This window comes from Oncorhynchus mykiss, chromosome 22 (genome assembly GCF_057628025.1).
Source record: "Oncorhynchus mykiss isolate SJ-2025 chromosome 22, ASM5762802v1, whole genome shotgun sequence".
NCBI classification, from domain to species: Eukaryota; Metazoa; Chordata; class Actinopteri; order Salmoniformes; family Salmonidae; genus Oncorhynchus; species Oncorhynchus mykiss.
The window spans coordinates 35,067,481-35,211,659 of NC_143043.1; the positions used below are offsets into that span (position 1 = coordinate 35,067,481).

The 144,179-nt window shown below is 42.4% G+C and overlaps 5 protein-coding genes and 1 long non-coding RNA gene across 8 annotated transcripts in view; 3 read left to right on the plus strand and 3 right to left on the minus strand.

Annotated features, from left to right (window-relative positions):
- Positions 1-17,926: 17,926 nt before the first annotated feature.
- On the minus strand, positions 17,927-26,885 carry LOC110501714 (transcription cofactor vestigial-like protein 3). The gene is made up of 4 exons (XM_021579457.3): positions 26,476-26,885; positions 25,403-25,766; positions 20,401-20,991; positions 17,927-18,844 (listed from the first exon to the last, which is right to left on the minus strand). The coding sequence occupies exons 1-4, from the start codon at positions 26,596-26,598 to the stop codon at positions 18,807-18,809; spliced, it is 1,116 nt and encodes a 371-aa protein (XP_021435132.1). The 5' UTR covers positions 26,599-26,885; the 3' UTR covers positions 17,927-18,806.
- Positions 26,886-26,939: 54 nt separating this feature from the next.
- On the plus strand, positions 26,940-31,095 carry LOC149972847 (uncharacterized). The gene is made up of 2 exons (XR_016490747.1): positions 26,940-27,131; positions 30,546-31,095. It is a non-coding gene; the product is annotated as an uncharacterized LOC149972847 (long non-coding RNA).
- Positions 31,096-41,200: 10,105 nt separating this feature from the next.
- LOC110501715 (charged multivesicular body protein 2b) lies at positions 41,201-54,532 on the plus strand. The gene is made up of 6 exons (XM_021579458.3): positions 41,201-41,407; positions 44,736-44,827; positions 49,367-49,561; positions 50,623-50,725; positions 50,957-51,063; positions 53,123-54,532. Exons 1-6 carry the CDS (start codon positions 41,374-41,376, stop codon positions 53,234-53,236), a joined length of 645 nt encoding a protein of 214 aa, XP_021435133.1. The 5' UTR covers positions 41,201-41,373; the 3' UTR covers positions 53,237-54,532.
- A 1,154-nt stretch (positions 54,533-55,686) lies between these two features.
- Positions 55,687-58,985, minus strand: pou1f1 (POU class 1 homeobox 1). The gene is given in 7 exon segments (NM_001124646.1): positions 55,687-56,315; positions 56,476-56,536; positions 56,638-56,802; positions 56,907-57,149; positions 57,243-57,341; positions 57,470-57,631; positions 58,754-58,985. Coding segments are annotated over 7 exon segments (1,077 nt in total). The 5' UTR covers positions 58,893-58,985; the 3' UTR covers positions 55,687-56,107.
- Positions 58,986-95,727: 36,742 nt separating this feature from the next.
- LOC110501716 (5-hydroxytryptamine receptor 1F) lies at positions 95,728-98,234 on the plus strand. Its single transcript, XM_090215908.1, has 2 exons — positions 95,728-96,100; positions 96,861-98,234. Exons 1-2 carry the CDS (start codon positions 95,832-95,834, stop codon positions 97,720-97,722), a joined length of 1,131 nt encoding a protein of 376 aa, XP_090072034.1. The 5' UTR covers positions 95,728-95,831; the 3' UTR covers positions 97,723-98,234.
- Positions 98,235-120,519: 22,285 nt separating this feature from the next.
- The window catches only part of edar (ectodysplasin A receptor), a 57,776-nt gene continuing 34,116 nt past the window's right edge, over positions 120,520-144,179 (minus strand). For all 3 annotated transcript variants that reach the window (XM_021579461.3, XM_021579462.3, XM_036959070.2), the window contains exons 3-11: positions 143,941-144,063; positions 137,280-137,461; positions 134,784-134,869; positions 129,721-129,930; positions 129,238-129,312; positions 127,499-127,571; positions 124,538-124,805; positions 124,373-124,433; positions 120,520-123,633 (exon numbers count right to left, since the gene is read on the minus strand). In XM_021579461.3, coding sequence (XP_021435136.2) covers positions 123,305-123,633; positions 124,373-124,433; positions 124,538-124,805; positions 127,499-127,571; positions 129,238-129,312; positions 129,721-129,930; positions 134,784-134,869; positions 137,280-137,461; positions 143,941-144,063 — 1,407 coding nt within the window. In that variant the 3' untranslated portion in view covers positions 120,520-123,304. The remainder of the gene's footprint in view (positions 123,634-124,372; positions 124,434-124,537; positions 124,806-127,498; positions 127,572-129,237; positions 129,313-129,720; positions 129,931-134,783; positions 134,870-137,279; positions 137,462-143,940; positions 144,064-144,179) is intronic.

A 144,179-nucleotide genomic window follows, 5' to 3' on the forward strand; every position in this document is an offset into this window, starting at 1 on the left:
AAAGACTGCATTTCCAGTCATTGTCAACATTAATGTATTTATGTGTCACAAAGGAAAAAATAAACCCCAGTTTAAAAGGCCTGTCTTATAGGTAGGTTCAGTGGCCATTGAGTAACCATGTAATTCTGAGTGTGTGTTGCGTGAGGGTGATTGGCTTTGGGTTCAGCTCAGCCTGTTCTAATTAAGTTGGAATCTGTACAGGGGTCTCTCTCTGTGTGTGTGTGTGTGTGTGTGTGTGTGTGTGTGTGTGTGTGTGTGTGGTGTGTGTGTGTGTGTGTGCACATGTGGATGTGTGTTTGTGTATTGTGATTATTGAAAATTGTCAATAACATGTTGTACCATTTTCTAACATTTCCCAAATCTGTGCTTTATACTCTTTGTTCTTCATCTCTTCAGTCATAGTTGATTTCCACCTCCAGTCCTTCCCCTGGCTGACAGTGGCAGTGTGGGTTGGATGTACCTGTAGTTATTCCCCAGGCTAACAGCAGGGGCCAGGCCTTTAGCATGGAAGACCATTACATGCTGATGCATAGGCTACATGCTAATGAGAAGCTACAAGTCCAGTGCTTTGATTCTGCTGGGGAGGAGAGAGGAGAGAAAGGGTGGTATGCAGGGCCTAAGGGCCTAAGGGCCAGGTATTGTGGCTGAAGATACAGTTGAAGTCGGAAGTTTACATACACCTTAGCCAAATACATTTGAACTCAGTTTTTCACAATTTCTGACATATAATCCAAGTAAAAGTTCCCTGTCTTTGGTCAGTTAGGATTACCACTTTATTTAAGAATGTGAAATGTCAGAATAATAGTAGAGAGCTTTAATTTCTTTCATCACATTCCCAGTAGATCAGAAGTTTACATACACTCAATTAGTATTCGGTAGCATTGCCTTTAAATTGTTTAACTTGGGTCAAATGTTTTGGGTAGACTTCCACAAGCTTCCCCAGCAAAGCACCCCCACAACATGATGCTGCCACCCCCGTGCTTCACTGTTGGGATGGTGTTCTTCAGCTTGCAAGCCTCCCCCTTATTCCTCCAAACATAACGATGGTCATTATGGCCAAACAGTTCTATTTTTGTTTCATCAAACCAGAGGACATTTCTCCAAAAAGTACGATCTTTGTCCACATGTGCAGCTGCAAACCGTAGTCTAGCTTTTTTATGGCGGTTTTGGAACAGTGGCGGAGCGCCGTTTCAGGTTATGTCGATATAGGACTCGCTTTACTGTGGATATAGATACTTTTGTACCTGTTTCCTCCAGCATCTTCACAAGGTCCTTTGCTGTTGTTCTGGGATTGATTTGCATTTTTCACACCATAGTACATTCATCTCTAGACAGAACATGTCTCCTTCCTAAGCGGTATGATGGCTGCGTGGTCCCATGGTGTTTATACTTGCCTACTATTGTTTGTCTAGGTGAATGTGGGTTAAAACCACCCTCAGATTTAGGGGCATGTAAAACTTCCCTTTTTATTCTATGAGTTGATTTGCCTATATAAAGTATGTTATGGCAGAGTATACTTTTAAAGAATGTCTTCAGTGGAGTAATTGGTATTACCAAGTATAAATATAACAACTTGGGTAGCCATGCCATTCTGAAGAGATTTATTCTACCTGTAGGATTTATGGGGAGATTATTCCATTTATTTAGATCTGCGTTTATATTGTTGAGTAATGTGATAAAGTTATCTTTATAAACAGTATTTTTTGTTTGTTGTCACATATTAAGCATAATATGATAGCGGTGTAAACAGGCAGTGGCTAAGGTGGTTGTTGTCCTTGATGATCTTTATGGCCTTCCATGGAGGGCCCCCGGTCATAGTTTGCCCCCGGTGATGCGTTGTGCAGACCTCACTACCCTCTGGAGAGCCTTGTGGTTGAGGGTGGTGCAGTTGCCGTACCAGGCTGTGATACAGCCCGATAGGATGCTCTCAGGTCAAATTTCTAAAGCCTCCTGAGGTTGACACTGTCTGTGTGGGTGGACCATTTCAGTTTGTCTGTGATGTGTATGCCTAGGTACTTAAAACGTTCCACCTTCTACACTGCTGTCCCTTCAATGTGGATTGGGGGGTGCTCCCTCTGCAGTTTCCTGAAGTCCACGATCATCTCCTTTATTTTGTTGACGTTGAGTGAGAGGTTGTTTTCCTGACACCACACTCTGAGTGCCCTCACCTCTTCCCAGTAGGCTGTCTCGTCGTTGTTGGTGATCAAGGGCATTACAGTTGTGTCGTCTGCAAACTTGATGATTGAGTTGGAGGCATACATGGCCACACAGTTGTGGGTGAACAGGGAGAGAGGGCTGAGCACACACCCTTGTGGGGCCCCAGTGTTGAGGGTCAGCGAAGTGTTGTTTCCTACTTTCAACATCTGTTTTTGTCATTATTGTCATTATGTGTGTAGATTGATGAGGAGGGAAATAAACAATTGTATACATTTTAGAATAGGGCTGTAACATAACAAATTGTGGAAAAAGTGAAGGGGTCTGGATACTTTCCGAATGCACTGTATAATATTTTTATGAAATGTATTATTTCAGCTGGAAAGTTGAATGCTTCCACCTTTTAAAAGAATAGGCCACTCAAGACGGTCGAAAGCCTTTTCCACATCAACAACCAACATCTACATCTTGTTTTTTAGTGCACTGTATTATACTAAAAAATGTTATTGAATTTCTTTGTAAGTGTCTACTTTTTATAAACCCTGTTTGATTAATATGAATTAAGTCTGGTAATACTTTTGCCATTCGGTTGTTAATGAGTTTTGTTATAATTTTATTGTTACAATGTATTACATTTATGGGTCTGTAATCTACAGGGGACTCTGCAGATTTTCCTGGTTTTAATATAACTGAAATCCTTTTTTGATATATGTAACTAGGAAGTACTGAATTGAGTGACGTGTTGTCATTTGAGTAAATAGGGATGCTACTTTGTCCCAGAATATAAAATACAATTCTATGGGAAAGCCATCCATCTCTTGTGCTTTTCTCCTCGTGAATGTTTTAACAGTGTCTCATATTTATTTTTGGGTGATTTTTCAATCTGCTGATAGTTGCTTCAGTGTTACTGAGTCTAGGAAAGCTGTAGAATCAGTCCAGCTGTTATTTCATTCAGATTTACATAGATTGTCATAGAAGCTGTTAAAATGGTTATTAACAGCATTACTGTTCCTAATTAAAGCATTTGTATCCTTATCTTTTAAAATTACAACTGGTTTTGGGAGTATGTTTTGTTGTTGTAAGGGCTGCGAGGTGTTTACCAGGTTTATTTGCCATTAAATAGCGTGCTTTATTTGAGTTGAACTTGTAGTTGTTAACTCTCTTCAAAAGTAAAAGATTATATTTCTGCTTAAATTCATAAATGTTATTTTCTTCTTTACCCTGTAAATATACACTACAGGTTAAAAGTTTTAGAACACGTACTGATTCAAGGGTTTTTCTTAATTGTTTTTAACGATTCTCTACATTGTAGAATAGTAGTGAAGACATCAAAACTATGAAATAACACATATGGAATCATGAGGTAATCTATAAAGTGTTAAACAGATTCTTCAAAGTTGCCACCCTTTGCATTGATGACAGCTTTGCACACTCTTTGCATTCTCTCAACCGGCTTCACCTGGCATGCTTTTCTAACAGTATTTATGAAGTTCCCACATATGCTGAGCACTTGTTGGCTGCTTTTCCTTCACTCTGCAGTCAAACTCATCCCAAACCATCTCAATTGGGGTGAGGTTGGGTGATTGTGGCCAGGTCATCTGATGCAGCACTCCATCACTCTCATTGGTCAAATAGCCCTTATACAGCCTGTAGGTGTGTTTAGTCATTGTCCTGTTGAAAAACAAATGATAGTCCCACTAAGCGCAAACCAGATGGGATGGCGTATCGCTGCAGAATGTTGTGGTAGCATGCTGGTTAAGTGTGCCCTGATTTCTAAATAAATCACAGACAGTGTCACCAGCAAAGCACCCCCACACCATTACACCTCCTCCTCCATGCTTCATGGTAGGAACTACACATGCGGAGATAATCCATTCACCTACTCAGAGTCTCACTAAGAAACAATGGTTGGCACCAAAAATCACACATTTTGGACAAATCAGACCAAAAGCCAGATTTACACAGGTTTAATGTCCATTTTGTGAGAACAGATGCTGGGAGACAAGAAGCAAGTACAGGGAGTGAATATTTAATAAATAACAGACATGAAACAAAACACGGACACCGTCTGGACAAGGGAAACAACAACATTAATGCTGACATGGGGATTAAACTGAGGAATAGACAGATAAAGAGGGGGTGTGAGTCCAATTAAGTACTAATGCTCGTAACGATGGTGACAAGTGTCTTTGATGAGCAGCCTGGCGCCCTCGAGTGCTGGAGAAGGGGAGTGGGAGCAGGCGTGACACATTGCTCATGTTTCTTGGACCAAGCAAGTCTCTTCTTATTATTAGTGTCCTTTAGTAGTGGTTGATTCAAGAAGTCTCCTCTGAACAGTTGATGTTGAGATGTGTCTATTACTTGATCTCTGTGAAGAATTTATTTGGGCTGCAATTTTTGAGGCTGGTAACTCTAATTCCCTTATTCTCTGCAGCAGAAGTAACTCTGGGTTTTCCATTCCTGTGGCGGTCTTCACGCCTAGGTTTACCTCCACTGTACTCACATCCTACCATACCCTTGTCTGTACATTATGCCCTGAATCTGTTCTACCTCGCCCAGAAAGCTGCTCCTTTCATTCTCTGTTCCCAACGCACTAGACGAGCAATTCTTATAGCTATTAGCCGTACGCTTATCCTACTCCTCCTCTGTTCCTCTGGTGATGTAGAGGTTAACCCAGGCCCTGTAGACCCCTGTACCACACCTATTCCCCTGGCTCTATCATTTGTTGACTTCTGTAACCGTAAAAGCCTTGGTTTCATGCATGTTAACATCAGAATCCTCCTCCCTAAGTTTGTTTTATAGATTGCTTTAGCACACTCCACCAACCCTGATGTCCTAGCCGTGTCTGAATCCTGGCTTAGGAAGGCCACCAAAAATTCTGAAATATCCGTCTCAAACTACAACATTTTCCACCAAGATAGAACTGCCAAAGGTAGCTGAGCCGCAATCTACTGCAGAGATAGTCTGCAGAGTTCTGTCATGCTATCCAGGTCTGTGCCCAAACAGTTTGAGCTTCTACTTTTAAAAAGCCACCTTTCCAGAAATAAGTTTCTCAATTTTGCAGCTTGTGTAGACCCTCCTCAGCCCCCAGCTGTGACCTGGACTCCATATGTGAATTGATTGCCCCACATTAATCTTCAGAGTTCATACTGTTAGGTGACCTAAACTGGGAAATGCTAAACACCGCGGCCATCCTACAATCTAAGCTAGATGTCCTCAATCTCGCACAAATTATCAAGGAACCTACCAGGTACAACCACAAATCCATAAACACAGACACCCTCATAGATATCATCCTGACCAACTTGCGCTCTAAATACACCTCTGCTGTCTTCAACCAGGATCTCAGCGATCACTGCCTCATTGCCTACGTCCGTAATGGGTCTGCGGTCAAACGACCACCCCACATCACTGTCAAACGCTCCCTAAAACACTTCAGCGAGCAGGCCTTTCTAATCGACCTGGCCAGCATATCCTGGAAGGATATTGATCCCGTCAGTAGAGGATGCCTGGTTATTCTTTAAAAGTGCTTTCCTCACCATCTTAAATAAGCATTCCCCGTTCATAAAATGTAAAACTAAGAACAGATATAGCCTTTGGTTCACTCCAGACTTGACTGCCCTTGACCAGCACAAAAACATCCTGTGGCGTACTGCATTAGCATCGAATAGCTCCCGCGATATGCAACTTTCAGGTCGCAGTTGTAAATGAGAACTTGTTCTCAACTGACCTACCTGGTTAAATACAGGTGACATAAAAAATGTTTTTTTTTTATAAATTAAAATGAGAGACAGTTTCATCATAGCGCTTGATGGTTTTTGGACTGCACTTGAAGAAACGTTCAATGTTTTCTGCATTGACTGACCTTCATGTGTTAAAGTAATGATGGACTGTCGTTTCTCTTTGCTTATTTGTGCTGTTCTTGACATAATATGGACTTGGTCTTTTACCAAATAGGGCTATCTTCTGTATACCACCCATACCTTTTCACAACACAACTGATTGGCTCATACGCATTAAGAAGGAAAGAAATTCCACAAACAAACTTTTAACAAGACACACCTGTTTATTTAAATGCATTCTGGGTGACTACCCCATGAAGCTGGTTGAGAGAATGCCAAGAGTGTGCAAAGCTGTCATCAAGGCAAAGGGTGGCCACATTGAAGAATCTCAAATATAAAATACATTATGATTTGTTTAACACTTCTTTTGCTACTACATGATTCCATATGTGTTATTTCATAGTTTTGATGTTTTCACTATTATTCTACAATGTGGAAAATAGTAAAAAATGAAGAAAAACCCTTGAATTAGTAGGTGTTTTGAACGGTAATGTATTTTATGGGTTTTTTCTAAGACAACAATTTTTATTTTTATAACATTTTTATTTCTATCTCAGATTATCATTCCCCAAATGTACACCTTAAAAGCATCCCAAATGATGTTGGTGGTCAGCTTTTCTCTGTCCTCTATGTCTACATTTGTAACGGTAATGGTCTTCATTTTTTTGTTTACGTATTTAATACATTTTGGTTTTTGAAGATGCTGTCTGCTCATTCTCCATAATTATTAAGTCACTAAGTATATATTCTATTGGTGTAATTAAGCATGATACAGGAGAATTATCTGATATCACTATATCATGGATTTTAGAACCCTGTCACGACTTCCGCCAAAGTCGGCCCTTCTCCTTGTTCGGGTGGTGTTCGGCGGTCGACGTCACCGGCTTTCTAGTCACCACCGATCAATGTTTCAGTTTCGTTTTGTTTTGTCTGTATTACACACACCTGGTTTCAATTCCCATATCATGTTCCTTATTTAACCCTCTGGCATACATTTCTGTTATGTCCGTGATTGTTGGTGTCTTAAGTGGTTGTTGTATGTGCTAGTGTGAATGTTTGTTCCTATTTGGAATTTTTGCTTGACTTTTTGAGTAAACTCCGTTGTGTTGCTCAAAACCTGTGTCCTGCGCCTGACTCCGCTACATCTCTGCACCCAATCGCTGACAGAATCACGGATCGTTCAAATGGAGTCAGCAGGTGAAGCCAGCCTTTCTCTCCCAGTAGAGGAGCCATCCAGCAGCACACAACCATGTTACACAGTCTAGGGACAGCCATAGATCGCATGCTGCAAACAATAGACAGATGGGAGAGAGGAGGCTTTCATGTCAATCCTACATCATCACCTCCGCCCGCACCTCAACCTACACCGATGTCCACCCCTCCGTCGTCAGGACCCAGTGGGATTCGGCTCTCGCTCCCGGGAACGTATGACGGAACAGCTGCTGGGTGCCAGGGGTTCCTACTCCAGCTGGAGCTCTACCTGGCAGCTGTTCAGCCGGCCCCTTCAGGACGCGAGAGAGTGGGTACCGATTATTGGAGGACCAAAAATTTAGATGCCGATTAATCGGCCGATTTTTTATTTATTTATTTGTAATAATGAACCAGCAACACAACGACAACAGCCACCATCGAAGCAGCGTTACCCATGCAGAGCAAGGGAAACAACCACCCAAGGCTCAGAGCGAGTGGCGTTCACTTCGGTTACACCAGCCTCATCTCGGGAGTTGATAGGCTTGAAGTCATAAACAGCGCAATGCTTGACGCACAATGAAGAGCTGCTGGCAAAACGCACTAAAGTGCTGTTTGAATGAATGTTTACGCGCCTGCTTCTGCCTACCACCGCTCAGTCAGATACTTAGATACTTGTATGCTTGTATGCTCAGTCAGATTATATGCAACACAGGACACGCTAGATAATATCTAGTAATATCATCAACCATGTGTAGTTAACTAGTGATTATGATTGATTGTTTTTTATAACTTTAATGCTAGCTAGCAACTTACCTTGGCTTACTGCATTCGCGTAACAGGCAGTCTCCTTGTGGAGTGCAACGAGAGAGAGGCAGATCGTTATTGCGTTGGACTAGTTAACTGTAAGGTTGCAAGATTGGATCCCCCGAGCTGACAAGGTGAAAATCTGTCGTTCTGCCCCTGAACGAGGCAGTTAACCCACCATTCCTAGGCCGTCATTGAAAATAAGAATGTGTTCTTAACTGACTTGCCTAGTTAAATAACGGTATAAAAAATACATTTAAAATAACATTTTTAAAAAATGGCAAATCGGCTCCCAGAAATACAGATTTCCGATTGTTATGAAAACTTGAAATCGGCCCTAATTAACATGCCATTCTGATTAATCGGTCAACCTCTAGTATAGTGGATAGTGGGCCCACCGAGAGACCAAAGTGAGATGAGTGGAGTCACCACATATACTTCAGGAAAGTGTCTGATGCCCTTCCAGCTCCCCCGTCCCGATCCCTCGTGTAGAGCCCATCTCCACTCTCGCCAATTAACACCATTGGATCGTAACTAGAATGGTAAACAAGGAATAATAATAACTTGACCTCCTCTCCTAATTTGTCCAGAACTCTTATTCATTTCACAACAGGTTTGCAAGTCACATAAAGGAATAAAATGACATTGTAGTATAGATAAATCCTTCCTTCCCTATTTCCCAAACCAACATGTATTGCATTTTCCCTGTGGTCTATAATAAATGGCACAATTTCTACTTAAAATATCAAAGGGACGCGAAAGGGACACATTTTGTAGAATGACCCAGTAATCATGGTGCTCTACAGGCCCTCACTACACCAGAAGAGGCCTCCTCATCTAAAGCAGAGTGGGACTAGAGGGACTCAGAGGCTCATCATCAGTTTTATTTCTGTTTGTCAGCACATTAAGCAGCAAAGAAAACAACATGCTCAAGCGTGTAGCTGAGGGGGTAGCTGGATCCTTAAGTTCAGGGTGAGACTGGAATGTTAGATGAACACAGACCACCTGGTTAGATAGCTCACTCACACACACGCACACACACACACACATTCTACACACACGTGCAGACACACACAGCTGTCCGTCATGAAAAAGAATAATGCCAGTCTTGACACCAGAGTTACGCTAACATTTTTAAAGCTGTTATTTTCCAAAATAAAGTTGATTTCACACTACAACACATACAGCAGCTTGTGCTCCATACATTCCTTAAAGAGGAGTAGACTAGGGTTGACCTCCAAGAGGTTAACTCTGCATGAAGACATGTCTGCAGTGTGTGTAATTGGGAGTGGTTTTTGTGCGCGTGATGTCTGCTCCTCTCACTGGTGGACTTCCTGTCCAGACAAGAAACAGGAAATAGATACCTAAGCATGGTCTAGAGTACCAGACAGGCGACAGACATGTCATGGTATCTTCAACAATCGTCTGAGTATGAGACTGAAACCTTGGATGGTGTAGGGTCATTTCCATAATCTCTGAGGATTTTCTAGACTTTGTAATGTAGGTGGATTCCTGAGAAGACGTTCATGGCTGTCCTACACCCATACAAAAAAGTTGTATATGGGCATACAGTATCTTCTGAAAATATTCCCACCCCTTGACTTTTTCCATATTTTGTTGTGTTAGAGCATGAATTTAAAATAGTTTAAATGTAGATTGTTTTGTCACTGGCCTACACACAATACCCCATAATGTCAAAGTGGAATTATGTTCTAGAAATTTGTACAAATTAATAAAAAATAAAAATGGAAATGTCTTGAGTCAATAAGTACTACCTCTTTGTTATGGCAAGCCTAAATAAGTTCAGGAGTAAAATGTCCTAAAAAAGTCACATTATAAATTGCAATAATAGTGTTTAACATGATTTGTGAATGACTACCTCATCTCCATACCCCACACATACAATTATCAATAAGATCCCTCAGTCAAGCAGTGAATTTTAAACACCAATTCAACCACAAAGACCAGGGAGGTTTTCTAATGCCTCGCATAGATAAAAAAGTAGAAAGGCAGACATTGAATATCCCTTTTTATTTAACTAGGCAAGTCATTTAAGAACAAATTCTTATTTACAATGATGGCTTGCCCAGGCCAAACCCGGACGACGCTGGGCCAATTGGGCACCGTTTTATTTAAAACCCATATATAAATGTGACATATATTAAAAAATATATGATCATGTATTTTAATAAAAATGTATCAATCTCACACACCCCATTCATCAGGTAAAATGTTCTCAGAACATTAGTTATTTTTGTATAATGCATGTATACATTTAAATATATACATAAATCTCACACATAGGGAGATTGACTACTTTGTTGTTTCTTGTATCTAAAGTAGATGATACTTGCCATCTCATTTTGAGATTAGATTGAGATGGTATAGACAACTATTGTAGGTTCTATCATTTTAAAGTTTTGAAAACGCACAGATACCTATCTAAGTATGAATGTTTATTTTCGTATACTATAGTTGTGGCTGCCCATAAGGTTATGGAATCACATTGTTTTGTAAAACATGGCTTAGATATTGTCGTTGTAATAAATGACTAGATATGGTTGTAATTAATTATGTGTATAAAGGTTTACATACAGTATGTCATTGGTTGTAATCCACAATTATTTTGGTCTGAGTCCTCCAAGGATTTCCATTGGGAATTGTTAAGCAGGGGGCTCGTTAGGAGCGCGAGCACAACGGGTTGCGTGTCCCCTCCTCAACAACACTCAAAGAAGACGCCTGTGACAACTCTAACGCCATGCCCAAACTGGACGCGCACACGTGCCATCGTGCGCAGATTGATTTTATCCCCCCACACCAAACGCGATCACAACACGCAGGTTGAAATATCAAAACAAACTCCAATTATATACCAATTATATTAATTTGGGGACAGGTAGAAAAGCATTAAGCATTTATGGCAATTTAGCTAGCTAGCTTGCAGTTGCTAGCTAAATTGTCCTATTTAGCTAGCTTGCTGTAGCTAGCTAATTTGTCCTGGGATATAAACATTGAGTTGTTATTTTACCTGAAATGCACAAGGTCATCTACTCCAACAATTAATCCACACATTAAACGGTCAACCGAATCGTTTCTAGTCATCTCTCCTCCTTCCAGGCTTTTTATTCTTTGGATTTTATATGGCAATTGGCATCTATCTTCATAATAGGGTGTATTACCACAACCGACCGACCTCAGTTCATATTTCAATCACCCACGTGGGTATAACCAATGAGGAGATGGTGTCTGCTTCTATAAACCATTGAGGAGATGGGAGAGGCAGGACTTGCACCGCTTCAGCGTCACAAGTATAACTTATTTATATTTTAGCACTTGGCAATGCAAAGTGGGTGCAATTATTGAATAACGTGTACGTGTACATTTATTTTGCAACGCTCGTAAACGCGATGCGAGTGGTGTGGTCAGCTTGCAATAGTTTCTCCTCCTGTCTCCTTTTTCTTTGTTCTGTTATTAAACAGGTATGTGGTGTACACAAGCACATTTTTTTATAGAAAATGTTAGAGTAGAAAGGGTTACCTGAGTGATACTTGCCTTTTATGTTGAAATTGTAAAGTTTAAAAGTTTACATTTATTGTGTGAAAACTGTTAGCGATCTTGACATTGAGATTACTGGGTTTGCGGCTAAACTAGGCTAGCCCATAGAATAACATAAGACAAAATGGCGAAGTTAAAACTCTGGTATGAATTTATTGATTTATAGCTCCTCTGAGGTAATTTTGTGGCTTCTTATCTACTCCGTTTATATGGTGTAGGCCCTGACATCTCCCCACCCAACAGTTATATATAGTTGAAGTCGGAAGTTTACATACACTTAGGTTGGAGTCATTAAAACTTGTTTTTCAACCACTCCACAAAATTCTTGTTAATTAACAAACTATAATTTTGGCAAGTCGGTTAGGACATCTACTTTGTGCATGACGCAAGTCATTTTTCCAAAAACTGATTACAGACAGACTATTTCACTTATATTTCACTGCATCACAATTCCAGTGGGTCAGAAGTTTACATACACTAAGTTGACTGTGCCTTTAAACAGCTTGGGAAATTCCAGAAAATGATGTCATGGCTTTAGAAGCTTCTGATAGGCTAATTGACATCATTTGAGTCAATTGGAGGTGTACCTGTGGATGTATTTCAAGGCCTACCTTAAACTCAGGCCCTCATTGCTTGACATCATGGAAAAGTTTAAAGAAATCAGCCAAGACCTCAGAAAACAAATTGTAGACCTCCACAAGTCTGGTTCATACTTGGGAGCAATTTCCAAACGCCTGACGGTACCACGTTCATCTGTACATAGTAATCTGTAATACTATGCAAGTATAAACCCCATGGGACCACACAGCCGTCATACCGCTCAGGAAGGAGACGCGTTCTGCCTCCTAGAGATGAACGTACTTCAGTGCGAAAAGTGCAAATTTTATTTCATATTTATTTCATCTTTATTTAACCAGGTAGGCAAGTTTAGAACAAGTTCTCATTTACAATTGCGACCTGGCCAAGATAAAGCAAAGCAGTTCGACACATACAACAACACAGAGTTACACATGGAGTAAAACAAACATACAGTAGAAAAATAAGTCTATATAAGATGTGAGCAAATGAGGTGAGATAAGGCAAAAAAAGGCCATGATGGCGAAGTAAATACAATTTAGCAAGTAAAACACTGGAATGGTAGATTTGCAGTGGAAGAATGTGCAGAGTAGAAATAAAAAATAATGGGGTGCAAAGGAGCAAAATAAATAAATACAGTAGGGGAAGAGGTAGTTTGGGCTAAATTATAAATGGGTATGTACTGTGAGCTGCTCTGACAGCTGGTGCTTAAAGCTAGTGAGGGAGATAAGTGTTTCCATTTTCAGAGATTTTGTAGTTCGTTCCAGTCATTGTCAGCAGAAAACTGGAAGGAGAGGCGGCCAAAGGAAGAATTGGTTTTGGGGGTGACCAGAGAGATATACCTTCTGGAGCGCGTGCTACAGGTGGGTGCTGCTATGGTGACCAGCAAGCTGAGATAAGGGGGGACTTTACCTAGCAGGGTCTTGAAGATGACCTGGAGCCAGTGGGTTTGGCGACGAGTATGAAGCGAGGGCCAGCCAACGAGAGCGTACATGTCGCAGTGGTGGGTAGTATATGGGGCTTTGGTGACAAAACGGATGGCACTGTGATAGACTGCATCCAATTTGTTGAGTAGGGTATTGGAGGTTATTTTGTAAATGACATCGCCGAAGTCGAGGATTGGTAGGATGGTCAGTTTTACAAGGGTATGTTTGGCAGTATGAGTGAAGGATGCTTTGTTGCAAAATAGGAAGCCAATTCTAGATTTAACTTTGGATTGGAGATGTTTAATGCGAGTCTGGAAGGAGAGTTTACAGTCACCTAGGTATTTATAGTTGTCCACATATTCTAAGTCAGAACTGTCCAGAGTAATGATGCTGCATTTAAGAGCAGTTGGAGGCCACGGAAGGAGAGTTGTATGGCATTGAAGCTCGTCTGGAGGTTAGTTAACACAGTGTCCAAAGAAGGGCCTGATGTATACAGAATGCTGTCATCTGCGTAGAGGTGGATTAGAGAATCACCAGCCGCAAGAGCGACATCATTGATGTATACAGAGAAGAGAGTGGGCCCAAGAATTGTACCCTGTAGCACCCCCATAGAGACTGCCAGAGGCCCGGACAACAGGCCCTCCGATTTGACACACTGAACTCTATTAGAGAAGTAGTTGGTGAACCAGGCAAGGCAATCATTTGAGAAACCAAGGCTATCGAGTCTGCCGATGAGGATGTGGTAATTGACAGAGTCAAAAGCCTTGGCCAGGTCAATGAATACGGCTGCACAGTATTCTTTCTTATCGATGGCGGTTAAGATATCGTTTAGTACCTTGAGCGTGGCTGAGGTGCACCCATGACCAGAAAGGGTCCAGATTGTCTAGCCCGGCTGATTTGTAGTGGTCCAGATTTTGCAGCTCTTTCAGAACATCAGTTTACTGGATTTGGGAGAAGGAGAAATGGGGAAGGCTTGGGCAAGTTGCTGTGGGGGGTGCAGTGCAGTTGACCGGGTAGAGGTAGCCAGGTGGAAAGCATGGCCAGCCGTAGAAAAATACTTATTGAAATGTTCAATTATAGTGGATTTATCGGTGGTGACAGTTTCCTATCCTCAGTGCAGTGGGCAACTGGGAGGTGTTCTTATTCTCCATGGACTTTACAGTCTCCCAGAACTTTTTTGAGTTTGTGTTGCAGGGAGCAAATTTCTGCTTGAAAAAGCTAGCCTTGGCTTTTCTAACTGCCTGTGTATATTGGTTTCTAACTTCCCCGAAAAGTTACATATCACGGGGACTGTTCGATGCTAATGCAGAACGCCATAGGATGTTTTTGTGTTGGTTAAGGGCAGTCAGGTCTGGAGAGAACCAAGGGCTATATCTGTTCCTGGTTCTAAATTTATTGAATAGGCATGCTTATTTAAGATGGAAAAAGCCACTGCTCCAAAACCACTATAAAAAAGCCAGACTATGGTTTGCAACTGCACATGAGGACAAAGATCGTACTTTTTCGTGAAATGTCCTCTGGTCTGATAAAACAAAATAGAACTGTTGGTCATAATGACCATCGTTATGTTTGGAGGAAAAAGGGGAGGCTTGCAAGCTGAAGATCACCATCCCAACCGTGAAGCACGGAGGTGGCAGCATCATGTTGTGGGGGTGCTTTGCTGCAGGAGAGTCTGGTGCACAAAATAGATGGCATCATGAGGAAAGAAAACTATGTGGATATATTGAAGCAACATCTCAAGACAGTTAAAGCTTGGTCACAAATGGGTCTTCCAAATGGACAATGACCCCAAGCATACTTCCAAAGTTGTGGCAAAATGGCTTAAGGCCAACAAAGTCAAGGTATTGGAGTGGCCATCACAAAGCCCTGACCTCAATCCTATAGCAAATGTGTGAGCAGAACTGAAAAAGTGTGTGCGAGCAAGGAGGCCTACAAACCTGACTCAGTTACACCAGCTCTGTCAGGAGCAATGGGCCAAAAGGGCAATGCTACCAAATGTGATGAATGTGATGAAAGAAATAAAAACGAAAATAAATAATTCTCTCTACTATTATTCTGACATTTCACATTCTTAAAATAAAGACCTAGAACAGGGAATTTTTAATAGGATTAAATGTCAGGAATTGTGAAAAACTGAGTTTAAATGTATTTGGCTAAGGTGTATGTAAACTTCCGACTTCAACTGTACTGTTAACATGTATTGTGACATATAAGGCACATATGTAATAAACATTTTAATACTACGTGTCACATATATGCACATACTATATACAATGCGTTCAGAAAGTATTCAGACCCCTTGACTTTTTCCACATTTTGTTATGTTACAGCCTTATTCTGAAATGGATTAAATACATTTTTCCCCTCATCCATCTACCCCATAATGACAAAGTGAAAACAGTTTTTTTGAAATGTTAGCAAATTTATATAAAAAACTAAACAGAAATACCTTATTTACATAAGTATTCATACCCTTTGCTATGAGACTCGAAATTGAGCTCAGGTGCATCCTGTTTCCATTGATCATCCTTGAGATGTTTCTACAACTTGAATGGAGTCCACCTGTGGTAAATTCAATTGATTGGACATGATTTGGAAAGGCACACACCTGTCTATATAAGGTCCCACAGTTGTATTTGAAGCTACTCTTCCTGGGGTGGATGCATGTGTCTGTGCCTATTTTTGTGTTGCGTCACAGTCCCTGCTGTTCCATAAGGCATATTTGACAGTACATGTCAGAGCAAAAAAAAACAAGCCATGAGGTCGAAGGAATTGTCCGTAGAGCTCAGAGACAGGATTGTGTCGAGGCACAGATCTGGGGAACGGTACCAAAAAATGTCTGCAGCATTGAAGGTCCCCAAGAACAGAGTGGCCTCCATCATTCTTAAATGGAAGACGTTTGGAACCACCAAGACTCTTCCTAGAGCTGGCCGCCCGGCCAAACTGAGCAATCGGGGGAGAAGGGCCTTGGTCAGGGAGATGACCAAGAACCCGACGGTCACTCTGACATAGCTTCAGAGTTCCTCTGTGGAGATGGAAGAACCCTCCAGAAGGACAACCATCTCTGCAGCACTCCACCAAGCAGGCCTTTATGGTGGAGTGGCTAGACAGAAGCCACTCCTCAGTAAAAGGCACGACAGCCCTCTTGGAGTTAGATTTTTTTTAAAGGCACCCAAAGGACTCTCAGACCATGGGAAACAAGATGCTCTCGTCTGATGAAACCAAGATTGAACTATTTGAACTGATTTTGATTAGATTTTAATGCCAAGCATCACGCCTGGAGAAAACCTGGCACCATCCCTATGGTGAAGCAGGGTGGTGGCAGCATCATGCTGTGGGATGTTTTTCAGCGGCAGGGACTGGGAGACTAGTCAGGTTCAAGAGAAAGATGAACAGAGAAAAGAACAGAGAGATCCTTGATGAAAACCTGCTCCAGAGCGCTCAGGACCTGACTGAGGTGAAGGTTCACCTTCCAACAGGACAACGACCCTAAGCACACAGCCAAGACAATGCAGGTGTGGCTTCGGGACAAGTATTTGAACGTACTTGAGTGGCCCAGACAGAGCCAGGACAATTTAACATCTCTGGAAAGACCTGAAAATAGCTGTGCAGTGACGCTCCCCATCCAACCTGACAGAGCTTGAGAGGATCTGCAGAGAAGATAGGAAGAAACTCCCCAAATACAGGTGTGCCAAGCTTGTAGCATCATACTCAAGAAGACTCGATCACTGCCAAAGGTGAAGTACTGAGTAAAGGGTCTGAATACTTATGTAAATGTGATAATTACATTTTTTTATTTTTTTATTTGCAAAAATATCTAAAAACTCGTTTTGCTTTGTCATATGGGGTATTGTCTGTAGATTGATGAGGGAAAAAAAAGATTTATTCCATTTTAGGGGTCTGAATACTTTCCAAATGCACTGTAAGTGTATATAAGGCATAAATATATATCACATATGCAAATGGCCATATCTTGTATATGTATCCACATATGTGAGTTTAAATAATATACACAGTTTATTAGGTACACCACCAGGCACTCAGTTACTGTGCGATGGAACGTTAGAATGGGCAAAACGAGTGACCTAAGCGACTTTGAGCGTGGTATGATCATCGGTGCCAGATGCACCAGTTCCAGTATCTCAGAACAGGCCGGCCTCCTGGGCTTTTCACGCACGACAGTGTCTAGGGTTTACCGAGAATGGTGCGAAAAACAAAAAACATCCAGTCAGCGGCAGTTCTTTGGGTGAAAACAACTTGTTGATGAGAAGTCGAAGGAGAATGGAGGATGGCAAAAATTGTGCAAGCTAACAGGCAGGCCACAAACAGGCAAATAACAGCACAGTACAGCAGTGGTGTGCAGAAAGGTTTCTCAGAACACACAAATCATTGCTCCTGGTCACAGATGGGCTTTTGCAGCAAATGACCACACCGGGTTCAACTCCTATCAGCTAAAAACAAGACAAATCAGTACCAGTGGGCACGCCATCACCAACACTGGACAATTGAGGAATGGAAAAGCATTGCCTGGTCCGACAAATCTCGGTTCCTGTTGCGTCATGCTGATGGCAGAGTCAGGATTTAGCATAAGCAGCATGGCCCCCTCCTTCCTTGTGTCAACGGTAAGGGCTGGTGGTGGTGGTGGTGTAATGGTGTGGGGAATTTTTTCCTGGCACACGTTAGGTACCTTGATACCAATTCCGTAACGTTTCCATGCCCCAAAGAATTCAGGCTGTTCTGGAGGCAAAGGGTTGTCCTAATAAATTGTCAACTGAGTGTATTGCCATATATTACTTTTCCCTATGGGCAGGTCATTGCTAAACCATGCTGAGTGATGTCCAATTATCTGATACAAAATAAGATACTTTGAGTCAGTTCTTAAAGATGAGGAAATGTTTGCCAATAGAACTTAGCAATTTATTACACATCAGTAATTACATGATTTCTCCGCACATATAGAATACTAGGCAACATGACAACACAGGGTTGGTGAAAAACAATTAGCAACAATCAAACACTTTAAGGAAATGACAATCACATCAAATTAAAGTACTATATACAAAATATATTACAGTCAATTACACACATAGTTACACACATAGCACGAAGTAAAAAAAATATCAGAAAGAGGCTTGGCTGAGCAGTGTTCCCACAAACTAAGTTCTTTAAACAGAACGATCATGTGGTATATTAGGTCCGAAACAGCCAGCTAATACTTTTGGTACAAATTTGAAAAATATTTGGCCAAGAAGTGATCAGAAGTATCCCTGGTGAGTGGTGTGAGGCATGGAGAGTGGTCTAGGCTTCTCCAGTGCTTTCTAAAAGACCTACAGATGTAGGATCTTAATTTGAGAAAGTTTGCTACAGCAGTAAAATAATCCTGCAGCAACAGGAAATGTGAATTATTATCTGGATTATAATAAATTGACATGTTTGTAGGGGTTTATACATTTCATTCATTAGGGAAAATTAAGTCTAAAACCTCAAAGTGGAAATTACAAACTTTAGAAGCCTTTTTAAAACTGAAATACTCTACAAGTTTGCATTTCCTGCTTTGCAGTAAAATTCTTATCAATAAAAGAATGATCAAATTAAGATCCTACATCTGTAAACCCACCCTGGACTTTTTCTAGTGAGCGGAGAGTCTTCTACTTGAGAGTGAGTACACAGGAAATGTGTTGTGGTTCCAGGGGGTTCTGTTAGAGCTGGTCACAGCTCAGTGCCAGGGTGATGTCACAGTGATGTCATATCCTCTCTCTCAGAACCAAACAGTATTGACTTTGTCCTGATCCAGACCTGATAAGAGCGTGAGAGAGCATAACATCAACTTTTAGATTCAACAAAAACGTAGCATGCATGTAGACATCAGTGGAGGCTCCTCAGTGAATTTCATAAAAATAAAAATAGTAAAACATTTAAAAAGTTATCCTTTTTAGATTAAACTATACTAAATATATTCACATGTCACAAAATAATTGATTCAACCACACTGTTTTGAAATGAAGGTCTACAGTAGCCTCAACAGCACTCTGTAGGGTAGCATAATGGTGTAGCCAGAGAACAGCTAGCTTCCGTCCTCCTCTGGGTACATTGACTTCAATAAAAAACTTAGGAGGCTCATGGTTCTCACCCCCTTCCATAGACTTATACAGTAATTATGACAACTTCCAGAGAACGTCATCCAATCAGAGCTCTTGCAGCATGAACTAACATGTTGTCCACCCAATTAAAGGATCAAAGAATGAAACTAGTTCATAAAGCATAAGCTACAGCTACCTAGCTAGCATCGCAGTGCATAAAATGTGGTGAGTAGTTTACAAATAGAGAAAAAGACAAATGTTGAACAGTTTTTAACAAATGAATTAAGGAGAAGCAAGAGACACAGAGAGAGAGAGAGATATTTAGTCATTTATTTTCACTTTCACTTTGCTAGCAAATGCAGCTAGCTAGCTAGTTTAGCCTACTCAAACACCCGGCTCAAACAGAGGGATACTATGTTAGCTACCTGGCTATGCTATGCCTATCTAGCACAACACTGGAACTCTTACAATTCAAGGTAAGCTTTTGGTTTTACAAATGTATTGCCAACAGTGTAACTGCTAAAGTGCTTATTCAACTGCTTACTGACTGCACACTGTAACGTTACTGCATAATTGTAGCTATGTTGACTATGACGTTACTTTGGCTAATATGGTGACAACGATGTAGGCTGTGTGTAGCGGTTATGATTTGGCATGGAAAGGGTTTTCACCTGGACACATTCAGCTGATGTGTTGTGCATTGAAGTCCTCAAGCAAAGGGAAAAGGTGAGAGGAGAAGAGTGCAAAGATGCGAGAAAGAATACAACGTGGTGGCTATGAAAGTGAACTGTGTTTACATGTTATCTATGGGGGGGGGGGGTATTCATTTCACAGATTCTGTTGTAAACGTTTCTTAAACAGAAGCAGACGGAACGGAATGTACAACTGTTGGACTAATGATTACACACTAAATCAGATAGATTCAGGCAAGAGTGTACAAGGCAGTATTTAATGTGTCTGACCATGTGTCACTGTCTGTCACCTCAATTTTCTCTTAACCTGTGTGTACCTACGTTAAAAAAAACTTGCATTCATAGGCTAGGTTGTAGCAGAAAAATTCAAGTATCATGTAGTAGCCTAAACCTATCAATGTTACATCGAACTGGGTGAATGGAATATGAATGACAGCCATTCAATATGCTGTAATAAAAATAAGGCCATGCGGATGAAAGAAAAATCATCCCTCTTCTTAAATGGCACTGACCACCACTGGCAGACATACAAGAGAGAGAGTGCATGTGTGTGTATGAATGCTCCAAGTCCGGGGCTTACCTGAGTCGTAGGTATCCAAGGGTGTGTGTAGAGCTGCGGGCCAGGCTGGGGGGGTCAGGGTGGGGGGGTTGGGGCTGGCCTGCTCCACCTCTATCTTCACACCACTGTGTATCCCTGGGCTCTGGCTGCTGTGTGTGTTACTGTGTGTGTTACTGTGTGTGCTATGTCCAGCAGGGCTGTGGGCTAGGGGGCTCTGAGTCTTCACACCAGGCAGGAGCAGAGGGCTGAACCTGGGGTCTAGGCCTGGGTCATGGGACGGGTGGGGATGTATGACCGGGTGGGTGTGGTGGGGGTACATGTGTGTGTGAGGGTGTGTGTGTGTGTAGACATTGTGGGCGTGTGTGTAGCTGGCGGATGTCTGAGGGTTGCGGCTGTAGGCCCAGGGGTCTGGGAGAGAAGCTGTAGGAGGGAGGCTGGGCTGGGGCAGAACGTGGCCAGTCCACAGCGCACTGTCTGGTGCATGGAAGGCTGCTGGGCTGGGGGAGAAGTCTGGGTGGACGGAGAGACAGGGGCTGGTCTGGGACGGGTAACCTCCACCCCACAGAGAGGAGGACAGGGAACCACACTGGGCCTCCGAGAGAGATACACTGTCTGTGAGAGGGAGGGAGGTCATTTGTATGAGAAGAGGTTGTTATGGACACAAGTTTCTACCATGTAATTGTATTAATTCTAGATAAAAAGTAACAGTAAAATGTAAATTTACAGTAAATTACTGGCAGCACAGAAGTCAGTAAATTACTGTAGATTTACCGGAAATGAACTGTAACAAATGCACAGCATATTACTGGAACACCTGACTATAGTAACATGCTGTATTTCTATAATTTACAGCACATTACTGGAACACCTGACTATAGTAACATGCTGTATTTCTATAATTTACAGCACATTACTGGAACACCTGACTATAGTAACATGCTGTATTTCTATAATTTACAGCACATTACTGGAAGAACAGAGGTTAGTATACTGCTGCAGACTTACAGTGCAGGTCTCTTTACTTGCTGTGACTGTGGTATATTCTTATTTACCCTCATTTTAATACACTGACTGTAAGTCGCTCTGGTTAAGAGCATCTGCTAGATGACCAAAATGTAAATGTGAAAATTAACACTTGCTAGGCACACTGCTTGGCATAATTATAATGACCTCCACCCCTAAGCAAGGCCATGTCATTAGGATAATACCCAGCAGTGTGCTTTGCAAATGTACATTTTAAACATTTACATTTTGGTCATTTAGCAGATGCACATGTCCAGAGTGACTTACAGTCAGTGCATTCATCTAACATTGATTTAGAAAAACAACACATATCACAGTCATAGGAAGTAAAATGTTTCTGGAAACAACTTTGCCCATCTTTGGCTAGTGCAAAGTGTGATACGGTCATTTTCACAGTAACGTGCCAATAGCTTACTGTGACTTAAAGGAAAATGCAGCACAATGATGCAGTACAATACTGTAAAATGTGCCTACTATACTGTAACAAATGAAATGCTACTGTAAATGCTACAGTAACCAGTTTTTTACTGTAATTACTAGTGGTGCGGAAACAAAGCTTCCTTTCCAGACAATTGTGTTGAAAATAGGTTCATTAAATGGTGTGTCATTAGCCTAGTGGTTGCAAGTTCAAACCCCTGAGCTGACAAGGTACAAATCTGTTGTTCTGCCCCTGAACAGGCACTGACCCACTGTTCCTAGGCCATCATTGAAAATAAGAATTTGTTCTTAACTGACTTGCCTAGTTAAATAAAGGTAAAATTTTAAAAAAGTGTTCGCAATGCACATTAGTGACTTCTGCTGGTCAGCAATAAATAGCAATGAGTGATTATAAGCTAGGTTTTTTTCCCTCTACTGATTTCATCAAAACTCTGTAGCGCAGCAGTAAGTCGTTGGCTTTAATGGATTGCCAGGTTTGCATCTTACATCATGTTTCCCTTTTTTGCCAACAAGTTTACTATTTTTCTAAAATAGAATCTATGGCATTTTTTAGGATGCTTATTAAGACAGCTTATTGTATTTATTTTTTATTTTTTTATTGAACCTTTATTTAACTAGGCAAGTCAGTTAAGAACAAATTCTTATTTTCAATGACGGCCTACCAAAAGGCAAAAGGTCTCCTGTGGGAAGAGGGCTGGGATTCAAAATAAATACCATATAAATACACAGTGGGGCAAAAAAGTATTTAGTCAGCTACCAATTGTGCAAGTTCTCCCACTTAAAAATATGAGAGAGGCCTGTCATTTTTATCATAGGTACACTTCAACTATGACAGACAAAATGAGAAAAATAATTTCAGAAAATCACATTGTAGGATTTTTAATGAATTTATTTGCAAATTATGGTGGAAAATAAGTATTTGGTCACCTACAAACAAGCAAGATTTCTGGCTCTCACAGACCTGTAACTTCTTCTTTAAGAGGCTCCTCTGTCCTCCACTCGTTACCTGTATTAATGACAACTGTTTGAACTTGTTATCAGTATAAAAGACACCTGTCCACAACCTCAAACAGTCACACTCCAAACTCCACTATGGCCAAGACCAAAGAGCTGTCAAAGGACACCAGAAACAAAATTGTAGACCTGCACCAGGCTGGGAAGACTGAATCTGCAATAGGTAAGCAGCTTGGTTTGAATAAATCAACTGTGGGAGCAATTATTAGGAAATGGAAGACATACAAGACCACTGATAATCTCCCTCAATCTGGGGCTCCACGCAAGATCTCACCCTGTGGGGTCAAATGATCACAAGAATGGTGAGCAAAAATCCCAGAACCACACGGGGGGACCTAGTGAATGACCTGAGAGAGCTGGGACCAAAGTAACAAAGCCTACCATCAGTAACACACTATGCCGCCAGGGACTCAAATCCTGCAGTGCCAGACGTGTCCCCCTGCTTAAGCCAATACATGTCCAGGCCCGTCTGAAGTTTGCTAGAGAGCATTTGGATGATCCAGAAGAAGATTGGGAGAATGTCATATGGTCAGATGAAACCAAAATATAACTTTTTGGTAAAAACTCAACTCGTCGTGTTTGGAGGACAAAGAATGCTGATTTGCATCCAAAGAACACCATACCTACTGTGAAGCATGGGGGTGGAAACATCATGCTTTGGGGCTGTTTTTCTGCAAAGGGACCAGGACGACTGATTGTGTAAAGGAAAGAATGAATGGGGCCATGTATCGTGAGATTTTGAGTGAAAACCTCCTTCCATCAGCAAGGGCATTGAAGATGAAACGTGGCTGGGTCTTTCAGCATGACAATGATCCCAAACACACCGCCCGGACAACGAAGGAGTGGCTTCGTAAAAAGCATTTCAAGGTCCTGGAGTGGCCTAGCCAGTCTCCAGATCTCAACCCCATAGAAAATCTTTGGAGGGAGTTGAAAGTCCATGTTGCCCAGCAACAGCCCCAAAACATCACTGCTCTAGAGGAGATCTGCATGGAGGAATGGGCCAAAATACCAGCAACAGTGTGTGAAAACGTTGTGAAAACTTACAGAAAACGTTTGACCTCTGTCATTGCCAACAAATGGTATATAACAAAGTATTGAGATAAACTTTTGTTATTGACCAAATACTTATTTTCCACCAAAATGTGCAAATAAATTCATTAAAAATCCTACAATATGATTTTCTGGATTTTTTTTCTCATTTTGTCTGTCATAGTTGAAGTGTACCTATGATGAAAATTACAGGCCTCTCTCATCTTTTTAAGTGGGAGAACATGCACAATTGGTGGCTGACTAAATACTTTTTTGCCCCACTGTATAGGACAGAACACACATGACAACAAGAGAGACAACACTACATAAAGAGAGACCTAAGACAACAACATGGCAAGGCAGCAGCACATGACAACACAGCATGGTAGCAACACAACATGATAGCAGAACAACATGGTAGCAGCACAAAACATGGTACAAACATTATTGGGCACAGACAACAGCACAAAGGGCAAGAAGTTAGAGACAACAATACATCACGCAAAGCAGCCACAACTGTCAGTAAGAGTGAAAAAGCATATCATCGAACGAAGCGTCAGACGTCAATGACGTACTTCTGATAAAGTGATACACGCATCGGCACACTGCTTCGAAGTTAGCTGCTTAGCCCTTTTGACACATGCCTCGGAGCTCCAATATCAAGCGTAACATCACTAGTAATTACATGGGATCAGCAGGTTCGCTGCTAGGTAGTTGTATATTACAGCATACCAGTGACTATTTGGTGTTTTATTTCACTTGCACTTGTAGAGGCCTTAAAAAGGCTTCTAAACTGGCAGTGACTACAGGGCCAAACAGATCAAAAGGACATGGCTAAACACTCAATCATTAAAAGTTTGAGACTTGCTGCCACTCTGATCTTTCCCCTATATACATTTAATTGTTAGGAAACTACTACCACATTTCACTTAAATTGTTACAGCACTTTCACTAACAGATGCAACAAGTATAGTCTCAAATGTGTTTATGAGCCACAACAATACCATGCACCCACAAAATGGTTTTGGCATTCCAAAATTACAGTATGGTACTGTATTCTGTGGGGGTGGAACTCAATTATATAAATTACTGGTGGCACAGAGACCAGTAAATTACTGTAGATTTACAAGACAAAAATAAAAACAAATACGGCATGGTACTGTATTCTGTGGGGTACAGCATTCTCACTAAGGGGTGCAACAAATATAGCCTCTTACAAGGCCTGCCTTGAAATATGTTAATGAGCCATACATTATTTTGCAGACCAAAACATGTCCCCACTATGCAGCATAACACAGTATTCTGCTGTAAATATACAGTAGAACAGGTAATGCAGTATTTTATTGTAAAATTGCATTGATCTTTACAGTACTGTACTGTATAGAATTACAGTATAAAACTTTTTTTGCTGTAAATGTACAGTAATTTGTTACAGTGAAAGATAATACGAATAAGACTGTTTTCAGGTGACATAATTCAAACTATGAGTAATGATATGAAAGTCCCTGTGTGTTCCTACCTTTCCACAGTCCAACCGAGGCAGAGGTGTGCATGGGGGTGGTCCTAGACGTCTTCATCTCTCCAGTGAAGGCACTGGTTTGGTTCAGAGCCCTAGAGAAATGTTCATCCACCACATCCCCAATGTCACCATGGAAATAGGTGAACAGAACACACCTGGAGCTCAGGTACTCTGCCTCAGCAGGCTGGCTGTCCTTCCCAGTACCCCCACAGCCCCTCAGCCCAGAACCCTCCAGACCCCGTTGGACCCAATGCTCCCCTGCCAGTCTCCCCCCTCCTCCCCCACGCTGCTGTTGCTGTCTCCCCCCTGGACAGTGCTGCTCTTCGCTGTCCTGCTGCATCCTGCTGTACACACCCAGCTTCTTCTACAGAGAGTGAAAGAGAGAAAGAGAGAGAGAGAGTGCACGAGAGATAAAGTTAAAGTACGAAAAATTAATCTCAAAGCTTCAGCCATGAGAGCACCATCTGTCTGTCTATTTTGCGCCACAACGATCAAGCCACATGATTAAACGTGTGCGCCACATACACTGAACAAAATAGCCTACATCAATGCCCTTGTTAAAAGTCATACTATCCGTTACAAACTTCAATTTTCTATGACCTCCATTTTAAAGGAAAACGAATCATCTTTACAGACCGAAGTTTATTCAAGAAGTTGTAGGGTGTTTCTCAGCGTGTGTTCTGGTGAAAGTATGTCAACTATGAAAATGCTCGTGGCCGTTCCAAAAGAACCATCATCATCAACATTCCTGAGAGACAGTGACGAGTTGTCATTAGCCGACACCCTTCTCACGGAACGAGGAGATGAATCATCCTAGTCATTATACCTGCTCGAAATGCATGGCGAGAAATGACCGCTTCAACTTTTCGAATTGTAACTTTATGAGTTCTGTGGTACACGGGAGTCAGGACTTTTCGCTGTGAACTGACATCTGCAACGGGCCAAAACTTTCAGCACGGAGTGTATTCGTGCCTAAAGCACCCGGACAATTATGGGAACACTAAAACAGCATAGTATTAAAAATATATATATATATTACAAAATATTTTAGTGCAGTGTGTGTGGATACCCACCTGCTGCTGGTGCTGTTGATGATGGTAGTATGCCGCTTTGTAGGCTGCTGCCGCTGCTGCTGAAGACGCAGGGAGATAGTGAGCTCCATAACTCTGGTAAAACATCACATCCAGACAACTCATGGCTGAGACGGCGCTGTCAGGGGCTCAGAGAGAAACACAGCCTGGATCAGCGCTCCTCAAACTGATGTAATCCTCACATCCACCGCTGCCTCCATATAAACCATGACTGTGACAATAGGCATGCTGTCGGTGAAAGGAACTGTTTGCATAAAGACAATACCGAATCACTAGGACCAACACCTCATACTGTGCCAAACCAAACCCGAGTGAAAGTGAACAAAAGGTACGGGACAAACTCCACTTGGTTATTAGAGCTACACTGATTGGAGGAAAGTTTTAACGGTACTGTATATAGAGGGAGAGGAGGGATAGGACTCTGCGTGCACACGCCCATGGAACTCATACACGCGGCTCGAAGTGGAGAGGTAGGATGAGGTATGATGAGTGTAGCTGCCACTTGAAGATTCATTCAATCAATCACATGTATTTAATTTTATAAATCCCGTTTTACATCAGCAGTTGTCACAACGTGGTCTACAGATACCAAGCATAAAACCTCAAGACTTGGCCTCGAGTTTCAGTGAAATGTAATTGTAAGTATCTTCAGATAAGTGAATGTAAATATTCAGCATTGTGTCATAGACTATCTTTCATTGTATGTTGATTGTCATTTTAACCCAGTGAGTGTAGTCTATCCATCGAGTGTAGTCTATCCATCGAGTGTAGTCTATCCATCGAGTGTAGTCTATCCATCGAGTGTAGTCTATCCATCGAGTGTAGTCTATCCATCGAGTGTAGTCTATCCATCGAGTGTAGTCTATCCATCGAGTGTAGTCTATCCATCGAGTGTAGTCTATCCATTGAGTGTAGTCTATCCATCGAGTGTAGTCCATCCATCGAGTGTAGTCCATCGAGTGTAGGGTATCCATCGAGTGTAGTCTATCCATCGAGTGTAGTCCATCGAGTGTAGGGTATCCATCGAGTGTAGTCTATCCATCGAGTGTAGGGTATCCATTGAGTGTAGTCCATCCATCGAGTGTAGTCTATCCATCGAGTGTAGGGTATCCATTGAGTGTAGTCCATCCATCGAGTGTAGTCTATCCATCGAGTGTAGTCCATCGAGTGTAGGGTATCCATCGAGTGTAGTCTATCCATCGAGTGTAGTCCATCCATCGAGTGTAGTCCATCGAGTGTAGGGTATCCATCGAGTGTAGTCTATCCATCGAGTGTAGTCTATCCATCGAGTGTAGTCCATCGAGTGTAGGGTATCCATCGAGTGTAGTCTATCCATCGAGTGTAGGGTATCCATTGAGTGTAGTCCATCCATCGAGTGTAGTCTATCCATTGAGTGTAGTCTATCCATCGAGTGTAGTCCATCCATCGAGTGTAGTCTATCCATCGAGTGTAGTCCATCGAGTGTAGGGTATCCATCGAGTGTAGTCTATCCATCGAGTGTAGGGTATCCATTGAGTGTAGTCCATCCATCGAGTGTAGTCTATCCATCGAGTGTAGTCCATCGAGTGTAGTCTATCCATCGAGTGTAGTCTATCCATCGAGTGTAGTCCATCGAGTGTAGTCCATCGAGTGTACTAACCTATAGTAGAACATTTGGCATAGTTTTCCAGTAAACTTGGCAGGTTCTGACATGACCCCAACAAAGGGAGAAAAAAGAAAGAGGCAGGTTAGACTGCAGTATAAAAGACTCCCATAAATTCTGTAACAGAGGGATGTCAACATTATTACGTACTTATATAACTATATTCATACTTCACTGAATAAACCAGTGGAACCAAGGAACTGAACCACACTGACTGACTGCATTCACCTGACTAGGATATTCTCTTCCCAAATCCAAATCAAAAGATTTTGAATAGGAATCAGGAATACATTGCGTTTCCACACACCCACTCCTCTTAGATCTATAATAAGAACCTGTGTGAAGGGGCCAGGGTTTGGTTTGGAACATGTCCCTTAGCTGTCTTTGGTCCTTTGGCTAGTGAGGAACTCAGTGGAAGATGTCAATGAGTGATCTGCTTCCACCTGCTGGTGACATCACAGAGATCACTGCTCTCAGATCGACAGGTCTCACCATAGAATAACTTAATTGAATAGGATCTCTGTGGGTCTCACCACTCCTTTCTGACCCTGAGTAAACCTTGTGTTTCTCACATGGCTGGTGCTTCTGTCCCAGGCTCCCAGCTATAGACCTGAATAAAGATTGTAAATGGTCCTGGCCTGTGATTTCAGACCAAACTCTGTAGATGGTGTGTCCGTGTCAGTTTTTGTAGAGCATAGACAGCTGTTCTTGAATGGCATGTGCAGAGGAGAGGAGACGAGAGGGGAAGAGAGAAGAGACAGGCGGGGAGGGGAGGAGGGGAGGAGAGGATAGGGGAGGGCAGGGAAGAGGAGATGGGAGGAGAGGAGATGAGAGGGGAGGAGAGGAGAGGGGAAGAGAGTGGAGGAGATGGGAGGGGAGGGGAAGAGAGGGGAAGAGATCAGAGGCTGTAAACAACAGAAGTGCTGCTGAGGATGATGGTGATGATGATGACGGTTATTATGGGGATATTTTTGGGAGAAGAGAGGTGAGCCTGCAGAGGACATTCAGCTGATGCCTGGTCTGGTTCAGACCCTCAGTGTAGAGGAGAGCAGGATAATGAGAGGACTACAGATAACAGAGAGATGTCTGAGTTCGCTGAGTCCACTTGTCTCTCAAGTGAGTTCCATGATGAAGCCTGACGTCCCACGCTGCTTTTCATACACGCTGGAGGAACAGCTGCCCTACACACATACACGCACACACGGAGAAATGACGTGCACACACATACACAAGCGCACACACACTCAGGGGCGAAGATATCAGTGTGTATATCCTGAGGTGCTCATTCACACTGGTCATCTCATTACAGAAGAACTCTGTGTAAAGTGTCTAAATGTTCGTAATACTGCTGTTTTATAATCCCTGTGATACTCAAACTTATGTATGTGATGTATAAATTAATGCGATCTTGATATTATTTATTATTGATATCAGTGTGTGTTGTTTTGCCCCAGTTTTAGAAAAAGGGGTCACACGTCTGAGATGTAGGAACATCAAATCCTGTGTGTATTATTGACTATAAGAGCTATACAGGTTATGGGGCAAAGCTCTATCACTCTCCCTATTTTCTTTAAAAAAAATCTTTCTCTCTTTCTCTCTCTCTAGCTCTCTCTTCCACATACACAGTTAGTATGCCACATTATGCTTTTGACATTTGATCCATTCTGACAGGGCAGTAGTTAGGAAAGATAATATGGTGGTTATATTATTGATTTCCTGATTCAGCCCTATTCCCTGTAGCTGTCAGATATGATGAGGTGGTGTGAGGGGCTGAGGCTGAGACAGGGGGTAACTGTTCCATTCACTTTGATGATGCCGCACGCTGCAGATGGAAGCTGAATTATTCAGTCTTGGTTTGATGATGTGTTAGGTCTGGAACTGTGGCATAGTCAGAGGCAGGTTTTGATGATGTGTCTTTGGGCTGTGAAAGTGAGGCAGTGTTACAGACGGAGACACACACACACACACACACACACACACACACACACACACACACACACACACACACACACACAGAGCTAAGGACCCCACACAGATGCTTCAGTCCTCAGGGTCTCTCACTAAATACATTTCTCTCAGGGTCTCAGTCACATCTGGAGGTGCAACTCTCTCCTATCCTATCCTATCCTCTCTTCTCCTTTCTCTCCTCTTCTCGCTTTAATGAGATCATTATTAGAGGATGTTTAGAAGGGAGGTGAGGAGAATCACAGGGATTAGAGGAGGCGGACATGCAGGGATAAAGGCAGTTTGTAACAAGTGCGCTGAGAGTCGGGAAGTTGAGGGAGTGAATAAATAAATAAAATAAACATCATTCCCTAAACTTGCTTCCCGACTCTCAGCACATTTGTTACAAAATAACACCTCACCTAAGTATCAGGGTGTTTTTTTAAATTACATTTTTCTGTGTCAGAGTAATGACGTTGGGTCCGGGAACTGCTACAGGTTCTCATGCCTCAACCAGATCGCCAGGCTCCCCTGTCTCAGCCGGCACGTCGGGCTTTCATGCCTCAGCCGGATCGCCAGGCTCCCCTGCCTCTACCGATCTGTCAGGTTCCCGCGCCCCAGCTGACACGACAGGTTCCAGTACCTCAGCTGGCGTGACAGGTTCTCGTGCATCAGCAGGGGTGACCCGTCCGCTCCTGATCCCTGGGTTCGTCCCCTTTGTCGGCGTCCTGCGGCTGGGGCCGTGCATTGGGGAGGGGGTGCTGACACGTATACTCCCTCTCCGGCCTCTAGGTCATCAGGCTGCTGATTATCCCACACACCTGTCACCATCATCTTGCGCACCAGCACCTCATGACTCTCACCTGGACTCCATCACCTCCTTGATTATCTTCCCTATATCTGTCACTCCCCTTGGTTCTTTCCTCAGTTGTTATTGACTATGTTTTCATGTCGGTGTTTTGTTTGTGGTTCGTGTTCATTGTTTCTTTTATTTATTAAAACTCTCACTCCCTGAACTTGCGTCCCGACTCTCAGCGCACTCGTTACACAGTTGTTTGTTTTCTGCCCATGTTATGCTCAAAGAATGAAACTCATCCACTGGGTTAGATCTCAGAGGGCTGTAGTGTTTTGGTCTAAAATCTTGTCTTTAGCCTTGTGGAAAACACATTTCTGATTCACAACAGAAAACAAATAGAGCATATTGTTAGATGTTTTTTCGTTACGGTCTCTCTTCAGTACAGTAGTTGCCGTATCACTGGACATAATTACCATCCTAGTCATTAGTAGTGAGTAACTGCTGAATGTGATAAGCTGCACCTGTGAGTGTTATTAGTAGTAATACGTGATTAATAAGGATGACTTCCTTCATCATAAGAACTGCAGAGTCTGGAGTTTGTAACATGGATGTTGCTCTATTGTAATCCCTTCTGAAGAACACCTGCCTCTATAGGTTTCTCCAGAGTCTCTCTACAACACCTGATGATGTTGATGACCATGATGCTCTAATGGTTCATATCACCTCTGTAATCACCCAGCTACAGTACAAACTCATGTGTCAGTGTGCTGACTGAGGAAAGGAGAGGGGAGCGAAATACATTAATAGCCAATTAAATATCCATTAGTACAGCTGTAGTTATTAAAGTGGTTTTGTAACATACTAATACTGATCACTGGATCACCGCCTGGTACGACAACTGCACCACCCGCAATGGCAGGATTCTACAGGGGGTGGTGCGGCCAGACCAACGCATCGTCGAGGGCACACTGCCTGTCCTCCAGGACATCTACATCACCAGGTGTCACAGGAAGGCCAAGAAGATTATCAAGGACCTGAGCCACGGCCTGTTCACCCCGCTACCCTCTAGAAGACGGAGACAGTTAAGGTGCATCAAAGCTGGGACCGAGAGAGAGCCGACCTCCACCCAGTACCCTCCTCTGAACCTAAGACTGTCACTAGCTGGCTACCCTACACTGTAAAACATTTCATGTAAATTCTACAGTAACTTACTGGCAGCAATTGGACAGTAGGTTACTGTCATTTATTTGACAGTACAGCTACTGTCATTCATTTCACGGCAGTCCATTGTACGGCACCAAACGTGTTACTGTAATCTAATGGACAGTATATTCCTGGAAATACCCATGCAGCAACATATTAACCAGTGTTCTTTGCAAGTTTTCATTTGAACATTTACATTAATATTTTGGCTCTTATACGTAGTAACTACCAGTCAGTAGATTTAACCAAGGTTGATTAAAAAAACATATCACAGTCATAGCAAGTAAAGCTTTTCTGTAAGTGTTACTGAAAATGTTTTAGCTAAGGATACATTAGTCTTCAAAATAATTCTAATTACAACAAGATATCGTATGATATCTCTGACTAGCTCTGGATACTGCCAATACAATACTGAGATATTACCGGTAACTTGATTCCAGACTAATGAAACACAGTACAATATAGTGAAAGTGACTATTAAACTGTAATACAATTATTTCTACTGTATTTTACTGTAATCATAAGGGATTAGAGAAAGCAGGTCGTCTGTAGGTATCTGCATATTACAGCATATGAATGAATACTAGGTGTTTTATATCACTTGCACTTCTGGAAGACTTAACAACAGATGGCCGTGATTACAGGGCAAAACAGATGAAATGGACATGTGTAAATGCTCAACCATTTAAAGGTTTAAGACACTACCATTTTGATCTGCTCCATATATACTTTTGATAGGGAAATACTATCACATTTCACTTAAATTGGTACAGGACTCTGACGAAGGGGTGCAACAAATATGACCACTCTCAAAGCACTCCGTCAAATATGTTAATGACCCAGCGATTCCTTCTCCTCCCACAATACTTCGTCACAATGCACCATTGTTTACAGTATGCTGCAGTAAATGTATAGCAAAACAGCAATACAGTACTTTATTGTTGAATTGTATTGACAATAATGTTTGGTGTTTTATATCCCTTGTACTTTAGGCCTTAATAAAGGCTTCTAACCAACCATTAAAGGTTTGAGACTTGCTGCCACTCTGATCTGAACCCTATATAAAGGTCATTGTTAGGGAACCACTACAACAGGTGCAACAAATAGAGCCTCTTAAAATACGTTAATATACCATGCATCCACTAGTTCAAACGGTTTTTGGCACTCCATAAATGCAGTATGGTACTGTATTCTGAATGACAGTAAATTACTGTAGAGTTTCAGGACAAAGTTTGTAGAACTCCTAAAATACAGTATACTGTATTACTGTATAATGTGGGGGTAGAACATTCTCACTCACAGCTGCAAGAAATATAGCCTCACACATGCCTTAAAATATGTTAATGAGCCAGAGACTCTTTCCCTACTGCTCCCTCTACTCAGCAAATTGGATGCAGTCTATCACAATGCCATCCCTTTCATCACCAAAGCCCCACATACTACAGACCACTGAGATCTGTATGCTCTCGTTGGCTGGCCCACGCTTCATATTTGTCGCCAAACCCACTGGCTCCAGGTCATCTATAAGGCCTTGCTAGGTAAAGAACTTGTTCTCAACTGGCTTACCTGGTTAAATAAAGGTGAAATAAAAAATAAATACAGTCATTGATCACTGGTCACTTTAATAATGTTTACATACTGTTTAGCCTACTTTATATGTATATACTGTATTCTAGTCAAGGCTCATCCTATATAACTACTGCTGTACACACCTTTTCTATTCATATACTGTCCATACTGTCTATACACACCATTCACATACATAGATAGAAACATAAGCATTTCGCTGCAAACAGGCAGAGGGAGACAGACAGACAGACAGACAGACAGACAGACAGACAGACAGACAGACAGGCAGAGGGAGACAGACAGACAGACAGACAGACAGACAGACAGACAGTGTAGTGAGGTGTGTACTGGCGGAAGAGTAGTCAGGCGCAGGAGAGCGAAAACTGATTTACAACGGTGTCGTTTAATATCCATAAACCACCGTCAACAGAACAATACAATAAATGGGTCAAACAAAACCCGGTAATCACCAGCATACCGTGCATGAGCACTACAAGAAACAATTACCAACAAGGACATGGGGGGGAACAGAGGGTTAAATACACAACATACACACCAAAGTGGATCAGCGATGGCTTGAAGGTCGGTGACTTGGACTGCTGAATGCCGCCCGAACAAGGAGAGGGACCAACTTCGGCGGAAGTCGTGACAGACAGACAGAGACTGTATTGTTTATAATATGTTTCCTATTAAAAGGAATAGGTACAGTATGTACATGGCTGTTATATGTGGGCTCATTTCAGTCAATAACCTTAATACATGGTCATGTGTCATTTAATTGTGGGTGGTGGTTTAAATAAAAAATATAATTATTATATAAAATGACAAAACCACATTTTAACAAAAGGCTCAATGACCATCCAGTCTAATCCCACATTGTGACTAATTTAATCACAAAATAATGTAACATAGTCCAAGATAATCACATTTTTAATTGTTCCTGCTGTTTTAGCTATCATACTGATATCATACTGCCACGCAGAACCAGAATGTCAATGGAACTTTTAATTGGATCTCACAAAGGGAATCCCGCACATGTGTGTGTGTGTGTGTCCTCCTCCGTGGTGGCAGAGCGGGGTGATATGTGTCTGTAGTGTGTTAATGAACTGACCAGTGGAGGACTCAGATCTCTCTGGAATGACGGACCAGGCCTTTATAACCAGATAATTACACTAATAATAATATAACTCCTGCTCCATTAAAAATCACCAGTTTGCAAATGAGATGGTAATAGAGACAGGCGTGAATACTGAGAGTTATTTAATGAGGTATTGGAGACTCAAAGACTGTCTGGATTGATAGAGGACCCTCCTTGACTGGTCTGACAGGAAGGTCAAATGGGGTTCTTGGTAATTGGAAAGGGTCAGGTCAGAGAGAGAAAGTGAGGGAAAGAAGTGAATACATTTCATATTGCAATGCATCTAGTATGTTACATTTAACTTCCAACTTGGTCTACACAGTAATTGTTTCTGTCTGTGCTGTTATTTTTCCTAACATACCAGATCAGCATATTATCCCCTAAATAAAGCACATCATGTAATCACTGTCTGCTCTGCTTCCTCTTTCCTCCCGTTTAGACGATATGCCTCCGTCAAACAATAGAAATACTGAATATAATGTAGATTAGATTTAAGTTGTCTTGAAGGACTACTGTAGAACAGTGGGAGATAGGGAAAAGAGGCGTCTTTCTGAAGTGAGTCGTTTTAAAAAGCACAGACAGAAAAGGATTATGCGAATACAAGCAGACAGAGAAACAGTTTCTGCTGTGCCAGCACCGTCAGGAATTAGAAAGTCTTTAACACATCTCTGTCTGTCTGAATATAATTTCCTACCTTAATGTACTGGTGTTGGCTTATCCTTGGCATATACAGTGGGGCAAAAAAGTATTTAGTCAGCCACCAATTGTGCAAGTTCTCCCACTTAAAAAGATGAGAGAAGCCTGTAATTTTCATCATAGGTACACTTCAACTATGACAGACAAAATGAGAAGAAAATAAATCCAGAAAATCACATTGTAGGATTTTTAAGTAATTTATTTGCAAATTATGGTGGAACATAAGTATTTGGTCACCTACAAACAAGCAAGATTTCTGGCTCTCACAGACCTGTAACTTCTTCTTTAAGAGGCTCCTCTGTCCTCCACTCGTTACCTGTATTAATGGCACCTGTTTGAACTTGTTATTAGTATAAAAGACACCTGTCCACAACCTCAAACAGTCACACTCCAAACTCCACTATGGCTAAGACCAAAGAGCTGTCAAAGGACACCAGAAACAAAATTGTAGACCTGCACCAGGCTGGGAAGACTGAATCTGCAATAGGTAAGCAGCTTGGTTTGAAGAAATCAACTGTGAGAACAATTATTCGGAAATGGAAGACATACAAGACCACTGATAATCTCCCTCGATCTGGGGCTCCACGCAAGATCTCACCCTGTGGGGTCAAAATGATCACAAGAACGGTGAGCAAAAATCCCAGAACCACACGGGGGCCCTAGTGAATGACCTGAGAGAGCTGGGACCAAAGTAACAAAGCCTACCATCAGTAACACACTACGCCGCCAGGGACTCAAATCCTGCAGTGCCAGACGTGTCCCCCTGCTTAAGCCAGTACATGTCCAGGCCCGTCTGAAGTTTGCTAGAGAGCATTTGGATGATCCAGAAGAAAATTGGGAGAATGTCATATGGTCAGATGAAACCAAAATATAACTTTTTGGTAAAAACTCAACTCGTCGTGTTTGGAGGACAAAGAATGCTGGGTTGCATCCAAAGAACACCATACCTACTGTGAAGCATGGGGGTGGAAACATCATGCTTTGGGGCTGTTTTTCTGCAAAGGGACCAGGACGACTGACCGTGTAAAGGAAAGAATGAATGGGGCCATGTATCGTGAGATTTTGAGTGAAAACCTCCTTCCATCAGCAAGGGCATTGAAGATGAAACATGGCTGGGTCTTTCAGCATGACAATGATCCCAAACACAGCGCCCGGGCAACAAAGGAAGCATTTCAAGGTCCTGGAGTGGCCTAGCCAGTCTCCAGATCTCAACCCCATAGAAAATCTTTGGAGGGAGTTGAAAGTCCGTGTTGCCCAGCAACAGCCCCAAAACATCACTGCTCTAGAGGAGATCTGCATGGAGGAATGGGCCAAAATACCAGCAACAGTGTGTGAAAACCTTGTGAAGACTTACAGAAAACGTTTGACCTCTGTCATTGCCAACAAAGGGTATATAACAAGTATTGAGATAAACTTTTGTTATTGACCAAATACTTATTTTCCACCATAATTTGCAAATAAATTCATTAAAAATCCTACAATGTGATTTTCTGGATTTTTTTTCTCATTTTGTCTGTCGTAGTTGAAGTGTACCTATGATGAAAATTACAGGCCTCTCTCATCTTTTTAAGTGGGAGAACTTGCACAATTGGTGGCTGACTAAATACTTTTTTTGCCCCACTGTATGTGCATGTGTATGTGTATGTTTGTGTGCGACTGTATGGGGTGTGTCTGGCTATCCCCTCTCGAATCTGACCACAGGACTCGTCCTCTCTGCCCTGCCATACTTAGTGAGTCTAATTCCCCATGCTAATAATATTCACCAGCCTCCCTCCCCTCACTGATACTGGCTCAGCCCGGCCCCAGGGCGGTGGGGTGGTAGAATGGACAGGGGAGATGAGACTGGGGAAGAGAGGAGAATGGAGGCAGGAGACATGGATAGAGGAGAGACATACGTAGGATGTCATGGAGATAGAAACCAGGAGGGGACAGGAGAAGGGCATGTGATGCAGGGCTGAGGGAGGATGGGGAGAGACAGAGGAATGACGGGAGGAACCTGATGTTACACATGTTCCATACCTGGCCCAGATTGTCTTCCTCGGGCTAGACATACCTGTGGATAAGAGCTTGTCATTGGCTGGAATAATGAGTGTCTTCATTAGTATCCCTTGACTCCCCAGTGAGATGTCAGCAGAGAGCAGGTTTAAACAATAGTACCACATCCCACTTTGACCTATGTTACATTATCACTGGAGTCAGTAACTCTGCTGAATGAATGGATTATTAGGCACATTTTCTGTGTGAAAGGTGTGTGAAAGGTGTGTGTGTGTGTGTGTGTGTGTGTGTGTGTGTGTGTATGTGTGTGTGTGTGTGTGTGTGTGCACGCGCATGTGGGCGTGTGTGTCCCCTGCTCCAGGCTGCTAGTGATGAGCTAACCCACCAGGGGAGATAATCTTTCATTACCCACGTTCCCTGCTGCCCTGTGCCTGAGAGCAACACGCCTCTCTCTCATTCTTCCCACGGGCTAAAGGAGTGGAGTCATTCACTCTATATATTACCCCTTCTGACCCTGTACCTATCTTCCCACCCACCCCTCCCTCTCTCCACCCTCCCCTTTATGTGTCTCGTTCTAGTTGAGAGCATCCATCCATCAGCTAGAGGATGTTGCTGTTTAAATCCCCTGCTACCACTCTAAGTCCTGGGCCTATCTCCGCCTGCATCTGTCTGTTATCATTGCACCATAACTCTGCCTTGTTACATGTCACATATCACACATATTATACCAGCCATGAACTCAGGATTGGTGGATGATCATGGTAATTAAATCATACTCCTGCTTGAATACATGCTGAATATGAACAACACTATAGAGTAAGGTTACCCAACTGGCAGCCTGTGGGCCAAATTTGTCCCTCGGGCGGTTTTATTTTGGTTCCGGAGTTTTCTGAGTAAAAAAATGTAATATGTATATATATATATTGAATTGTTGTTTTTTAATTTTCATTGTTGGACATAAAATACTTTAAAACCACCAGGAAATCAGCTCTAAGTGATTTTAATTGTGAAAATCGGTTCCCAAGTATGATAGAGAGACATACTGTATGTGATTGTATACAAATAATAATAATAAATAATAACTGGTTGGATTTGTACCGTGCTTTTCTACCAAATTAGGTCATCAAAGTGCTTTACATAGTAGGGGGAAACTCACCTCATCCACCATCAATGTGTAGCACCAACCTCAGTGATGCACGGCGACCATTTTTTGTGCCAGAACACTCACCACTCATCAGCTATCAGGTGGAGAGGTGAGGAGTGATGTATGGAAATTAGGAATGAGGGGGACGATTAGGTGACCATGAAGGAATGTGGCCAGGTTGGGAATTGAGCCTTGACTGGGGTGAACACCCCTACTCTTACAATAAGTGCCATGGGATTTTGAATGACCACAGAGAGTCAGGACACCCGTTTTAACGTCCCATCCGAAAGACGGCACCCTACGCAGGGCAATGTCCCCAAATGTAATCAAGGTTTGAAATGATTATGTTTTAGTCAAATATTATATCTGTTTAGGCTTCTTGCGGTCAATTTGAAGTCTACAAATATGTGTTTTATAAAGTTCCGGCCCCCCGACCATCCGCTCAAGAAAACATTGTCCCGCTGCTGAATCTAGTTGATGATCCCTGCTATAGAGCAATAAAAATCACATGCATCATATTGTAAAGGAATCGGAAACACTTTGACAGATATACGTATAATAATTGACAAAGAAAGATCAAATCCAATATCTTCTAACTAAAGTCATCATTCAACCCTTCAGCATTGCTGATGGGGAAACACATGTTATTATGTATTGCAGATGGATTGCACTACAGTGAGTCTACGTGTAGAATGAGACCTCAAAGCAAAATGTTAGATTGTTCTGTTATAATTCTCAGGGATTCACAGTGATTGTACTGGGATCTAATTTCACACATGACATCTCTCTCTGCTGTCTGTCTTCTGTCTGTCTGTGTAGTTAGTTAGCAGCATGTTAACATTAAACGTCTGTTCGCCTCAGGCGAGACCACCAACAGAGATAGAGAAAATAGAGAGATTTTTTTGTTTTTGTTGAATACCTCAGAGGGAATTCTCATTTAATGTCCTCAACATGTCCCTCCCTCCCTTCCCTCCAATATGAGATGTAGATATGTAATATACTTTGAAAACAACCTCCACAGCAAATACAGGAGTCTGTGGCTAGTGTCATTATGAAGGGGGCTGTAGAGGGCCTGTGTGCTGGGGGCTGGCTGGATGGATGGATCACCTCAGGGCATGTGGTAGTAGTAGTGATGAGAGCGTTTAGCACCGTTCCCTGTAGTCTACTACTGATTAGACCTAACATCTCCCTAATAACCTTAACTAGAACAACGCCCCAGGACACTGCACTCCTCCACTGGGATGGAGAGGGGTATGAGCTGAGAGCTACTAATCCTCCTCTCCTCTGTCTTCTCAAAGTCACCCCACTATCCTCTGTCTCCTCTCATCTGTTATCTTCTCCTCTCCTCCTTCTGTACTTGGTCCCATCCTCTCATTTTGAGCCATAACTCCCCCTCTCTTCCTCTCCTATTCTCCTCTTCTCTACTCCCTCCTTTTCCATTTTACCAAATGGAGGGAACTCAGAATTTTCATTGAATTGAGTTGGTTACGGTTCAAGTGAGCAGACTGCAATGTTTCTCACAGCAGCATTAATATGAAGAGAAACCATCCTATGAATTTATTCTTTAATATAGCAGGTCCCTGACCTCAGTGGTAACATTATCCAGTGAGATGAGGATGAAATGAGAACAAAATAATTGATGGCGGTGTAAAGCCGTAGGGAGTTATTTTATGTCTATCTAGCCTCTGTGGTTGTTTTTATGGATGTAGTACTTTACATTTTCATAGCTTCTTAAAAAAAAATACACACACGAGCGCACACAGAGGGGGACACACACACAGACATAACAATCCCGAGCATTTGCTATATTTTCATGTGCATAGAAAATAACTCCAACCATTTTTTTAATGGGGGCATAATCCAATATGCAAAAATAAAAATCATAAATGCTAATGGAAATGGCCTGTGCTTGAGCTACTATTTATTGCTTTCTAGTGACTGGTCTGGTGTCTTGAGGTTAAACGCCCCCATCCTGTCATTTCACAGGTGTCACCAACAGTTAGCCTGGATGCCGCTTGTCTTGCTCAACTAAAAATGTAATCTGTCTCATCTCAACTTTTTAAGTCACTTCAATAAAACGATTTTGAGGTACATTGATCTAATATTTTGTCATTTAGAAAAAAGTTATGTATATATAATATTATGAAGTTAGATCTATAAACGTGTTTATAACGTGTTTATATATACCAGTAAGGGAGCCTAAAGATAAATAATCCACTTGGTTAGAGAGAATAATTGTAATCAGTTTTTAATAAAGTAGTACAATTTAAAGTGAATATGTTTGGGTCTCTATTTTTATTAAAGAACAAAATAAATCTTATTTCCCTTCAAATATGTTTGTCTAAGGATAGCCAGTATGCACATATCTAAATCTTGCCAAACTTTTCCGTAGAGGGCGTTTTTCCCAAAGTTACCGTCCTCATTTTCTACTCACTCGGCAATTTCTGAGCAGAGTTGATAAAATAATCACTGATAACTAAAAAAAAAAAAATCTAACCCAGTTCACTGTGCGGGTTGATAAAAGAGCTCCGTTTGCGTTGGAACAGTAGCGCTCTCTAGGGGAGACAAGGGGAACTGTGAGAGTCCCGTGGTGACGTCAGAGAGTCGGCGGTGAGTCTGGGATGTCATGTGAAAGGCTGGAACAGTTCGACCAGGAAGTCTCAGCTTGTTGCTAGAGCTACAGTTTAGCTGCCCACGGCCTGGAAGCACATACATTGTATTTAGGCATAGTATTTGGTTTTAATTTGTGCGCCATGGCTTCTCTATTCAAGAAGAAGACAGTCGACGGTAAGTTTGTTTTCCACTGCTAGTAGGCTTGTAGCAAAGTTGTTTGAATTGGTGTGACCCAGACTCTGCCAGTAACGAACACAGACTTGCCTACTGAACGAGCCAGTTGAACTGTTTTACCAGTTCACCTGACACCAGTTTAAAAAGTGAAGATGCATGTTTGTTACAAAATCAACAATGACATTGGTCAACGTGGAATCCCCTCAAGTTAGACTGTGTCACAGTCTGAAACTAGACAATATAACGTTACTATTCCACTTGTCTGTGTAACGTTATCAGTGAAAGTTCCTTGTGAAGTTGCTAAATGCAACAACAACAACAAGAAACTGGTCAGAATTTGACCATCGTGTGAACAGTGTAGTTGTATTAGGCTAAATTAGTAGATTGTTACATTGATTTGATTATGCTGCCTAGTATGTTTAATGGTTACTTTGTAATTTACCTGCTGACTGGAACAGATTAATTCCATGATTAACAGCCTCTAGCAGTGTAGGACCTGTAAGAAAGCTTTGTTCACACGAGAGAAACATGTGATCCAGAGACCCTGTTACTTCACTCTGTTCAGTTAAAGACAGATGGATATAAGTACGGTTTATCACAGTGTCTGCGCGATCCATTCCCGCTACTCTCTAAAAATCATATTACATATCGGGAAATAATTTTTGATGTATCGTTTTGACAATATCGCAATATTATTTTTTTTGCGCTAGTTGGCTGTACCTGCTGCACCAACACTCCAATTGTTCGCAATCTTAATAATTTGGGCACCAAAGTATCGTCATAATATCATATGGTGCGGTCCCTGGCAATTGCCAACCCTAGTAATGACCATGTCAAGATTTCAATTAGGCTATGTTGGACTGTAAAACACTTCTCAGTTTTCCTGTCTCATAGTAGTCAAACATGAAGCAAGGGGAAACCAAAAGTCAACAGTGAAGTGTGTGTGTGTGTGTGAGAGAGAGAGTTCAAACTGCCTGTAAAGATAACACAGCACGTGCCATGCAGCATTTTGCTGCTGCTGATACTTTGAAAATGTAGCAATATGTTAAAAGAAGCACCTCAAATATTGATTTTCAGGTGTCTCTTGATAAAGAAAAGCTAAGAAGAGGAAGAAATGTCTCCATCTTATTGTGTATTTCCTTGAGCCATTGAAATGTTGGGCCTTATCAGTCAAAATGTTTTGGTTTTACAGGGTCAGAATGCAACAGAACTATTCAGAATACATCAATACATTACTTCTGAATCACTAATAACTTTATTAAACAAAAACATATTGTACGTTTTTATATAATCAATTTCAAGTTTCTACCTAATTCAATATTAATAAGTTATTTCATGACCATGGTCTCATTGATGGAGAATCAATATTCACTTACTGTGACTGTACTGTACGTTTACTCAAGGCCAGATAGTTGATAGAATATCTCAGCGTCTCTGCCCCTCCTCTCATTCTTTCTCTCTCCTCTCTCTGGGCGTGGGGTGCCAAGGTTGCCCGGTGTCGAGAAGCGCTGGTATCCCATGGTAGGGCGTGCGGGTGTGATGGCGGGCAGAGAATAGCTGGTGGAGTTTTGTAGACAATACCCCACCCTCTTGTAGACGTTGTCGATACGTCACCCTGCACGTAGATACTACGCTTCACTCTCACAAGTGGTCCAGCTCTCTCTCTCTCTCTGGAGTTGTTGGGGTGATGAGGGCACCATAGGTACCTATAGCAAGGATTCTCACTTTCAGGTCATTTTTTAAATGTATTATTTTTACATTCCGGTAATTTTTTTGAGAGTTTGAGAGCCTGTTATTCTGCAACATTTATCTGTAAAAACTTTACTGCAGTATTTTTTGGGGGGGGGCAGAAATGTATTTAATGTATTTTCTTCTAAAAGTTTGAGGTGCTTCACAACAACACAACTTCACTGCTGTATGCTTCAGTGGTGGACTTCCACTGCAGGAATTACCTGAACGTTAAACAAATACTTTCCTCTTATTGTTTTTAAATCTTTTATTTATACCTTTTTATAGTTTTGTGGAAAAACCTTATTTTGAGGAAAGAAAGATACATTTTCTGTTGAATATTTAGCATTTTGATCCAGCAATGAAACAGGCTCAATTTAGATGTTGTGTTAGAGGTTGTTGGTAGCACTTCTGGTACCTATTCTCACTGTAGAGAGAATCTCTGGGAATCCTCTCGTTCTAGTGATGGAGTCCAGTGCAATGGTCTAGTGCATCAGCTGGTGGAGTGCCCTGGCTCACTATATGTGTCTGCGGTAACCTTAGAGCTAATAGCAGTGTAGGGGATCGTGTCCTTTACCCAAATACGGGAGCTGGGATGGCCGGGACACATTCACAGCTGTGTGTGTGTGTGTGTAAGAGAGAGAATGGTTACCATCTGAAGATTATCTGAAGTGGTCTGGTGAGGGTGCAATTGTTGTTTTGTAAACCAATCGGTCATGCGATTCATTCTTGTTTTTTTTTCCTAGTTTTTATGCCAAATTTTGGATGGGGCGGTTTGGATGAAATGGCTAGAACGGTGTACCCTTGCCTACAGACATGCCTGGTCTCTCTCTGGGACTGCTCTCCAATCTCATACTCCACAGCCTTATATTAGGAACTGCTGCTGTGTGACCATCTCTCCGTGAATGCCTTCACTTATTCAGTTCACCTCATGCTTGTGCCTATATTGTTCCCATTGATGCTACACTTCAAGGGTTTTATCCTGCCTTAAAACATTGATTCAAATGATTATTATTTTTGCTACATTATTGCTGTTGTACATATGAAGGCAGGAGCCTGGTGTATTGTTATTGGAAACCCTTGAAACGAGACTCATCACATAGTTTACCCTGCCAATATTTCTAAAAGTAATATGTTATTAAGGAGTTATTTTAGTCTGGTCCATCTGAAGTATGAATTATCTCAATAAGAGTTCAATCCTGAGCTCTCTTTAGTGTTGGTCCACCTATCCATTTAATACAGATCCCAGTTGTATTGTGTACAGTTGAGTCTGGTATTTGGAGCATAGTGTGTGTCGGACTGTGTTACACGCGTCATGTCAGGGTAATGGGTAGTGTGTGGCAGGAATGGTTTAGAGTCCAGGCTCAGCCCCGTGAATGAGGAATTTCCAGAGCTTTGTCCCTGTCTATCTACCCGTGTGAACAGAATGGTACTCTGCTTCTATAGCTTTACAGAAAGCCCAATATCTGTGTCTGTCCTGTCTGTCCTGTCCGTCTGTCTGTCTGTCTGTCTGTGCAAAAAAAAAAACTGTTTGATTCAATAACTGTATGTTCGTAGGGTAAATGTTTTTCTAATTGCTCTGTCTCTCTCTCTCTCACAGACATTATAAAGGAACAGACTAAGGAGCTTCGTGGTACTCAGAGACAGATCACTAGAGACAGAGCTGCTCTGGAGAAACAAGAGAAACAAATGGTGAGACCCCCTCACCCTGTGAAGTGCTGTAGGACGGCAGCAGGTTTTAGTTTCTCAGTAGAACCTTTTCTGCTGATTTCATCAAATGTGTGTAAATGACTCAAGGCGGATCCTGCTCCATCCTACCTCCACTCACATCCCTTTCCTGATCTGTCTGTTAGGCCTACAAGCTGCTTAGCTAACCACTGGGATAGGAAAGACAGCTTTGGACAGGTAGAATAGCTACAGGGGAAAGAGGAAGTAGAACACGTGTGTGTGTGTGTGTGTGTGTGTGTACTGGCATGGATCCAGGGATAGCCCATGATTTGAATTTATAGCCACTTTATTCCATAGAACAACTTGGTTCATTATTCAGATGAAAAAGAGGATGTTTTGTCACATCTGTCCAGCTGAATTATTGCCCTGGTCCAGTGAGCATTAGATCAGTCTGTCTCTATGTACATTGTTATTTGATAGCACCATTCATCTGTCAGTTTTACCGAATCCTCTCCCCTCTCTCTCAAATTCAGGTTGCTTTATTGGCATGAAATACAATTTGTATTGGTACAGCATTTCAGTAAATATAGTGCAATGAGGATAATGAAACACAGTTCATTTCAGTATTAATAATAGTACATACTGTATGTGACCCACCACCTGGATTCGGTCCAATGTAGCAATAATTGAAATGGTGTTTTTTACATTGGATAAAGGTTGAGAATCAGAGCTAGAAAATTGAATATCATAACCTGCAGTTGAGGAATAATGGTAAAGTAATTCTGCTTTGAATGTTGACAAACCTCTAACCCCACTTTTGAGAAAATGGCCCATATTAGTTTTTGTACACCAACTTGAGAGCCCTTCTTTGTCTACACTATTCAGCATAGTCTAACCCTCTTATGCCTTAGCCCCACCCATCTCTTTAACGATTCACATGTGAGGCCATGTGCTGAACAGAGTGAATTAGATAGTAGTGTAGTAAACAAAGATTTCCAGGACTCTCTGCATTTGGTAATCATATCTCTGCTTCCACCGGGCATTCCACTGATTTCAAAACTCTCTCAACTTCTTCCGAGACGACACTGTTGAGCGCCGTTTCTTCTGATGACAGTGATGGGGGAAGAATCTACAATGTCTGCTTCAATTAACATGTTTTTTCCTAAATCAGGGATTTCCTCAATGTCTGATTCATTTTCAGAGTCTGAGAGAGTCACCATGGCACGATGGTCCTCCAGAAAGTACTCCGTCACTACTTTTTCCCACTGATTTTTGTCGATAGCGCTATTAACCTCATTGCAGCAATGCAACACTATGTAGAAAGGGTTGTCTACACATACTGAGCAGTTCATGTTCTAGACAGAAGCATTCTACATGGCAGACCAATCCGAACTTATCTCCCGGCATGTCCAGCCCACCCATTATCTCAGCCATTCATGGCTAGCGGGAAGTTTCCTGTATTTTTCCGTGGCTAAACCAACTAGGCTTGTAATTTAACAATTTTATTCGTATTTACAGATAGCATACAAGTTTTTTTTTTTATTAAGGTACATGAACCGGAAGTCATTTCTGCCCAAAAACACATTTTGATTAAAATAAAAAAAAGTTCAAATGACACTCCTATGAAGTGACATATGCCTAGGTCACATGATCATGTCTACAGGTACAACACTACTGCTGTTGTATAGTGTAATCTTTGGTTGATACATTTCATTAAATACAAATAAGATTATTAAAAATAATGGCTAATAAATAACCAAATATACATGGATGATGGTTACACTATGTATTACTTGTAAGTTATATACTATGTAAATACTTCAAGGAATTAATGGTCATGAGATGTTCCTCGGGCTTTGGCAATCAGAATTCTGTATGTGGGTTTTTTGCACATTGCTTATAATCGTAATTACAGGTGGACCCCAAACCTTGCTTCCATATAGTGCAATTGGTAAAATTACACTATTGAATATTTTGTACCAGATTTTAATAGGAATATTTATTTATATTTTTAGATGGGTTTTTTTTGGGGGGGGGAGGCTTATTTAATTAAAAACAAATTGTCCCAGGTAGTTGTACCATTGGTCATGTTCAACCATGGAATTTCCTAATCAACCATGGAATTTCCTAATTTCCTAATATAATATCAGTAATAAGCTCACATCAGCACCACTTGTCATCCCATCCTAAATCACTGTTACATATTTAAATGTCATTTTGCTTAATGGCAGATAGCAGCCTCATTATTAAGATGTTCTGTCTGTTCTGATCATTAATATGTTTAGCAGGCAGAGACTGACTGCACCTGTTTGTGTGTCTGAGGGGTAATGTAATGGTCCTGTAATGGAAATCTGCCTACTCAGCTGTTTAGCAGAGCGCTCTACCTGAGGAGGAGACTGGCTCTGCTGAATAATCATCTCCTTCACTCAGCTCTTCTCCACTCTACATAGCACTGATCAGCCTAATGATAGTTTAACCCTCACTACACTTTGACAGAGGGAAGGGGTGGAGGGATGGGAGTATTATTCCTGTAAAAATGTCAATAATGATAATTAATCAATAATTTTTGTTGAGGACTGGCTCTTCAGAATAATCAGAGACACACAGGGCTGCAGCTGTATTGTTTCCCAGAGGTCATGGCTTTACAGCCTTACAGTGTGTTCCCTCGGGCAATAGGCTGTTTTACCAAAGCTAAGAGGGGCTGCTAGCTCTCAGGTGTTTAGACCATAGCCAAATCACAGTATTTACACTGTGTATAATCTAATAGGGCTCCCTGGGGAAACTGATGTGTACTGTCGTGGCCAAAAGTTTTGAAAGTTTTACAAATATACATTTTCACAAAGTCTGCTGCCTCAGTTTGTATGATGGTAATTTGCATATACTCCAGAATGTTATGAAGACTGATCAGATGAATTGCAATTAATTGCAAAGTCCCTCTTTGCCATGCAAGTTAACTGAATCCCCCAAAAAACATTTCCACTGCATTTCAGCCCTGCCACAAAAGGACCAGCTGACATCATGTCAGTGATTCTCTCATTAACACAGGTGTGAGTGTTGACAAGGACAAGGCTGGAGATCACTCTGTCATGCTGATTGAGTTCAAATAACAGACTGGAAGCTTCAAAAGGAGGGTGGTGCTTGGAATCGTTGTTCTTCCTCTGTCAGCCATGGTTACCTGCAAGGAAACACGTGCCATCATCATTGCTTTGCACAAAAAGGGCTTCACAGGCAAGGATATTGCTGCCAGTAAGATTGCACCTAAATCAACCATTTATCGGATCATCAAGAACTTCAAGGAGAGCGGATCCATTGTTGTGAAGAAGGCTCCAGGGCGCCCAAAAAAGTCCAGCAAGCGCCAGGACCCTCTCCTAAAGTTGATTCAGCTGCGGGATCGGGGCACCACCAGTACAGAGCTTGCTCAGGAATGGCAGCAGGCAGGTGTTAGTGCATTTTTGGAGGATGGCCTGGTGTCAAGAAGGGCAGCAAAGAAGCCACTTCTCTCCAGGAAAAACATCAGGGACAGACTGATATTCTGCAAAAGGTACAGGGATTGGACTGCTGAAGACTGGGGTAAAGTCATTTTCTCTGATGAATCCCCTTTCCGATTGTTTGTGGCATCTGGAAAAAAGCTTGTCCGGAGAAGACAAGGTGAGCGCTACCATCAGTCCTGTGTCATACCAACAGTAAAGCATCCTGAGACCATTCATGTGTGGGGTTGCTTCTCAGCCAAGGGAGTGGGCTCACTCACATTTTTGCCTTTTATTTTGACTATTTTCTACATTGTAGAATAGTGAAGACATCAACGCTATGAAATAACACATGGAATATTTGTATTTATTTAACTATGTAAGTCCGTAAATAACATTCTTATTTAAAATGATGGCCTACACCGGCCAAACCCTCCCCTAACCCAGACGATGCTAGGCCAATTGTGCGCCGCTCTATGGGACTCCCGATTTACGGCCGATTGTGATACCGCCTGGGATCGAACCAGGGTCTGTAGTGACTCGTCTTGAATTGAGCTGCAGTGCCTTAGACCGCTGGGCCACTCAGGATCGCATGTAGTAACCAAAAAGTGTTTTAAAAAATCTAAATGTATTTTAAATTCTTCAAAGTAGCCACCCTTTGCCTTGACGACAGCTTTGCACGTTATTGGCAGTCTCTCAACCAGGTTCACATCGAATGTTTTCCAATAGTCTTGAAGGCGTTCCCACATATGCTTGGTTGCACTTGGTTGCTTTTCCTTCACTCTGCGGTCCAACTCATCCCAAACCATCTCAATTGGGTTGAGGTCGGAGGACTGTGGAGGCCAGGTCAACTGATGCAGCACTCATTGCTCTCCTTCTTGGTCAAATAGCCCTTACATATCCTGGACTTTTAACAAGGCACACCTGTTTATTGAAATGCATTCCAGGTGACTACCTCATGAAGCTGGTTGAGAGAATGCAAGTGTGTGCAAATCTGTCATCAAGACAAAGGGTGGCTACTTTGAAGAATCTAAAATAAATGCAAAGCCAGTCAGAAGCTGATCCTCCTCCTCCTGTTCCTTCCCTCCCCCTGTAGGAGATGGAGATAAAGAAGATGGCTAAGTCTGGGAACCGCGAGGCGTGTAAGATCTTGGCCAAGCAGCTGGTCCAGCTGAGGAAGCAGAAGAACAGGACCTACGCCGTCAGTTCAAAGGTCACTTCCATGTCCACACAGACCAAGGTCATGAATTCTCAAATGAAGATGGCTGGAGCCATGTCCACTACGGCTAAGGTAAAGAGCACCACACACATGCGTGCATTCACACACACATTCTGACAGGCACGCAGACCATCACATTTTGGATGTTGGGCCTCTAAAAGTCATCATTTTTTAAATTTGTATTGTTGCTCCACACACACATACATTTATGTGTGTCTGTGTAAATGAGGCCCAAAAGCAGACCGACTAACCCAGTTAACATTAAAACAGCTTCTCCAAAACAGTTCAAAGGATTCCTCTCCATCTCTGAGTGTGTGCTAATTAGTCTGTCTATATATCCTGTCATCCCCTCAGGATGGTAATGTTTGTCTGGTTGGGTAGAGATTCTCATTTCACCCTCGTCCATCCTATACCCTTTCACAGCTCAGAGACACAGATCAGATGACATCCTTACACATCTTAGTTTATTATCAATTAGTCTTCTGGTAATGTATAAAGTAGCATATCTAATTAGCCTGGTTATAGGACTATAAGCCCATAATGTTTAGAGCTAAGAATGTGAACTAGTTACAGTCTGAAAGTATTTATTAATGTAGTTATTCATGTATTAATCTGTTTCTAATCAGTGCATTGTTTCTGATCGGAGTGTTTTTCTCTGTGTGGTAGTTAATTAGTCATGACCAGGATGTCTGATTGGCTGGTCTCAGAATTAGACCTATCTGTAACAGAAAAAGGAATGTGTTTAGGGAGCGCTGCTCATTTGTGTGTTACCATACTTGTGTTACCACGGCTTCAGTGTGGAGGGAAAACAGTAAAGTCTCACCAAACAGCCCACTTCTAGCTTCATCTAGACTATGGGGCTGCAGAGAGACCCACTAACAACAGGGACATGCTCTGAAAAGGTTTTCGAGCAATACAAAAATGACATCGAATTACATGTGACGTGTGCAGCTCATTTGGCAGTTTGAGGCTCCGGCGTGAAACTAGGCCATGGCTGATAACACACAGGAAGAAGAGACAGAATCCCTCTACGTATTTATGATGCGCGTACGTGCTCTGGGAGTTGTGTATTGTGTCTGTGTAATATAACAGTTTTGGTGGTGTAAGTATTGTCTGTCTCTGTGTTTGTCCAGACAATGCAGGCGGTGAACAAGAAGATGGATCCGCAGAAGACCCTCCAGACCATGCAGGACTTCCAGAAAGAGAACATGAAGATGGGCATGACCGAGGACATGAGTAAGACCTGCTATCATTGGCTCCCTAGCCTAGGATTTAAACATTTTAAAAGAATGACAATAGTGACTGACAAAAAAAACTGTCAGAACCAAAAACATCATGCAGATCAGTGTGTTTGCCTAGTGGTTCAATGACCTTTTAACGGCAAACTGACTAGGACCTCTGTCTCGCTGCCTCTCACTCTCTGCCTGCCCCTTTTCCCCCTCTACCCCTCTCTCTTGCTCCCTCCAGTCAACGATACGTTAGATGAGATATTTGTGGAATCAGGAGATGAGGAAGAATCTCAGGACATTGTGAACCAGGTTCTGGATGAGATCGGGATCGAGATCTCTGGAAAGGTAAGACATACTGCCCAATGCCGTTCCCCAGTCACTTCTCCCCATAAGTAGTCCTCTGGAAAGGTAAGAGGGTCCTGTATCATCTCAAAGCCCTCTCCCATCTGGATGCTTTGAGGTGTAGCAGACAAAGACAGTAGCAGGATAGGCCGTAGCCTGCCTGGCTTAATGGGAGGGAGACTCCAGTCCTAGAGTACCCAACAGTAGGGCTGGGACGATACCAGTATTGCAATACTCGTTAGTATCGTGGTAAGAAAACGAAACACAAAGTGGATTTAATTTCTTTAAGAAAACAGCCCTAATGTTGAAAACATAATGTTGTCTTCCGGAGTCACATTTATTTATATTCCAAGATATAGAACACAATATTTTACATACAGCAGGTTTTTAAAGGACTTTCTGCTTCGTGTTTTCATTTTTGTCATGGAAAAAATATTGCGATACTGGTATCGTCACAGCCCTACCTAACATTTTTGTTGTAGTCCCGGACTAACTCACCTGATTCAACTCATTTGAGGACTTGATGATTAGTTGACAAGTTGAATCAGGTGTTTGTCCGGAGCTACGACAACAATGTGTACAGTTGGGGATACTGGAGTTGGGAAACACTGCTGTAGACTGTGCCTGTAGCCTGCCTGTCTTTATGGAAGATTGCTTGTAGGCGGGGGAACTGCAGTGGGGTTGCCAAAATTTAAATCAAATAACTGTGTGTGTGTGTGTCTGTGTGTGTCTGTGTCTGTGTCTGTGTCTCTGTGTGTGTGTGTGTGTGTGTACAGATTGTGTGGGACAATTTTGATTTGAAAAACTATTTTGAGTAAATGTATTAATTGGTTTCTATTAATTTTAATAAGATAAGAATAAGATTGTCTTTATGAGATGACAGCCTGTAGTCTGCCTGTAGTCTGCTTGTCTTTATGAGATGACAGCCTGTAGTCTGTGCCTGTAGTCTGCTTGTCTTTATGAGATGACAGCCTGTGTCTGTAGCCTGCCTGTCTTTATGAGACGACAGTCTGTGCCTGTAGCCTGCCTGTCTTTATGAGATGACAGTGTGCCTGTAGTCTGCCTGTCTTTATGAGATGACAGCCTGTAGCCTGCCTGTCTTTATGAGATGACAGCCTGTAGTCTGCCTGTAGCCTGCTTGTCTTTATGAGATGACAGTCTGTGCCTGTAGTCTGCCTGTCTTTATGAGATGACAGCCTGTAGTCTGTGCCTGTAGTCTGCCTGTCTTTATGAGATGACAGCCTGTAGTCTGCCTGTAGCCTGCTTGTCTTTGAGATAACAGCCTGTAGTCTGCCTGTAGCCTGCTTGTCTTTATGAGATGACAGCCTGTAGCCTGCCTGTCTTTATGAGATGACAGCCTGTAGTCTGTGCCTGTAGCCTGCCTCTTTATGAGATGACAGCCTGTAGTCTGTGCCTGTAGTCTGCTTGTCTTTATGAGATGACAGCCTGTAGTCTGTGCCTGTAGCCTGCCTGTCTTTATGAGATGACAGCCTGTAGCCTGCCTGTCTTTATGAGAGTGCCTGTAGTCTGTGCCTGTAGTCTGCTTGTCTTTATGAGATGACAGCCTGTAGCCTGTGCCTGTAGCCTGCCTATCTTTATGAGATGACAGCCTGTAGCCTGCCTGTCTTTATGAGATGACAGCCTGTAGACCAGGACTCATTCCACTGAGGGCCGAGTGTCAGGTTTCTTTTGTTCCATTCAATTAAGAACTAGACAATCAGGGGGGTGGAGTTCCTTACTAATTAGTTACCTTAATTCATCCATCAGTACAAGGGTGGAGCAAAAACCTGCACACACTCGGCCCCCCGTGGAATGAGTTTGACACGTGCTGTAGACTGTGCCTGTAGGTGTCCTGTGTGTGGCAATAAATGAGAGGCAGTTAGTGACTGTCCATCTGGCAGGGAACCCACTCCCCCTGGGGGACAGCATGTGTTACTTCACCACCGCTTTCTGTGCAGAAGGGCTACTCTACTGTGTGTTGTAAGGCCAGTGTTAACCTGTTGGGATGTGTGTTGTAAGACCAGTGCCAGTGTTAACTGGTTGTAATGTGTGTGTGTTTCAGATGGTGAGAGCCCCAGCAGCAGGGAAGAGTCTCCCTACTGCTTCTCCTAAACGGAAAACGCAGATCTCTGACGACGAGATAGAGCGACAACTCCGAGCCCTGGGAGTGGACTAACACACACACCATGGGCTAGGCCTGTGTACCAGCAGGCTGGTGGTCCATGTGTGGGTGATTCTGGTGGTCCAGATTGTGGGTGATTCTGAATATGTAATGACTAAATTAAGGAATAATAGAATATTATGACCCACACTACATTCTGCTGCAGCCTGCTGAAGGGGTTGGCCTCTTTATGTACATACAGACAGTTGACTCTGGAAAAGTGACCTCTATGTTCACATGATATTTTGTGCATGGCTTCTCCATTAGTCCTGGGAGTACAAATCCTGTGGGAGGAGGATGAAGTCAAAGAAACAGAGTGAGGTAATGACTGTTCTCTGTGCTCTCACATCTTTAGGTACAGTACTATAGACGCTGCTGGTGTCAAACTACTGACACTGTGTCTGTCTAGAACCACTGACATTAACTCTAGGAACTACTGACATTAACCCCTCCGAGTAGGGTAAGGGCTTGACTTTTTCACTAATGAACATTTTGCATGAGAATCTATGGAATTAGCAGGATCAAGCTGCATGTCAAGATACGTAAATAGATTCAGTTTAAAACGATGTGTGAAAGAGTAATTAATGCAAATTCAAACTAATAATCATTAACATATTTCGAAGAATAGTTCATTTTGAATTGCTTGTTTTGTACTATTGAGTTGTACTCTAATTTGAAGATGTTGTCTATGTGTCTTAGTTGATCTCTGTGTGTCCTGTCTTTCTGATGTGGGATAGAACCAACAGTCTGTCTGTCCTCCTCATCTCTCTCCTTTTATCTTGGCTGCTGTGCAGTTATCGTATCTGTTGTTAGAGCTGTTTTTTTAAAACACCACACACACACACACACACACACACACACACACACACACATTCTAGAGTGTATAATGGGTTTGTGAAGAAGACTGATCATTGTCTTCCTGACGCTCTCTCTGTTTCACTCTACCATGCTGTAAGAGCAGGAAAGGAGACAATGACATATTGTGCATTATCAACTAAACATTTCATGCATTCTAGAATGTTCCCTCTCACGGTTCTCTTCTGGTTTTCTAATGTCGACTAGTATATCACTGTATACTAAAATAATTGTCTTAAAGATTGTTACTGGAAAACATTGACTGGCTTACTATTGTTACATCAGTTTCTTTTCAACTTGATTTTGTGGTGCAATTCTCCAGAGAGGAAAGGTGAATAAATGAAATGTTGTTGTCACACTTTTTCTCCACCCTGTATGTATCCTCTGTATCTATACAGTTGTACTGTTTAGACTTTGACTTTTATAATGAATAAAATAGCATCATGTACAAAGAAATGGTTTTATTGTCACACTGAATAGGTGCAGTGAAATATGTTGTTTTACTAGCTGCTGCTAGTTAGTTTGGGTGTACCCTTTGACCTATGCCAACCACACCTGCTTCATATCAATGGTGTTTTTATTCAGGCATTGAAGAGGACAGTCTGATTTAGAAGCATGGAGGCCCAGAGCTGTGATGACACAATTTCAATTGAAGGGAGTCAATTCAGGAAGTGATTTTAATTTAAATTCAAAAAGGAAAAACTGTTGAAATAAATAGCTTCTACTCCTCCTTGAAAATAGATGCAGATTTTTCAAATTTGTAATGGTTACTTATATTTACTTCCTGAATTGACTGCCTTCAATTTGAATTGACCCCAGCCCTGACACACTCACGCAGCGCTTTGTCCTGCTGGAGAGCGCAGCCATATACCACAGGCTGTGAATTAGCATATATAGCTCATTATGTAGGGACCTCAGTATCAGTAGTGCCACAGTGCATCCCACCTTTTCTCAGACCACAGAGCATGTTCCCTTCTAATCTTATCCTTATTTCATGCCTGTCCTATTGAGATGACTCTGTCTAGATTTCCTACAGTTCTGCTCTCCCAGTACATCCAAATGAAGACATGGGAGAGTGAATGGATCCTGGGGGAAGGGGCTATGGAGATGAATTCCGAGGTTCCTCCACCAGACAGCTGTAAGACAGGAGCCACTCTACAGTTATAATGACCGGGTGAATTTAGCACAGTATGCACATGTTGACTAGTGGGCTGGATGTTTGTATTCACAGAAACACGTCAATAAATCAGGGAATAATGTCACTGTCATACAGCGCAGGGTGCTCAGCTCCCTTTTATTGGGCTCTAAGAAACACCAACTGCTTAATAAATGAATCATCAAATCATTACATTAAATGCATGTCAGTGCACAATCCATGAATGAATTAATTGCATCTGATAAATGTTTAATTTAAATATTTTTTTCACTTTTTTTATTTGTATACATCTACCCTGTACTGAATGATTGATTGTAAGACGATGACTGGCACTTCTGGCCTGCTTTTGAGCCCAGCTCTACACTGATGCAGTATAATGTCTCCAGTGTGCTACAGGGACACAGGTGCTTGTATATTCATCACTTAAATCATCTCCTGTCCTCACCACACTGTTGGTTTGTATGTATTTATTCATGGGGAAACGCATCATGAAAACACGACGTATGAAAGATGACACGTGCAACTGGGACGTTTTGATTTCTTACATATCAAAATGTCTGAGAATGTCTCTATATAGTTCTCTCTCTCTCTGGGTTGAAGATGTCTCTGACTTGAAAACACAAATCTGTCAATAAATTAGATGTTCACATTCATAATCATTCAGTTTATATATTACATTTGAGATAAACAGATCATGATAAAGACACATGGGAATGTATTAGTGTCATTTGTTTTTACAATGACCAGACACTTCTGGGAGAAATTGTATTAGGCTGCAGGCACTTGAAGATCAAACGGCTTTTAGTCCAATTAAAGAATGAGGTCACACCCGAACTCAAGGTTTTATGGCATTGGGGGACAGATAGGGGTTAGGGTTATCTATACGTAGGACTGTCCTTGGTCAGGTAGGAGCTGTGGTGAAGGCTGGTCTTGACCCGTTTCTCTCGTTGCCGACGGTTACAGAACCAGACCCGGACCACCTCCTTCTCCAGGTGTAGCCCCTCGGCCATACGGACAATCTCCTGAGATGAGGGCTTGATCTTCTCCCCGAAACTACGCTCCAATGCCTCCTTAGCCCCCAGACTACAGGAGGAGAGGGATGCAGTGTTTAAAGAGGGAGGTGGTGTTTGATCAAACCGCTTTCAAGCATCTCTGTAATTGTAATGTGTAGTTAGTTATCTGATGGAAAGATATGTTGTAGGTATCTGATGCAGAAGAGAAAATTGCGAGGGTAGTTAGTTACCTGATAGTGGTTCTTCGTTTCCTCTTACGCTCATTCATGCCCATTTTCTCATTAAACAGAGCTGTGGAAAGAACAACATTAAGGTCACATCCTTAGTCATTCATTACTTTAAGGTAATGGCTGTCCCTATCTCCCAGGGTAAGATCATGGTTGTCCACTCACCCCCGGCCTGCTCTGCTTCGTCCAGCCACTTGGCCAGGATGGCCTTTAACGTGCAGGCGTTCTTGAAGCTCAGCTGCAGGTTCTCAAAGCGACAGATGGTTGTCTGGCTGAACTCTGAGCCATGCACCGCAGCCAGAGCCTCTCCAACGTTAGTTTGGGTGTACCCTTTGAAACAGACACACACACACAGTCAGCCATTACATTGTGGGTGTGCATGTGTAACTGTTTTTAACAGTTCAGAACAGAAAGACAGTAGCTATCTAACTCACCCAGTTTGATCCTGCGGAGTTTGAAGTCGTTGGCAAACTTCTCCAGCTCTCGTATCTGAGGTGAGTCCATGTCGGGGGGGTCATCTGGTGGCCGGCTCCTAAGGCGGAGGTCCTTAGTGCCCCCCAGGGGTGGCTCCTCAGACAACACGGCAGGGGGCAGTGGGGGGAAACTGTGGCTCAGAGAGCACGACCCCCCACCCAGACCATGCTCTGGAAACTTATACAGACAAGGGGCCAATGAACCTAAATAGATGGAGGAACATCAACTGTGACACCAGCTACAGCCACTAGAGGGGAGTGTAGCTGTATGAAGGGTGTTTGTGTGTGTGTGCGTACCTTGCAGTGTGTTTGCTCCGTTGACCATGTTGGGGTGCGGGACGCTGCAGGTCTGGAGGATTCTGGTCTGAGATATACTGGCAGACAGCATCTCCTGAGCTAGGGAGGAAACCTTTATCATCAGCAGCATCCCCACCACCATCATCACCATCCCCCCCACAACCATCATCATCATCATCATCCCCACAACCATCATCATCATCATCGCCACCACCATCATCACTGACCTGCCATCATGCCGTAAGTGGTCTGTTGGTTGCTATAGTGACAGGGTGTGACTGGGTAGTGCAGGCCGGGAGGACCGTTGCTGAGGGCGTTGCCAAGGGTGGAAGTGGAGAGGTGCATGTGGGAACGCTTGGAGGACTGGAGGAGAGACAGACCTGACGGGACTGGAGAGAGGGTGAGGGGGAACGAGGGAGAGAGACCTTAGATCAGTTTAGACATGGCTTTTTGCTGTACTTGTGTAATTGTCCATGGGTGCACCTGCTTGTGGAATAAACTGTATTGAGTGATAGCAATAGAATGGTGGTTGATTTACATTCTTCGTTGTAGAAGCTGTAGTGTTGAATTAGCTATAGTGTAGGTTCCTTTCCAATGACGATGGACAGAACATTGGACTTCAGTTAGCAGGTTTGTTCTTCTGGTGAAGTCATTTCTCATGGTGAATGTGGACTGTTAATTTAGCTCTCAAACTGGACAGGCTAATAACACTCCTACTGTCCTCCCTACTACAGTAGTATTTCTCTACAGACAGACACAGCAGGGAGAAACTGTGAATCTTATAAGAAACTGTGCAGACAATGTTCAGATGCAGTCCAAAATCTTAATCTTCAGCTGTAAAGTAAGATGTGTGTGCATATAATAATAATAATAATAATAATAATAATAATAATAATAATAATAATTTGGTGGGTGCTATTTCAAGTGTTTTTTTCCATATCCCAACTCTCCCTGAGACCCCCTTCGGAGAGATAAGTCACGGCCAGTGTCTGCCAACGCGACCCTGGAGCAGTTCGGGTTAAGTGCCTTGCTCAAGGGCACATCGACCGATTTTTCACCTTGTCGGCTCAGGGATTCAAACTAGAAACCTGTCGGTTACTGGCCCAACGCTCTAAATGCTAGGCTACCTGCTACCTGTGCGTGTGTGTGCACAATCGCGTGCCAGTGTGAGGGTGTTAGTTAATACATCCAGTCTGCAGCCTGGATAGCAGTGGGGGTCACACAAACACCCCACCTACGCTCTCTATACACACACACACAACTCTATCCACCTCTGTGGAATCTCTCCAAGGCCAAGAGCTGGAGATGTTCTATCTACAAACATCTAAGAGAGATCTTCAGGGTTCAGCTATAACAGCTCTGCTAATATCCACCCACACACACACAGGAAAAAGACAGCCTTTAACACAGTTACACCACAGAGAGCAGGACCCAGCACAACTGTTAGAAGACTGGAAATGGTTCAGAGGGATAGAAATAATGTGTGATTAGGGGTCGGCGTGAGAGGTTACCTGCGGACACCATGTTGTGTGTGTGTGTGGAGGCGGAGGAGGGCAGGCAGTCGGCCGCGGAGGCGTGGTGCATGAGGAGGGGCAGGGAGTCTCCTGCCAGGGTGGTGAAGGAGTCCGCGCTGAACGCCTGGCACGACATCACGATGATCTCACGACCTCCTTCTCACCTGGATAGGATCAGGAAGATTGACCTTCCCTGCACTTAGCTGTTCTCAGGTAGACACTCAGGTGCTGACCTCTTGTCGTTTCTTCCCAGGACAGGTAAAAGCTGCTGTGCTTGGCTGGTCCCCTCTCCTTCTGCTTCCTATGTGTCTGTCACCTGGCCAGTATCTGCTCTGTGTTCCTCCCTGTGAGCCCACCTGAGTGACGCCCGCCTGTCTACTGCAGGTATTTATACCCCACCCTTCTCTGCCCCCCCACCACCGCCACCTCATCCTTGTGAATACCCGCCCCGCCACCCAACCCCCCATAGCTGTGGTTGTATCTGACCCTCTGCCTCCAGCCCTCCAGCCAGTGCCGGGAAAAGCCTGGATTAGTAGCAGAGAGAATTGGGTAACTTAATCTTCTCTCTAGGTGGGTCTCTTTGGGTCCCCCCCCCCTCTCTCAATCCATTTATTTCTCTCTCTCTGGGTGTCTGTCTCTATTTCCATGCTATTTTTATGATGTGGGTGGATATTCTGAGCACCAGACTCTATAGGGAACAGATATTCCCATCGGATTCCATTTCAAACTCTATGTTTATGAGAAGAAACTGTGCTAGGGTAACATGTGTAAAGACAGAATAGTCATGAGTGCTGCTGGAAAAAGAAGGCACACTACATACATCAATAGTATCAAACATTCACATCTATAGGTTTTAAACTTCATTCATACTTTCTTTATGAGCTTTCTAGCAATGTCCCTCCCTGCAGAACTGAATACTAGACTAAGAAAACTTCTAGCAATACATTTTAATTCATTTAAGCTTTTTTTATGTGATTGACCTGGTTTGTAGTGGAAGAAGCAGTGTGTGTTTTTAAGTGTTTGTGTGTGTGTTTGTACTCTAACCATCTGTCTGGCAGGATTAGGAGGTGAAGTGGAGGGGATGTGCCTGGCATTGTTTTGGCATTGTGTCTATATTATGTTAGTATTGTATCAAATAGGTTGGTATTGGGTGTGTATTGTGTTAATATTGTATCAAGTAGGTTGGTATTGGGTGTATATTGTGTTAATATTGTATCAAATAGGTTGGTATTGGGTGTGTATTGTGTTAGTATTGTATCAAGTAGGTTGGTATTGGGTGTATATTGTGTTAGCATTGTATCAAATAGGTTGGTATTGGGTGTGTATTGTGTTAGTATTGTATCAAGTAGGTTGGTATTGGGTGTATATTGTGTTAGCATTGTATCAAATAGGTTGGTATTGGGTGTATATTGTGTTAGTATTGTATCAAGTAGGTTGGTATTGGGTGTATATTGTGTTAGCGTTGTATCAAATAGGTTGGTATTGGGTGTATATTGTGTTAGTATTGTATCAAGTAGGTTGGTATTGGGTGTGTATTGTGTTAGTATTGTATCAAGTAGGTTGGTATTGGGTGTGTATTGTGTTAGTATTGTATCAAGTAGGTTGGTATTGGGTGTGTATTGTGTTAGTATTGTATCAAATAGGTTGGTATTGGGTGTGTATTGTGTTAGTATTGTATCAAGTAGGTTGGTATTGGGTGTGTATTGTGTGGGCTCTATGTGTGTTAACTGTGTTCGCATGAAAGACAACAGAAGTCATCATCTCTGATTAGTAGTTCATCTGGAGACGCGTGCCTGCATGAGTTTCTCTCTGGCCCTGAGTCACTCTGCTGGTGAAAATACTTCAGTCCAGCTGTTGTTTTTGTGGTGATTGTATTGAGAGTTAAACCAGTGAAGTCACACTGTTGTTTAAGAGACAATAATCTGTAGTTGTAGGGAGAGTAGGTGGGCAGCAGGTGAGCTGATGTCACCACCTAGCCAGAAGTCAGAGCATCATGTGGGCACGCTCCAACCTGCCTCACAACACCACAAGCCATACTGATGTACCCTAATAGATCAAATTGATTTGTAAAGCTTAGAAAACAAGCAGTGAACACACTACAATGCCATTTTAAACTGTCAAAATTGATAAATCATGGTTTATCCCTATGCCTTTGGCAAGGTGCTTAGTTGCGGTTCAAATGTGTGTGTCTGTCCTCAGCAAGGTGCTTAGCTGTCTAACCATTTCCAGAGGAGCAGGCCCTTTAACCACAGTGAATAGTCTCGGTAATGTCCCCTACTGTAAATACCAATGTCTGGACGGAACGAGCTGGATTATTGGAGCAGAGAGAAAGAATACTGGTACACAGGAGAGAGGAGAAGCAGGGTAAAGAGAGAGGAGAAGCAGGGTAAAGAGAGGGGTTAGGGAGGGTAAAGAGGGGGTTAGGGAGGGTAAAGAGAGGGGTTAGGGAGGGTAAAGTGAGGGGTTAGGGAGGGCAGAGAGAGGGGTTAGGGAGGGCAGAGAGAGGGGTTAGGGAGGGCAGAGAGAGGGGTTAGGGAGGGCAGAGAGAGGGGTTAGGGAGGGTAGAGAGAGGGGTTAGGGAGGGTAGAGAGAGGGGTTAGGGAGGGTAGAGCGAGGGGTGTTTGGAAGGTAAAAAGTGGGGTCAGGGTTGGTAGAGAGAGGGGTTAGGCAGGGTAAGGAGATGGGTTAGGGAGGGGAGAGAGAGAGAGAGAGGGGTAAGGAGAGGGGTTAGGGAGGGGAGAGAGAGAGAGAGGGGTTAGGGAGCTGTGAAGAGGAGCCTTTCCCATGGTGGAGGAACAAAGACCCTCAACCTAATTAGTGATTGGACCATGAGCCGGCAGGGACCTGTCCCCAGCACCTGCCCTGTTCCGACCCCTCACTGAGACACACACAGACACACACACACAGCCTGATCTACCAGAGCAGTGGGAACAGGACACATACACGTCTTCTCACAGGTATCACATCATATACACACATGCACCCGTACAGTACTGAGGCCAGGTGATCTGTGGGTAGGTGTGTGTGTGGTTGTTTGTGTGTGGTTAAGGATGTTGGTAGCTTTCATACAATTTACAATGAAGTAACAAAATAATTTCCTGGGACGTTATAATGTCATCTCATACAGTACAGTTATATAAAGCAGATGAAGCGTACGTGGTTTACATAAAAGTTGTACTTTCTTTACGCAAGCAAAACTTAATTATATTGAACTGGGACATTAATGTCACCTGAAACTGAAGTGGTTTTCCCTACGAGGCCAAACAGCAGAGTCATGTTTAACTCCTGTTTCCATTATGCAAACCTGAACTATAGCAGAGCGCCTCGCCAACTGATGAATATAGAGAGCTACCCTATGCTTCCATCGTGCAACATCTGCCCTGAGCGCTCATTGCTTCTGAGCTCTACTGCATAAACACGTAGCACCAGGGCATGAGGCTAATTTCATCAACATATTCAACAAGCTAAAGGTTAGCCTGGATATGCAACTCTGCTCCATTCATCTGCTCTCATTTAGTAAATGTCACAGCCAAATGTTTTCTGGCCAAACGAGATTGCATGTTTTTGTTTGTTTGTTTGTCCCCAACTGCACAGATTACAGGAAGTGCATTGGTGGTGATTCCTTGGTCAGTTTACATTTTACTGGTGTCATATCTGTTGGATTTGTCCTTCTGTCACTACGGTAAGACTTGGACAATAAGAGGAAAAAGGTTCAAATATAGTAGAGTGAAGGTGAGCCACATAAAGAAAGTAATGTTTCTGGATAATTATCAATATGAAAATGTAATCTTAGCCTCTTTTTTTGTATGTGCATCCTGCTGCAGTTAGCGCATACTGTGGTTAAACAAACAAGAAGATCAATGCTCTATTGGTTACTGAGAACATGAAATTCTCTATTACCACAGAAACCTTGTGAGCAAGGAGACGATTCAGTCATAGCCTGCTTTTTAAAGAAAATTTCCCCTGGAGAAATGTAGAAAGTTATCAGAATATGACCTACCAGTCCATCAGGGCATATCTCTCTGGTCAATCTGGTTTATTTTATCTCTCTTTCTTTTTCTCTTTCCTTTGTAGCTACAGATCCAGACCTCCCAGACACTGCACCTCATCAGTCTGAACACTCTCTCTGCTCCCTCTGGAATACGGCTCTGGTAGTATATATATATATCTGACTGGTAATATATATTTATCGGACTGGTAAATATATTTATCGGACTCAATGCTGAATGTTTAAAGATACAAGTATTTTACTATCAATATACACCACGAACACACCCGAGTCTCCCCTCTCTCCCTCCATAGTCATAGCTGACTGGGTACTATACTTTACTGATAGGCTTTCTCTCTGTCGACTACATACACAAATACAGCTAACAATGATAGCATGATAATGCAAAGAGTGCAGTGTAGGGTCATATATTTATATACTTTAAAATAAACATGCATAGGAAACTATTTAATCGTTTCAGACGTATTGCTTTCAGCTGCCTTTATACCGTCAAAAGAAAATGAAATGACCTCAATCTATATTTTCACTGAACATTTATGGAGAACTGAAGCGGTGCCTTTCATTTATAGTCATGGCTACGAGAGAAGGCTAGAGAGAGAAGGCTAGAGAGAGAAGGCTAGAGAGAGAAGGCTAGAGAGAGAAGGCTAGAGAGAGAAGGCTAGAGAGAGAGAATGCTAGAGAGAGAAGGCTAGAGAGAGAAGGCTAGAGAGAGGGAGATAGAGAAGAGTAGAGAGAGAGTGAGAGGGCTAGAAAGAGCGAGAGAAGGTTAGAGAGAGAGAGAAGGCTAGAGAAGGCTAAAAATAGAGAGAGAGAGAGAGAGAGAGAGAGCGAGAGAAGGCTAGTGAGCGAGAGAAGGCTAGTGAGCGAGAGAGAGAGAAGGCTAGTGAGCGAGAGAGAGAGAAGGCTAGAGAGAGAGAACAGAGAGAGTCTGTAGAGATGGTTTGTATGTACTTTTTAAGAGCTTTCCAGATATGCAGCTGAAACATACCATGGTGTCGTACAGGGATGTGCAACTCCAGTCCTCGGGGGCCTGATAGTAGATTGTAGCTAAGCAACAGGCGCTCCAGGGAAACTGTGTCCACATGGTGTGCTGGCTGAATGAGCTCCATACTACCCACGATACGCTTAGGGTTTCTGTATGTAGTTATTACAGCAATATGATAGATGGATGGGCAGGTCAAATGTTTTCAAAAGGAACTACAACACCATTCAGAGTGCTCAATATAACGATAGGGGATTCAAGAGCAATTTCCCTACCTGACCACCAGAGGGACACATAACAAAGAGAGAGAGAGAGACTGTCCTTGCTGCATGTATAGAATGACAACCATGACTGAACAGCCTGATTAGGGAGCTGTCGTTGATCAGTGGTGTGTAGGGTCTGCAGGGTTTTTAATATGCCGAAGCAGATGAATGATGACATGGGCAGCACTAATGACAGGACCGGGACTGGGGATGGGAGAACTGGGTATTTATACTGGTCAGGCTGAGGATGATGATAAGGGACAGGGCTGTGGTGGGCTCTTTCTAGTGGTCCAGGACTGATACTGTAGAATCGGGCTGGGCTCATTCAGACAGAGAACAGGAGATCCAGATCAAACAGACAACTGCTCTTTGTCGCTGATAAAAGACCCACGTCGCTAAGCTACGCGTGGGGGTGGGGTGGGGGAGCTCTTGAGCAGAGATGTGAAACTGCCTCCAAACCTTCACTTCCATCTTACCATCTATCCATCCATCCATCTATTCATGAGTCATGATTCACTCTCTAAAGGGTAGTTTAGGTTTCGCTGTGAGACGTGGCATGGCTTGTATCAGCAGGTGTCTAACATTATGGTTAAACTGTCATCTGTGTTTGTGAAGTAAGCCACTGTATGAACATGTTAACATCCCCCTGGATACCTCTAACAGCAAGAGTCTGTAAACACACATCCCACTGGGCACAAACTGCTTGAATCCATTTTGTTTTCACGTCATTTCAACGACAACAAAAATATAATGTGATGACGTTGAATCAGAGTGGAAAACTTGTTTGGATTTGCAAAATGTCATCAACGTAAAGGAATCTTTTTTCATCTAACTTTGACTCTAAATCCAATGAGATGGTTACATTTTTGTTGAATTCACTTTGAATTCACATTAGTTGACAATTTTATCAAATGTGGGACAGATTCCCAGTTAATGAGGCTATAGCCACACTGTCAACAACTACAGGGCAAAACAGAACAGAACTGCTAATCCAGTTCATTAACATACATTCACCCTATGTAAGTATGTATTCCACGGGGTCAGGAGGCTTTTTGAGCTAACATGCAGCCCTTCCCCTCCCAAAGTCCCAGCAGATCACACTTCATACTGCTAACAGTCTGCTACAACCCATGTCTAGTCTGCAACAGCCAACTTCGAACCAATTAGCACAGGTCTTTAGTGTGAACACACATGCATGCACACGCACATTCACACACAGAAATCCGGGATTGTTTGGTCCCCCACTGAGATCATAACATAATGAATGTGGAGAGTTTCAAAGTTTTAATTAGCTGTGAAACTGTGTCTCCCTGTATGACGTTGGAGAAATACTTTTTACAGAGGTCTGTGACTGCCAAGAGAATAAGTGTATTCTATCACCCATGAACTTCCTGTGTCCGCCAGACTTACTTCCACCTAACACCACACTAATAACTAACACAGCTGAACTATAGGAGAGAAATGGGTGATGTGGTTTCATTGTGTATATAGGAATCACAGTTGGATAACCTGCTAAAATCCTTGTGATGGAGGTAGCTTGCGTAATCCACATGTCACATCCTGACTGCCTGCTGATCATCAGACGTGATTCACGTGTACTATTGACCTATTAGGCACACACACACACACACACACACACACACACTATTTTAATAACTTTACCTACATGTACTGTACATACTACCTCAACTAACCGGTGCCCCCGCACTTGACTCTGTACCAGCACCCCCCTGTATATATATATATATATAACACCCCCCTATGTATAATTACTATATAATTACTTGTTACTTATATCTCTTATTCTTATCCTCATTTTTTTGAAATTGCACTGTTAGTTAGGGGCTCATAAGTAAGCATTTCACTGTAAGGTGAAATTGTATTCGACACAATTTGATTTGATACTTGTGTGTCAGGATGTTTAGGCTCTGTGCTCATCTCTGTGGGTGGTAGAGAACATTACCATCCATAGAGTGATGTTAGTGTAGTCAGACATGAGGGGGAGCTTCCATTCCCCTCTATCATGGACCAGGACCAGCTGGTGTAGACAGTTGCCCTGTGAGAAGGAAGGAAGCAGGAAGTGCTGTGTAGTTCTAAATCCCCTCTTTTCCCCCCTCAGAGTCTGATGAACCCACTAGCAGTTATTCCACTCCGGTAGCAGAATATCTGAGTCATTATCCTGTTGTTACCAGCCTCCACATCTGCTGCTGCTGGTCTGGTCTGTCCAGGGAAGGGAGGGGAGGAGAGGAGAGTGCTTTCTTTGTTATATCAAGGTTTCCTTGGAATTTACAGTAACATATTGGGTGTCAGTAAGTTACTGTAGAAACAACAGGATTTTTTTTTTTTTTTACAGTGTACCGTAATTCCACCCCACAGAATTCACTATCGTACCCTATGACCATTATTATATATTATAACATATTTTTTAGGCTATATTTGTTGCTCCTGTGAGTGAGAATGCTGTACCAATTTAACTCCTATGTGGTTATAGTGCCCCATCTATGTAAAAGGTATAGGGTACAGATTGGAGTGGAAGCAGGTTTTAAACCTTTACTGGTTGAGTAGTTTTGCCATGACCTTTTGTTCTGTTTTGCCCTGTAGTTGTTGACAGTGTGGAAGCTCTTGTTAAGGCCTCTAGAAGTGTAAGTGATATAAAACACTAAATATGTATAATATGCTGTACGTTTCCTTCCCCCAATGTTTTTAGAAGGAACATTAATGTGTTGAAAATGAAAAATGGTTTGCACAGTCAATTTGCACACAGCACTGACACACCACACTTACCCCACCAGACATAAAACCATGGGTCTTTTCACAGTCCCCATATCCAGAACGAATTCAAGGAATCGTATAGTAGTATATAGATCCAAGATTGCATGGAACTCCTTTCCATTTCATATTGTTCAAGTGAACAGCAAAGCTGGTTTAAAAAAAACAGATAAAACAACACCTCCCAGTATAACGCCTCCCCCGATTTGGACCTAAATGTACTGATAAATGCTACTGAATGAAAATACAACATGGAAATGATAAATGTAGGTATAGAATGGTAGGTCTGTGTTTTTTCACTCAGTATTGAGTCAGTACAGAACCTTTTAGTTATATTTTTCTTGTTTTACATTTATCTAGTTCTGTCCTTGAGCTGTTCCTGTCTATTAATGTTCTGTATTATGTCATGTTTCATGTTTTGTGTGGACCCCAGGAAGAGTAGCTGCTTCTATCACAACAGCTAATGGGGATCCTAATAAAATACCAAAATACCAATGAATTCCATTCATCCATCCATTGATGAATTCACTGTGAGTACGGTAGCATTTACTTTTTTACAGTATTGTACTTTTTGTCATTACACAGTACTTGCTTTGATACCGTATTTATATTACAGTAGGTGTACTGTAATATGAAATACAGAATTTTACCTGCCACTGAGCTGCCTGTAAGTTACTGTCAAATTCACAGCAACCCCTTTATAGTATACACACACACACACACACACACACACACACACACACACACACACACACACAGCATTCACAGCATTCACATTTATGTACCCTGACAAAGGCTTTTAAAGTCGATACATGTTGCTTTGCTAATAATGAAACACTTAATTCACATACACTTTGTCTCCACAGTGTCTGAATATGTCTTTGTCAATTGACTGACTGACAATCATGTCTAGAAGCTTTCCAGCTTTTGTCAAATTAACGTCAGAGTTGACTTTTCGAAGCAGGTTAGGATAACTTACGCAGCAGGTTAGGAGTATTAACATAGCAGGTTAGGAGAAGTAGGTTACGGTTAGGAAAAGGGTTAGGGTTAGATAAAATGCAACAAACGTTTCAATAGTGTACTGTTAAAACAAAGTTTCGTTGGAATTTACGGTAACATACTGTATTATTATTTTACAGTAACTTACAGGTAACTGGATCCCTTCTAACCATGACCTTCACTGAATGTGTCAACACGAATGACTGCTCCTGTCTGTCAGATTACCATATCTCCACCATGGTTTAATCAATATCGTCATCTTTCCACCAACAACTCTTCTCCCCAACAGAGGGAAAAGGGTGACGTCAGTTTCAAGGTTTAAGTTACTATATCCAGCAAATAACTCTAAAACATTCTGTTATATTTTGCAGTTTCTTTGTGCAGCTTTTTTGTGCAGCCTCTATCTTTCACCTCATCATCTGACAGTCTGGTCCATGTTGGTGTGTTGTTGCCTGGCTGGGTCTGAGTCTGACTATCTGTGGTCTCGCTTGCTGATATAATCGCTTGGCTGGGTTCACTTGTTCTCCTTGCCTGAGTCTGGCTATGTGAGAACTGGTGTAATGGCTTGGCTGGCTGAGTTGACTGGAGTTGGCCTTCTCTCTGACTAATTTCCCTTTTGACAGAAATGTGTCGGTTCCTGCGCAATGTGTGTGTGCGCATGCGCGTGCATGTGTGTGTTTTCTTATAACTCACAGGGTTTCTTATAACTCACAGGGTTTCTTATAACTCGCAGGGTTTCTTATAACTCATAGGGTTTCTTATAACTCACAGGGTTTCTTATAACTCACAGGGTTTCTTATAACTCACAGGGTTTCTTATAACGCACCGGGTTTCTTATAACTCACAGGGTTTCTTATAACTCACGGGGTTTCTTATAACTCACAGGGTTTCTTATAACGCACCGGGTTTCTTATAACTCACAGGGTTTCTTATAACTCACAGGGTTTCTTATAACTCACAGGATTTCTTATAACTCATAGGGTTTCTTATAACTCACAGGGTTTCTTATAACTCACAGGGTTTCTTATAACTCACAGGGTTTCTTATAACTCACAGGGTTTCTTATAACTCACAGGATTTCTTATAACTCATAGGGTTTCTTATAACTCACAGGGTTTCTTATAACTCACAGGGTTTCTTATAACTCACAGGGTTTCTTATAACTCACTGGGTTTCGTATAACTCACGGGGTTTCGTATAACTCACGGGGTTTCTTATAACTCACGGGGTTTCTTATAACTCACGGGGTTTCTTATAACTCACGGGGTTTCGTATAACTCACAGGGTTTCTTATAACTCACGGGGTTTCTTATAACTCACGGGGTTTCTTATAACTCACGGGGTTTCTTATAACTCACAGGGTTTCTTATAACTCACTGGGTTTCTTATAACTCACAGGGTTTCTTATAACTCACGGGGTTTCTTATAACTCGCGGGGTTTCTTATAACTCACGGGGTTTCTTATAACTCACTGGGTTTCTTATAACTCACGGGGATTCTTATAACTCACAGGGTTTCGTATAACTCACAGGGTTTCTTATAACTCACGGGGTTTCTTATAACTCACGGGGTTTCTTATAACTCACGGGGTTTCGTATAACTCACGGGGTTTCGTATAACTCACAGGGTTTCTTATAACTCACAGGGTTTCTTATAACTCACGGGGTTTCTTATAACTCACAGGGTTTCTTATAACTCACGGGGTTTCTTATAACTCACTGGGTTTCTTATAACTCACGGGGATTCTTATAACTCACAGGGTTTCGTATAACTCACAGGGTTTCTTATAACTCACGGGGTTTCTTATAACTCACGGGGTTTCTTATAACTCACGGGGTTTCGTATATAACTCACGGGGTTTCTTATAACTCACGGGGTTTCTTATAACTCACGGGGTTTCTTATAACTCACTGGGTTTCTTATAACTCACGGGGATTCTTATAACTCACAGGGTTTCTTATAACTCACGGGGTTTCTTATAACTCACAGGGTTTCTTATAACTCACGGGGATTCTTATAACTCACAGGGTTTCTTATAACTCACGGGGTTTCTTATAACTCATGGGGTTTCTTATAACTCACAGGGTTTCTTATAACTCACGGGGTTTCTTTAACGCACAGGGTTTCTTATAACTCACGGGGTTTCTTATAACTCACGGGGTTTCTTTAACGCACCCGGGTTTCTTATAACTCACGGGGTTTCTTTAACGCACCCGTATTTCTTATAACTCACGGGGTTTCTTATAACTCACGGGGTTTCGTATAACTCACAGGGTTTCTTATAACTCACGGGGTTTCTTTAACGCACCCGGGTTTCTTATAACTCACAGCGTTTCTTTAACGCACCCGGGTTTCTTATAACTCACGGGGTTTCTTATAACTCACAGGGTTTCTTATAACTCACGGGGTTTCTTATAACTCACGGGGTTTCGTATAACTCACAGGGTTTCTTATAACTCACGGGGTTTCTTATAACTCACGGGGTTTCTTTAACGCACCCGGGTTTCTTATAACTCACGGGGTTTCGTATAACTCACGGGGTTTCTTATAACTCACGGGGTTTCTTATAACTCACAGGGTTTCGTATAACTCACAGGGTTTCTTATAACTCACGGGGTTTCTTATAACTCACGGGGTTTTGTATAACTCACGGGGTTTCTTATAACTCACGGGGTTTCTTATAACTCACAGGGTTTCTTTAACGCACCCGGGTTTCTTATAACTCACGGGGTTTCGTATAACTCACAGGGTTTCTTATAACTCACGGGGTTTCTTATAACTCACGGGGTTTCTTATAACTCACAGGGTTTCGTATAACTCACGGGGTTTCTTATAACTCACAGGGTTTCGTATAACTCACGGGGTTTCTTATAACTCACGGGGTTTCTTATAACTCACGGGGTTTCGTATAACTCACGGGGTTTCTTATAACTCACGGGGTTTCGTATAACTCACGGGGTTTCTTATAACTCACGGGGTTTCTTATAACTCACGGGGTTTCTTATAACTCACAGGGTTTCGTATAACTCACGGGGTTTCTTATAACTCACGGGGTTTCGTATAACTCACAGGGTTTCTTATAACTCACAGGGTTTCTTATAACTCACGGGGTTTCTTATAACTCACGGGGTTTCTTATAACTCACGGGGTTTCTTATAACTCACAGGGTTTCTTATAACTCACGGGGTTTCGTATAACTCACGGGGTTTCTTATAACTCACGGGGTTTCTTATAACTCACGGGGTTTCTTATAACTCACGGGATTTCTTATAACTCACGGGGTTTCTTATAACTCACGGGGTTTCGTATTACTCACGGGGTTTCGTATAACTCACGTATAACTAATAAAACATGCCTCCCGTGGCCCCTGAGACAGACCGCGGAGGGTTTGCCTGTTGACAGTGTGTCTCCATTTATGAATATTTCAAAACCCTGTGCCTTATTCATAATGGTATATAGTAGTAGTTAAGTTGAGGTTTCTTTATGGCATTTAAACACAGGGAGAATTTTCTGTTCTTTACTCAAAGGGAGAGGAATAATTTTTATGCCTTCAGTGTTACTTTTGACAAAGTGAATACACTTGTGTCGTAGGAGGATTTATCTGAAGAGCGTGACAGGAACAAAATGGGCAATTGTGTAGGTTATTTGAGAATGTTCTGCCACAGTATATAAAACTGTTTGTTAAATTACTACAAGTTTATTAATGGTTCATTTTGGAATGCCATGATGTTGTTTTTTCCACCCCACCACCACACTTCATCCACCCCTCATCACATCAACTTGTCCCCAGCTGGCTGTCTAGCAACTGAACCTGGGGATGAGGTTACTCATCACATAACACCTTTATTATTTATGAGAAATGAGGAGGCTTGTTTGATCTGATTAGTTCCATATGTAGATATGGTTACTGTAAGCCCCATGCTGCTCTAACAGTCAGAGTCACTGACAGGAATGAAAGGGATGGAATATAATGGCAGTGGCAGTTCAGTTCCTTTTTTTAGTATCCCTTTCCTGATGAAATAGGGGCATGCGAAAGGTTATTTTGTGTGTGCGTGTGTGCGTGTGTGCGTGCGTGCGTGCATGCGTGCGTGTGTGTGTGCGTGCGTGCGTGCGTGCGCGTCTGTCAGATGAAAGGATTGCGACTACAGAGAAGGAATGTTTCCACCCAGGAGGCACTCATCATCACTATGCAGATCGACATTATTACTTATGTAGTTGGCAGGATGCACACACGTATACATACTGTACACACATACAGAAACACACACACACGTATACATACTGTTCACACACACAGAAACACACACACACGTATACATACTGTACACACATACAGAAACACACACACATGTATACATACTGTACACACACACATATACATACTGTACACACACACGTATACATACTGTACACACACACGTATACATACTGTACACACACACATACAGAAACACACACACACGTATACATACTGTACACACACACATACAGAAACACACACACACGTATACATACTGGGAAATCTTAACGCTACAGCATACAATTACATTGTTTTAACCTATATTTAACTAGGCAAGTCAGATAATATATATTTTTTAATTTGCCTCCCCTTTTTCCTTTTAACTTTCTGGCATCAGTTTGGGGAAGGGCCTTTCCTGTTTCAGCACGACAATGCCCCCGTGCACAAAGCGAGGTCCATACAGAAATGTTTTGTCGATCGGTATGACAGAGCGCTGACATCAACCACATTGAACGCCTTTGGGATGAATTGGAACGCCGACTGCGAACCAGGCCAAATCGGCCAACATCAGTGCCCGAACTCACTAATGCTCTTGTGGCTGAATGGAAGCAAGTTCCTGCAGCAATGTTCCAACATCTAGTGGAACACCTTCCCAGAAGAGTGGAGGCTGTTATGGCAGAAAAGGGGGGACTAACTTCATATTAATGCCCATGATTTTGGAATGAGATGTTCGACGAGCAGGTGTCCATATCCTTTTGGCCATGTAATGTAGTTGTTGAGAGGATTTTCCCTTAAACAGGAGCTCAGAACACCCACACATTCTGAATAACTGACTGAAGAAACTCACTGGCAAGTCTGAGTTTCATTACAATTCAAGGAAACTTTTTTTTTTGTTGAAAGGGAATTGAGTTAACTGCATAATTCATCATTGTTGTCTGTCAAATAGTTCTGAGTCTTTGTAGAAGGAGCCCAGATTGTTTTGGTAGACTTCCTAGACTTTTGCAGTCTCTATGCCCTACTTCGCTGTTCTACGCCCACTCCTTACCCACTGGGCAAAGACATCAACTCAAATCCTAGTCCACGTTGGTTCAATGCCATTTCATTGAAATAACGTGGAAACAACGTAGATTTTACCAGTGTGTGCCCACTCCTTACTCAGTTGGGAGTTATGAATAGAAAATCAAAGATGTAACTGCACTGGACCATGGAAATGACATTTTAATAGGGGAATTACTGTGTATCCAAACCCAACAAGGGAGTGTTAGCTTCAGGTTAATCTTTCATAAAATATTGCCTTTCAGTCACCTGTCTTTTCTTCAGCCACCTTCATGAGCTCTGATTTTATATTGTGTGACTGTCTGTACTGTGTGGAAGGACTGGGGTTGTGTAGGAGTGACATGGTGACACCATGCGCCAGTCATAGGACAATGGCCCTTCCCCTGCATGGTCTGCAGTGTGATGGTCAGTGTGACAGATCATATGAGAACAAAGATGAATCTGTGGCATTCTTTAATTTGACCTAAACGCAGCCCATCTAAATCCACTGTCACGTCCTGACCATAGAGAGCCCTTATTTTCTATGGTAGAGTAGGTCAGGGTGTGACTGGGGGTTAGTCTAATTTATTATTTCTATGTGGGGTTCTAGTTTTGTTTTTCTATGTTGGTGATTTTATATGATTCCCAATTAGAGGCAGCTGGTATCGTTGTCTCTAATTGGGGATCATATTTAGGTAGCTTTTTTCCACCTGTGTTTGTGGGATATTGTTTATGTGTATGTGGGATATTGTTTATGATATTGTTTGTGTAGTTGCATGTTAGCACTCCATTGTCATCACATTTCATTTAGTCTTTCTCGTTTTGTTGTGTGGTTCACTTTCTTTAAATAAAAGATGTGGAACCCAGATCATGCTGCACGTTGGTCCGAGTATGCTTCCAACGATCGTGACATCCACACACCACCCATCCAAACAGTGTAAAAACCACTATGCCCATCCAAATAGTTTAAAACCAACAGTGCCCATCCAGAGCCAAGGCAGGACAAAAGGTGGATTCAGCTGGCACTCTAATCAGGGACCAAGACAGACTAAACGTCTCCCCCCTCCTCATCGGTCATCCAGTCCCCATGTCCTTCTATAGGACTTATTTGGTGTGTGTGTATTTGGAACAGATATGATTGGTCATTCTCTATGAATGGGATGTTTCCATTAGTTTTGTTCACTTTGACATGTCATCTTATTTGTTGCCTGTATCTTAGCTTTGCATTTTGATGCAATTATAATAAATGCATAGATTCTGCCAGGTGGGCTTGGAGGTTAATCACAGGTTAACTACAACAGTCTATCAAGGCTCAAGGCGAGACCAAGATGCAGACATAAGAGGCAGATGGTTGGAGTCTTACAATGTTTATTAATCCAAAGGGGTAGGCAAGAGAATGGTCGTGGACAGGCAAAAAGGTCAAAACCAGATCAGAGTCCAGGAGGTACAGAGTGGCAGACAGGCTCGTGGTCAAGGCAGACAGAATGGTCAGGCAGGCGGGTACAGAGTCCAGAAACAGGCAAGGGTCGAAATTGGGAGGACTAGAAAAAGGAGAATAGCAAAAAGGAGTACAGGAAAAACACGCTGGTTGACTTGACTAAACATACAAGATGAACCGGCACAGAGAGACAGGAAACACAGGGATAAATACATTGGGGGAAATAAGCGACACCTGGAGGGGGTGGAGACAATCACAGGAACAGGTGAAACAGATCAGGGCGTGACACAGTCTTCATGTTCCCTTCAGATTTATCTCCCCTTACGCTTCATTTAATACACATACAGTGGGTATCATATACTCTGTCAAAGTGGACATTTTTGAAGAAAAATTAAACACAAATATACCTTGATTACCCGAGTCAATACATGTTAGAAAGAACGTTGGCGGCGATTACAGCTGTGAGTTTTCTTGGGTAATTCTAAGAGCTTTGCCCACCTGGATTGTGCAATTTTTTGCTCATTATTCTTTTCAAAATTCTTCAAGCTATGTCAAGGTGTGGCTAGGACAGAAATGTTCAATTCTTGCCGTAGACTTATAACCAGATTCAAGTCATAACTGTAACTTGGCAACTCAGGAACATTCACTGTTTATTGGTAGACAATGTCCGTGTATATTTGGCATTTTGTTGTCGATTATTGTCCTGCTGAAAGATAAGATAAATTCCTCTCCCAGTGTCTGGTGTAAAGCAGACTGAAGCAGGTTTTCCCCTAGTATTTTGACTGTGCTAAGCTCCATCTCGTTTCTTTTTATCCTGAAAAACTCCACAATATTTGCCGATGTCAAGCATACCGATACCATGGTGCAGCCACCACCATGCTTGAAAATAAGGAGGCAGTTACATAGTGATGTGTTGTGTTGGATTTGGCCCAAACATAAGGCTTTGCATTTAGGCCAAAAAGTGTATTCCTTTGCTGTATTTTTTTTGCAGTAATACTTTAGTGCCTTGTTGCATACAGGATGCATGTTTTGGTATTCTGTATATTTGTATTCTTCTTTTCACTCTGACATTTAAGTCATTTTTGTGGAGTCAGTACAATGTTTTTAGCCATCCTCAGTTTTCTCTTATCACAGCCATTGAACTAAAATGTAAATTTAAAATCATCAATGGCCTCATGATGACATCCCTGAGTGGTTTCCATCCTTTCCTGCTGCTCAGATCAGAAGGATGACTGTCTTTGATGTGTCTGGGTGGTTTAATACATAATCCACAGCATAATTATTAACTTGACCATGCTTAAAGAGATATTCAGCATCTGATGTGTTATTGTTAACCATCTACCAATCACTGCCCTATTTTATTAGGCTTCCGAAAAGCTCCCTGGTCTTTGTAGTGAACCTGTGCTTGAAATTCAATACTTGACTGAGGGACCTTACAGGTGTTGTATGTATGGGGGCAGAGGAAGGGTTAGTCAAAAATATGTTTTTATTTCACACAGAGTGAGTCCATGCAAGGCCATAGCTACATGAGGACACTGAGGTCCGGAACTATTTTAGAATAAAAACGATTTACTGTTGAGAGTTAGAATAGTAGAATACACAAGGTGCCATTTTGAAACTTGGTTGTGCATCAGCAGTTTTCCTCTTGTTATATGTCACTTACTGGCAGTCACTCAGCCCATGTCAGTAAAAAAAAACTACAATGAATGTGATTGGTAAATCAGTCTAGTTAGTCTAGCCACTTGTAGTAATCATGGCCAAATTACAGACCGGCCATGTGCCCAGGGGGCCTCCATTGACTTTGTTAGTCAGTCTCACTCAGATATTAACATGACCTAAGTCATGGTCAGAATTGCAGGAAATTTGCTTTTAAAACTGCAAAAATGTCTCCCGACCCCATGGCAAAATGTAGAATTGCAGGACGTTTGTTGTAAAACTGCAACAACAATAAAAAAGTATAGAAAAGCAAACACTTATTTACCATTTGTTAATAAAATACGTTTTCTGCTAACAGGCCCCTCTGTACGTATTACATGATAGTTTTTAATTATGGTGCTGAGTAATGCGAGGTAAAGCCCCCATGCAGTCTGTATTTTAAAATCATGAAGCTCGTGAATGAGGATTGTTGCAGTTGTGTGGCAAGTATACCAGACAGTGCAGTCAGCACTGAGTGGAATATCTTTTCAACGGACAAATTGGCAAGGCGTTGTGTCTGGCCAAACACTGTGAGTAAAAAGCTAGCTAGATAACATGACGAATTATCCATTATCCACAAATTATCTCTGTCAGTGACAATTTTAGATAATCTTATCTAGTTAGCAAACAACCCCATGCATGCTAGCTTGAGCATTAGCTAGCTAGCTACTTAGCTAACATTTACTAATTTAGCTGGCTTGCTAGCTAGCAAGCTATATTCCTGTGCTCTGTGTGGAAGCAAACATTTTAGGCTTTTGTTGAAGTTTGGCTAGCTAACTAGCCATGTCGGTGCCGTGCACATAGACAACTTGTCTTTTGTAAGCCTAACGTTACTGTGAGGTGCATTGTTTCACGCCATCAGCTGATGTCAAAGTGCTATACAGAAACCCAGCTTGAAACCCCAAACAGCAAGCAATGCAGGCGTAGAAGCACAGTGGTCCGATAGTCCAGGATTATGTGGAAAAACATTAAGATCCACAATATTTATTCCACGAGACAAAACTAGGCCCAGAGTATGACTGGCAGTGAGTAGGTCGCGGAGACATGTTGGACAAAACCCACTGAGTCGATGATGGCTCCGAAAGCCTTTGAGTGCGTCTGTGGACTTTTCCATGTGAACATTAAAGTACCCCAAAAATTGGATATCATCTGCCATGACTAGAAGGTCCGATAGGAATTCAGGAAACTCAGTGAGGAACTCTGTATACGGCCCGGGGGGGCTGTAAACAGTAGCTATAAAAAGTGATTGAGTGGGCTGATTTCATGACTAGAAGCTCAAAAGACGAAAACACAGTCCAATTTGCTATTGTAAATGTTAGCAACACCTCCGCCTTTGCGGGGGGATATGGTCACTAGTGTAACCAGGAGGTGAGGCCTCATTTAACACAGTAAATTAATCAGCCAAGTTTCAGTCAGGCCAATCACATCAAGGTTATGATCAGTGATTAGTTTGTTGACTTTAACTGCCTTGGAAGTGAGGGATCTATTCATTATTTTTTCGATTTGCGATTGTTGTTTAGCTCAGTACTTTGTTCTATATTCTACTTTGTCGTTGTTTATAGTTTCACTCAATGCTAGGGGGTTAAGAAATAATGTAAAGCGCAAAGCATTATTTTTATTTGCCAAACAGCTTAAAACAGATTTATGTTTTTTCAAGAGTTTCATTCAGTTGCTACCGACGTCAATTTCTGGAGATCTCAGTGGGGTAATGATGTAAGGCTCTCTCATGGTTCTGAACGCTCTGCTGGAGTTATCACTCCAAAGAATCATTTCAATGGAAGTATTTTGCACTCTGACTCTGACCCTTTTGGTCACTTTCTTTGTCTTGTTATCAACTGTAACAAAATCATCATTATTATTACCAACATTTATGGTGATAATTCCAAACTTGAAAATGATCACTTGAATCTTTAGAAAAACATATTCTCCGTTGCCTAACCAAGTTCCTGAATGCTTTACTTATAGTAGATGGGGATTTTAATATTTCTCAGAATAAGTTCATTGATAGATGACCTCAAGGACAGTCCACTTCTATGAATACAAGTTTGAGGCAGTTTATGGAAAGGTTTGATATTATAGATATTTGGAGAGTAAAGTTTCCTAATAACAAGTCTTTCACATGGAGTAATGAGGCTCCAGACAATCATTCATAGATTTTTGGCTGGTGTCTAAATGTTTTGATAAACAGGGTATTTCTGTTAACATCCTGGCCACTCCCCTTACTGATCATAGAGCTATTTATACTGACATGAAACTTTTCTCTCTGATAATGGCCTTGACAGAGCATCCTACTGGAAGCTTAATAGCTCTATATTATAACATGAATCAGTCATGATGGAGACTATTTAATTACACACTTTTGGAACAAAGCTATAAATGACAATTCATACAGTAATAACGGGGAGCTTTTAAAATATGAGGTTGGAAAATGTGGGAGTGTTCTTGCCAAGATGAGGAGAGCTGAAGACGAAAGTATAATTACAAAGATCACCTCTCTTGTTCAAAAGCCTGTTGAAAGTCTCTCAGAGGAGGACAAATCTGTTCTGTTTGAGCAACAAAACAAGTTGGATGATATGTATAAACTGAAAGCAGAGGGAGCTTTTGTCAGATCTAGGAAGAAGTGGCTAGAGGGTGAACAAAATGTATCTTATTTTTTCAGGTTAGAAAAATACCACTCTAAAAATAATACAATTCAACAATTAAATATTTACGGTCTCATCACAGATGATCCCAAATTCATCTCTAACTTTAGTTGCAACTTCTACAGAAATTTACATTTGAAGTAGGAAGTTTACATACACTTAGGTTGGAGTCATTAAAACTTGTTTATCAACCACTCCAGAGAAATTTCTTGTTAACAAACTATAGTTAAGACATCTACTTTGTGCATGACACAAGTAATCTTTCCAAGAATTCACCGTATTACAATTCCAGTGGGTCAGAAGTTTTACATACACTAGGTTGACTGTGACGGCTTGGAAAATTCCAGAAAATGATGTCAAGGCTTTAGATGCAGCAAAGGACCTTGTGAAGATGCGGTAGGAAACAGGTACAAAAGTATCTATATCCACAGTAAATTGAGTCCAATATCGACATAACCTGAAAGGCTGCTCGGCAAGGAAGAAGCCACTGCTCCAAAACTGCCATTAAAAAAAACACACTACGGTTTGTAACTGCACATGGGGACAAAGATGATACTTTTTGGAGAAATGTCCTCTGGTCTGATGAAACAAAAATAGAACTGTTTGGCCATAATGACCATTGTTATGTTTGGAGGAAAAAGGGGTAGGCTTGCAAGCCGAAGAACACCATCCCAAATGTGAAGCCCGGGGGTGCTAGCATCATGTTGTGGGGTGGCAGCATCATGTTGTGAGGGTTCTTTGCTGCAGGAGGGACTTGTGCAGTTCATAAAATAGATAACATATTGAGGCAGGAAAATGATGTGGATATATTGAAGCAACATCTTAAGACATCAGTTAAAGCTTGGTCACAATGGGTCTTCCAAATGGACAATGACCTCAAGCATACTTCCAAAGTTGTGGCAAAATGTCTTAAGGACAACAAAGTCAGGGTTTTGGAGTGGTCATCACAAAGCCATGACATCAAACCTATAGAACATTTGTGGGCAGAACTGAAAAAGCGTGTGCGAGCAAGGAGGCCTACAAACCTGACTCTGTTACACCAGCTCTTGTCAGGAGGAATGGGCCAAAATTCACCCAACTTATTGTGGGAAGCTTGTGGAAGGCTACCCTAAACGTTTGACCCAAGTTAAAAAAAAATTAAACGGCAATGCTACCAAATACTAATTGAGTGCATGTAAACTTCTGACTCACTGGGAATGTGATGAAAGAAATTAAAGCTGAAATAAATAATTCTCTCTACTATTATTCTGACATTTCACATTCTTAAAATAAGGTGGTGATCCTAACTGACCTAAGACATTGAATTTTTACTTGGATTAAATGTCAGGAATTGTGAAAATCTGAGTAAATGTATTTGGCTAAGGTGTATGTAAAGTTTTTCAACTGTATATAATTCTAAGTATTGTGGTTTCCTCAACTCTTTTTCTTTTGACTCTCTTGGGGATATGAAATCAATTGGGGAGGTTGAGAGGGAACATTGTGATGACCCTATTATAGTTGAAGAGATCATTTATTCTATTGAACACCTTCAAAATAATTTGTTTCCTGGCACTGATGGTACAGTGCCTTGCGAAAGTATTCGGCCCCCTTGAACTTTGCGACCTTTTGCCACATTTCAGGCTTCAAACATAAATATATAAAACTGTATTTTTTTGTGAAGAATCAACAACAAGTGGGACACAATCATGAAGTGGAACGACATTTATTGGATATTTCAAACTTTTTTAACAAATCAAAAACTGAAAAATTGGGCGTGCAAAATTATTCAGCCCCTTTACTTTCAGTGCAGCAAACTCTCTCCAGAAGTTCAGTGAGGATCTCTGAATGATCCAATGTTGACCTATGGGAGAATGTGCTACCATAATAAAGATAAAGAAAAAACGTTTTTTACCTCAAATCTAATTGTGCTAATGGCAAAATGTCATATTCATGAAGGTAAATTCATTAATAAAAAAACACTTTTCTATAAGGAATTTGAGCAGTACATTAAGACCATTCAACATTCTTCTAATAAGAAAGCTGTTCAAATAAATCAATATGTGTGTTTCTTTTAAGGTCTTTGTATAATCTAATTTGTTGTACCCCCTAGCATATGTTATCATTTTCTATTTGTATACTTCTTGTATGTATACAGATTATTCTACATTATATAAAAAAAAAAGTGAGGGATCTAACATTAAGTAGCCCTATTTTGAGATGTGAGATATCACAATCTCTTTCAATAATGACAGGAATGGAGGTCTTTATTGCGGTGAGATTATTAAGGCGAACACCCCCATGTTTAGTTTTTCCCAACCTAGATCGAGGCACAGACACGGTCTCATTGGGGATAGCTGAGCTGACTACACTGACGCTGCTAATGGCAGACTCCACTAAGCTGGCAGGCTGGCTAACACCTGGCTACACCCTATCTCACTGTGGAGCCAGAGGAGTTAGCGCCCTGTCTATGTTCATAGCTAAAATGAGAGCACCCCTCCAGCTAGGATGGAGTCCATCACTCCTCAGCAGGCCAGGTTTGGCCAGAGTCCCAGAAAGAGGGCCAATTATCTACAAATTCTATCTTTTGGGAGGGGCAGAAAAGAGTTTTCAGCCAGCGATTGAGTTGTGAGACTGCTCTACTCCCCCTAACTGGGAGGGGGCCAGAGACAACAATTACACGCGATGCCGATGAATCTTTCTAGCTGATTTACACATTGAAGCTATGTTGCGCTTGGTGACCTCTGACTTTCATCCTAACATCGTTGGTGCTGACGTGGATAACAATTTCCCTATACTCTCTACACTCGCCAGTCTTAGCTTTAGCGAGCACTATCTTCAGATTAGCCTTTACGTCGGTAGCCCTGCCCCCTGGTAAACAGTGTATGATCGCTGAATGATTGTTTTTAAGTCTAATACTGCGGGTAATGGAGTCGCCAATGACTCCCATTTTAATTTTTTCAGAGCTAATGGTGGGAGGCTTTGGCGGCTTAGACCCCGTAACGGGTGGAGGAGAGACCTGAGAAGCCTCGTCCTCTGACTCCGACTCATTGCTTAATGGTGTGAGACTGCTGAATTAGAATTTTCTTCCAGAAGCCATGAGAAAATTGTCCGGCTGCAGGGACTGCATAAGGCGATAGTTGTCCTGTATATTATGAGTACAGCGACTGCAATTAAATGTCATAGTGTTAATGTTACTATTTAGCTTTGGCTGGTGGAGGTCCTGTAGAAACATGTCCAGATAAAGCGTCCAAGGTGAAAAAGTTGAATGAAAAAAGTAGAGCGAGGGGAAAAAAGAAAAAAGAACAGTTATCAAAAATTTTGAAAGTAATTTTAGAAAGAAAAAAACGTGAAGTTGGCAGGTAGCAAAGTAACGTTAGCAACAACCCGCACAGCAGCTCGTAAACAAGTCCATAGCTAGTTGGCAAGCTTGAACTGACCGCATTTTAACTACTTTGGTGATATGAAACAGACAATCATATCAGTAACAAATAATAAATTCCCAGTTTATGCTACAAAACCAACTTTATAAGAGGTTTTAAAAATAGGTTATATTTGACTCAACATTGTTGGCAGAATAGATGGATGCATTTCAATATATGATTCATATAATTCACCAATACATTTCTTGGTAGTCCAAAAAAGATTATCAGGTTGTAAATCACAGCTGGCCTGGTACATTGTTTACAGCCTCCATTCGGGATGCATTGTTTGTTCCATGACAAAAAAATTGGGACAAAAACTGATGAATTTATTGTAACTCTGGCTGGGAATGTCAAAAGATTTTAAAAAATCCTCAGAGTGAGGTGTTCTCTCATTTGTGTCTGGAAGTAGCAAGCTAGCCAACTTTAGCCAGTTAGTTTGGTTGCTTGGTTGCAGACAAGCTGCAGAAGAACAAGTAGGCTACAATTCCTAATTTTAATTATCCAGCTAACCAGAGAGTTGTGAACAGGCGCACACTTTATTTAGGCAGAGGCAATAAAACAGACAGACGCCACTGCGTCAAAACCTCCAGCCAAAGGTAAAAGTGCAAGGTGCGAAACAGTCACGAAAACAGTCACAAATATTTTACAATAAACATCCTTCATGAAAATACCATGGAATTTTGCGTACACTCAAAACACGTAACAAATCCAATTTCACACAAAGACATGGGGGGAACAGAGGAATAAATACATGCAGTGTGATTAGGGAATGTAAACCAGGTGTGCAGAGAACAAGACAAAACAAATGGAACAATGAAAAAATGAGCGGCGATGGCTAGAAAGCCGGTGACATCGATCGCCGCCCAAACAAGGAGAGGAGCCGACTTCGGAAGAAGTCGTGACATTGAGAGGGTTATCTCATGCTCCTTCGTTAGATTTTAGCTAATCTCGCTCTGGATAGCATTAGTTGTTGATCTTGTGTCACGCCTGCTCCCGCTCTTCCCCCCTGGCGCTCGAGGGTGCCAGGCTCCCCTGCATTACACACTCCTGCCACCATCATTATGCACACCTGCCTTCCTTCCTCACGCGCATCAGCGATTCATTGGACTCACCTGGGCTGTATCACCTGTTTCATTACCTCCCCTATATCTGTCTGTTCCCCAGCTCCGTCCCCCACTTCTGCATTGATTGTCGTCTGTCTTTGTGTTACCAGTGTGCTGACGCTGTTCCTATCATGTTCCATGTCTGTTCCAATTAAATGTTGACTCCACGTACCTGCTTCTCTCCTCCAGTGTCGGTCCTTCTATCTTGTTGTTGTTGAAGCGATTAACTGAGGGAGAGCCTACCTTTTCATGGTTGTTTAATCAATAGGACTGTAAAGTCCCAAAATGTAAAATTGCCAAATGTATTAAAATGATCTAAAGTCACACTTTTGCAACTGCCTGTAAACACACAGTCCAGTTCAAAGTGAAGGATGGCAGGCTTTTTTTTTTTTTTTTTTTACATGAAGGCCTACTGTAGCTCTGATTGGCTATGGTGCACCTGTCTGCGTAGACTCCGGTCCTGGGTGAGACAGATGTTTTTATTAGGTTTTATTTCCTGCAGTGTCTATTAATTGTCCAATTGCATTGCCGCTTTCCCACTCTACATTGCTTTAGAGTTTTTTTAAATACCTTAGTACACGTCATTCCCAAATATTCTAAGTATGTATGAGAATGGGAAAATGACCAAATTGTTTTTAAAAGTATCATATTCTTACTGGGGTTTGTATATGAACAGATTTTTTAAATAAGATTACATGTTGCTAAAATGCTGTCAGTTTCACTTTTAAACTATCCATTTTGACTTTCTACTTAAATTGTGTTAATGTGGTCTACCACCGTAGACAAACCGCCCACGCTTCATCATGCTCAAGTATATTTTGGCCCCCCACACTAAACCCGATCACAACACTCAGGTTGAAATATCAAAACAAACTCTGAACCAATTATATTAATTTGGGGACAGGTAGAAAAGCATTAAACATTTATGGCAATTTAGTTAGCTTTCAGTTTCTAGCTAATTTGGCCTATTTAGCTAGCTTGCTGTTGCTAGCTAATTTGTCCTGGGATATAAACGTTGAGTTGTTATTTTACCTGAAATGCACAAGGTCCTCTACTCCGACAATTAATCCACACATAAAATGGTCGACTGAATTGTTTCTAGTCATCTCTCCTCCTTCCAGGCTTTTTCTTCTTTGGACTTTATATGGTGATTGGCATCTAACTTTCATAGTTACTTCGACGACCGACCGAACTCAGTTCATATTTCAATCACCGACGTGGGTATAACCAATGAGGAGATGGCACGTGGGTATCTGCTTCTATAAACCAATGAGGAGATGGGAGAGGCAGGACTTGCACCGCGTTCAGGGTCACAAATAAAACAAACTTCTATTTTAGCACTTGGCAATGCAGATGCTCGTTGGCAGCGCTCGAGCAGTGTTTGTGCAATAATTGAATAACATCTATGTTTGCATTTTTTTTGCGACGCGAGCGGTGTGGTCAGCATGTAAGGCACTGCATCTCAGTGTGAGAGGCATCACTACAGACCCTGGTTCGATTCCAGGCTGTATCACAACCGGCAGTGATTGGGAGTCCCATAGGGCGGTGCACAATTGGTCCAGCGTTGTCCGGGTTAGGGTTTGGCCGGGTTAGGCCGTCATTGTAATTAAGAATTTGTTCTTAACTGATTTGCCTAGTTAAATAAAGGTTAAAAATACAAATGTATGTTATGTCTTTTTCCCCCATTGCAAGAATACTAGAGGGTGCATGGTCCTGAGAGTCCTTCTCCCACCACCAATATACCGAATGCAGGTAGCTACATATTGAAATGAAAGTTGTTTCATTGTTCATCCACGTTTATCCATTTTGTCTGTCCCCTAAACGCTTGCAATGTCTTTGTCCCCCAGGTACTAAAAAAAAACATGATCCTGAGAGGGTTTTTCACACCACCAGCGTAATGAGTTGGAAAGAAGACTGCCCACCCAAGCATTGATGAGGCCTGAAAGTCATAATGTAGCGTAAGTATACATGTGGAATATTGAATACTATTTCATATGTAATACTGTAAACCAGAGGTGGGAAGTAAATAAATACAAATAGTCTCGTAACGATAATTGAGTAGCTTTTCCAAGTACTTTTTCAAAGTCAGTCATTTTACATCTACTGGGGTAAAATGTAATTGAAAAACAGTACTTCTACTTGAGTAGGCTATTTCAGTACTCTTCCCACCCCTGCTGTAAACTGCACACAAAGTGGCTGGACTCAACTCAATGCAGATTAACGTCCTGCACACAGCAATAGACTGTATATGAGTATAGTTTGTTCTGAGTATTATGAAAGGCCACAATTTGTGTGTGTGTGCTTGTGAGCGTGGGCTTGTGCAAGAGTGTGATGAGTTTCTTGATTATTGTTCAACATTTATAGTCATATTATCTAATCCCCAGGCTGGAACCAATATGGCTGAATATCTCTACCAGGTGACCAAAAGTGAGTTCGGACTCTCTGGAATATTGTATCTACTCCCTGGCATTCACCATCATGAATGGACAGGCTCTGGAGCAGAAGACATTATGTTACGTTGTTGTTTTACACAAATTCCTATTGGAAATTGATACCTGGTAGGGGTTGTGGGTGTAGAGGGTAAAGTGTTTCCTTCTCTTCAGCCCATTTCCTCAGCTTTAATTGGTAGGGCTGCTGTGATTTTCAAATGATGGTTTGTGTTTGTAAAGTTTCTGTTTATTTGTGTGTTGCTTATTTGTTTCTTTTGCATTACTTCATTTTGTAGCTGAAATTAATATATGAAAATAAACTTTTGGTATTTTATCTACAATTGGTTATAATTGGCCATATGAGTTTCATCAACTGTGTAGTAACATTGTAACATTGATTGAAATTGTTAGACATATTTGTGACATTAGAAAATGAACGGATTCTGTAATGGAGAGAAGGTAGAAAAAAATAACCCAAACATAAAGTAAGAAATAACATTAACTGCTGGGTCAAAAATACATGAATAACAATAACCCAGCAGAAAAGTTAAAAGCAAGCTGGGTCAAAATCAGTGAAGGCTCCTCAGAGAAGGAAGGGGAGGACCATCCTCAGTGAATTTCCTAAAAATAAAAATAGTGCAACATTAAAAAAAGTTGTGTTTAGAATAAACTACTAAATATATTCACGTCACCAAATAATTTATTAAAATACACTGTTTTGCAATGATGGTCTACAGTAGCCTCAAGCGCTCAGCGCTCTGTAGGGTAGCACCCTGGTAGCCGGGGGACAGCTAGTGTCTGTCCTCTGGGTACATTGACTTCAATACAAAACCTAGGAAGCACGTGGTTCTCACACCCTTCCATAGACTTACAAAGTAATTATGATAATTTCCGGAGGATGTCCTCCGGAAATGAACTGACATGTTTTCCACCCAATCAACGGATCAGAAAATGAAGCTAGTACTGAAAGTGTAAGCTATAGCTAGCTAGCACTGCAGTGCATAAAATATGTTGAGTAGTTGACTCAAAGAGAGTAAAAGACAATAGTTGAATAGTTTTGAACAAATTAATTTCTTCAAAAATGGAGAAGCAAGAGAGAGATTTAATTTTTGTTTTTCACTTTCACCTAGCCTACTTAACTAGCAAATGCAGCTAGCTAGTTTAGACTACTCTAACATCTGGCACAAGCATAGAGGGAAGCAATGTTAGCTAGCTGGCTATGGCTATCCAATACGGGAACTCTTCCAAGTCAAGGTAAGCTTTTAGTTTTATTCATTTATTGCCACTGGGACCCGCCGGTGTAACTGCTAAACTTCTTGCTACTGACTGTACATTGTACTGCGTGATTGTAGTGGATTTACTAACATGTTAGTTCTACTACCTCTGTTGACTATGATGTTAATATGGTGACAACAAAGGCTGTGTGTAGCGGTTATGATATGAAGGTTTGACCTGGAAAGTTTTTTTAGCCTGGTCACAGAAAGCTGATGTGTTGTGCACTGATGTCCACAAGCAAGGGGAAAAGGTAGGAGGAGAGCGCGTAGATGCGAAAAGGAATACAACGATCAAAGAGATCATGCTTTTTTTATGTGGCTGTTACAAAAGTGAACTGTGTTTGCATGTGATCAGGGGTGTTCATTCTGCCAATTCTGTTTAAAAACATTTGTTAAATGGAAGCAAACGGAACGAAACAGGGGTAAACATACCTGAATTTGTCCAGAAACTCCCGTTTGCAGCTGTTGGACTAATGATTACACCCTAGATCAGCTAGATGCAGGCAGGAGTGTGCAAGGCGGTATTGAATGTGTCAGTCTGTTGCCTTCATTACTAAAATGTATCTTCACCTGTGCACCTAAATTGTAAACTTTCATTCGTAGACTAGGTAGTAGCAACCTCATGATGGGTGAAGGGAACATCTGAGTATCATGTAGTAGCCTAAACCTATTGATGTTACATTGAGCTTGGTGAATGGAATAAGAATGACAGTCATCCAATACGCTGTAATAGAAATAAGGCCAAGCTCATAAAAAATTAAATATTGTCGTCGATCATTTTAAACTGCACTGGCCGCCACTGGTCAAAATAACCACATTTGTTTGATCATTCATATAACCCAACAGCGCTGTTTCAAAATAACCCAGTGCTGGAAATGTACTATGTATTGACCCAGCATTTTTTAGTGTACTGATTTGTATCATGGGTGACCTGCATGCACAAGCACAGCCTGTGGCACATTTTCGCGCAGATACCCATAGCTCCATTCCCTGAGCGCTGGTGCACCATCACTAGATTAACTGTAGGTGGACCACCCGTGCAAGCTCCCAATTGCGCATTCGTGTTTGGACGGGTCGGATTTCGGATGGAAGTCGGTAACAGAAAAGGGTATTCGCGTCGCTGTGTCGAATTGAGCAATACCCCCTCCTCCTTTGCCCCGGTCAAACCCTCAAACCGTGGCCAGGGACCAACACACCGGGAGAAGAGCGGGAGGATGTGACTATTCAACAGATCAGATTATCGGACAGTTTTATCGCGGTTGAGAACACAGGTGACGTTGTATTCACCGTCTGTTTTTATACTATTGTAGATTAGAAATAATTGCAGGTGTGAACAATTTTGCGACAAAACAAATAAGTAGATTTAATTTGTTGGAACCATAATGAATGGGTTGCAGCTGGAACCATTTCCTTCCACAGCATTTGTTTAATTGAAATGACTATTTTTTTTATAGTGTTTGAATGATAATGATTTCCCTTGTCTTGTCTCGTTGTCCTGTGTATTGTGTATTTCATGAAGATAGGCTGCTGCATCTTTTCAATCAATAATGATTTATACAGATTTCCTGTCAGTCTGTTAATAAGATGGTCACTATAGTTGACTAGCAGGGAGAGAAGTTTCACTGTCCCTTTTCCCTCTTCCCCCTTTTCCCTCTTCCCCATTCCCTTCATATTTTATCCTCTTCTTCATCCCCTGGTCTTTATGGCTCTAATTTAATGATTTGTTTGACCCATTCTCTAATGAGAGCAAGCTTCAGAGCAATAGTAGACAGACTAGTTGCTATTGATTATGCTGGTCAGCTGAATTGCAACTTCAACAGACATCTTTGCCAGCCGTGATCTTACATGTAGGGCCTATACAATGTGATGATGATTCCCCAAGGAGAGTGGGTAGGGCACAAAATCCCCCTTACCCGATGGACCATTAGGGGGGAGGGTCAGTCTTGGGTCAACTTCTACCAAACAAGGTTATTATAGTAAACGTAAACTTAAACGAAACATGGAAAAACAATTTCGTAAACTGAAATAAAATAACTAACAAACCTGTTATATATACTGAAACTATATTTGATTATTAATTAAAATGAAAACTATAACTAATTATATGTTCAGTTTGAGTTTTAATTTTGTTTGGGGGAAAAAAATCTAATGGGGTTTTCAAGCTTTTTTTATAGGGTTTTCAAGCTTCTGAATCTGGCAGGTAAATGCTGCCAGGAGATGGGGATGTTTCCAATAGGGCTAGTTTGTACATCACTATTACTAGCTATCACTACAGTATTTAACAGGAAATAAATCTGCTACTTTCTGTCCCTAACACTCAAACTAAAACTGAAAGTTTAAATGGCTTATATAACTCAAACAAAAAACAACAACTAGTAAATCAGGTCTGAAAACGAATTGAAACTAAACTGAATTCCTAACAAAAATGTAAAATCACAAAAGTATAATAGATAGTTTGGGGAGTAGACATATTTTAAGAGTTTGAATAAGGATCGGACCCTTTTTTTTTGTTGCCTTAAATGACATACCCAAATCTAATTGCCAGTGCCTGAAGCAAGGATATGCATATTATTGATACCATTTAAAAGGAAACACTTTGAATTTTGTGGAAATGTGAAATTAATGTAGGAGAATATAACACATGGTAAAAGATAATACAAAGAAAAAAACATGCGTTTTTTGTTTTTTTGTTCCATTATCTTTGAAATGCAAGAGAAAGGCCAAAATGTAATATTCCAGGTTAGGTGCAATTTAGATTTTGGCCACTAGATGGCAGCAGTGTATGTGCAAAGTTTTAGACTGATTCAATGAACTATTGCATTTCTGTTCAAAATGTTGTATCAAGACTGCCCAAATGTGCCTAATTGGTTTATTAATACATTTTCAAGTTCATAACTGTGTACTCTCCTCAAACAATAGCATGGTATTATTTCACTGTAATAGCTACTGTAAATTGGACAGTGCAGTTAGATTAACAAGAATTTAAGCTTTCTGCCCATATCAGATATGTCTATGTCCTGAGAAATTTTCTTACAACCTCATGCTAATCACATTAGCCTACGTTAGCTCAACGTCCCGCGGGTTGGACATCGATCCTGTAGAGGTTTTAATCTCTTCCCTGTCTCTGGTGAAGCGGACCGTTAATCTGTAGTCTCTTCTGTTATTACTGAGGAGGAGGAGGAAGCAGGAGGGAGGGGGATCTCAGACAGACCTTGGGCCATTCATCCATCATAAATCCAGACATTAGCAGTTAGGTTTTAATAGTAAAGGGTACAGATGAGTGATCCTCAAACCTAGAGGCAGTGAGGATATTGAGTTTTTAAAAGTCACATTGTCTCGGTCAAACCCTGTTGTCTGTCAGACAGAGGAGAGAGAGAAAGAGAGAGACTGTTTCCTGCCTCGTTTGTGTGTAGCTTTGATCCTGCAACTACCCACTGGAGAAAAACTGGTTGAATCAACATTGTTTCCACACCATTTCAACCCAAAGAAATCTGTGATGACTTTGAATCAACGTGGGAAACTGATTGGATTTGCAAAACGTCATCAATGTAAGGGCATTTAGTCTTTCTTTCACTCAATGTTTAACCTAAATCCAATGACATGGCACATTTTTTGTTGATTTTATGATGAATTCACGTTAGTTGACAACTCAACCAAATGTAAATCAAACTAGAAATTGAATTGACATCCGTGCCCAGTGGGTAATGAATGATATTATGCACAAACCCCCTCTGTTCCAGTTATCACAGACAGACATCAGACGTCTTATTTACAAACACTGATGATTAGTCTGAAAGCAGAATATTTAGTCTGGAAGCAGGATGAAACAGTCAAGGGATTCTTCTGTCAGGTGAATAAGAGAGAACAGAAAATACATTGACAGGTTACATACTCAAACAAATAAAGACTGCTGGAGGAAGATCTTGCAGTCAAATTGAAACGTTTTAGCAACATATCATCGTCTTGGGATCTACTGTTGAGTTTTTAGTGAAACACACACAGCCGGCCCAACGGTACCTCTATGGTCTCACCATTAAGAGACTATTAACGTGTTTCAGTCTAAATGACTCCCAGGGTCCTGTGGCAGAAAGCATTGCGGTGTGAACACTGATCTCTCCCAGGGTCTTAGACCCTGTGATCTGTGTTAAGGGAATATCTTCTGCCCCTCTGAGGTTCCCTTCAGAACACCACCAATTAGCCATCTGCTCTAAAGCCTCTTTCTTAATATCCACAGCTTCAGAAGGAAATACCTCAATACTTTACATCAATCACTGGGCCAGACGGTGGTTATAGAACAGACCATCGTATCAGAGCATCGTATCTCTCTCTCTCCTATCTTTCCATCAGACCTATGTATATTCTGCTGAGTGGGAAGGATGTATTAAACTTTTTCTCCTTTTTCATCCCTGGTCATCTCCCAAGTCCTTGAGAGAAGTGTCCTGTTCTCTGACAGGGTCAGTATGTACACACCTTCATTGCTACTGTGCTGTATTTTGAGCTACGATGTTTTATTACCCTGGCTCTATTCATCACTGTGGGACAGGCTGTGTCTCCAGAGAAGGATTCATTCTGCACTAAAACAGTCACTAAACTGTTCACAGGCCCTGACTCTCACCCTAATACAGCCACCTTAGACAAGCCCTGTTGTAACTACATGAAGAATATCATGTTAACCCGTAAGCCCGATAATGTGCCTATTCCAAAAAATCTATTTTCAGGACCACGGAGAGAGCCCCCAATGCCCTGAAGAAATCACTCAGAGTTCAGCACCACAGTAGTGGAGAGCGCCACTCTCTGCAAATGGGCTCTCTCTCCACCAATAGTTTCAAGTTTTAATGTCACTTACACAAGTACAGTGAAATACCTTTCTTGCAAGCTCTAAATCCAACAATGCAGCAATCAATATCAATGTAGTACTAACAATTACATAAGGTAGAACAAAAACACACAATAAATTAAAATAAGAAATGAGAAGAACATAAGAAAGTAAGATAAACAGAGTGGCAGCAGTGTAAAGGAAGATTATACATAAGTGTGTATGCGTGTGTGTAGTCAGTATACATGTGTGTGGATGTTATGTGTGTCTTGGAGTGTAAGTGTGTAGAGTCCTGTGAGTGTGCATAGAGACAGTTCAACATTTTAAATAAATACAAGGGTCAACTCAGTCCATGTAGCCATTGTTGTTAGATATTTTGCAGTCATTTGTCTTGGGGATAGAAACTGTATCAGGAGCCTGTTGGTGTCAGACTTGATGCACTGGTACCGCTTGCCGTGCTGATGCAGAGGGAACAGTCTATGACTTGGGTGGTTGGAGTCTTTAACAATTTTCCGGCCCTTCCTTTCACATCACTTGATATAGAGGTCCTGGATGGCAGGGAACTGGGCCCTAATGATGTACTGGGCTGCCCGCACCACCCTCTGTAGTGTGAAGTGGTAAAGGGTGGTGCTGTTGCCATTCCAAGCAGTGATGCATCCAGTCAAGATGCTCAATGGTGCAGCAGTATAACTTTTTGAGGATTTGATACAGTGAGGTGAATCATACAGTGAGGTGAATAATTAGCAGGATGTGATCCTGCTGAGAGGAGGAAGTATGCATGACACACACATACACACACACACTCATACTGTACACATACACTCCATCCTAAATTAGTTCATTCCTCTGATTATACTCAAATCAATACAGAGTAATTACTGTTTGTCATGAGGTGTGTGTGTATGTGTGTTCATCCACAAACATTCACCACCAACAGAAGCCACTCATCCTTGTACCTTAGCTCAGCCTGAGACAGTCAGGGAGATAAGTGTGTCTATAACAGTATTGACCAGTTGTGTGTGTGTGTGTGTGTGTGTGTGTGTGTGTGTGTGTGTGTGTGTGTGTGTGTTTGACAATCGAAGTAAGAATAATCAAATGCCATATTTTTGTATCACCTCAGTAGACTGCTGCTGGGTGTCCTGTCTGCTCTGCTCTGTCTCCAGAGCACTTTATAGAAGGAGATGACATCCCCACACATATAGATAGGGAGGGGGAGACATTTTTTAAAGATTGATGCATTATTGCATACTCCAAGCCTTGGCTGAAATAGGTATTTTGAAATCCAAGTTAAACTGAAACAGGTCTGTTTTAGTCCTAATTCAGCTGAAACACGTCTGTTTATTTCCCAGCTCAACTAAAATAGGTCTATTTGAATCCCAGCTCAACTAAAACAGGTCTGTTTCAATCCCAGTTCAACTAAAACAGGTCTGTTTCAATCCCAGTTCAACTAAAACAGGTCTGTTTCAATCCCAGTTCAACTAAAACAGGTCTGTTTCAATCCCAGTTCAACTAAAACAGGTCTGTTTCAATCCCAGTTCAACTAAAACAGGTCTGTTTCAATCACAGTTCAAATGAAACAAGCCTTTTTAAATCCCAGTTCAAATGAAACAAGCCTGTTTAAATCCCAGTTCAAATGAAACAAGCCTGTTTAAATCCCAGTTCAACTGAAACAGGTCTGTTTTAGTCCTAGTTCAGCTGAAACAAGTCTGTTTATTTCCCAGCTCAACTAAAATAGGTATATTTGAATCCCAGTTCAAATGAAACAAGCCTGTTTAAATCCCAGTTCAAATGAAACAAGCCTGTTTAAATCCCAGTTCAACTGAAACAGGTCTGTTTTAGTCCTAGTTCAGCTGAAACAAGTCTGTTTATTTCCCAGCTCAACTAAAATAGGTATATTTGAATCCCAGTTCAAATGAAACAAGCCTGTTTAAATCCCAGTTCAAATGAAACAAGCCTGTTTAAATCCCAGTTCAACTGAAACAGGTCTGTTTTAGTCCTAGTTCAGCTGAAACAAGTCTGTTTATTTCCCAGCTCAACTAAAATAGGTATATTTGAATCCCAGTTCAAATGAAACAAGCCTGTTTAAATCCCAGTTCAAATGAAACAAGCCTGTTTAAATCCCAGTTCAACTGAAACAGGTCTGTTTTAGTCCTAGTTCAGCTGAAACAAGTCTGTTTATTTCCCAGCTCAACTAAAATAGGTATATTTGAATCCCAGTTCAAATGAAACAAGCCTGTTTAAATCCCAGTTCAACTGAAACAGGTCTGTTGACATCCCTGATTCTACCTCCAGCTTGATAAATTAGTTATGCTAAGCTTTGCATCTCCAGGGGGACACGTCACTCTCACAGTCCTAGCGCTTCAATCCACAGATTGACGTTTAAATGGGTGTATTCCAATTACACAGCATCAGGTATCAGTCCCTATCATTTCAATCAACACACACACTGAAGCTGTTGGGTTTAAATGAACCACTCTGGTGAGAAACAGTACATACTTAAATACAGTGCGTTACTACAGTACAGTACATGCTGTTCCTTGACTTTAGTGTTCTATATTGAGTAAACTATGGAGGAACAGACTCACAGACAGGTGATATGCTGATAGACAGGCGAGAGGTTTGGGAGAGATCAATCAATCAACTGCATTTTGTACATCAGCAGATGTCACAAAGTGCTTATAGAGAACCCAACCTAAAACCCCAAACAGCAAGCAACGCAGATGGAGAAGCACAGTGGCTAGGAAAAACTCTAGAAAGGCAGGAACCTAGGAAAAAACCTAAAGAGGAACCAGGCTCTGAAAGGTGGCCAGTCCTCTTCTGGCTGTGCCGGGTAGAGATTATAAGAGTACATGGCCATTAAGGCCAAATCATTCTTCAAGATGTTCAAATGTTCATAGATGACCAGCAGTGTCAAATAATCATCACAGTGGTTGTACAGGGAGCAACATGTCAGCACCTCAGGAGTAAATGTCAGTTGGGTTTTCACAGCCCAAAATTCAGAGGTCGAGACAGCAGGTGAGGTAGAGGTAGAGAAAGAGCGAGAGAGAGGTAGGAGAGAGAAATAGGTAGAGAGAGAATGAAGTAGAGAGGGAGAGAGAGAGAAAGAGGTAGAGAGGGTGAGAAAGAGGTAGAGAGAGAGGGACAATGTTTAGCTAGGCAATGTTTTTGATGTGTGATGCAGCTGTGTGTGTAGGTGTGTGTTTGTGCATGCGTATGTGTGCATTTAATGATGTCTGAGAGTTTATCTAACTTGAGTTGTGCTTTTCTTCAAATCCATCCTTCACAAAAAGAAAGTCATAGTTGCTATGACAACTGTTCCACCTTGAAACAGGCTTCTCACAGCTAACTGTAGAAATACAAGGAAATCAGCATGATGAGTGCTTTCAATGTCTTATGAAAGCTGTTAAAGGCACTTAGTTTCACTTCTTGATTGATAAACTCTAAAGAAGTTGTAGCTAGAGTACAGAAATACTGTCTTCAGGGACAAGTATACACACACACACACACACACATTGTACTCTCTGATGAGTGATTGCACCGTGTGTATGCGCGTGTGTGTTTGCACGTGTGCGTGCATGTGATGAGGGTCATGGCTTTGATCAGTGATTGCATCAAGGGTGAGTATGTGTGTGGGTGGTTGGGGGTTATGAAATCAGCGTCTGGACTCTCATTGTTGATTCTTTCTCTTGTCTCTCTCTCCAGGTGTGTGTGTAACATCATTGTTGAGACCAGAGAGCCTGCTGATCAGAAGCTACTGATACGAGGGTTACTGCTGAAGGTCACACACCAATGAACACACTTTACAGAGGTACATACAGCTTTTACAGCTATGGAGGATTAAGGTTCATTCATCATCTGTCTGAAGTCCTTATCTTCATGGTTTGAGTGTGAGTACGTTTTGAACTGTTAAGCACCGTTCATCTATATACAGCTAGCCTTGGTGTAAACCCTTATCCCCCTCCCCTCCCCTCCCCTCTAGGATGGACTTCTCTAACTGTACAGAGGGGTTCTTCTCCCTGGACGATGGGAGTGAAGAGGTTTCTATAATCCCCCCAAGTAAGATCCTCCTCACCTTCACCCTGTCCCTGCTCGCTGTCATGACAACGGCCATCAACTCCCTGGTGATCACAGCCATCATCGTAACCAGGAAGTTGCATCACCCGGCCAACTACCTGATCTGCTCTCTGGCAGTGACAGACCTGCTGGTGGCCATCTTGGTCATGCCCTTCAGCATCCTCTACATACAGAGGTCACAACATAGATTCATTATTGCACAATTGATTGATTTGTCTTGCAGCATAAAGTGTCTTACAGCATTTCAGATGCCCATTTATGTTAAAAATACTTATTTTATCAAAGTATACACTGAGTGTACAAAACATTAAGAGCACCTTCCTAATATTGAGTTGCAACCCCCCGTTTGCCCTCAGAACTCACTCAATTCGTTGGTGCATGGACTCAATAAGGTGTCGAAAGCGTTCCACAGGGAGGCTGGCCCATGTTGGCTCCAATGCTGTTTTTTTTTTTCTTCAGTTGTGTGAAGTTGGTTTGGATGTCCTTTGGGTGCCTGGGTGGTGGACCATTCTTGATACACACGCAAAACTGTTGAGCGTGAAAAACCCAGCAGAGTTGCAGTTCTTGACACAAACTGGTGCGCCTGGCACCTACTACCACACCCTGTTCAAAGACACTTAAATCTTTTGTCTTTCCCTTTCACCCTCTGAATGGCACACACACACAATCCATGTCTCAATTATCTCAAGGCTTAAAAATCCTTCTTTAACCGGTCTCATCCCCTTCATCTACACTGATTGAAGTGGATTTAACAAGTGACATCAATAAGGGATCATAGCATTCACCTGGATTCACCTGGTCAGTCTGTCATGGAAAGAGCAGATGTTCCTAATGTTTTGTTCACTCAGTGTACAGTTTGTGAGCATAATAATAAAGTACTTAATAATGACGTTCAGTAACAAACATCACTTTCATTATTCTGTCTGAATCCTCAGGGAGAGCTGGCAGATGGGAGAGGCTGTGTGTTACATGTGGCTGAGTGTTGACATCACCTGCTGCACCTGTTCCATCCTCCACCTGGCAGCCATCGCTCTAGACCGCTACCGGGCCATCACTGACGCCGTGGAGTATTCACGCAAACGCACTGGACTCCGAGCTGGGATCACTGTCGGCGTGGTCTGGTTTCTGTCCATCCTCATATCCCTTCCCCCTCTCCTGTGGAGGAACCATGGCGGGGAGCCAGAAGAGGACCAGTGTCTGATAACTCACCACCACATCGCCTTTACCCTCTACTCCACCCTGGGAGCCTTCTATATCCCCTTGCTCCTCATCCTCATCCTATACTACAAGATCTACAGAGCAGCTCAGACTCTGTACCTCCGCAGGGGGGCCAGCAGAGGGGCCAGCCGACACTCCTCCATGGTCAACGGAACCACCCTCCCCTCCTGCCCCCCTGATGGGGGCCCCGACACCCTGAACCTCCAGGAGAAGTCCTACTCAGACCCCACCACGGAGGGAGACCGCGTGCGCATTACCGTAAAGAGTCCCCACAGCGAGTCGAGGCGAGAGCGTGAGTGTTCGTTGAGACGGCAGCGTATCTCAGGGACCAGGGAGCGACGCGCTGCATCTACGTTAGGACTGATACTGGGGGCCTTTGTTGTCTGCTGGCTGCCTTTCTTCCTGAAGGAGGTGATCGTCAACACGTGTGGCTCCTGCAGCACCTCCATAGAGCTGGCTGACTTCCTCACCTGGCTGGGGTACCTCAACTCACTCATCAACCCTCTCATCTACACTATATTCAATGAGGACTTTAAGAAGGCCTTCCAGAGACTGGTCAGGTGTAGGCATCGCCTCTGACGCGGACGGAGAGGACACACATGCACACACACACAAACACGTGCACGGCGTTCAGTTCTGAGTTGTGTTGGGCCCGGGATGGCATCTGATTGCCTGAGATTAGAGACTATCGACAAGAGACTTTAAATGATTAACTGGAGGAAATTACCTTAGAGACTATGTCAAGACTATGAGACACTCCAGCCAGGTCAGTCTAATGGGACTGACACATTGCTGAGGTCTGGAGGGAAGTTAGGAGGACCTCAGATCTATAAGAGTATATTTATGGAGAGCCCTGCAATCATCATCTTCTTGTTTGTATGGGTTATTGACGTGGCCGGAATGGTGTTGAATGACATTGAAAGGACAATGTTTAAATGACAGACTGAAACAGATGAAGCGCTAGGGTGAAACTCTGGATGTAGACCATCGGCCTCGATCTTTCCAAGGTCTCAGAAAAGCATACCATGGTGTTTCTGTCTGTTCTATAACTATCAACCTCCCCAAGCTAGTCTGCTCTGAAATAAAACGTATCAAAACAATATTTGTTGTGGTCATTGTTTTTGTTTAACCTACCAAAGTAGTGATTAAAGATATTATGATACTCAGTCAGTGTTGTTAATAAACTACAGTATATATTCCACTTATACAGTTCAACTGTGATCTTATCTGTGGCATGGGTACTGTATATTCTGTGGTCTTTAATACAGACCTCTATAGCTGTATAGCTGATTAAGGAGGTAAGAGAGTTACTCCAGCCGTAGCACAGCGAGCTGTTCCAGAACACTCCTAAGCACAGCAGGATAATGAGTGTGCACAGGAAGTGCTGGAAAACTCGTTATTTTACTCCCACTCACACACTTAGAATAGCACATATTTTCTTTACTGTAGGACCACAGGGCATTTTTTTTGTGATGCAAATGTAAGGAGATTTGTTTTTTAAATTGATAACAAAATTATATAGTTTTAAAATGAGAATATACAATGATGCTAGAAAGAGGGGATGGCATGGTTTTATTGAACGTGCCTCCCCTCTGAAGGTTCAGTTCCATCAAACTGTGATTCCTACCTCCACACCCAGATGGTGTCTACAGTATAGCAGGGTAGAGATGAGGTATTCTATGATTCATACAGTATGAATCGTATCTCACCTTTAACCTGCTAAATACCATCTGTGTGGGGAACTAATGCTACAATTTTACATAATTCTGAGGCAAGGGATAGCTGGTCTTAACAGTATCTGAATGTAGCCTATGCATGTGAGTTTATAAATTGACAGCATGTTGATAGATTCATCCCAGCAGTGACCGTCCCTGACAGCACAAGCACAATGTCAGAATGGTTGTGTAATGGCGCCCTCCTCAGGACGAAAGAAGGTTTTTCAATTCCGGTTTATCAAAAATGCACAGAATTCAAACAAACAACTTGTTGACTGTGATTTTGTTTTGGAGTTTGTTGAGCAACCATCCATCTGTGTGGAACCTCAAGATGAGCAACGAATCGTCAGAGAGTGATGTGGATGTTACTATTTAGAGGCTGAAATTAAAAAGAGGAAACGGGTTAGTTTGCCTGCTTAGCTTTATTATTTAGCTAGCTGGATCACTCGTTACCAAGGGAACAAGCACAGCTAGCTATCTAGTTATATAAACATACTACTAGGTGACTGAACATGCCATAGCTAACTATTAAGCTAACTATTGGCATATGATCGATAGGTCTCTACAGAGCAGAAAGCAGCTGGGCTGAGTGGAAGACACTAACATGTTGAGCAGCAGAGAGTGGTGAAGTCCCCCAGGTCTAGACGAACCACCACCAGGAAGATGAGAGGTTACAACGGAGCTGTTCCAGGCTGTCACCAACCCAGAGGGAGAGAGGTGAGGCAGCAGCTGTCATCCCCTGTCCCTCTTCCTCCTACCTCTCAGTGATGGGACAGTACTACCAGAAGATGCTGCACATTTACGAACAACTACAGGCATAGCGTTTGATCTAGCAACAGTGGTCGGCCCAACTCCAGGACAGAAAACAGACAGCTAGAGCATGAGGAGGTACACACGCACACATGAAGTGCAGTGTGTGAGTATAGTCAGAACCACACAGTGGTGTTCAGACTTTTTCAGCAGGGATCCCAGACTTTCTGGGGACCCCATTTTTTTCCCCAAAATGTTTTTGCAACCCCATCCCAAATCTAATTTCACAACATTAAAATCTGTATATTTAGATTTTTACATAATCAAATAACCTTCGATTCATTGCATTTTCATCTCTTATCAAAATTAAATGAAAACAAATTATTGAAATTATCTTTCTCAAAAACGTTTGTAAATTGGCCCATAGGCCTTAAAATTTGTAAATTTAGATTTTTACATCAACAAATAACCTTTGATTATTTACATTTTCATCTCTTAACAAATGAAAAGAAAAAAAATATATTTCTCAAAAACGTTTGTAAATTGTCCCATAGGCCTAAGTCTGTACTCTAACATTTTTGTCCCCCACACAAAAAAAGGATAGTTAAAAAATTGGCCTCCCCACTGCAGGGTCACGACCCCGACTTTGGATACCACTGCCCCAACCATACATAATAATGATGATGATGATGACAATGAGTGTTTCTGGTTGTCTCATTCTGCATGGCACTGCAAGCCCTGCCCCTCTCAGGCTGCAGGCATTGCTATTGGACTGAGTTCTAGATGGACAGGCATTTCCTCCAGTAGCAAGAGACCGCTGGACAGCCCAGGGTCAGCAGCACACGTCTCCAGCTGTCTCTCTCGACAGGTGCTCTAAGGTGGGAGGACTGGACTAGGCCAGGGGGTTGGTAGTTGTTTTTGTTATTTAGCCATGTGTTTATGCTGTTATGATGTCCCAGGCTTTGTGTTGATCCTCTGTTTTGAGGTTTATGTTGTTTTGTTGTGTGTATTGTTTTGTTGATATTGTGTTGTCCTGTCTCTAGGTGTTGCCTCTGTTGGTAGAGCAGCTGCAGCAGGTCTCTGCATCATCAGACCCCTCTGTCACCCTGTCCCTGATCAAGTTTATATAATGGAGCCTGAGAGAGATAGACAACAGCACACAGGTAATACACAACACCACACAATACAACGCCACAAACAACATAAGACCATATTCTCCTCCCAGCTGTGAGAAAGCCTTTGATTTAACGTCCAGTTGAGTTTCAACATTATTTTATGAAATCCTTTGTGTTGGACTGTGTCCTGTGCTGGCCTGGCCAGTATGTGGTTTATTAGTGTGGGGTACATTAGAACAGGCTGTGTGTGTGGCTGGGGAACAGACATCTCACTGACAGAGGCTCAGACCCTGCTGGATAGAATGGGCCCCAGCATCTCTGTCTGGTTCTCAATGAAAACATGCCCAGCCCAGTGAGTCAACAACCAGCATAGATGCCATCCCGGATCCAACGCAACGCAGAACTGAAACGTGTGTGTCTGTGCGTGTGTCTGTGTGTGTTTGTCAGGCAGTGTCAGGGCAGCTATTTGACATGCTTGATGTTTAAACTGGAATCACATGGTGTAGTATTACTGCAACATGTTGAGTTTGAACCAGAAACAGGCCAGAAACATAATCTCCGTGGATTTAATTACAACGCTGGTCTCCCACTGACTGTGTGTGTGGGTGCATTTGTATTTGTGACTTTGTGCGCTTCTGTGTATGCAGCCCGTGGCTCTGTCATCCACTCTGCTCCGTCTGGTGAAGAGGTATCCAGGGCTCCGACCCAGCAGCAGGACCCCAGCAGCCCCCCTTTCCATTAATCAAACAACCAACCAATCAATTTGTATCATGCTTTTCAAAAATACATTGGTAAGCAAGTTTATAGCAGCAACCCAGACCTAAACCCCACAGGGCAAGCTCTCTGCCAGGTTGGCTCAGTTCTATATCTGAATGGACATTAAATTGGTTTGTTCATATTGGAAGAATATTTCTTCAAAATGATGTTATCATGTCAGACAACGGTATCTGGCCCAAAAAGCTTTTAAACATTTCTGAACTAATAAAACAACTGTCTGCATCAGAGCCATATAATATCTCTCTCCACATTTGGTTTCTGGTGTTCCCTGGTGTAACCCTCCAGCCCAGTCCCCCACCCCCCTGGCCAAGCCAGTCACAGACTGCACAGTCCTGTGCGTCTGGAGAGCATCAGTGACACAGGCCTCATAAATATGTCTTCTCCGAAACCATGGCCCAGTTTCCCAAAAGCATCTTAAGGCTAAGTTCATCCTTTGTTTCTGAAGTTGCAATTGAAAGCGCTTGTTATTTACCAACTGGCTCAGACCACTCCGAGATCAGCTAAGTGCATCGTTAGATCTATTTCCCCTATTGGGTCACTTTATACATACACTGAACCAAAATATAAATGCAAAATGCAACAATTTCAAAGATTTTACTGCTTTACAATTCATTAAGGAAATCATTCAATTGAAATAAATTAATTAGCTCTTAAACTATGGCTTTCACATGCCTGGGAATATAGATATGCATCTGTTGGTCACAGATACCTTGGATCAGAAAACCAGTCAGTATCTGGTGTGACCACCATTTGCCTCATGTAGCATGACACATCTCCTTCACATAGACTTGTCTGGTGAGTATGCAGACATTTTCCAGCTTCCAGGAAGTGTGTACAGATCCTTGCGACATGGGGCCGTGCATTATTATGTTGGAACATGAGGGGATTGCGGCGGATTGATGGCACGACAATGGGCCTCAGGATCTCATCACGGTAAAATGCAATTGTCTTTGTTGTCTGTGGCTTATGCCTGCCCATACCATAACCCCACCTCCACCATGGGGCACTCTGTTCACAACGTTAACATCAGTTAACCACTCGCCATACACGCTCCCATCTGCCCTGTACAGTTGAAACAAGGATTCATCCGCGAAGGGCACATTTCTCCAGTGTGCAAGTGGCCATGGAAGGTGAGCATTTTCCCACTGAAATCGATTATGACACCAAAACTACAGTCAGGTCAAGACCATGGTGAGGATGACGAACATGCAGATGAGTTTCCCTGGGACGGTTTCTGCAGCAATTCTTTGGTTGTTCAAACCCACAGTTTCATCAGCTGTCCGGGTGGTTGGTCTCAGACAATCCCGCATGTGATGAAGCCAGAGGTGGAGGTCCTGGGCTGGCATGGTTACTCGTGGTCAGCGGTTGTGAGGCCGGTTGGACGTACTGACAAATTCTCTAAAACGATTTTGGAGGCAGCTGATGGTAGAGAAATTAACATTACATTGTCTAGGCCTCCCGGGTGGCGCAGTGGTTAAGGGGAGAGAGAGAGGAGGGAGGGGGAGAGAGACGGAGGGAGGGGGAGAGAGAGGGAGGGAGGGGGAGAGAGAGGGAGGGAGGGGGAGAGAGAGAGGGAGGGAGGGGGGGAGAGAGAGAGAGGGGGAGAGAGAGAGGGAGGGAGGGGGGGAGAGAGAGAGAGAGGGAGGGAGGGGGAGAGAGAGGGAGGGAGGGGGAGAGAGAGGGAGGGAGGGGGAGAGAGAGAGGGAGGGAGGGGGAGAGAGAGGGAGGGGGGGAGAGAGAGGGAGGGAGAGGGAGGGGGAGAGAGAGGGAGGGAGGGGGAGAGAGAGAGAGGGAGGGAGGGGGAGAGAGAGGGAGGGAGGGGGAGAGAGAGAGAGGGAGGGAGGGGGAGAGAGGGAGGGAGGGGGAGAGAGAGAGAGAGAGAGACGTGAAGGGCAGAGATGTATGAGTCTAGACTTGCGCTTTTGTCAGGGCCACATTCAGTGTCACCTCCAGTAGGCTTTAAACAGAGCTGTTAACTGATCTCAAATGTGTGCTGGATTCGGGCTAAACTTTGAACATTGAGATGTTAAAGACATGATAGATCAGACGCATAGTATATAAAGGAGTGAGATCTGTATAAAGACAGAGTGGCTGTGGAATGTGCTGGGTGGACGGGAGAGAGTCACGGGAGTGCGATAGGTGATATGAGAGGACATCTGTGGATTAGGCGAAGGAGGGGTTGAGGTCAGGAGGTTAAGTCAGATCCCCTGAAGGGAGAAATAATGGTTATATTATCCTGTTACCCTCTTCCTGTCGAACCATAAAATGTAAGGATTGGAGAGAAGGTGGGGTGTCTAAAGTGGAGTATATACAGTTGAAGTCGGAAGTTTACATACACTTAGGTTGGAGTCATAAAACTTGTTTTTCAACCACTCAATTTTTTGGTAACAAACTATAGTTTCGGCAAGTTGGTTAGGACATCTACTTTGTACATGACACAAGTAATTTTTCCAACAATTGTTTACAGACAGATTATTTCACTTATAATTCACTGTATCACAATTCCAGTGGGTCATACGTTTACATACACTAAGTTGACTGTGCCTTTAAACAGCTTGGGAAATTCCAGAAAAGTATGTCATGGCGTTAGAAGCTTCTGATAGGCTAATTGACATAATTTAAGTCAATTGGAGGTGTACCTGTGGATGTATGTCAAGGCCTACCTTCAAACTCAGTGCCTCTTTGCTTGATGTCATGGGAAAATCAAAAGAAATCAGCCAAGACCTCAGAAAAAAAATTGTGGACCTCCACAAGTCTGGTTCATCCTTGGGAGCAATTTCCAAACGCCTGAAGGTACCACGTTCCTCTGTACAAACAATAGTACGCAAGTATAAACACCATGGAACCACCAGCCGTCATACCGCTCAGGAAGGAGAGACGTTCTGTCTCCTAGAGATGAACATACTTTGGTGTGAAAAGTGCAAATCAATCCCAGAACAACAGCAAAGGTCCTTGTGAAGATGCTGGAGGAAACAGGTACAAAACTATCTATATCCACAGTAAAACGAGTCCTATATCGACATAACCTGAAAGGCCGGAAGGAAGATGCCGCTCAGCAAGGAAGAAGCCACTGCTCCAAAACTGCCATTAAAAAAGCCAGACTACGGTTTGCAACTGCACATGGGGACAAAGGTCGTGCTTTTTGGAGAAATGTCCTCTGGTCTGATGAAACAAAAATAGAACTGTTTGGCCATAATGACCATTGTTATGTTTGGAGGATAAAAGGGAGGCTTGCAAGCCGAAGAACACCATCCCAACTGTGAAGCGCGGGGGTGGCAGCATCATGTTGTTGTGGTGCTTTGCTGCAGGAGGGACTGGTGCACTTCACAAAATAGATGACATCATGAGGCAGGAAAATTATGTGGATATATTGACGCAACATCTTAAGACATCAGTCAGGAAGTTAAAGCTTGGTCTCAAATGGGTCTTCCAAATGGACAGTGACCTCAAGCAAAGTTGTGGCAAAATGGCTTAAGGACAACAACGTCAAGGTACTGGAGTGGCCATCAAAGCGCTGACCTCAATCCTATAGAAAATTTGTGGGCAGAACTAAAAAAGTGTGTGTGAGCAAGGAGGCCTACAAACCTGACTCAGTTACACCAGCTCTGTCAGGAGAAATGGACCAAAATTCACCCAACTTATTGTAGGAAACTTGTGGAAAGCAACCTGAAATGTTTGACCCTAGTTAAACAATTTAAAGGCAATGCTACCAAATACTAATACTGAGTAAACTTCTGACCTACTGGGAATGTGATGAAAGAAAAAAATGAAATAAATCATTCTCTCTACTATCATTCTGACATTTCACATTCTTAATATAAAGTGGTGATCCTAACTGACCTAAAACAGGGAATTTCTACTTGGATTAAATGTCAGGGATTACATTTCAGGAATTGTGAAAAACTGAGTTTAAATGTATTTGGCTAAGGTGTACAGTCGTGGCCAAAATATTTGAGAATGACACAAAGATTCCTTTTCTGTTTGCTGAGTCTGCTGACTCAGTTTGTATGATGGTAATTTGCATATACTCCAGAATGTTATGAAGAGTGATCAGATGAATTGCAATTACTTTTAAAGTCCCTCTTTGCCATGCAAGTGAACTGAATCCCCCCAAAAACATTTCAACTGCATTTCAGCCATGCCACAAAAGGACCAGCTGACATCATGTCAGTGATTCTCTCGTTAACACAGGTGTGAGTGTTGACGAGGACAAGGTTGGAGATCACTCTGTCATGCTGATTGAGTTTGAATAACAGACTGGTAGCTTCAAAAGGAGGGTGGTGCTTGGAATCATTGTTCTTCCTCTGTCAGCCATGGTTACCTGCAAGGAAACACGTGCCGTCATCATTGCTTTGCACAAAAAAGGCTTCACAGGCAAGGATATTGCTGCCAGTAAGATTGCACCTAAATCAACCATTTATCGGATCATCAAGAACTTCAAGGAGAGCGGATCAGTTGTTTTGAAGAAGGCTTCAGGGCGCCCAAGAAAGTCCAGCAAGCACCAGGACCGTCTCCTAAAGTTGATTCAGCTGCGGGATCGGGGCACCATCAATACACAGCTTGCTCAGGAATGGCAACATGCAGGTGTGAGGGCAACAGGCAGCTGTGAGTGCATCTGCACGCACAGTGAGGCGAAGACTTTTGGAGGATGGACTGGTGTCAAGAAGGGCAGCAAAGAAGCCACTTTTCTCCAGGAAAAACATCAGGGACAGACTGATATTCTGCAAAAGGTACAGGGATTGGACTGCTGAGGACTGGGGTAAAGTAATTTTCTCTGATGAATCCACTTTCCAATTGTTTTGGGGCATCCGGAAAAAAGCTTGAACGGAGAAGTCAAGGTGAGCTCTACCATCAGTCCTGTGTCATGCCAACAGTAACAATTTTGCCTAAGAACACAGCCTTGAATAAAGAATGGTACCAACACATCCTCCGAGAGCAACTTCTTCCAACCACCCAGGAACAGTTTGGTGACGAACAATGCCTTTTCAAGCATGATGGAGCACTTTGCTATAAGGAAAAAGTGATAAGTGGCTCGGGGAACAAAACATCGATATTTTGGGTCCATGGCCAGGATACTCCCCAGACCTTCATCCCATTGAGAATTTGTGATCAATCCTCAAGAGGCAGGTGGACAAACAAAACCCCATAAATTCTGACAAACTCCAAGCATTGATTATGCAATAATGGGCTGCCATCAGTCAGGTGGCCCAGAAGTTAATTGACAGCATGCCAGGGCAGATTGCAGAGTTCTTGAAAAAGAAGGGTCAACACTGCAAATATTGACTCTTTGCATCAACTACATGTAATTGTCAATAAAAGCCTTTGACACTTATGAAATGCTTGTAATTATACTTCAGTATTCCATAGTAACATCTGACAAAAATATCTAAAGAGACTGAAGCAGGGAACTTTGTGAAAATTAATATCTGTGTCATTCTCAAAACTGTATGTAAACTTCCAACTTCAACTGTACACTTGTGGTGGTGAGAATTTTTTTTTTTGTCTGAATAGATCTGTGTTGACCCTTCAGAATTGAACTTGGTTAAGCTTCTCTAGAGTCCGTGAGTTATTTACTAACATGTTTAATGCCTATTTCAGACAGAAGATGTGGTATGTTACCTGTAAAAAATATAAGGCAATGTTTTTATTGCCCCCTTTTAAACAGCCAATATTACCACTTTATTGGATGCATACCCTTTTACATAGACATAAGTGGGTTAACCCATGGGGGTTGTTTGCAATTCAAATTAGGGACATGTCAAACAATGGAAGTGTTAATGAATTGACCTGAAAAAAAGCAGAGAACCATTCACACAGAGCCCATACCTATATTTTGGTTACATGCTCTGTAAAAATGCAGGTTTGTGTATAAAAGGGGTTAGGGTTAAGTGAGCAGAAATGGGGGTGGGAGCCTGGTTGGGTTTCAGTGGTAGTGCCCAGGGTGTCTGTGTGGTGTCTGTAGGATCTAAGGGCTATTTCTCTCCTCTCCTCCAGCTGACATGCTACTCCCTCCACAGTGACCGTGTGTGTGTGTGATTGTCAGGGGGCTGTTTCTGCAGTATGGGGGAGTGTCTGTCCTCTTAGCCCTGCTCTGAGGGGGAAAGAAGGGGCTGCAGACCCCCATAGACATCCTACTGCAGCTCAGTGCAGAGTCACGTAAGTATACAGTACACTACTACTCTCACCATGAATCAGTCAGTACAGGCCCACGGATTCCCACCACTAAGTACTGTCCCTCCATAACAGTACAGTTAGAGTATGCTCTTATTATGTGTTTTACGTTTGACTAATTCATGACTGCTGATTGTGGCAAGGAACCTTGTCATTGGTGGATACTGAACAGAGCTGCTGGTGGCGCCGTGCGTGCGTGCGTGCGAGAGACACTGAGCAGAGCTAAGCTCTTGGTTCCCTTAAGTGTAGTGTGGCAGGCAGAGATCACAGCACCCCACCATGATACATGATACAGCCAGAGGGAGGGAGAGGGCCAGAGCTGGTGATTAGCGTGGTTTACAGGGGAGTAATGAAGTGAGTGTGAGTGAGGCCATGAGGGAAAGTTGGGGTTCACACTTGAAGGTCACCATAAAAGCTCCCCTGACACACACACACACACACCTCGTCCTGTACTACTGTAGGTCTGTTCAATGCCCCCAAGGCAGCCGCCCCAACCCCCTGTACAGTACTGTATGGCTCGGCTCCTTCATTCAGTTCACACCTGAAGGTCAACTCAACTTCCCCTCTGTGGCTGCCCTGTTATACTGTAAGCCTGCCCTGTATCACCGACACACAAACAGGGATGTAGCTACAGTAACAGGGATGTAGCTACAGTAATGGGCATGTATCTACAGTAACGGGGATGTAGCTACAGTAACGGGGATGTAGCTACAGTAACGGGGATGAAGCTACAGTAACAGGGATGTATCTACAGTAACAGGGATGTATCTACAGTAACAGGGATGTAGCTACAGTAACAGGGATGTAGCTACAGTAACAGAGATGTAGCTACAGTAACAGGGATGTAGCTACAGTAACACCGTGAGACTTTTCCACACACACATTACTCTGTTAGTCCCGTATTCCCCATTGAACTTCTCACAAGGATAATAAAGGTTGTTTGAATTGTATCCCCCAGCTCATTTATGTACAGAATGTGTTCTCAGTCAACTGAACTAGGAAAATAAAGGACAATAAGAAATGTGTGGATTGTGAAAAATAAATGTTTTTTGGCAATTGTATCTCTGATACTGGTTATGAGAGTTACTGTGTTATGTCAGGTCAATGACTTTGGCACGTATTCTACACTTAATGTTGTGATTGTACTCTGTCCAGACTCTTACCATACTGACCTGACTGGCTCCATAAGCTCTGTGTTTACTAAATGGAGAGAAATATGCAGCTCACATCTGCTGAGATCTATGCCTCCCTTCTCCTCTCTGTTTCATCTCTCTCTGTTTATGTATCCAGAGACAAGAGTTAACACTGACAAAATGGACTCTTCTTGAAGTGAAATTATGTAGAATTATTATTGTTGGCTGAGTAGAGTCGAACAGCATCTGTACGACTGCATGACTGATTCCTGATCCAGTTTACTGACAGCAGAGACTGGTTATAGTGTGAGGGCTGACTGGTCAGATTGTGGGCGGACTGTGTACAGGAGTAGACGGTTGGACTGTGTAGGGTAATTCAGTGGAACTGTCTGTCTGTCCATCTGTCTGTATGCTTATCTTAGTGGTTCCCTCTCTGCAGGGTATCTGTCTGAGCTCCGGCCTGCGCGCACCACTGAGGACTTTTTCCATACAGCAGCTGTTCTTGTGAATAGCCCCCCAGACTAGAACTTCCTCTTCTGGAGAAAGTCTCCATCATCCTCCAGAAACTCCCTAAGATCAGGTGAGACAAACTGATCATGTTCTTCAGTCTGGACTCAGAATCATCAGGTGTGTTACTGCAGGGTTGGAACAAAAGCCTGAACCCCCAGTTGTAGACCCCAGGTAATTTTGTTAGTAGATGATGTCAGCTTGTCAGTCTAAGTTAAATACTCAGTCATCTAGTTGAGAGTTTTATTTTTATTTCACCTTTATTTAACCAGGTAGGCCAGTTGAGAACAAGTTCTCATTTACAACTGCGACCTGGCCAAGATAAAGCAAAGCAGTGCGACAAAAACAGCAACACAGAGTTACACACAAACAAACGTACAGTCAATACCACAATAGGAAAATCTATGTACAGTGTGTGCAAATGTAGAAGACTAGGGAGGTAAGGCAATAAATAGGCCATAGAGGCAAAATAATAGTCAGAATAATAGTAGAGAAAATGTTTTATTTCTTTCATCATATTCCCAGTGGGTCAGAAGTTTACATACACACAATTAGTATTTGGTAGCATTGCCTTTAAATTGCTTAACTTGGGTCAAACGTGTTGGGGTGGCCTTCCACAAGCTTCCCACAATAAGTTGAGTGAATTTTGTCCCATTCCTCCTGACAGAGCTGGTGTAACTGAGTCAGGTTTGTAGGCCTCCTTTCTCGAGACATGCTTTTTCTGTTCTGACCACAAATCTTCTATAGAATTGAGGTCAGGGCTTTGTGATGGCCACTCCAATACCTTGACTTTGTTGTCCTTAAGCCATTTTGCCACAACTTTGGAAGTATGCTTGGGGTCATTGTCCATTTGGAAGACCCATTTGCGACCAAGCTTTAACTTCAGCTTGAGTTGTTGCTTCAATATAACTTCAGCTTGAGATGTTGCTTCAATATATCCACGTAATTTTCCTGCCTCATGAAGCCATCTATTTTGTGAAGTGCACCAGTCCCCCCTGCAGCAAAGCTGAAGCATGATGAAACATGATGCTGCCACCCCTGTGCTTCACGGTTGGGATGGTGTTCTTCGGCTTGCAAGCCTCCTCCTTTTTCCTCCAAACATAAAGATGGTCATTATGGCCAAGCAGTTATATTTTTGTTTCATCAGACCAGAGGACATTTCTCCAAAAAGTATGATCTTTGTCTCCGTGTGCAGTTGCAAACCGTAGTGTGGCTTTTTTATGGCAGTTTTGGAACAGTGATTTCTTCCCTGCTGAGTGGCCTTTCAGGTTATGTCGATATAGGACTAGTTTTTACTGTGGATATAGATACTTTTGTGCCTGTTTCTTCCAGCATCTTCACAAGGTCCTTTGCTGTTGTTCTGGGATTGATTTGCACTTTTCGCACCAAAGTACGTTAATCTCTAAGAGACAGAACGTCTCTCCTCCCTGAGCGGTTTGACGGCTGCGTGGTCCCATGGTGTAAATACTTGCGTACTATTGTTTGTACAGATGAACGTGGTACCTTCAGGCATTTGGAAATTGCTCCCAAGGATGAACCAGACTTGTGTAGGTTTACAATTTTTTTTCTGAGGGCTTGGCTGATTTCTTTAGATTTCCCTATGATGTCAAGCAAAGAGACACTGAGTTTGAAGGTAGTCCTTGAAATACCTCCACAGGTACACCTCCAATTGACTCAAATGATGTCAATTAGCCTATCAGAAGCTTCTAAAGCCATAACATAATTTTCTGGAATTTTCCAAGCTGTTTAAAAGCACAGTCATCTTAGTGTATGTAAACTTCTGACCCACTGGAATTGTGGTACAGTGAATTATAAGTTAAATAATCTGTCTGTAAACAATTGTTGGAAAAATTACTTGTGTCGTTGATGAAGTTGATGTCCTAACCAACTTGCCAAAACTATAGTTTGTTAACAAGACATTTGTGGAGTGGTTGAAAAACAAGTTTTAATGACTCCAACCTAAGTGCATTTAAACTTCCGACTTCAACTGTATCTGCTGGAGCGCGTGCTACGGGTGGGTGTTGCTATGGTGAACAGTAAGCTGAGATAACATAGCATAGACTTATAGATGACCTAGAGCCAGTGGGTTCTACGACGAATATGTTGTGAGGGCCAGCCAACGAGAGCATACAGGTCGCTGTGGTGGGTAATATATGGGGCTTTGGTGACAAAACGGATGGCACTGTGATAGACTACATCCAGTTTGCTGAGTAGAGTGTTGGAGGCATTTTGTAAATGACATCGCCAAAGTCAAGGATCGGTAGGATAGTCAGTTTTATGAGGGTATGTTTGGCAGCATGAGTGAAGGAGGCTTTGTTGCAAAATGGGAAGCCGATTCTAGATCTAATTTTAGATTGGAGATGCTTAATGTGAGTCTGGAAGGAGAGTTTACAGTCTAGCCAGACACCTAGGTATTTGTAGTTGTCCACATATTCTAAGTCAGAACCGTCCAGAGTAGTGATGCTAGTCTGGCGGGAGGGTGCGGGCAGCAATCGGTTGACGAGCATGCACTTAGTTTTACTAGCATTTAAAAGAAGTTGGAGGCCACGGAAGAACTGTTATATGGCTTTGGAGGTTTGCTAGCACAGTGACCAAAGAAGGGCCAGATGTATACAGAATGGTGTCGTCTGCGTAGAAATGGATCAGAGAAAGCAGCAATTGCGACATCATTGATATATACAGAGAAAAGTGGCACTCTGTGGCACCCCCATAGAGACTGACAGAGGTCCGGACAACAGGCCCTCCGATTTGACACACTGAACTCTATCTGAGAAGTAGTTGGTGAACCAGACGAGGCAGTCATTTGAGAAGCCAAGGCTATTGAATCTGCCAATAAGAATACTGTGATTGACAGAGTCGAAAGCCTTGGCCAGGTCGATGAAGATGGCTGCACAGTACTGTCTTTTATTGATGGCGGTTATGATATCGTTTAGGACCTAGAACGTGGCCGAGGTGCACCCATGAACAGCTCGGAAACCAGTTTGTCTAGTGGAGAAGGCACGGTGGGATTCGAAATGGTCGTGATCTGTTTGTTAACTTGGCTTTCGAAGACTTTAGAAAGGCAGGGCAGGATGGATATAGGTCTATAACAGTTTGGGGCTAGAGTGTCTCCCCCTTTGAAGAGGGGGATGACCAGGGCAGCTTTCCAATCTTTGGGGATCTCAGACAATACGAAAGAGAGGTTGAATAGGCCAGTAATAGTGGTTGCAACCATTTCGGCTAATAATTTTAGAAAGAGAGGGTCCAGATTGTCTAGCCCAGCTGATTTGTATAGGGAGGGGGGGGGGGGGGGCTTGGGAAAGTTGCTGCAGGGGGTGCTGAGATGTTGGCCGGGGTAGCCAGGTCGAAAGCATGGCCAGCCTTAAAAAATAGAAATTATAAATTATCGTAGATTTATCGGTGGTGACAATGTTTCCTATCCTCAGTGCAGTTTGCAGCTGGGAGGAGGTGCTCTTATTCTCCATGGACTTCAGTGTCCCAAACGTTTTGGAATTAGGGCTACAGGCTGCAAAGCGCCAGCTGTGCCATCAGAGACTCTGGGTTCGCGCCCAGGCTCTGTCGTAACCGGCATCGACCGGGAAGTCCGTGGGGCGATACACATATGCCCTAGCGTCGTCCGGTTAGGGAGGGCTTGGCCGTTAGGGATGTCCTTGTCTCGTCGCGCACCAGCGACTCCTGTGGCGGGCCGGGCGCAGTGCGCGCTAACCAAGGTTGCCAGGTGCACGTTGTTTCCTCCGACACATTGGTGCGGCTGGCTTCCGAGTTGGATGCGCGCTGTGTTAAGAAGCAGTGCGGCTTGGTTGGGTTGTGTATCGGAGGACGCATGACTTTCAACCTTCGGGATGAGGTAAATATCCTTCCAGTTGGACCAGTTTGATTAGAAAGGCCTGCTCACTGAAGTGTTTTAGGGAGCATTTGACAGTGATGAGTGGTGGTCGTTTGACCGCGGACCCATTACGCACGCAGGAAATGCTGCAATGATTGCTGAGATCCTGGTTGAAGAGAGCACAGGTGTATTTAGAGGGCAAGTTGGTCAGGATGATATCTAAGAGGGTTACATGGTTACAGATTTAGTTTGTGTGAGATTGAGGGCAGCTAGCTTAGTTTGAAGGACGGGGTGTCAGATAGATGAAGATAGATGGGGGGCAATCAATTCACATATGGTGTCCAGGGCACAGGGGCTGAAGGGGGTCTATAACAAGCATACTGAGATACTGAGATACTTGTTTCTGGAAAGGTGGATTTTTAAAAGTAGAAGTTCAAATTGTTTGGGCACAGACCTGGATAGTATGACAGAACTAGATTGCAACTCCGCCCCCTTTGGCAGTTCTATCTTGTCAGAAAATGTTATAGTTAGGGATGGACATTTCTGGATTTTTGGTGGCCCTCCTAAACCAGGATTCAGACATGGCTATGTCATCCGGGTTGGCGGAGTGTGCTAAAGCAGTGAATAAAACAAACTTAGGGAGGAGGCTTCTAATGTTAACATGCATGAAACCAAGGCTTTTACGGTTACAGAAATCAACAAATGAGAGCGCCTGGGGAATGGGAGGGGAACTAGGGGCTGCAGGGCCTGGATTAACCTCTACATCACCAGAGGAATAGAGGAGAAGTAAGATAAGTGTACGGCTAAAGGCTATACGAACTGGTCGTCGAGTACGTTCGGAACAGAGAGTAAAAGGAGCAGATTTATGGCCGTGGAAGAATAGATTCATGGTAGGATGTGGTAGGATGTGAGTACAGTGGAGGTAAACCTAGGCATTGAGTGATGATGAGAGAGGTTTTGTCTCTAGAGGCACCATTTAAGCCAGGTGAGGTCCCTCACCAGGTGAGGGGGGTGGAACAAAAGGGCTAGCTAAGGCATATTGAGCAGGGCTGGAGGCTCTACAGTGAAATAAGACAATAATCACTAACCAAAATTGCAATAGACAGGGCATATTGACATTAGGGAGAGGCATGTCTAGCCGAGTGATTATAGGGTCCAGTGAGTAGCTAGACGAGCTGGAGACACTGCGATTCAGACAGCTAGTGGGCCGGGGCTAGCAGATGGGCCTCCATCTGTAACTCCGGACAGTTACGTCGGCAGACCAGTCGTAATGGATCAGCGGGGCTCCGTGTCGGCACCGTGTCGGTCCAGGCCAATTATCAAAATAGGTATTGTAGCCCAAGAATTGACTGATGGACCTCTTTGGCTAGCCGGGAGATGGGCCTAGCTAGAGGCTAGCTCCAGGCTAACTGCTGCTTTCTTCGGGACAGAGACATTTAACTAGAAGTAGTCACTCGGATAGCAGCTAGCTAGCTGCGGTGATCCGGTGTAAAGATTCAGAGCTTGTGGTTGGAATCTGGAGATGTGGTAGAGAAAAAGCAGTCCGATGTGCTCTGGATTGATATTGCGCTGTGCAGACTGGCAGGAAATTGACCGGGCTGAGGCTGGCTGATGTCCGAGTTAATGGTGATGATCGCTAGCAGTGGCTAAATGACGAATAGCTTTAAAGGAGAGTATGTTCAGTCCGTAGATGGAAATTGAGATTAAATATATATGAAAAAGACAAACAGACGACAAGACAAGACAAACAGACGACCAACTGCTACGCCATCTTAGAATTACCACAGAACCTTCCAGCAGAACCTTCTATTCTATTTAACCCTGTATAGGACACATAATTACAAAATGCAGTGGATTTATAATATATGTGCTGGTAGGGTCACTGTCATTCATAGACCCAGTGTTACATACTGTATCCCTTTGTTTTCTGGTTTTCACAGGAAGAACAGATGGCTGTTTGAACTCTGCTCTCTCCATCTGCTGCTGCAGATACCTACCTACCTACCTACCTACCTACCTACCTACCTACTTACCTACACACACACACACACACACACACACACACACACACACACACACACACACACACACACACACACACACACACACACACACCTATTGAAGTGGTGGCTTTTTATTTTTTGTCCAATTTTGTCATTTGTTTTGATATGATCTTAACATTTATATTCTATCCAACCATACATCATTTTCAACCTATATGCCATCTGCTATGAAATGAGCATCATGTTGGGATTGGCTATAATGTGTGTCTAATGCATTCTGAGGTACAGATGATTTCACTAGGATGCAATAAACAAAGAGATGACGGAAACAGTGTTTGACTCCTCTGTCATATAATTATGAGATACATGTGTTTTATATGAGTCTCATGTGTTTTATATAAGCCTGTTTGTTTGTTATGGACTGAAGCTGAAAATTAGAACCTGAGTTTTCTAACCAGTCCAGAATGTTTCTGTGTGGTAATGGTGAAGAGAACATCACACAGACATGTCATATCTGATCTCTCCTCTTGAAAGAGCCCTGCAAGTCCATGTTGAATAAAATTCAACTTACTATGCTGCTCGTTGGGTGTTGGTTCCTGTTTAGGTCACTCCTTGTTTACAGGTTTGCCTATGACTATACAGACTTTTCTAAAATGTTGGTCTGACGGTTTGTTTCTTCATCACCTCACATCGAGAAAAAAAAAAGTCCTGCATAAGTGTGTGCCTGCATAAGAACAGCATGCGCAAGTGAGTGCTGCAGAACAGTCTTGTGGGGGTGCTGGTACCAGTTAGTTTAATAAGGCTCTGTAACGGTCCTAAACACTCCTTACTGCTTCAGGACCTGTCACTAACTGATTTATCAACTTTCATTACTCACTATGGGCCCACAGTGGTTCTGCTATGTGCCCTCCTCACACACACACACACACACACAGCCCCTGCGCAGCGTCAGGCCCAGAGCTGCGGTCCCTATAATTTATGTTAGTGTTTCCCAGTGGAGCAGATCTCAGTGGAAACTCAGTTAAAGATTCCCTGGCCTCCAATCTGCCCAGTCTACCTCATTAGAACGCTATTTACCTGTTTAACATTAGTGGCTACGCTTTGCCACAGATATAAAGTCATTCAATCATGTTGGACGTTACAGACCACCAAATGTATATTATTCCTCTGAGTTGGCTGAGTTATGAGATGGCAGTAGAGTGGTGTGTGATGCATTAAAAGCATTGTGCAGCAGTTTATGCCTCTAGTCCTGAGAGAGTGGAACCATGTGGTTGGCAGAGTGCTTGGTGAGAGAGAGAGCATGGCCACAGCAGCCTGTTAACCTGGGCATTCACTCCTTATTAATGAAGGGGACTGGGTCTGGTCCTGAGCTCTCTGTCTCTCCCTCTACTTCTCTACTTGCTTATAGTGCAGAACTAGAGAGACACGGGCTCTATTCAATCGATAGCGCTGAAGATCCAACTTTATAGCACGATTGACAATTAAAGGCAATGTTCCCGCGGTCGCGGAGACTGCATTACAGTTAACACTGCATATTTCGGCTCAATCGAAAATTAGCTTTCCGTTTTAACACAGATCTTCCGCGATACTGATTGAATCCAGTCCTAACATACAGTAGCTAGTTGATACAGCCCTAGTTTAACACGTTAGTCCTCAGATGCCCTGTCCTCTCCTGCCTTTGCGCTGTAGTGTCAGATAAAAGCTTGTTTAGATTAAGTATGTGTGCTAGAAAGCCCTCTACATTTGACATTTTAGTAATTTAGCAGACGCACTTATCCAGAGCGATTAGGGATCAGTGCCTTGCTCAAGGGCACATCAACATAATATTCACCAAGTCAGCTTGGGGATTCAAACCAGCGACCTTTCAGTTACTTACCCAACACTCTTAACCACTAGGCTACCTGCCGTGTAGTGAGCACATTCTTCCTCTTACACTGAACAAAAATATAAACGCAACATGTAAAGTGTTGGTCCCATGTTTCATGAGCTGAACTAAAAGATCCCAGAAATTGTCCAATCACCTAAAAATATTATTTCTCTCAAATCTTGTGCACAAATTTGTTTACATCCCTGTTGGTGTGGCATATCAAGAAGCTGATTAAACAGCATGATCATTACACAGTTGCACCTTGTGCTGGGGACAATAAAAGGCCACTCTAAAATTAACAGTTTTGTCACAACACAATGCCACAGACGTCTCAAGTTTTGAGAGAGAGTGCATTTGGCATGCTGACTGCAGGAATGTCCAAATTATCTGTTGCCAGATAATTTAATGTTCATTTCTCTACTATAAGCTGCCTCAAACATCGTTTTAGAGAATTTGTCAGTGTTCAACCGGCCTTACAACTGCGAACCACATGTAACCATGCCAGCAAAGGCCAACTGGGCAGCCAATGAAACTGTGGGTTTGCCACATGCCCAAACTGCCAGAAACAGAGATGAGATCCTGAGGTCCATTGTCATGCCATTCATCTGCCACAATCACCTTATATTTCAGCATAATAATACACAGCCCCATGTCGCAAGGATCTATACACTCCTGGAAGCTGAAAATGTCACAGATTTCCATGGCCTGCATACTCACCAGACAAGTCACCCATTGAGCATGTTTGGGATGCTCGGGATCGACGTGTACGACAGCGTGATCTAGTTCCCGCCAATATCCAGCAACATTGCACAGCCATTGAAGAGTAGTGAGAACATTCCATAGGCCACAATCAACAGCCTGATCAACTCTATGTGAAGAAGATGTGTCACGCTACATGAGGTTTTCTGATCCAAAGTACAGTGGCTTGCGAAAGTATTCACCCCCATTTTTCCTATTTTTTTGCCTTCTAACCTGGAATTCAAATGGATTTTTTGGGGATTTGTATCATTTGATTTACACAACATGCCTAACACTTTGAAGATGCAAAATATTTTTTATTGTGAAATAAACAAGAAATAAGATAAAAACTGAAAACTTACATAACTATTCACCCCCCCCCCCCCAAAGTCAATACTTTGTAGAGCCATCTTTAGCAGCAATTACAGCTGCAAGTCTCTTGGGGTATGTCTCTGTAAGCTTGGCACATCTAGCCATTCTGAAAGGCAAAACTGCTCCAGCTCCTTCAAATTGGATGGGTTCAATATTTAAGTCATACCACAGATTCTCAATTGAATTGATGTCTGGGTTTTGACTAGGCCATTCCAAGACATTTCAATGTTTCCCCTTAAACCACCCGAGTGTTGCTTTAGCAGTATGCTTGGGGTCATTGTCCTGCTGGAAGGTGAACCTCTGTCCCAGTCTCAAATCTCTGGAAGACTGAAACAGCTTTCCCTCAAGAATTTCCCTGTATTTAGCACCATCCATCATTCCTTCAATTCTGACCAGTTTCCCAGTCCCTGCCGATGAAAAACATCCCCACAGCATGATGCTGCCACCACCATGCTTCAGTGTGGGGATGTTGTTCTCGGGGTGATGAGAGGTGTTGGGTTCGCGCCAGACATAGCGTTTTCCTTGATGGCCAAAAAACGAATTTGTAGTCTCATCTGATCAGAGTACCTTCTTCCATATGTTTGGGGAGTCTCCCACATGCCTTTTGGCGAACACCAAACATGTTTTCTTATTTTTGTCTTTAAGTCTTTAAGCAAGGGCTCTTTCTGGCCACTCTTCCGTAAAGCCCAGCTCTGTGGCGTGTAAGGCTTAAAGTGGTCCTATGGACAGATACTCCAATCTCTGCTGTGGAGCTTTGCAGCTCCTTCAGGGTTATCTTTGGTCTCTTTGTTGCCTCTGATTAATGCCCTCCTTGCCTGGTCTGTGAGTTTTGGTGGGCGGCCCTCTCTTGACAAGTTTGTTGTGGTGCCATATTCTTTAAATGTTTTAATAATGGATTTAATGGTGCTCTGTGGGATGTTCAAAGTTTTGGATATTTTTTTACAACCCAACCCTGATATCTACTTCTCCACAACTTTGTCCGTGACCTGTTTGGAGAGCTCCTTGGTCTTCATGGTGCCGCTGGCTTGGTGGTGCCCCTTGCTTAGTGGTGTTGCAGAACAGGTGCAGGTGCATACACTGAGATCATGTGACAGATTATGTGACACTTAAATAAAGTCCACCTTTGTGCAATCTAACTACTTCTGTGACTTCTGAAGGTAATTGGTTGCACCAGGTATTATTTAGGGGCTTCATAGCGAAGGGGGTGAATACATGTGTACACACCACTTTTCTGTTTTTCTTTTTACATTGTTTTAAACAAGTAATTTTTTTAATTTCACTTGACCAATTTGGACTATTTTGTGTATGTCCATTACATGAAATCCAACTAAAAATCAATTTAAATTACAGGTTGTAATGCAACATAATAGGAACAAAGCCAAGGGGGATGAATACCTTTGCAAGACACTGTATCTGTGACCATATCTGTATTCCCAGTCATGTTTTTTTAAGGTGTCTGTGATGAACAGTCATGCGAAATCCATACATTAGGGTCTAATTTATTTATTTTAATTGACTGATTTCCTTATATGAACTGTAACTCAGTAATTCTTTTGAAATTGTTGCATGTTGTGTTTATATTTTTGTCCAGTATAGCTTTCTCTATGCTGCTGCAAACCTTGGCTGGCTGGAGAGAATAAAGTGTTTCCCATATTTGTCTGACAGTGATTAATGACATTCACAGTGTTGGATGTGTCCCTGCATGCTCTGGGATTAGACATAACTGGTCCTTCATTATATCATCAGTAGATACTACTGTACCAACACTAGGCTATAGGATGTCACTGTAGCAACAAAGATATAGGATGTATGAGAGATATGGAACAAGCTCAGGTTTTGGAGACCTGTTTAAGGAATAAGTATTTAACGAGGGAAAGTGTGTGTGTGTGTGTTAGCAGGTACAGTGGCTGTATGAAGCTTGACTATTTGTTGGCACTCCCTGCCCTCAGGAGTCCAACTCTCTGTCTCGTCTCGCTACACTCACGCCAAGCCAAGCACTAGTAACTGGCCAGCAGAGAGATGAACGTCATTATTTATCACAAACGATGGCTGTGTGATGTCTTGGCAGAGAGACTAACATGGCAGACTCTGGTTATTGTACAGATGATGCTCCAAGGTCTGACGTCATGATGTCATACTGATATAGAGTAACCAGATTTCCACCAGTGCCCAGTTGTAGTGTAAACCTCTCTAGTAATCTGAGATATATGGTAATCAGCTGTTCCAGCAGATTCCTCTTCTTTGAGAGAATAGTTTGATCAACCACAGAAAACATGACATCCTTTATGTAAACAACGAGGGATAAGGAGTGGTCTTATTATTGGAATAACATTACTGTTACCAAAACCATTATCCAAAAATATCATTTTATCTTTTTACTGTAAATAAATAATAGCTTGGACTTTTTAAATTGATACTTCTTTATTGATGCATACAGTATGTACAATAATAAGTTATATATACATTTCCATTTTTTCCATAAAATTGTTTTTGTTTCCATTGTTTCTAAAGTTTAGTCTGTGGAGCGTTTGTGATCCTGAGGTAAGAGGTCCAGGTTCTGCACATACAGTACAGTCAGTCATCTTCTGTCACTAAACTACCTACCTAAACCACTAGCCTTCTGTTGACGCTGTGTTTGAATTGAAAATAACAAGGAGAAACTTAAAGAAGCTGTTATGGATACGTGCTAAATGATGAACATTGTACATGCACATTTTATGATTCATATACACTACCGGAGTCCAGCCCCTTTAAACGTGGCTAACTTGAAACACCAGAGCAGGGAAGACACACTGAGCGATGGGAGTGTGCCTCCCCAGTCACTCAACCGAAAAAGCATTCGTGGAGGTATAGAAAGGCACTGTTAAAACACTATAAACCAAACACACAGGAGGCTTCTCTTGTTCCTGAAATTTCTGTAGCTGGGAGCTTATCACCATTAGCTGATACAGTGGGGAGAACAAGTATTTGATACGCTGCCGATTTTGCAGGTTTTCCTACTTACAAAGAATGTTGAGGTCTGTAATTTTTTATCAAAGGTACACTTCAACTGTGAGAGACATAATCTAAAACAAAAATCCAGAAAATCACATTGTATGATTTTTAAGTAATTAATTTGCATTTTATTGCATGACATAAGTATTTGATCACCTAACAACCAGTAGGAATTCCGGCTCTCACAGACCTGTTAGTTTTTCTTTAAGAATCCCTCCTGTTCTCCACTCATTACCTGTATTAACTGTACCTGTTTGAACTCGTTACCTGTATAAAAGACACCTGTCCACACACTGAATAAAACAGACTCCTTCCTACCTCTCCACAATGGCCAAGACCAGGGAGCTGTGTAAAGACATCAGGCATAAAATTGTAGACCTGCACAAGGCTGGGATGGGTTACAGGACAATAGGCAAGCAGCTTGGTCAGAAGGCAACAACTGTTGCTGCAATTATTAGAAAATGGAAGAAGTTCAAGATGACGGTCAATCACCCTCGGTCTGGGGCTCCATACAAGATCTCACCTCGTGGGGCATCAATGATCATGAGGAAGGTGAGGGATCAGCCCAGAACTACACGGCAGGACCTAGTCAATGACCTGAAGAGAGCTGGGACCACAGTCTCAAAGAAAACCATTAGTAACACACTACGCCGTCATGGATTAAAATCCTGCAGCGCACGCAAGGTCCCCCTGCTCAAGCCAGTGCATGTCCAGGCCCGTCTGAAGTTTGCCAATGACCATCTGGATGATCCAGAGGAGGAATGGGAGAAGGTCATGTGGTCTGATGAGACAAAAATAGAGCTTTTTGGTCTAAACTCCACTCACCGTGTTTGGAGGAAGAAGAAGGATGAGTACAACCCCAAGAACACCATCCCAACCCAAAGGATGCTTTTCTGCAAAGGGGACAGGACGACTGCACCGTATTGAGGGGAGGATGGATGAGGGCCATGTATCGCAAGATCTTGGCCAACAACCTCCTTCCCTCAGTAAGAGCATTGAAGATGGGTCGTGGCTGGGTCTTCCAGCATGACAACGACCCAAAACATACAGCCAGGGCAACTAAGGAGTGGCTCCGTAAGAAGCATCTCAAGGTCCTGGAGTGGCCTAGCCAGTCTCCAGACCTGAACCCAATAGAAAATCTTTGGAGGGTGCTGAAAGTCCGTATTGCCCAGCGACAGCCCTGAAACCTGAAGGATCTGTATGGAGGAGTGGGCCCAAAATCCCTGCTGCAGTGTGTGCAAACGTGGTCAAGAACTACAGGAAACGTATGATCTCTATAATTGCAAACAAAGGTTTCTGTACCAAATATTAAGTTCTGCTTTTCTGATGTATCAAATATTTATGTCATGCAATAAAATGCAAATTAATTCCTTAAAAATCATACAATATGATTTTCTGGATTTTTGTTTTAGATTCTGTCTCTCACAGTTGAAGTGTACATATGATAAAAAATTACAGACCTCGACATTCTTTGTAAGTAGGAAAACCTGCAAAATCGGCAGTGTATCAAATACTTGTTCTCCCCACTGTATGTGCTGAGCTTTTTGGCACAAAATGGCTGCCATCCTGTGGAATCACCCAGCATAGTGTCAGAGCCCGGCTGACCATAGCGTTGCTCAGTGCTGGGTCTCCTGGAGTTCTGTCTCCCTGCATTCCTCAGGCTGCAGTAGGCCTAGTCTGTTAGCAGTCTCTTTAATAGTCTCTGGCATCTGGTCTTTACTGGTTCATTGGTTTTAGTGGTTAATTAGGTGCTGAAAGTCTCGACTGTGAACCACAACACTATTATACCAGACCGCCACACGATAACCAATTAGAGCCAGTGGCAGCAGCTGACCGCTGGGGGCAGGCGGGGTAATAGAGGGTCTGGGGCCACAGGGGTCCTGGCAGAGGTCCATTATGCCATTTTTAAAATCTGATATTATGAAATGTACTACATGTGATCTATGTAAACAAAAGCAAAAATGTTAAAGAAGGTTATAAAAAGCTTTTGTCGAGCGAGGTTAATTGCCAGTCCATTGCCAGAGGAAGACAGAGAGACGAGGAGGAGAGAGATTTCAGATCTGGAGAGGCCTGCTGACATTCTTCATGTTGAGGGATAAAACTGTTTGTTTCTGAATGTATGTGCGGGTATATGCACATGCGTCTGTTGCATGTGTGTATATGAGTGTGTGTGAACATTAGTGTGTATATGAGTCAGACGCTTGCACACCGTGGTGAGGACAGAGGGACAGTGTGTGTATCTCCTCCTCCCAGTACATCAGAACATAGTGACTCCACAGCATCCAGTCTCTCTATCTGCACCAGTCTGGTTAGCAGGTCTGGGATGCTGTATCCGGCTGTACTGATCCTCTCAAACAGCTGCAGGCCGTCACTCATCCCTCCGATCTCATCCCTCTTCAGGCCAAAACTCTCTGCCAGGTGTCTCCAGGTCTTCACCACGGCTGCCTCACTACTGTAGGAGGAGCTCAGCATCCGACTGGCCTTCTCCAGACAGTCAAATGGTAGTTCTGTAGGACTTAGACCTGGGGAGAGGAAGGGAGAGGGAGGGTTAGGATGTGTGTGTTGTGGCTAGAGATCAGCATACAAGATTCCTTCGCTAGACAGTCGAAGAGTACTTCTATAGCAGGGGTGGTACACACATTATAAAAGGGCCACATTGAAAAAACACAAGGAATTCGCAGGCCCTATAGGTTCTATAGGGCTGAAACCTGTCGAAGGGCAGTTCTATAGGACTGAAACCAGTCGAAGGGCAGTTCTATAGGACTGAAACCAGTCGAAGGGCAGTTCTATAGGGCTGAAACCAGTCGAAGGGCAGTTCTATAGGACTGAAACCAGTCGAAGGGCAGTTCTATAGGGCTGAAACCAGTCGAAGGGCAGTTCTATAGGGCTGAAACCTGTCGAAGGGCAGTTCTATAGGGCTGAAACCAGTCGAAGGGCAGTTCTATAGGGCTGAAACCAGTCGAAGTGCAGTTCTATAGGGCTGAAACCAGTCGAAGGGCAGTTCTATAGGGCTGAAACCAGTCGAAGGGCAGTTCTATAGGGCTGAAACCAGCCGAAGGGCAGTTCTATAGGGCTGAAACCAGTCGAAGGGCAGTTCTATAGGGCTGAAACCAGTCGAAGGGCAGTTCTATAGGGCTGAAACCAGTCGAAGGGCAGTTCTATAGGGCTGAAACCAGTCGAAGGGCAGTTCTATAGGACTGAAACCAGTCGAAGGGCAGTTCTATAGGGCTGAAACCTGGGGGTGTACGTGTGAGTTCTCACCCTCGGCCACATTGCAGGCTCTAGCATACAGATCGAGGATCTTTTTCCTCCGGCTCTGAATCTGTAGGAAGAGACAGAGAGAAAAGTAAAGTAAGTTACAAAGTAATTACATCGCAATACATTGTAAAAGTACATAGTTGGTTGTGAATGACTGATCTCTCTCACCCCTGTAGCCTTGTTGTTGTTATTGATGATGTTTGCATTGCTATTGCTAATGTTGTTAGCGTTGATAGGGCTGGTGGGGTTGGATCCAGTCTTATCCTTGTTGAGGAGCCCCAGGGAAAGCAGGCAGAGGTCCGGCTTGGTTCCCAGGTTCAGGAGACAGAGGCTGGGGTTAGGATCGGCTGCCCCCTGCCTCTCCAATGCTGCCTCCTCATCACTATCCATACTACGACTCAACAGCTGCTCGTTCTCTGACGATGCATCATTCTCACTGGGGAGGAGAGAGAAAGTCAGTTGTCAAATCTCCATATCAGTCAGCTTAATAACACTAAGCCTTCATGACCTTTTCAACTGATATTTAGCTGTGTCTAGTTATGCTAATGTTATGTAGCTTCAGCCTAATTGTTACACTGTGAGTAGCCTCTTGTTTTAGCTTGCATATTTAGCTTTGGTTCCACAGAACGCCACTGACAGTGTGTAACACTGGGACTTTCTCCCAAAAACACCTTGTTGACAAAGATTCTCAGAGATAGTTTTTACATGTGTGCACGTACACACGCGCGAACACACACACGCATTGTTTCTCAGTCACCCTACACCCACTCTGGAAGCTAAGACAGTGAGTTAGCACATCCTCTGGAATGCAGTTAGCCACACTATTTACCTCTGCTGAGTCTAGCTAGGTGATGTAATGCTAATGTTAATGTGTGTGTTGACATGTAACTTGTTCATTACAGACCATATACAGTGTGTGCACATGTGACACTGTATGAAAAACACATCGTCTGTGTCTGTCCATGTTTACGTGAGTGTATATGTCTGTTCTCATTGCTGTCTGTCATAATGAATAAGGCTTCATTGTCTGCGATTGTGGGGTTGAGACTGAAGAAAGGAGAGAGGGGGAAAGAGAGCAGAGGACAGAAGGGGAAGGGCGAGGAGCTGTCATCCACCTGGTGGTTTGGCTGCGCTAAAGAGTAATTATCTCTCGCTCTCTTTACCCCCAATCTTTCCTCACCTCTCTTTGCCTCTCTCTCCTACCCACCTTCCCCTCGCTCTCTTTATATTCATCCCCCACTCCACTCTCCCTCCCCTCCTCCAGGGCCAATCTGTGCTCAGCTACCTCACCCTCCAAAGCCACATAATCACTCTGCTTCAGAAAAATCCTCAAGTGAACTTGTTTTTTCCATGCCCACGCAAGGGGACACACACACACTGTCTCCCCACTAAAAGGGCTGGCAGCGATGCTCTGCTGCAGTGACTTGTCCTGTGGTAGTCTAATTACAGGCAGATTCCAAAAAACAGATAAAAGAACCTCTGTCTCTGAGGCCCCCAGTCAACCACTACACTGTAAAACCAGGAAGCATGTGACACGTACCTAACCTAAACATCAGTGTTTAAAACTGAAACATTAGGCATTTAGAACTGCCAATAAGTGTTCTCATCTTAAACACAGGCGTTTAGAATGCTTGATTAAACATGAAAGTCTTGTTTTTTTCCAGTCAGTTTCCAACCATGAGAACACCCATATCTCCTTAGTGTTCAGATTTTAACCACTAGTGTTTTAACCACTGTTTAGAATTACTTTAGTCATTAGACATTGATGTGACTTTATTTGCTTTAAATTCAGATCAGGTGAATGTCTGTCACCTTACCTACATTTCAGCACTGAACAGGACATTTGATTCAAGAAATATTTTAAATCAAGTGGTGGTGTTGTTACTCAACTGTGTTGAGTTCATTTCCGTTAACTCTGAGTGAAAAAGATGTGGGAAGGGCCTCATTATCATATTTCCCAGAATGCTTTGTTGTAGGTTGCTCTTTAGAATAGTTTGTTTCAATATCTATGTTTACTCATGCATATTGATTGATTCATTTATCTTATACTATACAAAGAGAAATAATTTAAATAACTGTTTCTAAACCAATCCAATCTGTAAGAGGTTGGATTTATTGCACCAGTTACTGGGATAGTTGTTCCAGTTTAGATGGTTTAGGTCAGGGGTGTCAAACTCATTCCATGGAGGGCCTGCTGTTTTTTTGTTTTTACTTTCAAGTAAGCCCTAGACAACCAAGTGAGGGGAGTTCCTTACTAATTAGTGACCTTAATTCATCAATCAAGTGAAAACCTGCACACACTCTGCCCCTCCGTGGAATGAGTTTGACACGTGGTTTAGGTAGTCTTGTTTGTTAAGTCCTTCACCATAGCAGCCATTCTGAGTGCAGGTTGTGGCTGATTAAAATATTCCAATGAATGGATATCCTCCCTCTGGCTGGAGGAAGGAAATACAAATCACTTCAAAAACCAGCACATTGTGTGTACATGTGACTTGTGATACTGTATGAAACCAACACATCGTCTGTGTCTATCCATGTTTACATGAGTGTATATAGGTCTGATGTGGCCCATGAGCCAGGATTTTCAGACCAGAGGCTTTATGAAACGTGCAACATGTGGTGATAAAGGGTTTACTTTTAATTCAAACACAGTCACTTGGTGAAATTATTGAATGCAACAACTATGTCTCTGTTACTAACAAACACAGTCAAGGGTCAGAATCTCTCACATTCATTCGAAAGGCATGCTGGGAAATGTGCAAATACGGCTTTACACCCTACAGTGTTAAAGCAGCGTTTAGCGTTTAAAACCTAAATGCCTTGTGCTGAATAAACGTGTTAATGTATTTAAAAAGTCTTACAGAGAATAAACATGTTTTCAATCTACACTGTGACGCGTTTTCACAGAAATGAAAAATACCTTGACAGGTTCAGATTCTAAACATTTGGTTTTACAGTGTACACAACCCCTACGCAACTCAGACATGCACAAAAACAAGCTTGCAGACACACACACACACACACACACCAAACACATGATCTTAGTGATATTGGTAACCATTGCACACCTTTTGTGTCAGTTTGTGTGTTTGATGTTTGTCATGTGTGCAGGTGACCAGGACACCTTACCTTTTCACCGTCTTCGGAGGCGTAGGTTTGAGTTTGTCAAATTCATCCTTTTCGGAGAAAATTACAACATTGTCTGAAAGAAAGAAAACATGTTTTGTTAATCAAATGTTATTTCTCCCACAGTTCTTTTAATTCTGGTAAAAGTCAGAAATGATCATCAAAATAACCTGGGGCATAAAGGGCCCATTATTTTCAAAATAAATCAATTAACAAGACTAGTGTTCAAATGCAATCATATCAAAGTTTAAAGCCTATAAGTGTCTGGCACTGTCAGCCTAGATGGTGTACGCCTCAGACGTCTCAGACAGACTCATAGCTCCCAGCTCTACCGGAAATGTCAATCATAGAGACTTATGAGACAGCTGCTTAATGCACACACATGCACGCACACTTTCCCCAAAACATACACACACGATACAGTATGCTTTCACCAATACACGGAGAAAATGTAAACAGACATTCAGTTTTAAGAATAAAACACTTATGTTTGTGATTCTTTTAATTTGCAAACCCAAACACGCAGGTTTGATTCCTAAACCTAAAGGACTGTATGTATAACTATTACCATACTGGAGGTAAATGGTAGGCCTATGTGAGATGACAGTAGGTGTATTAGCGTGAGGTTGATAACCCCTGAAGGAGTCAGTCGGTTGTTAACATTCTGGTTAGTGCGAGTGGAACACTGACGGCCTAGAGCTAGTGCCACAGTCTAATCTAAACATTCCACCATGCTGCGCTCACTGCACACGGAATGTACTCCTCATCATTGTCAACCACACACACACACACACACACGCACGCACAGTGTCAAACCCACAAGCCCCAGGCATGACAGACAGCCATCAGGTATGAGAATGTCTCTTTATGTTAGTCTAATAAACCAGACTATAGATTAAGAATGTCTCTTTATGTTAGTCTAATAAACCAGACTATAGATTAAGAATGTCTCTTTATGTTAGTCTAATAAACCAGACTATAGATTAGGAATGTCTCTTTATGTTAGTCTAATAAACCAGACTATAGATTAAGAATGTCTCTTTATGTTAGTCTAATAAACCAGACTATAGATTAAGAATGTCTCTTTATGTTAGTCTAATAAACCAGACTATAGATTAAGAATGTATCTTTATGTTAGTCTAATAAACCAGACTATAGATTAGGAATGTCTCTTTATGTTAGTCTAATAAACCAGACTATAGATTAAGAATGTCTCTTTATGTTAGTCTAATAAACCAGACTATAGATTAGGAATGTCTCTTTATGTTAGTCTAATAAACCAGACTATAGATTATGTCTGAGTCCAAAACTGGTACTGTAAGTACAAGTTTGTGTTCTGTAGTGTGTTTTTCTGTTAACTAAGTAGTGTGTTGTCTATCTGTGCATGTGTGTTGTGTCTGTGTTGTGTCTGTGTTGTGTCTGTGTGTTGTGTCATTGTGTCCGTGTTCTGTAGTGTGTTTTTCTGTTAACTAAGTAGTGTGTTGTCTATCTGTGTGTGTGTGTTGTGTCGTTGTGTCTGTGTTGTGTAGTGTGTTTTTCTGTTAACTAAGTAGTGTGTTGTCTATCTGTGTGTGTGTGTGTTGTGTCATTGTGTCTGTGTAGTGTGTTTTCTGTTAACTAAGTAGTGTGTTGTCTATCTGTGTGTTGTGTCGTTGTGTCTGTGTTGTGTCTGTGTTGTGTAGTGTGTTGTCTATCTGTGTGTGTGTTGTGTCGTTGTGTTGTGTAGTGATATGTAGCCTCACCTGGAACATCTTTCTTATCCTCCTGTTTGTTGGTCTGAGCCTCCACAGCCTTCACCACCTGACCAGAGCAGCATGCTGTGAACACACACAGAGAGAGAGAGAAAGTTTAGTGTACGTGCACACTGATTGTTACCCTGTCCACTGTGTGTGAGTACAGGTATATGTGTGTGAGTGTTATCCTGCCCACTAGGTTTCTGGGTGTGAGTATGTGTGTGTGTGTGTGTGTGTGTGTGTGTGTGTGTGTGTGTGTGTGTGTGTGTGTGTGTGTGTGTGTGTGTGTGTGTGTGTGTGTGTGTGTGAGAGAGAGAGAGTGATCCTGCCCGCTGGGTGTCTGTGTGAGTATGTGTGTGTGTGAGTGTTATCCTGCCCTCTGGGTGTGAGCATGTGTGAGTGTTATCTTGCCCGCTGGGTGTCTGGGTGTGAGCATGTGTGTGTGTGAGTGTTATCTTGCCGTCTGGGTGTGAGCGTGTGTGTGAGTGTTACCCTGTCCGCTGGGCTTGGCTTTGAGGATGTAGAACATGATGATGAGGACAATGGCGATGGCCATGATGAAGATGGTTGACATGGCGATGATGAGAGCAGTTGCTAGGTGACCCTGTCCTGTGGGGTCTTTGTGAGGGTGAGGGAACATGGTGGTACTGCTGGTTGAGACACTGGGGGCTTTGCCTGACAGCACAACTTTGGTAAGCATGCCTGGAACACACAGATACTACACAGTTACAACACAGATACTACTTCTGTATCTGAAGGAAGCCATGCAAGGGGGGCATGTTTTGGTTTTTGGCCTATCACTACACAGCTGATTCAAATAATAAACTAATCAACAAACTTTGATCATTCAAGCAGACCACCGTAGTCCCTGTGCCCAAGAACACCAAGGTAAACTGCCTAAAAGACAGCCGACCCGTAGCACTCACGTCTGTACCCATGAAGTGCTTTGAAAGGTTGGTCATGGCTCACATCTACCCAACAGATCACTAGATGATGCAATCTCTATTGCACTCCACACTGCCCTTTCCCACCTGGACAAAAGGAACACCTACGTGAGAATGCTGTTCATTGACTACAGCTCAGCGTTCAACACCATAGCGCCCTCAAAGCTCATCATGAAGCTAAGGATCCTGGGACTGAACACCTCCCTCTGCAACTGGATCCTGGACTTCCTGATGGGCCGCCCCCAGGTGGTAAGGGTAGGTAACACAACACATCCGTCACACTGATCCTCTACACGGGGGCCCTGGAGGGGTGCGTGCTTAGTCCCCTCCTGTACTTCCTGTGCTTCCTGTTCACCCTTGACTGCATGGCCAAAGACGACTCCAACACCATCATTAAGTTTGCCGACGACACAACAGTGGTAGGCCTGATCACCGTCAACAACGAGACAGTCTATAGGGAGGAGGTCAGAGACCTGGCAGTGTGGTGCCAGGATAATAACCTCTCCCTCAACATGATCAAGATAAAGGAGAGGATCGTGGACTACATGAAAAGGAGGGTTGAGCATGCCCCCATTCTCATTGACGGGGCTGTAGTGGAGCAGGTTGAGAGCTTCAAGTTCCTTGGTGTCCACATCACCAACGAACTAACATGGTCCAAACACACCAAGACAGTCGCGAAGAGGGCACGCCCAACGCCTATTCTACCTCAGGAGACTGAAAAGATTTGGCATGTGTCCTCAGATCCTCAAAAAGTTATACAGCTGCACCATCGAGAGCATCCTGATTGGTTGCATCACCGCCTGGTATGGCAACTGCTCAACCTCCGACCGCAAGGCACTACAGAGGGTCATGCGAACGGCCAATTACATCACTGGGACTAAGCTTCCTGCCATCCAGGACCTCTATACCAGGCAGTGTCAGAGGAAGGCCCTAAAGATTGCTAAAGACTCCAGCCACCCCAGTCATAGACTGTTCTCTCTGCTACCGCACGGCAAGCGGTACCGGAACGCCAAGTCTAGGTCCAAAAGGCTTCTTAACAGCTTCTACCTCCAAGCTATAAGACTCCTGAACAGCTAATCAAAATGGCTACCCAGACTATTTGCATTGTCCCCCCCCCCCCCCATTTTTATGCTGCTGCTACTCTTTTTTTAATTATCTATGCATAGTCACTTTACTGTACACATTACCTCAATTACCTCGACTAACCTGTGCCCTCGCACATTGACTCTATACCGTTACCCTCTGTATATAGCCTCGTTACTGTTTATTATTGTTGCTCTTTCATTTTTAAAATGTATTATTTTTTTTACTTCAGTTTATTTTAGTAAACTTAACACTTATTTTTCTTAAAACTGTATTGTTGGTTAAGGGCTTATAAGTAAGTATTTCACTGTAAGGACTACACCTGTTCTATTCGGCGCATGTGGCAAATACAATTTTATTTTATTTGAATCAGCTGTGTAGTGCTAGGGCAAAAACCTAAATGTGTACCCCTTGGAGTCCCGAGGCCGAGTTTGGGACACGCTGCCCTTCGAGGTTGTTGATTGACTGTTTTCTTCAGCTTTAATGGAGCTGTAAACTCCTGACAGATCCTAAATCAACTTTTATTCTCGTTTTAAATCAGGCACTACCGAGTCCATGTGGTCTCTCTCTCTCCCCCCGTCTCCCCCCCCCCACACACACAAACACACACACCTCTTTGTGGTCAGAGTCATCAGTGTTCTGGGTGTTTGTTTATTTTCTGTGGGTAATATACAAATCCTGTTTGTTTAGTGGAGCGTGATTTCACATCTTAGTCACTGTTCTGTTTCTTTTGCTGTGAACCCTAGAGCCAGGAAGACTAAGGCTTTCCTACTGGCAATCAGAATAGACCAAGGCATTCCTACTGGCAATCATAAAGGACCAAGGCTGTCCTACAGGAAGATATTAGAATAGACCAAAGCGTTCCTACAGGCAGACATTAGAATAGACCAAGGCTTTCCTACAGGCAGACATTAGAATAGACCAAGGCTTTGCTACAGGCAGATATTAGAATAGACCAAGGCTTTCCTACAGGCAGATATTAGAATAGACCAAGGCTTTCCTACAGGCAGACATTAGAATTGACCAAGGCTTTCCTACAGGCAGATATTAGAATAGACCAAGGCTTTCCTACAGGCAGACATTAGAATAGACCAAAGCGTTCCTACCAAGGCTTTCCTACAGGCAGATATTAGAATAGACCAAAGCTTTCCTACAGGCAGACATTAGAATAGACCAAGGCTTTCCTACAGGTAGACATTAGAATAGACCAAGGCTTTCCTACAGGCAGACTTTAGAATAGACCAAGGCTTTCCTACAGGCAGATATTAAAATAGACCAACACTTTCAGCTTCATATCCTCGAAAGATTCTGGACATCTTCATGCTGCTTCAGACTGTTTATTCACTGATCAGATCAGACAGATTAAATATATTATTGTATGAAACTGCTGCATATATATTAGATGATGACCTAGGTTCAAAGTTCAAACCTAGCCTGTTACAGTATATGGAGTACATGACGGTAAACAGGGGACAGACAGATGGTATAGATATGTATAGGTGTATATAGCCAAGAGAGGAGGTCCAGACGTACAGTGTGGTCCGAACTTATCGACACCCTTGATAAAGATGAACAAAAATAACTGTTTATAAAATAAATTATTCAAATAGTAAGCTATATTGTATGCTTACATTTTTTGCTATACTTTTCTACTAATACAATTGCTCAGAGAAAGATATTTTTGTTTAACAAGTAATACTTATTATTCTCTCAAAAAGGTAATTCTAATTTCAACAGCAAACCCACCACTGACGTGTGTGGCCGGAGGGCTCTATATTCATGTCATCTGATCAAAGCACTGTTTCTAATCCAAGTGCAAATGCCGTTTAGCAAACTCCAGGCATTTACATGTGTTGGATGACATGAAAAAAAGAGCTCTGGCCTCGCACACCAGTGGTGGGTTTGGCGTTTAAATGAGAATGCATGAACAGAAAAGAACCCCATACCTACTGTAAAATATGGTGGTGGATCTTTGATGTTATGGGGCTATTTTGCATCCACTGGAACTGGGGCCCTTATTAAGGACAACGGCAATACAAACTTTACACAGTACCAGGGCATTTTAGTCATTAACCTGGTTGCCTCTGCCAGGAGGCTGAAACTTGGCCGTAAGTGGATCTTCCAGCAAGACAATAACCCCAAGCACACATCACTATCCACAAAGAAATGGTTAATTGTCCACAAAATCAACATTTGCAATGGCCATCTCTGTCTCCGAACCTGAACCCCATTGAAAACATGTGGTGAGAATTGAAGAGGGCAGTCCATTAGAGCAGACTGAGGATATCATCTGGAACGATGGTCTAATATTCTTCCCAGTGTGTCCTCCAAGTCAGAAAACAGTGTAGAAAAAGGCTCAGTGCCTTTATCCTCACAAGTTAGGTATTGAACGCTATTGGAAACAGGGGTGTCAATCATTTTGACCCTTACCTTTTTGAGAAAACAAAAATATCACTTCTCTGAGCAATTATATTTCCATAAAATAATCTAATTTCCCCAAAAATGTGTGCATACACTATAGCTCAGTATTTTAATTATTTATTTTGTACAGTCATTTTTTCTAATCTTTATCAAGGGTGTCAATAATTTCGCACCCCGCTGTATACATCCTAGAGAGGACAGGCTGCTGCTGAAGAGAAGCCCCAGGACAGGCAGAAACATGTTAATCATCTTTTTCATGCCCTCCAAACGTTTTAATTATTACACCACGTGGTGCTGGGAGCTAGCTGGGAGCTGCGGTAACACACACACACACACACACACACACACACACACACACACACACATACACATACACATACACATACACATACACATACACACACACACACATACACACAGAGAGAGAGAGAGATAGCTGGAAGCCAGGGTAATTTACAGATTACTTGGTGAGTGCTGGCCTGCCTTCACCCTGAGCTAGTAACTCCACGCTTCAACTACATATTTCTGGTTTGGGTATTTTCAAGACTTTCAAAACGGTTAATCAAAATGTACCCTCACACGTCTTTCCCTCCCTAACTCTCTGCCTCTTTCCCTCCCTAACTCTCTGCCTGCAAGAAACAATTAGCTGCTTGTTGAAAAGTGTGTGTTTGTTGTTTTACACTCGTCTGTTCTCATCCCTCCCTCATCTCTCACCCATCCTCCTCACAGCAGGTTCCAGTCTGTTTAAGGTTGTCATATTTCAAAACACAGTCATTAAAATGACACAATAATAATGATTTCAATTTCCGGGCAAAACAATATGCCAGGGAGTGTTGCTTTGAGCGACGGACACTAAAAACAATTCCTAGGGTCGAGCAGCACTATGAGGAAGCAGCTCCAGACCATGGTGAGATAACATCATGCTGTTGCTCCCTGTGTTCTGCTCTGTTTGTCTGTGTTCATTAAATGGTCCCAGCCCTCCGCAGCCCTCACTCGCCTGATCTTACAAGTATCGCTCTCGGTCACTCTGTGACTGTCTCTGACCCTCTCTGGCCTGGGTTCTGGTTCTGTTTGTGTTGTAGAACTTGTAGGTATAAGAAAACGTACACTCTTTAGTGTTGCGCGGTGCATTTTGACACGAGTGACAGACCATCCCATACAGGTTCCTGGGCCGGTTCTCCTGGATGTAATACCTGACAGAGAGGAAGCACAGAGAGAACATTTAGAGAACAATACTGATACATATTATTATCTTATTATACACAGAGATATGTTATTAAGATACACAGAGATATGTTATCAAGATACACAGAGATATGTTATCAAGATACACAGAGATATGTTATCAAGATACACAGAGATATGTTATTAAGATACACAGAGATATGTTATTAAGATACACAGAGATATGTTATTAAGATACACAGTGGGAATATGTAAGTATTTGAGAGAAGTGTCTCAATAACAGCTGGAGGTGAAAAGGTTAAACTGATGCCCAGAGGGGAGAGAGAGGTACTGTATCCCATTAGGTTAGATAGAGATATTATTTAGCCCTGAGCTGTGACAGAGGAAGAGAAGGGAGGCTGCGCCTCTAGCGCAGACCATCTACCATTAATCAGAAAGGACTCTTAAACCACTTTCAATCAAACATGCACACCAGATGAAATCCAGGACATCAAAAGCATTAAACCTGAGATTAGAACGCCATTCTACTAAAGATGTGTTTGGTGAGGACTTAAGTAAAGTATGAGTTAATAAAGAAGCATTTAGATTCCAACCCCGACAAAGGCAGGCAGTGTTCAGTATTCCCCCAGTACAGTGAAATAGAGTTATTAAAGCAGCCAGTAATGCTAAAACACTCTAGTCTGTATATTGACTTTAAACTCAATTGAAACCCAAGAATGTCTTTGAGGTGGTACAGTCACTGAACAACATCATATGGTAGAGAGAAAGAGAGAGAGTGAGAGAGAGGGAGGTGGGGGAGGGGTGGAGAAGATCAGAGCATTGAGCCGGTCCTGTAACAGTTTATATCTTCTCCTGCCTCCATGTTTGTGGGTGACCAGATGGTAACTGGGTAATTGAGGCGGATAGCGTGGCCAATGGAGGGTTAGACCAGGCTGTGACTGTGTGATATGAAGACGTGGGGGGGAAACAGGGGCGATGTGGCAGAGAAGTGTCCTATGAAGTGGTACTGTCTTATCAATGTCACTCTCTGACATCGTTGGTATGTATGTGTGTGCATAAATGTACACTACCGTTCAAGAGTTTGGGGTCACTTGGAAATGTCGTTATTTTTGAAAGAAAAGCACACTTTTTGGCAATTAAAATAACATCAAATTGATCAGAAATACAGTGTAGACATTGTTAATGCTGTAAATTACTATTGTAGCTGGAAACAGATTTGTTATGGAATATCTACATGGCACGTTGTGTTAGCTAATCCAAGTTGATCATTTTTAAGGCTAATTGATCATTAGAAAACACTTCTGCAATTATGTTAGCACAGCTGAAATCTGTTGTTCTGGTTAAAGGAGCAATAAAACAGGCCTTCTTTAGACTAGCTGAGTATCTGGAGCATCAGCATTTGTGGGTTTGATTACAGGCCCAAAATGGCCAGAAACAAAGACCTTTCTTCTGAAACTCATCAGTCTATTCTTGTTCTGAGAAATTAAGGCTATTCCATGTGAGAAATTGCTAAGAAACTGAAGATCTCGTACAACAGTAAAGATGCGACTTCGGGAGGCTGGCCTTCTAGGAAGAGTTCCTCTGTCCAGAGTGTGTTATTTTGCCCATCTTAATATTTTCTTTTTATTGGCCAGTCTGAGATATGGGTTTTTCTTTGCAACTCTGCCTAGAAGGCCGCATTCCAGAGTCATCTCTTCACTGTTGACGTTCAGACTGGTGTTTTGCGGGTACTATTTAATGAAGCTGCCAGTTGAGGACTTGTGAGGCGTCTGATTCTCAAACTAGACACTCTAATGTACTTGTCCTCTTGCTCAGTTGTGCATCGGGCCCTCCCACTCCTCTTTCTATTCTGGTTAGAGCCAGTTTGCTCTGTTCTGTGAAAGGAGTAGTACACAGCGTTGTACGAGATCTTCAGTTTCTTGGCAATTTCAATTCCAGATACTCAATTAGTCCAAAGGCCCGTTTTATTGCTTCTTCAATCAGAACAGTTTTCAGCTGTGTTAACATAATTGCAACATGTTTTCTAATCATCAATTAGCCTTTTAAAATGATCAACTCGGATTAGCTAACATAACGTGCCATTGGAACACAGGAGTGATGGTTTCTCATAATGGGCTTCTGTACGCTTATGTAGATATTCCATACAAAATCTGCCATTTCCAGCTACAATAGTCATTTACAACATTAACAGTGTCTACACTGTATTTCTGACCAATTTGATGTTACTTTAATGGGCAAAAATGTGCTTTTCTTTAAAAAACAAGGACATGTTTAAGTGACACAAACTTTTGAACGGTAATGTATGTGTGTAAATTTGCATGCCTGCGTGTCTTCAAATGTGTGTGTGTTGTCTTATGTGTGTGTGTGTGTGTTGTCATGTGTGTGTGTGTGTGTGTGTGTGTGTGTGTGTGTACATACCCAGGTAAGCAGGGTCCACAGTCTGCATCATTGTCTGGTGTCCCAGGTTTGAGTACTGTAGCACGGTACAGACCTTCACAGTCCTTATGTCTCCTGCAGATCTCATACTTTCCCTTCGAGTACTTCCCCGGCGGACACGACACACACACAAAGTCCTCATCCTTAATCCCATAGCCACAGTTCTGCAACATCACAAACAGGCAATAAAATGTGATTGGTTACAAGAACAGGACATGAGTCGTTCTGAACATTTTCATTCGGGGTGTTGGGGTAGTTTGTCTAGTGTGTGTGTGTGTGTGTGTGTGTGTGTGTGTGTGTGTGTGTGTGTGTGTGTGTGTGTGTGTGTGTGTGTGTACTGCACTACATGTGGCGACAGAGGAAATTGATGTTCTAGTATGGAATAAAGTGGGAGGTCATCATAAACAGTCCCAGACATACTCACTTCTCACAGTGGGGAGTTGTGACAACAACCAATACCCTGCATAGTCTGACAGGCAGACCATTGTTTGATCTATCTTTATTAAAACAGTTGAAGCTCCAACCTGAAGCCAAGCTGCTACTTGTCCTACAGACTTCAGAAACACTATATTCCGACTTCCTACTTTATTGGCTTGTCCAATATATCCACTTTGATCCTCTGATAAAAGCTGGATTAATTTATCAGTAGGATTCTGTCAGGTTGGATCAGCCCAGCTTTACTTCTGTTGGTTCATATAAACCTTCTCCAATAGAAGCATTTTTGTCCTGTCTCCATGGTCATTGTAAACCAGCGTGTATCACTGCATTAAAACCATCTGCTATATCAGATCACATCTATGTGGTGGAGTGCTGTTTCATGTGTATGTGGGGGAACTAGTTAGCTACACTAACTACTGGAACTACACACTACTTTTTTAGCAAAACTTCCTTCCTTTTTTATCATCAGACCTGCATATTTCATACTTGAAACATTGTTTTTGTGTTTAATAGGCTAAATTACACATTCTGTTAAAAGCTGACTCCAGAGTGATCTGTTGTTGCAATTTGTCGATACGATAATTTAACACGAAGTAGTGAACTACTTTTTCTAAGTAACTTCAGTTAGGTAAACTATATTTTTCTTAAAACTTCTTAGGGATAGCCCCCTTTTTTTCCAATTTTCGCCTAAAATGACATACCCAAATGTAACTGTAGCTCAGGCTCTGAAGCAAGGATATGCACATTCTTGGTACCATTTGAAAGGAAACACTTTGACGTTTGTGGAAATGTGAATTAAATGTAAGAGAATATAACACAATAGATCTGGTAGAAAATTATTTCAAAGAAAAAAAAACATTATTTAAAAAGAAGATTCTAACACCATCTTTGAAATGCAACAGAAAGGTTCCACATCTAGCCACTCTGGTTGTAATTCCGATGGTGTCCACAAGATGGCAGCAGTGTAAGTGCAAAGTTTCAGACGGATAACTTGAAGTATGAGCAAACTACATAACATTTAGTGTGAAGTCACCCAGGTACATTTGGGAAAATCGTGAAGGAGACGTTTACATTCACATTACATTTTTCTGCAAGAATATTGTCAAATCTGTATACTTGGACTTTGACTTAGCTTTTCCAGTATTAGTAGCCATATTATAAGTTCAACATTTGCAAAATACCCAGTTTTCATAACTTCATAACTCTGAATATTCTTATAATTTTTGGTCCGAAAGGAAAAGTCTTGCTGTCGCACAAGGTTAGCAGCTACATTTTGCAACAGATACGGGGTTTAAGCACAGCTTATTGGCTATCTAGCTAGTTTTGTTTGACCCCGATTGGTGCTTATTTGACAAAGATACAATCAAGATCGCCCGCGCCATCGGCGTGCCACGAAGGCGTCGCTCTCTGATCAAATTTGGGGTCCTATAGGATATACGACACCCCTAATTATATAGTGAAGTCTGGTTACGTTCTAGGATCTCTGAGGAATAAATACGAACGTGATTTGACTGGTTGTAACAACGTTTAGGGTTAAATTTTCACAGATACTTTCTCTGCAAATTAAACGAGTGGAAATACAAAATTGATCGTGCATGCTATATGGACCTTTTAAGGATATGAAAAATGATTTTATGTAACAAATTGACACTTCATGTTATCTCTGGGACCATTTGGATGATACATTCTGAAATATTTCTCTGATTTAAGTACACATTTGACCTTCAGAGGTGAATTTATCAAAACTATCGGGGTGAAAAGTGTTTTGTTGTTAGGAACTCTCCTCAAACAATAGCATGGCATTTTTTCGCAGTAATAGCTACTGTAAAGTGGACAGTGCAGTTATATTAACAAGAGTTTAAGCTTTCAGCCGATATATGACACTTATATGTACCGACATTTGTTGTTTCTCTAAAATCAGTGATTGTGACAAGGCGCTGAATGATTTACAACTGCCCCGTTGACGGGCCACCTCTCTTTAGTAGAGCCTAACTTCTTCCCGTGTGAAATGGTGGATTGGTAAACAATATTTTTTAAGTAGCTTTCCCAACACTGCTATTACTACTGATCCCATATGAAAAAAATTAGCTAAATGCCAAGTTAGTAATGTTAGTAACGTGTATGCTGGGAGACGGGAAGCAAGTACAGGAAGTGCAAATGTAATAATGAATAAAAACATGGAACAAACAAGAAACCCGAATAGCATACAGACATGACACTTAAACAATAACGCCTGAGGAAAGAACCAAGGGGAGTGACAGATATAGAGAAGGTAATCAGGAAGGTGTGGAGTCCAGGTGAATCTCATGAGGCACAGGTGCGCGTAACATGCTGACCAAACCAAAAGTTATTTTGTTCACCCACACCAGACACGATCAGGACATGCAGATTGAAATATCAAACAAACTCTGAACCAATTATATTAATTTGGGGACAGGTCAAAAAGTATTAAACATTTATGGAAATGTAGCTAGCTAGCTAGCTGTTGCTAGCTCATTTTTACTTGGATATTAACATTGGGTTGCTTTTTTACCAGAAATGCACAAGATCCTCTACTCTGACAATTAATCCACAGATTTAACGGTAAACCGAATTTGTTTCTCATCATCTCTCCTACTTCCTTCAGGCTTATTTTTCTTATTACATGCTGACCACACCGCTCGCATCGAGTGCAAGAGCATTGCAAAATAAATGTACACATACATGTTATTCAATCATTGCACCCACACTGCTCGCTCCAGCAAGCGTCTGCATTGCCAAGCGCTAAAATAGAACTTAGTTCTATTTGTGACGCTCAGCGCGCTGCAGGTCCTGCCTCTCCCATCTCCTCATTGTTAGCTAATTGCCATAAATGTTTAATTAATTAATTAATATAATTGTCCTGATCGCGTCTGGTGTGGGTGAACAAAATCAATTTGGACGCAATGGCGCACGCAGACGCACACGTGCATGCTGTTTGGTCAGCATGTAAAGATGGTGGCAGGTGTGCTTAATAATCTGGCGAAGTGAAGCGCTGGAGAGGGAGAGCTGGAGTACACATGACAATGTTGCTGCTCTGTTTCGTAAGTTCTTACCTAACATTTTCTGTAATTGTACAGGAGAGTTGAATAACTACAATTGAACTTTACAAGTTTAAAGAACTGACTATTCAAACAGTTAGCTATGTCTGTGACTGTAGATTTACAGAGGAAGAGAAAAGCAGGGCTCCTTTTGTTGTGTGTGTGTGTGTGTGTGTGTGTGTGTGTGTGTGTGTGTGTGTGTGTGTGTGTGTGTGTGTGTGTGTGTGTGTGTGTGAGGTGTGTGTGTGTGAGGTGTGTCTCCTTATTAAGGCCCAGTGAGGCTCTGTTTATTTTGGCCGGGGGCTGATGACTAATGGCTACTGACAGGCTACTACATCCTACCAAAGGGGATTCAATATTTGGGAAAAATCCAAATGGAATGACAAACCGTGAAAATTGTTAATTCCCCTTTCTGAATCTGAGCATGCATTCTGGGATTTAGCTGGTAACTCTTTGATGTGGGAGGTGTACCTTTGTGTATACCAGTGAGTCAGGTAAACTTCCTGGGTGGTCTGAGCAGACAGATAGAGAGTAGGGCTGTTACGGTAATGGTGACATGTCATGGTAACTAGGCTTCTCCAAGCTCTGATGCTGCTGATGGTCATTAGTAGCCTACGAAACTTTATAACTGCCTGGTACTCAGCACGCTATTGTCCCTCTAATCACCCTGACATCAATGCAAATGAGAGCCCATGAGCTCATGTTGCTCAACATTTCTATAGGCTATGCCATTGCGTGAGAAAAAACAATCGTTTTCATGGCCTCTATTAAAAAGAGGATCCCATCAGCTTTCTATAGGCTAGGCCTACTATATTTATTTCTCAATTTTCCTAATATTAAGCACATTACTTCACTTTACAACAGGAGTATAGCCTACATGGCTGGCATGAATATTAAACACAGAAAAAGTGTTCTCCATTCGCTATTTAAGTGTATAGATCACATGTATTTGTTCCCCATGCCCCTGTTCCAAGACAGGTGCATGATAATGGTCCATTCTAAATCAAAATGAATTCCACACATATATTATTTAGTATGTGTAAAGACAACATTAAATTAAGAATAGTCTGATGGGTGACAATATTAGCCTATCATTGTGAATTGTGTATTATCACTTGTGATAAATCATAGTCGCACACCTCATGTAGCATAGCACATCGACCTATATGTTTTGGGTTGTAACACAACTAATGTTGCCAAATAACTTCTTAAAATGAAGCACATTAATCTGCTTTACAGCTGGCGTAGAGCCTAACTGGCATACATAGGCGACGCATGAGTTTCAAGTTTGGGGAAGATAATTTTCACCATCCAAAATGCACCTTTATATAAAGCATAATCGGATTTGCAGTCACTTTTGAGAACAGTGTTTTCCCGCTAATTGATTGCATTTTGAAACATTTGTGCTTAGAGCCTACTGCCGTGTGCGCATTTCTGCGCTTATAATGTGAAGAAATAACCTAACAGTTGATCAATATTTTAAGCTAAACGTTCTGATCTGTTGCATCAGCCTCATTACTTTTAAAATGTTTTTTTGATGTGAGTGGTTGTATTAATTTAGGATCTATCGCATCCCACGACTGATCCCAGAGTATATTTGGAATATTTCTTTCTTGCACAGAAGGACAAGTTGACCAATAGAATAGATCAACTTTCGCACTATGGGGGATAGTAGATTGACATAGGCTAGTGCTTTGCTGTTTGTTAGGCCTACTCATCTTGTTGGCTGACGAAAAGTAAATGTGGACAGTTCCTCTAACATCTTCAATATGTGCCTCAGAATTCAATAAGAGGGACACAGTTGATCTGTCTGTCTTCGCTTGTGGCATACTTCTTAGCTGTGAGAAAGACCCGATCATGTGACGCATTGGTTAATAAGAATGTAGATATCTGAGAGAGCCATGTGAGTGAGAAGTGCTTAGGAGCACGGCAGCCGGGAATTATAATTATTATATTCAGCCCAAGGGCACAAAGGGCATGGATTTTTTTTAGGGGGCATTACGGCCACATGAGGGGGGATGCCGCTGGGAAATTCGAGGCCTGGTGAGAATTTTATCAAGTGCTTGTCAAATTGTGAATGAGAGACTGATGAAGTGTGCGCAGCCTGGACAAGAAACAAAATCAGAGCTCATGCCTTTCTTGCAACTTTTTCAAATCATCATTAGAGTCGCATCATGCAGCCTTATAATATATAAAAAATCTAAACATATAGCCCAACATTTGTATCACAACTAAAGTATAAATATCTCTAAATTAAGCATATAGGAGAACCTGTTTCTTTGTTAACTGCTCAACACAGAATAACCACATGTGCACACTTCCTTGGAAACTGTTTGGAGAAAATATCATTTTTATTTTATTCAGCTATGTTCAATTGTATTCGTCATACTGTAAAATAATACAAATGTATGCCACAGAATTCTAAGCAAACCTTGTCCGCTAAATGAACTAGGCATAGCCATATCAGGGCCTAACATATTGTCCGGTATGCGTAAATGGCTGTAAGGGAGTCAAGTGCAGGAGAGAAGATATTGGGTAGCCAGCGGAGCCTTTTATTTAGGCAAACCAAAAGCACACGGCAAAGTGGACACGAAATAACAATACGGGTTAACATAACCCAGCGCAACAGACTAATGTGTGCATCACATGAAACAGAATAAACAACACCACACAAAGACATGGGGGAAACAGAGGGTTAAATACACAACACATAATGAGGGAAATGAGAACCAGGTGTGTGGGAAAACAAGACAAGAGGAAAATGAAAAATGGATGGGCGATGGCTAGAAGACCGGCAACGTCGACCGCCCGAACAAGGAGAGGCATCGACTTCGGCAGAAGTCGTGACACATATGGACAACTCAGAGTATGCTATTCTGTTCTTCTGAAATAGACTACATTTTATTTCTATCATGTTTCTTTAGACCTGTCTAAAATAAATAATGAGAGTAGGGCTGGGAGTAGGGCTGGGAGGCAGGTAGCAGCGGTCAGGGTTCACATGCACCTGACATGCTACATTATCTACTCATTACACTCAAGTCATTACATCTCAGGACATGTGTGTGTGTGTGGGTGGGTGTGTGTGTGTAGTTGTGCTCTTTTTTTTATTTGTTTCTTTAGTTTGTGTGTGTGCTTGTGTGTCTCACCATGTGGGGCTCCTGTCCAGGTTGGCATGGTGGGCAGGGCTGGCAGCTACTGAGGGTCTGGTTGTAGAACTCAAACTCTCCACAACTACTGTACTCTGACCTGAGAAAAGGAGGACAGGACACCTAAAAGAGAGAGGGGGGGGTTAAAAGATAAAAGCGTGCAAAGAGTCATAATGTGTGCTTTATTCAGGTTCTTGGTTATAAATTAAGATTATATTTTTTGTTCTGTTTTCAACTTA

Bases quoted from the DNA above. Each gene is read 5' to 3' on its own strand.
- LOC110501715 (XM_021579458.3), top strand. From the start codon at position 41,374: ATGGCTTCTCTATTCAAGAAGAAGACAGTCGACG. The intron at 50,726-50,956 runs GTAAGACCTGCT...TGCTCCCTCCAG, and splicing joins GGGCATGACCGAGGACATGA to TCAACGATACGTTAGATGAG. The intron at 51,064-53,122 runs GTAAGACATACT...TGTGTGTTTCAG, and splicing joins GGATCGAGATCTCTGGAAAG to ATGGTGAGAGCCCCAGCAGC.
- LOC110501716 (XM_090215908.1), top strand. From the start codon at position 95,832: ATGGACTTCTCTAACTGTACAGAGGGGTTCTTCTCCCTGGACGATGGG. The intron at 96,101-96,860 runs GTCACAACATAG...CTGAATCCTCAG, and splicing joins AGCATCCTCTACATACAGAG to GGAGAGCTGGCAGATGGGAG.
- LOC110501714 (XM_021579457.3), bottom strand. From the start codon at position 26,598: ATGAGTTGTCTGGATGTGATGTTTTACCAGAGTTATGGAGCTCACTAT. The intron at 20,992-25,402 runs GTAGGAACACAC...TCCCTCTCACAG, and splicing joins CTCGGTTGGACTGTGGAAAG to ACAGTGTATCTCTCTCGGAG. The intron at 18,845-20,400 runs GTAAGCCCCGGA...CGCTCTTATCAG, and splicing joins CTTGGATACCTACGACTCAG to GTCTGGATCAGGACAAAGTC.